Source organism: Dama dama, chromosome 33 (genome assembly GCF_033118175.1).
Source record: "Dama dama isolate Ldn47 chromosome 33, ASM3311817v1, whole genome shotgun sequence".
NCBI classification, from domain to species: Eukaryota; Metazoa; Chordata; class Mammalia; order Artiodactyla; family Cervidae; genus Dama; species Dama dama.
The window spans coordinates 9,708,278-9,812,321 of NC_083713.1; the positions used below are offsets into that span (position 1 = coordinate 9,708,278).

The 104,044-nt window shown below is 41.6% G+C and overlaps 1 protein-coding gene and 1 non-coding gene across 2 annotated transcripts; both read right to left on the reverse strand.

The window, feature by feature from the left end:
• Window positions 1-268: 268 nt before the first annotated feature.
• Window positions 269-81,924, reverse strand: MFSD6 (major facilitator superfamily domain containing 6). Its single transcript, XM_061135535.1, has 7 exons — window positions 81,621-81,924; window positions 57,473-59,081; window positions 27,655-27,752; window positions 6,044-6,205; window positions 5,101-5,199; window positions 3,436-3,716; window positions 269-1,590 (listed from the first exon to the last, which is right to left on the reverse strand). Exons 2-7 carry the CDS (start codon window positions 59,026-59,028, stop codon window positions 1,387-1,389), a joined length of 2,400 nt encoding a protein of 799 aa, XP_060991518.1. The 5' UTR covers window positions 59,029-59,081; window positions 81,621-81,924; the 3' UTR covers window positions 269-1,386.
• LOC133051352 (small nucleolar RNA SNORA9) lies at window positions 65,854-65,985 on the reverse strand. The gene has a single exon (XR_009691849.1). It is a non-coding gene; the product is annotated as a small nucleolar RNA SNORA9 (small nucleolar RNA).
• Window positions 81,925-104,044: the final 22,120 nt, after the last annotated feature.

Here is a 104,044-nt window from a genome sequence, read left to right on the forward strand (position 1 = left end):
CCTGCCTAATTAGGGTCAGAGAGTAAGGTGAGCTTTTCATTTTTAACTCTGCTCTTTTCTTTCCTCTCCTCTGTGCTCATCCACACTATCATACACACTGCATAACTGCCCTTTCTTCAGCTGAAGCAGTGTTCCCTGGTCCACAGCCCTCCCCCAAGGCTTCCTGTAATCTCAACTTTCACTTTTAGCAGCAAGCTTTATGCATGAGTCACCTGGCCACGGTCCTGACTGTAGTTGTAGTATTTACAGTAGTGTGCTCATACCTGAATTGTCCAGTGTCTGACTGTGTCCTCATGGGAAAGAATATACTGATATTTGTGTCATAAGTCATTGGAAAGTGTACTTAACTTCTTATTTCTGTCTTTTCCGTTCCTGGCTTCCTGTTCACCACCTTTTCCCCTCACCAAAAACAAAACAAAAACTGAGCCATTATGTAATTTTAAAAAATTTTATCCCTCCCCCAGGCACTTATTTGTAAGTAGTACTGCTTAATTAAAAGAAACCCTTAGGAATTCACTGATTTTGTGTTTGTTTTATTCCATCAGCTAATTAGAGCCCAAATCACTAGAAAGCTGTAAATAGTGATAGAGGCTATTTACAGTTTCAATATATTTAGTAAACCTTTGTCTATCAAGCCACAGCATACTGAGTTGGTTGGTTTATTTCAAATATTCCTTCCTCTGGTCTTAAAGCCCATTTAAAACAGAAGGCATTTTAAAGCTCAGCTTAGCTTGCAGTGGTCAGTAATAGCTTTTGCTGCTCCAAGAATTGACTATTTTCATTATATACCATACACATATAAAAATATATTTCCTAGAGATATCCCGAGTTTCTGATGAAACTTTTTCCTTTTTTTTCTTATTAAACAAAAGCATAGATGCTACCAACTTTTATCTGGTTATTTTAAAAATAAGTCTTATAATTTTTAAATGGTTCTTTTTAAAAGAAACAAAATTATAGATGTATTCTGTTTCTTCCCAGTTTGCATTAAGAACCAAATAATTAGAATAAAGAATCAGAAGAGGGAACTTATATCAGCATTCACCTTGAAACACTTTTTTCCCCTCCACCCATTTAGTGTAACTGCTGGTTCCAGCTCTTACTGCCCTGGCAGGGAAGTCCTGTGGTCCTTAACCTACAAAGTCCTCACTGAGCACCGTCCTCCTCCTGTGACTCCGGTGGGGCTGTGGGAGGTGACCTGTTTCTGCCAATATGTACTGTAGCTCGTGTGCGTGTGAGTGTCTCCATGGTGATGAGTTCAGGTGTTTAGAAGCGTATGTGGTGCTATGCTCCTCAAGTGAGGCGTGTCCTAGGTTCGGGGTGCCTCTCCCCGCGTCCTGGCAGAGGAGCCCGGTTCCATGCAGGGCGTGAGGTGAGCGGGACGCCTCAGTGCCCCCCGGCGGCAGGCGGAGCCTGGCGGTCCTCACTGTCCTCTGCGCGCGGGTCCACACTGGGGTGAGCGGGGCTGCTCTGCGTCTGAGATGCGGCTGCTGGAGGGGATGGCTGACTTCTGGGCGGGTCAGAGGGAGCCTCACATGGTCCAGGCTGGGCTCCACCAGCTGGAGAATTTTTCTGATTCTCACTGGTCCCCTGGAAGGTAAAGATAGGATATGCCCCACAGTCAGTGCTAGCAAACTTTTTATATGCTTTCAGGTGAGATAGAGGAAACATGGGGAGATCATCCTGAAGCGACCACTTCAGGAAACAAGTAATGGAGGAATAAGGGTGGAACGGCTTACCTTTCATCTCCTTTCCTATGTGCAACTGCCAAAGCCGCATGAAAAACATAAACACTATAAGCAGATGTATCTTGTGGATAAAGGATACATTACTACCACAATGCCTGTTACTCCTAGGAAAACAGTCTACATCAGCAAATGTTTACTGGGCCCCCACTGGCCATTGTGGCAAGTCGCTGGGTGAGCAGCATGGAATGGAAACTCATGCCGTTTGCTGAGGCCAGAGCATTCAAGGCTCGAAGGCACCTTGTCTAACAGGGAGTGAGGAAGGCATTCTCAGCCTTGGAGATGGGACCAGGAAAAGAAAGGTCCTGAAATGAAGAATCCTGATCTATATTTAACTAAACAAATAAGACAGAACATCCATGTAAAAAAAAGTAAACAAGCACCTATGTAACCAATTAGTTTGAGGGAGTACCTGTCACTCCAAAACATCATCTACACCATGTCTGTAAAATACCACATTCCTGATTTCTGAAAATCAGAAAATAATGTTTTTGTTTTTCTTTAATGGATTGCCCTCTGAACTAATACCCATCACTTCAAATAGCTGAGGACCAAGAAAAAAACCAAACTTTTATTTCTGTAATTGATTCTAAAATGTGAAAGAAAAAATCATATGATGACTTCTTTATAAGAAGTTATACCAGCTAGTTTTAATTAACTTTAACATACCAGAAAAAAATGTTTAATGATGCTTAAGCCTCAGGCTTCTGTGAAAATGAGGCTAAGTGTCCGAAGTATGAAAACTGCCATTTGGGCAGAAGCCCCCCTCTTTCCTCCGACCTCCCCCCCATCCTCTCTTCCCACCTTCTTACCCTCCCTCTTGACTTGTGAGCAGAAGATGTGCATGAGTTTACTATCTTGATAGACTAGTAAGATCATACATGGACTAGACATTACCAGCAAAGAATCAGATTTGGTTTAAGCTACAGAAGTATTATGTTTACAAAGTTGTGATAAATTTAATTAATGTATTTCAAAGTAAAGAAATTATCACATTACTCTTTAAGTCTTTCTCCTTTTTTTTCCTCCTGTGTCCTCTGAAACTGCTCTAGATATAAAACTGACATGATTGATCCCATGAAAGAGAATGATTTGATTTAAAAAAAACACAGGGACGTTAGACTCGTTACTTTGGCTAAACTGTTCATAGAAGTCACACTTAATCATTTTCCAAAAGTATTAACATAGCTTCAGTGACAATTACCTACAATGTTTTATCCATGTGATTCAACTCCACTCAGGAGAGACCACAACTCTAAGGATAAGAAAAACCACACTTTTTGTCTTTCAGGTGAGCCCACCAGCAAATCCACAGTCCACTCAGTTGGGTATCCTATAAGACCCCTGCAGTGGCTCAGAGTACTGACTAATTCATCAGATGTTTACTAAGGTACTACTATATAGAAAGGCCCCACTAGAATTTCTAAATTAGAGATTAATATATATAATCCACCAAAGCAAGAACCGTATATCCACACAGTAACTAGTGTCCATCAACAGAGACATTTTAAAGAAATACAGAAAATCAGAATGAATTTCTTTCAAGAAGTACTGTCTTCTCTGTGAGGCCTTTCTGACCTGTGTAAGGCAGAATTTTCCCTCTGAGACCTCGTATACACCTCTATAGCACACGTCACAGAAGTCCTGAAACCACCAGGCCTGCTGACGGGGGGCCAGCAGAGGACCGTACCTGCAGAGGCTGTATCTCAGAAGCACGGCTGTCTCTCGTGAGCTGCATCATCTCTTTAATCTGGTAGAGTGCGTAGACAAAGGTCACCCAGGGGGACGAACTGACGCCCCAGGCGGGCTTGTTCACATCCTCCTGCTCTTCCTGGTGCTTGGTTTTCTTGGGGGGAAGCCTGGGCTCAGTGCGTGGCAGAACATCTTCTGTCTGTTGTTGGACCAAGTCGATGGTTGCTATGGGAACAGGGCTAGAGGGGACAGGGATCCTTTCTGCCAACATCGTCTTGTCTGCAGAGAAAATCGCGTTTAAATCATTTGTCAGTTTTCCACATATTTAAACAGATGCCTGTATGTATATATAAATGGTAAAAAATAAACAGACCACCTCGATAAGCCCATTCTAGTGTGCTTGGGAATGTCAGCAAGTTGCTGCGTAGCAAGGGTGGCTTCTCTACCTGGGAGAGATTGCTGAGCAAATGAATGTGATGTCTGCTTTCCAGGTCTCCTTACAGAGCCTAATAGACGTTCACATATTTATGAAATACATTGTTAATGTATCAGTATATCATACTTGTGGGGCATAGGTTATAGCTTCAGCCCACTTAACAGTACTGAAATTTTAAAGATAAGCATCAAAACAGGAAAATCACATGACAGATGCTTTTATTAGACTTTTACTGAAGGCGTGGACCAAGCTCTGTAAGAGAGATGATCTGGTTAGGATTATGGAAGAACAAGAGTGAGAAAAGTCAGCATTGGTCTTTCTTTCTGAGTAACTAGGAATTAAAATCTGTCTCTGGGGTTTCTGTACAAGTTAGTTTTTCTCTTAATAGAAGCACTTTGAGTACTTGGGGCAAATGCTCCTCAAAGGACAAGACACCATAGAAGATAAGCCTGTTTCAGGACTCAAGAGCTGAGAAAGAATATTTGTTTTAATGGTTGGCCTTCTTCATCCAAAAAAAATTTAAAAGTTGATTGCCCAAAGGAAGACAAGTTGAAAACTTGTTTTCATCCACATATTATATTGGATATAACCTTCTTGCTGTATAATAATTTTAATGAGGTCCATACCTAATCTGCCTGCAATGCAGGAGACCTGGGTTCACTCCCTGGGTTGGGAAGATTTCCTAGAGAAGGGAATGGCAACCCACTCTAGTATTCTTGCCTGGAGAATCCCATGGGCAGAGGAGCCTGGTGGACTACAGTCCATGGGGTCGCAAAGAGTTGGATACAACTGAGCAGCTACCACTTTCACTCATGCCTGATTAAGGGAAAACTAAATTAACGTTTAGGCTTTTTTTTTTTCCCAGATGGAGGCAAGGCACAGAGATTAATACCACTTCCTATCCCTAATAGTAAAATGACTGTATAGTCCTTTATGTATTTAAAATTTAAATCTCTTTAGAATACCAGAGAAATTTAAAACCAATACTTTCCCCAGTACCGTGTACCATAAGACAAAACAAAAAGAAGAAAACCCCAAGCTATTTAAACAACCGGTATTCTTTTTAACACAGCAAGTGGCGTCTCTGCAGCCATGATGCACGGGAGCTCAGGGCCATGCAGGTCCGCGGCACACTGCTGTTCCCACCTCTGGGCTTCTCAGGGGTATGTGCAGAACTCCCCTTGGCTTCAGCCTTTGGAACCATTAAGGATCAATGAGCATGTCTACCTTCTTCCTCATCTGGTACTGCCAGCCACTGGATCAGGGCAAAGAGCAGGAGGATCACCAGGCAGGCCATGCCAATTCCTCGGAAGGTTGCAGCAGCCCCTGTGAAAACAGCCGACACTCTAGACAGTAATTCCTGGAAAGGCGGGTAGCCCTCACCCAGACCTGTCGATGTTCTAAAGTTGACAAAGGCAGCAGAGCGGAGAACGGCAAGTGGCCACTGGCTTCATACCAAAGGAAAAACACAGGTCTGCGGAGTTGTCGAGAGACCCAAGGGCTGGTACTGGATATCTGTCATTGATCAGATTTTCAAACTGCATTTATAAAATAATGGACTGTCTCTGAATGCCTTTTTAAAATGCACTGGGCTCTCCTCTTCATAAAGGCCATCCACCTATTAAACAGTCCTATTAATCTGTAGTTAAAACAGCCAAGCTTAATAGGTGCTATAAATTCAGACATCTCTGAGCCTACCTTCTATAGATGACTGACTAGTCAAGATCCTGGAGCAGAATAATCCCACCTCCACCTCGGCCCCTGTATTTCCAGTAAGGGGGAACTGATGGAGCAAACAGACTGTTATCACAGACGCAGGGACATTACCAAAGCCAGATGGAAAAACAGTGATGAATTATCTTTTCTCAGCATTATCATCAACAGGTTTAGGGCACTTCAAACCAAAAGCACGTGGGCTTATTCCTTTGTTTGGCTCCTCTGAGGTGTCTGTGTAGCACTGCGTTTAACTGTTTGTCTGCTGTAATCACCTTAACTGCTGAAGCATACTGCTTTGCAATTCTGACTACTGTGAAAGCTAGAAAAAGAATGTGAAAACAAGAGCCTAGCTTCTGGCAATCTTCAGTAATAATCTGAGTGTTTACGGAGATGTTGCTGAAAAATGGTAAGGTTTCATCAAAGAAGAAGGGGAAAGAAAGCAAGCCATTCTTACCAAAAAAGTTGACCAACACGCCTCCGATCATGGCACCGCAGCCTCTCCCCAAACCCAGATGAAGGCCTTGCAGGATGCCCTGAGCAGACGTCCTCAGCTCAGGGGGAACCGCGGCACTGAGATAAGAAATGCAGGCCGCCCAGATGGCCGCGTGTGTCACTCCTGGGGAGAAAGGGGGGCAGGCGGGATGGCTGATCAGCACTCCTCATGCTACTCTCTTGTGGAATGTGAGTTACCAACGAGGTACATATATGTGTACACATACTTACATATATACACATCTAATAAAGATGTACACTTTTTTGTGGTAAAATACACGTAACAAAATTTGTCATTTAACCATTTTTAAGTGTATGGTTCGGTGGCTTTAAGTACAATTCCAGTTTTGTGCTCCCATCACTACCATCCATCCCCAGAATTTATTTTCAGCCCAAACTGGAATTCTGCACGCGTTAAACAATACCATCTCCAGGCCTTGAGAACCACCATTTACTTTCTATCTCTGTGAGTATGACTGCTTGGGTACCTCATACAAGTGGGCTCATACAGGGTTTGGTCTTTGGTGTCTAGCTTCTGTCACTTAGCATGAAGTCTTCAGGGTTCGTCCATGTTACATATACCAGAATTTCCTTCCTTTTTATGGCCCATGGATATATAGCCATGTAACACTGTTTATCCATTCATCTCTTGATGGATATTTGGGTTGTCTCCACCTTTTGGCTGTTGTGAATGCTGCTGCTGCGAACACTGATGTGCAAGTGTCTGAGTCCCTGTGTCAGTTCTTTGGGGTATAAACCTGAAAGTGGAATCACTAGGTTACATGGTAATAATATATTTAACACTTTGAGGGTCTGTTTTCCACAGTAGCTGCACCATTTTACAATCCCACTAGAAATGCTCAAGAATTCCAGTTTTTCCATATTTTACCAGATGTTATTTTCTGTGTTTTTATAATAGCAATAGTAACGGGTACGAGGGCTTCCCAGGTGGCACTAGTGGTAAAGAACCCACCTACCAATGCAGGAGACGTGAAGAGATGCAGGTTCGATCCCTAGGTCGGGAAGAACCCCTGGAGGAGGGCATGGCAACCCACTCCAGTATTCTTGCCTGGGAATCCCCAGGCAAGCTGGAGAGGCCTAGCAAGCTGGAGTCCACGTGGTTGCAGACCGTCAGACACAAATGAAGCGACTCAGTACAATGGGTATGAAGTGGTATCTCACTGTGGTTTTGATTTGCATTCCCTAATAGCTACTGATACTGAATGTTTTTCATTTATTAGCCATCTATAAATCTTGGAGAAAATCTATGCAAGTCTTTGCTCATTTTCAAATTGGGTTGTTTGGGTTTCTTTGCTGTTTTAGTTGTTTTTTAATATACTTTGGATATTAAAACCTTTTACTGGGTACCTATTTTGACATTAAGAACAGATACATAGATCAATGGAACAGAATAGACCCCAGAAATAAACCCATGCACATATAGTCAATTAGTCTACAACAAAGGAGGTAAAAATATACACTGGAGAAAAGGCAGTGTCTTTAACATGTGGTGTTGGGAAACATGGACAGCTACATGTAAATCAATGAAATTAGAACACTCCCACATACCATATACAAAATAAACTCAAAATGGTTTGAAGACCTAAATGTAAGACATGGCACCATGTTCTCCTAGAGGAGAACATAGGCAAAACATTCTCTGACATAAATTGTAGCAATATTTTCTTAGATCAGTCTCCCAAAGCAATAAATAAAAGCAATAATAAACAAATGGAAAAAAATTTTTTTAAAAACAAATGGGACTTGATCAAATGTAAAAAGATTTTGCACAGAAATGAAACCATCAACAAAATAAAAAGACAACGTAAGGAATGGAAGAAAATACTTGCAAGTGATGCGGCCAACAAGGAGTTAATATCCAAAATCTCCAAACAGCTCATAAAACTCAATACTGTAAAAACAACACAATCAAAGAATGGGCAGAAGTCCTAAACAAACATGTTTCCAAAGAAGACATACAGATGGCCAACGTGCACGTGAAAAGATGCTCATCATTGCTCTTTATTAGAGAAATGCAAGTCAAAACCACAGTAAGGTATCACCTCACACTATTCAAAGTGACCATCATTAAAGAGGTCTGAAAATGCTGGAGCAGGTGAGAAAAGAGGGCTTTCCTACTCTTTGGTGGGAAGGTACACTTGTGCAGCCACAATGGTAAAAGAGGTTTGGAGGTTCCTTAACATACTAAAATAGAGCTAGCATGTGATCCAGTAATCCAACTCCTGGATAATTATCTGGAGATAAATAAAAGACAAAAATTCTAATTTTAAAAGATATGTGTACCCTAATGTTCACAGCAGCGCCGTTTACAACAGCAAGACACAGCGGCAACCAAGGTGCCCATCACTGCGTGACTGGCTCAGAAGACGTGGCACATACACACAATGGAATATAACTCAGCCAAAAAACCCAAAATATTCCCATTTACAGCAACAGGTATGCACCGAGAAATACTATAATGAAGTAAGTCAGATAAAGACAAATACTATATGATATCACCTATATGTGGGATGTAAAACACAATACAAATGAATCTATATACAAACCAGAAACAGGCTCACAGACACAGAAAACAAATATAGTTATCAAAGGGGAGAGGGAGGGAAGGGGGGTACAAATTAGGAATGTGGCATTAACAGATAAAACTACTATACAAAAAGCAGATAAGCAATAAGGATTTATGGTATAACAGGGAATTCAGTATCTTGTAATAACTTGAAATATAATCTAAAAAAGTCACTTGGCTGTACATCTGAAGATAACGCAGTATTGTAAATCAAGTACAATTTTTAAAAAATGTTATTTCCAACTTTTCCATTGTATTAGCACTATAACATTTTCAGAGAGATAGCTTTTATGTATCTTATTTACATTGGCTATAATTCTATAAGTGGGGTTAATGACTCGAAGGATATAATCATTTTTTTCTTTTTTGCCTTTTACTATATAGTTCCAGTTTGTTTTCCAAAAGACTGCACGGACTATTTACAATGCCTCATTACCAGTTTCATTATATCATCACCATTGGTTGGCAGGGAGAGAAGGATAAAGATAACAGGTTGGAAAAAATTGATCATTAATGTACAGCAACTACACACTGTATGAATTTAAATCTTTATTAGAACACAGCTTTACATGTAGCAGGAAGATATTGTCACAACAGGTTTTATAAATAGCTGCCAAGGATTAAAAAATCATCTGGTACTGCTTACTTTAAGTTATGGACTTGCTTCCTGGAAAATAATCGCACTTGGAGATAATATCAGAAAGTTTTAACCCATGTTTTGGAAAATTAAACTGAAAAATTAATATTCATTTAAGATTTAATCTGACAATCTGCTTCTGGCCAAACTGGAATAACAGGTACTGGATTTACTTCCCTCTTGAAACAACCAAAAACTGGACAAAATATATGAAACAATAGTTCCCAAGACACTGGACATCAGCAATAAGGACAGTGATCTCTGAGAGACGGGAAACAGTGAGGGGCCCCAGCGCACTGGGTCAGAGTCTGACAGCTGCAAGGCACAGAGGGGAACCAGCAAACTGAGGAGACGGAGCAGACAGGCTGGGAAGGCTGGGGCAGCCGGAGCTCCAGGTCAGAGAACCAGAGAGGGGACAGCTTCACAGAAACTCCAGAGATCCGCAGGGGCTTTCCCTCAAGTATGCAGCAGAATGCTGATTAGCAAGTGCATGTAATGGAAACCATCCAAAGCCTGGTCAAGAACTGCCCCAAAACAATACAAAAAACACTCCTGGGAACCCATCCAGGGCTGGGAATAGTACCTGTTTCTACCAGCCAAACTGGAAAAACTCATGATTCCTGGGATTGCTAGAGTATTCAGAAGGGTCTTGTTTTAGGACAACCAACAGGGACCTGCTGTAAGGCCCAGGGAACTCTACTTCCTGTCCCATGGCAGGGGGATGGGAGGCGGGTTTGGGGAGAATGGATACACGTGTATATATGGCTGAGGACCTTCACTGTCCACCGGAAACTATCACAATGTTAATCAGCTATACTCCAATACAAAGTAAGTTTTTAAAAAAAACACTGAGGATAAAAACAAACAAAGGGTCTTGTGTTAGTATCATGAAAGAGTTAACCCTAGTTTAAATAACGTTCTGGTCCCATCTAAGTAATGTTTAAAAGCAAGACTCAAGAGGATCATACCATTTCTAAGTTTAATTTAGTTATGTTCCAGAACAAAGCTCAAGAATATTTGTAGGAAAGCAAAAATATCTAGCAGCTAAGGTAACATTCACAGTGTTGAGAATGTAGTCAAATACATTGCTATTCGGTTGCTAAGTTGCGCAGGACTCTGACACCTCATGGGCTGCAGCACACCAAACTCCTCTGCCCTCCACTGCCTCCCAGAGTGTGCTCCGATTCACGTCCACTGAGTCAATAATGCTGTCTAACCGTGTCATCCTTTGCTGCCCCCTTCTTCTGCCTTCAACCCTTCACAGCATCAGGGTGTTTCCAATGAGTAAGCTCTTTGCATCAAGTGGCCAAAGTACTGCAGCTTCTGTTTCCGCATCAGTCCTTCCAATAACTCTTCAGGGTTGATTTCCTTTAGGATGGACTGGTTTAATCTCCTTGCAGTCCAAGGGACTCTCAAGAGTCTTCTCCAGCACAATTTGAAATGATCAATTCTTTGGTGCTCAGCCTTCTTTATGGTCCAACTCACATCTGTACATGACTACTAGAAAAACCAAAGCTGTGACTTTATGGACCTTTGTCGGCAAAGTGATGTCTCTGCTTTTTAATATACTCTCAACGTTTGTCATAGCTTTCCTTCCAAGGAGCAACATCTTTTAATTTCATGGCTGCAGTCACCATATGCAGTGATTTTGTAGCCCAAGAAAATAAAATCTGTTACTGCTTCCACTTTTTCCCCTTCTATTTGCCGTGAAGTGATGGGACCAGATACCATGATCTTAGTTTTTTTAATGTTTTAGGCCAGCTTTTTCACTCTCCTCTTTCACCTTCATCAGGAAGCTCTTTAGTTCCTCTTCACTTTCTGCCATTATAGTGATATCATCTGCATATCTGAGGCTTTTGATATTTCTCCCAGCAGTCGAGTCCAGCTTGTGATTCATCCAGCCCAGAATTTCACATGTTGTACAATTCATATAAGTTAAATAAGCAGGGTGGCAATAGATAGCCTTGTCATACTGCTTTCACAATTTTGAAGCAGTGAGTTGTTCCATGTCTGGTTCTATTAGGTTGGTGCAAAAGTAACTGCAGTTTTGCACTGTAGAACTTTACCATTTGATATCAGAATACATTCTTAAATATATGTGGTTATGTTATACATCATTTTAATGGGTCTTTCTCGCTTCATTTTTTTGCTAATGACATTATTTGCTGTTTTACTTATCTTAGGTAAATGATGTTAGACAAAAAGCAAATTTGATCAGTTTTCTTATTCAAGTTCAAAATGAGTCATAAAACAGCAGAGACACTCACAACATCAACAACGCATTTGGCTCAGAAACTAATGGACAGACAGGGCAGTGGTGGTTCCAGAAGTTTTATAAAGGAGACAAAAGCCATGAAGATGAGTGCAGTGGCCCGCCATCGGCGGTTGACAACCACCAAGAACCATCATCAAAGTTGTGAAAGAACTCAACGTTGACCATTCTATGGTCATTTAGTATTGAAGCAAATTGGAAAGGTAAAAAAGCTCCATAAGTGGCTGCCTCATGAGCTGACCAAAAATTTTTAAAAAATCGTTCTGAAGTGTCTTCTCATATTCTACAAAACAGCAAACCGTTTCTCTATCAGATTGTGACAAAAAGTGGATTTTATATGACAGCTGGTGATGGCCATCTCAGTGGTTGACCGAGAAGCTCCAAAGCACTTCCCAAAGCCCCAGACTTGCACCAAAAAGGTCATGGTCACTGTTGGGTGGTCTGCTGCCAGTCTGATCTACTACAGCTTTCTGAATCCTGGTGAAACCATTACATCTGAGAAGTATGCTCAGCAAATTGACGAGATGCACTGCAGACTGCAACACCTGCAGCCAGCTTTGGTCAACAGAAAGGGCCCAGCTCTTCCCCATGACAATACCCAACAGCATGTCGCATAATCAACGGTTCAAAAGTTGAACAAATTGGGCTCTCAAGTTTCACCTCAGTAGCCATGTTCACCTGACCTCTCGTCAACCGACTATCATTTCTTCAAGCATCTTGACAACTTTTTGCAGGTAAAAGCCTTCCATAACCAGCAAGAGACAGAAAATGCTTTCCAAGATTTCATTGAATCCTGAAGCAAGGATTTTTATGCTACAGGAATAAACAAAATTTATTTCTCATTGGCAAAAATGTGTTGACTGTAGTTATTACTTTGATTAATAAAGATGTTTTAAGCCTAGTTAAAATTATTTCACGTTCACAGTCTGAAACTGCAATCACATTGCACCAATCTAATAAATGTTACTTCTTGACCCACATACAAGTTTCTCAGGAGACATGTAAGGTGGTCTGGTATTCCCGTCTCTTGTTATTCTGGGTACTCTTGACTTTCAACTTTTGCATTCCAGTCCCCTATGATGAAAATGACATATTTTGGGGGTGTCAGTTCTAGAAGGTGTTGTAGGTCTTCATCAGTTCTGTAGCTCAGTCATGTCTGACTCTTTGAGACCCCATGGACTACAGCATGCCAGGCTTCTCTGTCTATCACCAACTCCTGGAACTTGCTCCAACTTACGTCCATTGAGTCGGTGATGCAATCCGACCATCTCATCCTCTGTCGTCCCCTTCTCCTCCCACCTTCAATCTTTCCCAGCATCAGGGTCTTTTGCAATGAATCAGTTCTTCACATCAGGTGGCCAAAGTATTGGAGTTTCAGCTTCAACATCAGTCCTTCCAATGAACACCCAGGACTGATCTCCTTTAGGATGAACTGGTTGGATCTCCTTGCAGTCCAAGGTACTCTCAAGAGTCTTCCCCAACACCACAGTTCAAAAGCATCAATTCTTCGGTGCTCAGCTTTCTTTACAGTCCAACTCTCACATCCATACATGACTACTGGAAAAACCATAGCTTTGACCAGATGGACCTTTGTTGGCAAAGTAATGTCTCTGCTTTTTTAATTATGCTATCTAGGTTGGTCATTGCTTTTCTTCCAAGTAGCAAGCATCTTATAATATCATGGCTGCAGTCACCTTCTGCAGTGATTTTGGAGCCCAAGAAAATAAAGTCTGTCACTATTTCCATTGTTTCCCCATCTATTTTCCATGAAGTGATAGGACTGGATGCCATGATCTTAGCTTTTATAGGTCTTCATCAGTTAAGTTGCTCAGTCATGTCTGATTCTTTGCGACCCCATGGATGGACTGCAGTACTCCAGTCTTCCCTGTTCTTCACCATTTTCCAGAGTTTGCTCAAACTCATGTCCATCAAATCACTGATGCCATCCAACCATCTCATCCTCTGTCGTCCCCTTCTTCTTTGAATGTTGAGTTTTAAGTCAACTTTTTAATTTTCCTTTTTCACTTTCATCAAGAGGTTATTTAGTTCTTCTTTGCTTCCTGCCATAAGGGTGGTGTTATCTGCGTATCTGAGGTTATTAATATTTCTCCCAGCAATCTTGATTCCAGCTTGTGCTTCATCCAGCCCGGCATTTTGCGTGATGTACTCTGCATATAAACTAAATAAACAGGGTGATAATATACAGCCTTGATGTACTCCTTCCCAATTTTGAACCAGTTTCACGTCCAGTTCTGTTGTTCAGTGTCCAGTTTTAACTATTGCTTCTTGACCTGCATACACATTTCTCAGGAGGCAGGTAAGGTAGCCTGGTATTCCCATCTCTTGAAAACTTTTCCACATTTTGTTGTGATCCACACAGTCAAAGGCTTTGGCATAGTCAATAAAGCAGAAATAGATGTTTTTATGGAACTCTCTTTGTTTTTTCGATGATCCAGTTTCAATGTTGGTAATTTGATCTCCAGTTCCTCTGCCTTTTCTAAGTCCAGCTTGAACATCTGGAAGTTCATGGTTCATGTACTGTTGAAGCCTGGCTTGGAGAATTTTTAGCATTACTTTGCTAGTGTGTGAGATGAGTGCAATTGTGTGGTAGTTTGAATGTTCTTTGGCATTATCTTTCTTTGAGATTGGAATGAACACTGATCCTTTTCAGTCCTATGGCCACTGCAGAGTTTTCCAAATTTGCTGGCATATTGAGTGCAGCAGTTTCACAGCATCATCTTTTAGGATTTGAAATAGCTCAACTGGAATTCCATCACCTCCACTAGTTTTGTTCATAGTGACGCTTCCTAAGCCCACTTGACTTCACATTCCAGGATGTCTGGCTCTAGGTGAGTGATCACACCATTGTGGTTATCTGGGTCATGAAGGTCCTTTTTGTACAGTTCTTCTGTATATTCTTGCCACCTCTTCTTAGTATCTTCTGCTTCTGTGAAGTCCATACCATTTCTGTCCTTTATTGAGCCTATCTTTGCATGAAATGTTCCCTTGGTATCTCTAATTTTCTTGAAGCGATCTCTGGTCTTTCCCATTCTACTGTTTTCCTCTATTTCTTCGCATTGATCACTGAGGAAGGCTTTCTTTTCTCTCCTTGCTATTCTTTGGAACTCTGCATTCAGATGGGTTTATCTTTCCTTTTCTTCTTTGCCTTTAGCTTCTCTTCTTTTCTCAGCTATTTGTAAGGCCTCCTCAGACAACCATTTTGCCTTTCTGAATTTCTTTTTCTTGGGGATGATCTTTATCACTGCCTCCTGTACAATGTCATGAACTTCTATCCATAGTTCTTCAGGCACTCTGTCTATCAGATCTAATCCCTTGAGTCTATTTGTCACTTCTACTTTATAATCATAAGCTCTAGACAGTCAGCAAAAACAAGACCAGCAGCTGACTGTGGCTCAGATCATGAACTCCTTATTGCAAAACTAAGAGTTAAATTGAAGAAAGTAGAGAAAACCTCTAGACCGCTCAGGTATGACCTAAATGAAATACCTTATGATTATACAGTAGGTCTCTACAGAACTGGTCAACTTTAGCTTCTTCAGCATCAGTGGTTGACCATAATAGAGTAAACATTATTTTCACTGGGTACATTAGATTATATGCCTTGAAAAACACCACAATAATTTTTCTTATGTATGTTTCAGTAATCATTTAAAGTAGGTTGTTTTTTAACTAGAAAGATGAACTAGATGATTAGAGGCAGTATGCATACTTAATTAATTTCAACAGAATTCAAATGAAATACTTGCTTTATCTGGCTTAACAACTATAGTACCTTAGATAATGCCAGCCTTCTGAGAATTGAACAATGCCTGGATAGAATCTTAATTATAAATGTTGACAGTAGTATACAATTTAAATATTATTATATATATCTATTTAAACAATAATTATTAATGATGCTGCTAACTTTTCAGATATGACTATTTTTTCATTAGCACTAAGGGAAAAACCTCAAAAATATTCCAATAAATAAAATGAAATTTATTCAAAATCAATTCTAATTAATAACCAGCATAGATTTTGGAAGTCATTTCTTAAAGATGAATCATCAAAGACATGAAACCACATGAGATGGTTTTAAATTAACTTTAATGGTGATGCCAACTCTATTGTTACGTCTATGTTTCTTGTAAATCAATTGCAGGATTTACAAGGAGACACAGATGGGTCTACATATTTATATGATGCTCAGTTGTGTCTCTTTGCGACCTCATGACTGTAGCCCGCCAAGCTCCTCTGTCCATGGGGATTCTCCTGGCAAAAACAGTGGAGTGGGTTGCCATGCTCTCCTCCAGGGGATCTTCCCAACCCAGGGATCAAACCCAGGTCTCATACATTGCAGGCGGATTCTTTACCAGCTGAGCCATTAGGGAAACCCTTTATAAAGTGACCAAATGGTAACAAATTCTATAATTTTTTTTTTGCTATAATTCTATATCAAATATAATTCTAGCAGTTATTCTCTTAAATGTGAAGGCTTGGACACACACAAAATTTTTCAATAATAAAGAGTTTCTTTTCTTTTTTTTTTTTTCTGTCCAGTCCTAAGGGCTTTCTAAAACGTTGAGTCTTTTAGGATAATGAAAGCATTTTCCAGCAGGATGACTTAAAATTAGGATACTTTTAAACTAAGTTTGTTGGCTGGTATTAAGTGGCAGTTATAAAAAATTCTCTATAGTTAGAATTCTAGAGTTTCCTTATTGCTTTTGGGGACTGAGTAGATAATTGGAAACTACATTATTTAAAGCAACTCAGGGCTTTAACTGAAGGAAAAAACAGTAAAGCATTTAGAGAAAAAATTTTCTCTGGTACTAAAAGCAGAAGAATGAAAGCAATTCTGTCTATATGCTCCAACATTTTCCAAGGTAGATATAGAATTAAAATTGGTTTATCTGAAACACCTTATTTCAAAATATCATGTAAATGGAAGAATCCATATTACTTCCAAGAACTAGCAAATCTAAATCCACAAGAGAGCACTCGGTTGATAACAACACCTTTTATGCAAAAGACTATTGTAGAGTTGTGGTTCTTGTTCTTAAACGAATGCAAACTTCTAGTAATTATATCAATAATCTGAAACGCTTGCCAATATTTTTACTACACTTGTGTTCTAGTCCTCTAATTTTTAATCATAAAGCAATCTAGAAATCTAAAAAAAATCCCATCATTTTCCATATTTGTAAAATTGTATTTTAGGTATAAAACAACTTTCCTTTAAAAATTTAAAGGGTAAGAGATATCATAAGCAGGGAAAAGAAAATGTTTCTTATGTGCTTGCCTTTTTATTAGATATCTATGAAAAGGAATAGATGATTATTCTCTATATAATGAAATAAGCTAATGTATTCAGTGGCATGGGTAAATACGTTTATACTAGAGTCATCCATTTTTAAACCTTGTAATATGAGATAACGAAGTTGGTGGATCAAACAGCACAATTAAAAAGATGTTACCTCTCTGACTGATAATAGTAACAAAGGCACATGAACTGATTCTCCTTGCAATATGTATTACTCTTCCTTGACTGCTTGTCATCAAACCACTGGTAATTTTAGGTGGCAGTTCAACACCAACACATAACCGGTGCTTAATAAATGTGTTTGACTGGCAATTCAACACCATAGGATAACTGACAACTAGTGATTCTCCAAGATCACACAGGTCCTGGGAACTTAGCTTCTCAGTCCTTTTTCACCTTCACTGGCGTCCCTCAGGATCACCTTCAAGGCTAACAGAAACTTAGAGATACTTTCATACCACCTACTGCCAGGACCTTAGCTGTTTGTGCGTACACTACATTTCAATAACCTTGAACCACTAGAAAGAATTAAGGTTAATGTTTAGCTTTTCCCATTAATAATGAAAATTTTTAAGTCTGCGGTGGCTTACTGGTGAAGAACCTGCCTGCCAATGCAAGAGATGTGGGTTCGATCCCTGGGTCAGGAAGATCCCCTGGAGAAGGAAATGGCAACCCACTCCAGTATTCTTGCCTGGGAAATCCCACGGACAGAGGAGCCTGGAGGGCTACATCCACAGGATCACAAAAAGAGTCAGACATGACTTAGAAACTAAACAACAACAATAATTTCCATTAATAATGTTATTACAGCAGCTTACTCTACCAGGAACTGTACTAAGTATTTTATATAGCATTATCTCATCTGTTGTTGTTAGTAATAGGTACCATTTTTTTCTTCATTTTCCAAAAGGGAAACCAAGGCACAGAGATCAAAGTGCCTTCTCCAAACTGATTTAGACATCAGTGGGACAGAATTGAAGCACTTCAGTGCTTAAGAAATAAACTGTGCATCCTCATAACTATTAAAAGTATTCTCTAATAGTATGTGTTAGTTGCTCAGTCGTGTCCGACTCTTCGTGACCCTATGGACTCGAAACCACCAGACTCCTCTGTCCATGGGGTTTTCCAGGCAAGAATATTGGAGTGGGTTGCCATTTCCTTCTCTATATTATTCTATAATAAAGGTAATCATCTAATTTGAGAGGTTTCATTGATAATATCAAACGTGCCCAACAACCTATCAATTTTTTTAAATGTATATTCTTACTACCTTCTTTCCCTCACTTCTAAAAGTGCTCACAGCACACATAATATCAAGTTTTCTATATGCCCCAAAGACCTCTATACCTTATAATATGCAACATTCCCACCTGATTCTGCCACACGAAGTTCAAGGTTGTTGAGTTTTGGCCCACAGTACATGGCAGGCATGAACAAGAAAAAGTCCTTTCTTGCCAAGTAGGCAGCTGCTCTCTGTACAGGGCCGCTTGGCTTGGGGAAATCACATCATAACGGCAGGGAGGGGTGAGAACTGACAAAGTACTGGGGAGCTAGGGTCGCTTTGTTTTTCTTGCTCCGTCACTGACAGGCACTTACTCCACAAAATATACATATCCCTTTAGCCCTGGCACACGAAATCAACTGTGACAAAGCTTTCCGAAGCATGGACCAAAGCATACATTTCAATTAGTTCACAGGACCATTCAAATGTTGAGATTAAAAAAAGTTTCTGAGAGATCAACGTGGTAAAAATGAGTAAGAGACTCTTCTGCAAAAAACAACACAAGAAAAAAAGAAAAACCAAACAAAACCTCCGTTGGGCGGGCAATAAAAAAAGGAGTCAGTACTGGCTAAGGCAATGCTACCGTGGTAAGCGACAGACCTGGGAGCCTCAGTGCTTTCACCCGTTACACGCTTTCTTTCCCTGCTCACGTCAAGGCCAGTGGGCCAGGGGCCGGGAGGGCACAGCTCTGCTCCCCAGTCCGTCGGGGCCCCTGAGGCGGGCTCACTGCTGCCCCCCACACACAGTTACCTGGGCAGTGGTACCTGGCAGAGGAAGGAGGAGAGGATGACACGGGGAAACCTTTGCGGGCTGGGTTTAGAAGTGACCCATCATTCCTGCTGACGTTCTACTGGACAGAATCAGTCATCTGCTCATGCCTAACCGCCAGGGAGACAGGCAAGTGGAGACCGGCATGTGTCTGAAGAAGAGGACAGAGCAGGTAAACAGCAAGCCAGTCTCTGCCAAAGTCAGGGCCACCAACAGCAAGGGACCTTCCAACAAGAGAAGAGGACCCCACAAAGAACAATGGTCCTAGTAGAAGCTTCAGGAACCTTCTGCATCTCGCATGAAGGTGACTTTATGAATGAAGGCAACAATCAATGCTCCCAAGCCCACCAACACACTTAAGAAACCACGGCAAGAATCTGCTTCATTTATTCCTTCACCAGCACTTATGGAGCACCCGGACTAGGTGCCAGGGCCCCTGCTCCGCACTGAGACTGTGGCAATACACAGAACACGTCTTTAACGCTGCAGAGCTTGCAGTCTTGTGGGTGGAAGGGGGTAGGATGCACCTGAAGGAGGAGCTGACTGAGCTCCCTGAAGAGAATGAACAGGCTAGGACCTGGCTCAGGGCTTGACACATAATGGCAACTGAGCAAAAGAGAGCTGAAATGAAACTCAGCAGGCAGTGGCCTGCAGGCTGGGATGTGAGGAAAAAGCATTTGTGGAAAAAAGGTACCCTGGGTGAGGATGGAGAAAACTAACTCCCATGTATGAGTGAAAGTGGAAAGAAGAAATGAGCTTCTATAAACTTCACTTGGCAAAAAAATAAAAGACTTATAAGTTGCTTTTTAAAAAAAAAAAAGGTCTACAGTTACCACACCAATGTTTTGGGGGCCTTTGTGAATTTTACATGCTGGCATAATACCCTTGCATGTGTGCTAAGTTGCTTCAGTCATGTCTGATTCTTGGCGACCCCACTGACTATAGCCCACCAGGCTCCTCTGTCCATGCGATTCTCTGGGCAAGAATACTGGGTGGGATGGCATGCCCTTCTCCAGGGGATCTTTGTGACCCAGGGATCAAACTCGAGTCTCTTACATTTCCTGCACTGGCAAACAGGTTCTTTATCACTAGCGCCACCTGGGAAGTTATTATACCCTTCAACTCAGATCAGTTCAGTCGCTCAGTCATGTCCGACTCTTTGCAACCCCGTGGACTGCAGCACGCCAGGCCTCCCTGTCCATCACCAACTCCCGGAGTTTACTCAAACTCATGTCCATTGATTCCGTGATGCCATCCAACCATCTCATCCTCTGTCGTCCCCTTCTCCTCCTACCTTCAATCTTTCCCAGCATCAGGGTCTTAACAAATGAGTCAGCTCTTCGCATGAGGTGGCCAAAGTACTGGAGTTTCAGTTTCAACATCAGTCCTTCCAATGAACACCCAGGGCTGATCTCCTTTAGGATGGACTGGTTGGGTCTCCTTGCAGTCCAAGGGACTCTCAAGAGTTTTCTCCAACACCACAGTTCAAAAGCATCAATTCTTTGGTGCTCAGCTTTCTTTATAGTCCAACTATCACATCCATAAATGACTACTGGAAAACCAACAGCCTTGATTAGATGGACCTTTGTCGGCAAATTAATGTCTCTGCTTTTTAATATGCTATCTAGGTTGGTCATAACTTTCCTTCCAAGGAGTAAGCGTCTTTTAATTTCATGGCTGCAATCACCATCTGCAGTGATTTGGGAGCCCCCAAAAATAAAGTCAGCCACTGTTTCCACTGTTTCCCCATCTATTTGCCATGAAGTGATGGGACTGGATGCTATGATCTTATTTTTCTGTTGAATTTTAAGCCAACTTTTTCACTCTCCTCTTTCACTTCATCAAGAGGCTCTTTAGCTCTTCACTTTCTGCCATAAGGGTGGTGTCATCTGCATATCTGAGGTTATTGATATTTCTCCTGGCAATCTTGATTCCAGCTTGTGCTTCTTCCAGCCCAGCATTTCTCATGATGTACTTTGCATATAAGTTAAATAAGCACGGTGACAATATACAGCCTTGATGTACTCCTTTACCTATTTGGAACCAGTCTGTTGTTCCATGTCCAGTTCTAACTGTTGCTTCCTGACCTGCATACAGATTTCTCAAGAGACAGGTCAGGTGGTCTGGTTTTCCCATTTCTTTCAGAATTTTCCACATTTTTTTGTGATCTACACAGTCAAAGGCTTTGGCATAGTCAATAAAGCAGAAATAGATATTTTTCTGGAACTCTCTTGCTTTTTCAATGATCCAGTGGATGTTGGCAATTTGATGTCTGGTTCCTCTGCCTTTTCTAAAACCAGCTTGAACATCTGGAAGTTCACATATTGCTGAAGCCTGGCTTGGAGAATTTTGAACATTACTTTACAAGTATGTGAGATGAGTGCAATTGTGCAGTAGTTTGAGCATTCTTTGGGGTTACCTTTCTTTGGGATTGGAATGAACACTGACCCTTTCCAGCCCTGTGGCCACTGTTGAGTTTTCCAATTTTGCTGACATATTGAGTGCAGCAGTTTCACAGCATCATCTTTTAGGATTTGAAGTAGCTCAACTGGAATTCCATCACCTCCACTAGCTTTGTTCGTAGTGATGCTTCCTAAGGCCCACTTGACTTCACAATCCAGGATGTCTGGCTCTAGGTGAGTGATCACACCATAGTGATTAACTGGGTCATTAAGATCTTTTTTGTACAGTTCCTCTGTGTATTCTTGCCACCTCTTCTTAATATCTTCTGCTTCTGTCAGATCCATACCATTCCTGTCCTTTATTGAGCCCATCTTTGCATGAAATGTTCCCTCTAATTTTCTTGAAGAGATCTCTAGTCTTTCCCATTCTATTGTTTTCCTCTATTTCTTTGCATTGATCACTGAGGAAGGCTTTCTTATCTTTCCTTGCGATTCTTTCGAACTCTACAGTCTAATGGGTATATCTTTCCTTTTCTCCTTTGCTTTTCACTTCTCTTCTTTTCACCCTTGGCATATCTTAAAACGAGTTTGAGAAGACTGCCACCACAAACTGTGTGTGTTTAAGGTCAAGACTGAACAACACTATATACTATCTGCTCATAGCAAGTCACGCAGGAGAACTTCTTTTATAGCAGAGCTGGTAAAAATTTCACTTCCCCAAAGGTAACTTTAAAAAACTGTTCACTGACTAGTCACTTATGGCAAGGCTTTTTTTCCCCCCCCCCCCATTTATTTTTATTAGTTGGAGGCTAATTACTTTTTACAATATTGTAGTGGTTTTTGCCATACATTGACATGAATCAGCCATGGATTTACATGTGTTCCCCATCCCGATCCCCCCTCCCACCTCCCTCCCATTGCATCCCTCTGGGTCTTCCCAGTGCACCAGCCCTGAGCACCCGTCTCATGCATCCAACCTGGGCTGGTGATCTGTTTCACCCTTGATAGTATACTTGTTTCAATGCTATTCTCTCAGAACATCCCACCCTCGCCTTCTCCCACAGAGTCCAAAAGTCTGTTCTGTACATCTGTGTCTCTTTTTCTGTTTTGCATATTGGGTTATTGTTACCATCTTTTTAAATTCCATATATATGCATTAGTATACTGTATTGGTCTTTATATTTCTGGCTTACTTCACTCTGTATAATGGGCTCCAGTTTCATCCATCTCATTAGAACTGATTCAAATGAATTCTTTTTAATGGCTGAGTAATATTCCACGGTGTATATGTACCATAGCTTCCTTATCCATTCATCTGCTGATGGGCATCTAGGTTGCTTCCATGTCCTGGCTATTATAAACAGTGCTGCGATGAACATTGGGGTGCATGTGTCTCTTTCAGATCTGGTTTCCTCGGTGTGTATGCCCAGCAGTGGGATTGCTGGGTCATATGGCAGTTCTATTTAACTTTTAAATTTAGTTTTCAGCTTTTCTTCCCATATTTGTAAGTCTCTGAGATAGAGCCTCCTATATTATTCAAAAGCTTTAATAATTAGAAAACATTAACTATAGATCATTTCTCAGGGGACTGTGAAACCAGAAAAACAAGCATTTATAGTATGTCTTCCTATGATCATGTCTCTTTGGAGAACTCAAAAAGCGTAAGATGTGGTCTTTGCACTTAAGGGTTAAAACCAAGTCAGGAAGTAATATTTGTTCAATAAAATAACTGGGTAACAAGTAAGTGCTAAACTGTAACATAGTCCGTAAGTTTGAGAACAATTCAGAAAAGGAAGAGCTAAATGTCAGATGCAATTTGCCAGCAAAGCATTCTTGGGGCAGGAGGTATTTAAAGTAAATTCTAAAGGGACAAAATAATGTCTATTTTGAAGATGTTATGTATTAATAAGAACTTTTAGTAACTGTAAAGCATGGGAGTGATAAAGAATAATTTATAATAATCTGTTATAATTTATAAGATTCTTCTGATTAAAAATTCACAGTAACATCAATGATCTCTGTATGTCAGTCTACCCACTGAAATACCAAGAGCATTCTGTATGTGTTATATATTCATGTGACAAGCTACTTGTGTTTCAAGAGTTAAGTCAGACAGAAAACTTCCAATATGGATGATAGCAGCCTAGAATCACAGCTAGAATTTCCACTGTCAGATAAGGACTGCATAGCTAATGCTTTCATAATTCTTCTGCACTCTACCAGAACATGAGAGGAGGGGAAACGTGATTCTCACTTGGCTGAGCAGGCATACTAAACAAGAAAGAAAAGCTTCATAAACGTCAGTTCAAGCCTTCCTACTGGTGACATTAAAAAACTATCTTCTATCAAAATCTTAACCCGCATCTTACTGATCAAGCGTCCTGCCGACAAGGAACCGACACAGACCTCACTTTCACCCTTCAGGGCTTGAGCCATTAATGTGAGAACCACAAAAGGTCCTCTTTAGTTACAGCAGCCCTGGCCTGGCCTTACTCTCCTTAAACACATTTTAAAAGCAAGAATAATCTGGATCACATTCATCTATAAGTCTTGCAAGGGTTTGTAACTAACACCCACATAAAAATGAGCATAGCAAATTTGACTGCTCACAATCAAGAATATATTTAAATGCTTCTCATACAGAAGTAAAGGAGAAAAACCTATGGGTTTTGAAAATGAGATCTTATAAATAAGTATAAACTATCCCACCCCCTCCACTGCAACCAGCAATGCTCTGAGGCACTCCGACTCATCATCTCTTTTTAAAATAAATTACAGTCTCCTTACTACTGAATACTAGTCGGTAAAGAATCGGCCTGCAGTGCAGGAGACCCGGGTTTGATCCCTGGGTCAGGAAAGTCCCCTGGAGAAGGAAATGGCAACCCACTCCAGTATTCTTGCCTGGAGAATCCCATGGACGGAGGAGCCTGGTGGGCTACAGCCCATGGGGTCAGAGTCTGACAGGACTCAGCTACTAAAGCACACAGGCTCCTTACGAGCAGGGGATGTCTCATCCTGCTTCTTTATATGGCAGCACCAGTTGCCTACTGAATAATGTGCTTGCTGCAAGAGACACTGGCTACTAAATGTGAGAAGGATCGTGGAAAAGAAACGTGCTCGTAATCCCCAACAGCGTCCAACAGTCTTACCTCCATCCCCAAATAGTTACCCACATGGCCTCCTTCCTAGGGGCCTAGAGGAGAAGAAATATGCTTTATCCCCATTCCATCTGCCAATTATTACCAGCATGGCCTGAGGAGCCCAACGCTAAGATGATGATAAAGAGCTTCCAGGAGTGTGGGACATAAGGCATACCCCTCCATCAGTGACAAGCAGCCCCAGAAAGGAAGAGAGGAGCAGCCCGAGATACGGGTTCACGCACACCCTGTGTCTCTCCCCTTTGGCTGCTCAGATGGTACTGGTTGTCATGGTGTCTGGGGAACGAGGCAAGGGGTGAAAGGGACGATGAGGAGCCAGCCCTTACCTCTTTTTTTTAAGAAGACCCTCTCGTGTGGCACGGGGGAGGAATGAAAGAGTGGAAGTGCTGTCCTGACCATTAAGGATGAAAGCCATCCCCACCCCCACCCCACCCTCCCCTCCTATGGCTGGGTCTTTGGAAATTGTCAGGGAGCAGTTCCTGTCACAGGGCTACGGGGCATCTGTTGGAATGATGGGCTTGGCCTGTAATTAAATCGTCCCCTGCTTTGTCATCATTTCTTGTCTGACTGCATCGCAACTAGAGCTGCCTACAGCACCAGGCCTTGACAGTCATTTGGACAAGCCTTGCAAATATGGGAGAATCCAACCTGGAAAACAACCCTATTCAGTCAGAAGTGTGTTCCTAAAGCACAGGATTTACTCCACATAGATAATCCACTGTTTTCCGTGGCAGGCACGGGTCAAACAAAGGCAAGGGAGTCTTGGTGTACAGCCAGAACACTCAGGCCTCACTTCCGCTGGGGATGGACCCGTCCCCTCCAGGCTTAGACACAGACAGCCCTGTGGAGCCAGTCCCAGAGCCCTGTTAGACGAGGAGGCTCTCTGTATTTACAGATCCCCGCCTTTTACTTACTTCAGATCAGTAACTAGGTCTCTGCTGGCACAAGGTCAAACAAAATCAAACACAGAGGTATAAACTGCAGCCTGCCATAGGAGGCAAGGGTGACCGCCCAGAGAGGCACGTAAGTACAGTTTATAAAACCAGGTCCTCTTCAGCAGCTGAGGATAAACCCACCGCGCCCCCGCCAGGGTCTCCCACGGGCTCCCAGGGAGGCCAGTCTGCTCTCCACAGGCTGCTTCGGCATGGGGCGCTGCTTTAAGCCAACATATCCACTTCTCTTTAGGTCCCCGGCTGGAGTCCCAATCCCCCTTCAACATCCTGCTCGTCTATGATCTCCTTGGGGAATCTTTTAATAATATCTCCATCCTCCCACTCTCTGCTTCACAAAGCTGATCATTTCCTCTCTGTAGCATCTTCTCTGGTACCTGGCACAGAATCTGGTGGAATTACATAACACACAGGGTAGCAGGTATGTGTTTACATATCTGCCTTCCAGAACAGTCAGCAAGACCTTGAGGGTTAAGTTAATATATTGTTTTTTAATTACATTCCCAGCACCCGGCATCCTGCTTGACTTGTGCTGGCTGTTAAACATGTCTTTGATAAATTAACAGGAAAAAAAGTGTCTTGATTCACAACAGCATTTGTTTTCTTCCCTCTTATAAAATTCTTCTGTTATAAATATCTTCTTTAATCATTTTTTTAAAAAAACTTCTCTCATTAGCTCTATTTTCTTAAGTCACTAATGCAAACCATCTTTTTTCATCTAATTCATATTAAATTAAAAGGAGAGAAAAAAGTATATGCGTGTATTATTATGACAGGTATACCATTTTTTGTTTCTTCTGTTTCTTAGTTAAGGGTCTGTACCTGATATCATACCAATAAATAAAGTAGTTAAATCAGGTGAGCATCCTCCTCGTAGAACAGAGTAGGAATTAGAGGTGGAATTCCTAAGAACTGTGTTGCATATATCTTGTTATCATTGCACATTTCTTCCCTGCATTTCATATTTTGTGCTTTTTCTTATATGACAGAACACTGAGATGTATGCTCCGCCTTAAGACTCTTCAAGAGTTCTCATGATTACGAACAATTTCCTACCATAGACCAAATTTCCATTTTCTATTTTCTATACATTTATAAATAGAATCTGTTTTCATCATTTATACCACTGCATCAGACCTGAGAAAAACATCTTTAAAGTGTGTACATACTTGAATTTCATAATTATCATATGACTATAAATTATGTCACCTTTCAATTAGGATAATTTTTTTTCTTGAAACGATGGCATTTGATGAATGACTTTGCATTTTGTACATTTCATTTAGATATATAATTGTGAATCTTTCATCTTCTATATTATGATAGAGAATTATGTTGATGGAACTGTATTTGCGTCTTCAGGGTTAGGGGAAATGATAACAGCAATCAATAAAGCTAATGAAATTGTATATAGTCACAGATTATTTGGTACAATTAATGATTTAGGAGCCTGGGTGGTCCCAGAAGACCTCAATTCCAATGATGTTTTCCTGAACCTTTATTTTAATCATAATACCAATCACCAAATGGAACAGCCAAGCTGCTAACAGACCTTCTCAGGATACAGTCTGGATTATATAGAGCTAATGAATAGAAATCTTATGTTTTCACCATTCTTAAACCACACAGCAAGAAATTTTTTTCAAAGTTACATGTTGCAGGGAAACAGTCCAGTGAAGCAAAGAGAAGAACTCAGGTCAGGATATTTGAGCAAAGATTTTAAAGGCTCACGGGAAAACAACAGTCTGACTGTAAAGCTTTAGTTACAAATCACTAGCTGTGATCAAAGTAACTGAAGAAATAAAATAATTATGGCAAACATTTTTATCAATTAGTTAATGGACAAAAACACCAAAATCTTTAAAATCTAAATCCTCTTATATTTAAAGCCACCTCTGGATGTGCACACCTAACAACTGCAGGTAAGAGCTTATCACGAGTTCCTCTGGCTTTGTTAAATCACAGGGTGTGGGAAATGATCCAACTGTGTTTGGCTTGCAAACACAGAACACTCAGAGGGACCGAGGAGCCAGCCCCACTGCGGTCACGTCTTCCGTCACAAGCATTTCAAACTCACACAAAACAGTGCGCCTGCCCTTCCTCTGCAGAGTCAGATGCTGAAGGCCACTGAACTTTCACGTAGTCACAACTCAGTCAGGTAGAAAAATAATCCTAACTCCAACTATTAACTTACCTTGAAGAACTTCCATGGGCAGAACAGTCCAGGCGTTTTCCAGGTAGGAAATATAAATATAGCGAGCTGTATTGCAGGCCAGACCAATGTACAGAACCCTTAAAAAAAAAAAAAAGAAAGAAAGAAAGAAAAATGAGGCACTAGTAGAAATATAAAACATGCAAACATCAACTCCTTTTCCCCCTGCCCAAAATATCCCCAGTCCAGCAGATGGCTTTCCAAACTCAGGAGTGGAGAAACTAAAGGACAATTAAATGCAACCATGAACTCTTAAGAAGATTGCTTCTAACATATCTGCTCTCAGCCTTTTCAAAATGCTTGTTAATATAAAAGCGAACATCGCCCTTCCTGAAACTTAATTAGTCACAGAGATGATGCTTTTTTAAGATAGTCTGGGCACATGGCCATCTGTAATGACATTGCTGGCTTCCTTCCAGGTGGCTGTAGGCTAAATACGCCTAGGATTGTAGCCACCTCACCATGATGGGGAAGGACAGGATAAAAATGAGAACATATGAATATGTGGCCTCACTTGCAATTTGTAAGACACCAGGTAGTCTCACAAGGAGACTCTCAAGGTCATTGAAAATGATCCTCCAATGGTGAATAATAAACTATTTGGAAATCAAATACTTTTTTCCTATGAGTTCAATTGATACAAGTTCATTATTTTTAAAAAATCCATGATATCACATGCTTATGAAATTGATAAATGTATATCAGCCTCTAGCTTTCACTCTCACAATCACCACCACCAAAATTACGACTGAAAACAAAATAGACAAAAGCCTAAAGTGGTAAATCCAAGCAGAAGTTTATGATCTCTCTCTTCTGAGCCAGATGGGCTGACTTAGAAGCAAAGGGTGGCTTCTTCTTTCTACAAAACACAGCCTGGGGGGGTTACTTTTCTTGGTTGTTTTCCATTTCTTGGGTAATTTTGCCAAGCTTAATACTTTTCTTGTTTTTAAACCCAAGTGAATGAAAACTGGAAGGTAAAAGAAACAAACCAATCTGACAATCACCAGTTATTTTCCTAATTTTGCTCAACTGTGTTTTTATACTAAAATCATTCCTACAAACAATGTTCTCTTTTTCCAACACTGGATTAAGGAAAGGAAATGCTTGGAGCCATCCAGCTGGTATTAACTGCAAATATGTACAGAAGATGCGGGAAGACAACAAAAGGATTGAGGTGGTGGGTACGGGATAAGAAATGGATATTAGGCATGATTTAGGAGATCTTCAATAATGAAATGGTCTGGGTTATCATAATCTTTGGATTCTGTATTCTTTTTATTTGTATGTTTTGAGGGAAAAAGTATGTCTCAAACCTATTTGATAAAAAGTCAGCTGAACAAACTTGCTATAAATCCATCAACCAGGGCCCTTCTGCTAGGGCCCTTCTGCTAGGAAACAACAAAAAATCCACAGATTAAAATGTAAAGTACACTATACAAACGACAAGTTACACAAATGTTTCCTTTCAGGTTCTAGGGCAGCCCTGATGACATCAGCTTCACCTCACTCATGCTCAGCAAACATGTTCTATAAAGGGCCATATAGTAAACATGCTTTCAGATGTTCTGCAACTACTCAACCCTGCCGTTGTGGCGTGAAAGCAACCATAGACAAAATGTAAATGAATGAGCACGGATGGCTGTGTTCCAGTACAAATTGAATTAGGAATACTGAAATTTAAATTTCATGTCATTTTCAAGTGTTGCAAAATAGAGATTTTTTTTTTTTCCAACCATCTGAAAGGGTAAAAACAATTCTTAGTTCCTGGACCCGACTAAATAGGCAGCAGGCCAGATCTGGCCCTGGGTCACAGCTTGCCAACCTCCGACCTAACTCATTACTTCTTATTAACTTTGTACATCTAGAGCTACTTGGGCAGCTGTTAACAACTAAAGACATCAAGGCCCATGCCACTCTCAATTAGGCTGAACCCAGGCTCTGTGCTTTTGAAAGCTCCCCAGGTTATTCAAATACTGAGTCAAAGATGGAGAACCACTGATCTAGCCCTGTCCAGGCAGCTCCCAGTAATTCTTGCCCATAATCCCATCATGAAATATTGGGCAATACATCTTCCTTGTGTTCTTATTGCCTGTGCGTGGTAAGTTCCTTTAGTCATGTCTGACTCTTTGTGACCCCATGAACTGTAGCCCACCAGGCTCCTCTGTCCATGGGATTCTCCAGGCAAGGATCCTGGAGTGGGTTGCCATTTCCTTCTCCAGGGGATCTTTCTGACCCAGGGATCGAACCCATGTCTTTTATGTCATATTGCCTATCCTGAAGCTTTCTTTTGAGCCCACTTTTGAACCAGTTACCATGACAACCACTATTCAATCTAGGCCGTGGTCCATAGGTCTTGGCTCCAAGTAACCCAGAATCGACTGGCCTAGTTTAAGAGGCAGACTGTGCTATACCTTCAAACCTCTGCCCATGTGGAATTCAGTCACTGGAGTCTGTAACTTTTGGGAGCCTTAGGTCTCAGACTGCCACCAATAAGCCCAGGGGATACAAGTTGATACATCCTTGTTTTCCACATCCTTCTAATCTCACAACTGATAGTCCTTCAGGACCAAACATGTGCCTTAAAGGAAAAACCACAAAGTAAGTATCCAGGGCAAGTTACTCCATGTCTCAGAGCCTCAGTTTCCTCATGTGTCAAGTAGATAGTAACATCAGCTTTGCAGGCTCATTGCAATCATTACAACACAGTGAGTTGCCCTTAATAAGCACTCAGTAAAGGGTATTATTATTACTAGTCTTATTAAAGGAAAGTATCCAAGTATCTGTTTTTCTGATAAAACTTTGATCCCAGAATTCCAAAAGAGAGTGTGGACACGAGCTTTCCTTCCTTACCAACCATTCTGGAGAAGCCAATGGCCTCAAAAAATCATCAAAGGTAAAAGGATAAGCAGAAAGGAAGACAGCATTTTGGTCTATGAAAAGAGAAAGTAGTAGATACATATTTATTGAATAATCATGGAACAGTACGGCAGCACTCTCTCTACCATCTGAATGGGATATTTAAACTGTGACATTATTCACCAACTTATGTGCTGACTGTGTCCCCTCTAAAATGCATACGTTGAAATTCTCAGTCCTAAACCCTAGGATCTCAGAGTGTGGCTGGATATGGAGGAAGGACCTTTAAAGAGGTAATTAAGGTAAGATGATGTAACATCAGGTCAGTCGCTCATTCATGTCGACTCTTTGTGACCCCATGGACTGCATGCAGCATGCCAGGCTTCCCTGTCCATCACCAACTCCCAGAGCTTTCTCAAACTCATGTCCACTGAGTCTGTGATGCCATCCAACCATCTCATCCTCTGTCGTCCCCTTCTCCTCCCACCTTCAATCTTTCCCAGCATCAAGGTCTTTTCAAATGAGTCAGTTCATCCCATCAGGTGGCCAAAGTATTGGAGTTTCAGCTTCAACATCAGTCCTTCCAATGACCACCCAGGACTGATCTCCTTTAGGATGGACTGGTTGGATCTCCTTGCAGTCCAAGGGACTCTCAAGAGTCTTCCCCAACACCACAGTTCAAAAGCATCAATTCTTCGGCGCTCAGCTTTATAGTCCAACTCTCACATCCATACATGACCACTGGAAAAACCATAGTTTTGACTACACAGACCTTTGTTGGCAACGTAGTGTCTCTACTTTTTAATATGCTGTCTAGGTTGGTCATAACTTTCCTTCCAAGTAGCAAGCATCTTTTAATTTCATAGTTGCAGTCACCATCTGCAGTGATTTTAAAGCCCCCCAAAATAAAGTCTCTCACTGTTTCCATTGTTTCCCCATCTATTTGCCATGAAGTGATGTGACATGGGTGGGCCCTAATCCCACATGACTGGTGTCCTGATAAGATTAGGGTAGCGACAGACACAGAGGGAAGACCAGGTGAAGACAGTGGATGATAAGCCAAGGAAAGAAGTCCTCAGAAGACATACATCCTGCCAACACCTTGACCTTGGACTTTAAGCCTCCAAAACTGTGAGGAAATAAAATTTCTGTTTTGTGGGATGATAGCTCTAGCAAATGAATACATGTACACTCATGGAATTAAGAACTTGCTAATAAAAAGGAATCTATAATGTTTTACTAAATCATCTTCTGGACAACCAAATTCATTATACTGCATATAGAGCACATGTTTGAGGTCCAAAAATTTTCCTGAGCATTAAGAGGTCTGGAAATACAGAAGAAGAGTCTGAAAAATGCCTCTCAGTGAGATATGGAGACCTACCAAACACCTATAGTGAAACAGCTCAGAAACAATATCACTGCTTTCCTGTTTCACAGTAGGAAGTCAGTAAGTATAAAATAGACAAGAAATAAAGACAATTTTAGAACTGGTGGCATGGATAATTTATCTATAAAGAACACAGTTGGTAAGGTGCAAATGATTCAGCAGAAAATACCACACCATGGAAAACTCAACTCACATGTCAAACTCCTTGATTCAATATTTGAGCAAAATATAATGGTGGGAGAAAAGTACTCTTGAGATTCTAATTTCTTACAAAACCACAACCCACAGTATTAACAAGATAAGTTGATTGGTGATTATCTTATAATAAAACTGGTACTTTTTCCCCCCCAGAAAGACAGTATTCAAGATACAGATATAAATAATTGTGAGTCATCCTGCAATTCCTAACACAGTTGTGGGTTAATTATGATGCCCTACTTTTGTAATTCAAACCATCTATAACATGGCTGAATGCCCCCTGAGAACATTTCTAAACCACAGAGAACATGAACTTTGCTGAATAAACATTAACTGAGGTACCACTCTGTGCTATACACTATGCTGGACTAAAGGGGAATTTTAAAAAATGAAGTGAAATTCGGGATTTCCCTAGTGGTCCATGACTAACACTCCACGCTCGCAACTCAGGGAGCCCAAGTTCAATCCCTGGTCAGGGAACTAGGTCCCCCATTGCTGCAATGAAAAGATCCTACATGCTGCAACAAAGGCCGATGGTCCTTCATGCCATTACTAAGGCCCAGAGCAGACGAATAAGTGAATAAAAATAAACATTTAAAAAGTGTTTCTTAAAAAATGGAGAAATCCTTCAAGCCTTCAAGTAACTTAGTCTAGTGGGGAGACAGACACAGAGGTAAGTTAAGTTAAATACAATACTCCAGGAGGTCTGCCCATAGTCTGCTGACTATGACAAAGGAGAGGTTCCAAGACACCTGCTGCTGCTGCTGCTAAGTCGCGTCAGTCGTGTCCGACTCTGTGCGACCCCATAGCAGCCCACCAGGCTCCCCGTCCCTGGGATTCTCCAGGCAAGAACACTGCAGTGGGTTGCCATTTCCTTCTCCAATGCATGAAAGTGAGAAGGGAAAGTGAAGCCGCTCGGTCGTGTCCGACTCTTAGTGACCCCATGGACTGCAGCCTGCCAGGCTCCTCTGTCCATGGGATTTTCCAGGCAAGAGTACTGGAGTGGGGTGCCATTGCCTTCTCCACAAGGTACCTGGGTTAGAAGCAAATGGACAAAGAGGGAGGGATGAGCATCACGGGCAGAGGGAATAGTGGAAGGTTAACCATGAAACCCCAAGCATGTGTAGGTAGAGAGGGTGTTTGAAAGATATAAGAAGGATCAAAGTCTCAGGATTTATGAAGAGATGAGTGAACCTCTCCAGTCCAGATCCACTCTGGAAATTATCCTCTGTTCCAGAGACAACACAGGTTAGGAGCAGCAGAGAAAGACTGAAGTAGGATTATGCAAAAATGCTCTCAAATGAATGAGACAAAAGAGCAATACCACAGGGAGAGAACCCATTCTCAGCTGAGTGAGTAACTGGCAACAAGCATGCTGCCAGGCCTCTAATGGAGAAACAGAAAAGTTTCTCAAAAAAGAAAAACCATAGGATGGGACTTTCCTGTTGGTCCAGTGGTTAAGAGTCTACCTGCCAATGCAGAGGACACAGGTTCGATCCCTGGTCCAGGAAGATCCTATAAGCCATGGAGCAACTAAGCCCAAGCACTACAGTTACTCAGCCCACACAGTCTACGGCCTGTGCTCTGCCACAAGAGAAGCTGCTACGATGAGAAGCCTGCGCACTGCAACCAGAGACAGCCCAAGTGTAGCAACGAAGACCCAGCGCAACCAAAAAAAAATAATAATAATTTTTTTTTTTAATTTTAAAGAACACTGGATGAAAACAAAATACCCTGTGTAAAGATGTTCTTTATCAACCAGACATGAAGTATTTGCAGATGCCGACTGAACATGAGCTCAACCGGTGGTTCAAGTCCTTGCACAAAGACACAGTGTTCCAACGCACACAAGTGTTGCTCCAGGACTGGAACAAACTGATTCAGAAAGTAACATTTTGACAGGTTACAGACCTCTAGGACAATGTCCTTAGCTACACCTGGCTGGAGTTTCATAGGAATACCAATTCCTAATGGGGAAGAAGTGGTCATAAGTACCAGACACTTGGAGTACTATCTGTGGTTTGCCTCATACATGAATCAGCTTAGGTTTTCTGAATGATGAACAGTATATGGGCTCACCCTCAGGCTGGGTTCCATTATTCCCAGGTTGTTCTTTTATGGTCTATATAAACTTGTCAGAAAAACAAACAAACAAATTCCTTCAGATACCATGACAGATGTCTTTCTAGAGCAGGCAGACACCAGCTGCTAATTAAAGTCAGCATTCAGTGTAAACAGTGAATGAAGAATGAAGCTTATTTCCAGTATAATTACCAGTTCATACTGACAACCTTATAGTAAGATGATGCTCCTGACTGTCAGCTTTAAAAGGCAGGAAGATATATACACAGACTTTTTAGAAGACAACTAGAATAGAAGATTTAAGCCCTGAAGAGTTAAATTTTAGTTCGAGAATTCCTGTTTTCTCATATCCATCCCCCTCCTCCCATCCAGCCTCCAGGATGTACCCTCACTGTGGGCGTCCTTGTAGGCCTTCTCGCTCCTGTCTAGCAGAAAAAGGCTTCCCTGTCACTGTCTGCAGGCTCGTGTCCTGCCTCCCCTTTCTTTTCCCATACCCAGGGCCGGCTGGTTTGCATGGATCCTAGCTGGCATTCCTGGGAATTCCCACCCGAGCCACCATCATGGGACACTTCTCATGCCCCAGTGGAAGCAAAAACAAGCAGACAGAGAGTGAAGGTGTGGCCGAGAGTCAGGGAGCTGAGCAACATGCGGCAGGTGCGGCCTCACCTCATGCCCGGGCTCACCCAGAAGTGGCGAGCCAGTGACACGCCTCTTCCTCCTTCCAAGACTCGACGTTGGGCACTAGTATCTGTGACTGTGAGAGTCTGATCCTTGAAAGGGCTCATCTCTTCTAAGAAACCGTCTCACATGTCCCCAGGTATAACTGATCCTGTCTCACCCTGTTCTGTTAGACTCTTTGTTTCCATTTGGCTGCTCATCACAGTCTACAAGTGCTGCACACAGAAGCCTGAGAGTTCCTGGGAGGCAAGGACTGGGTCGTCTTCATCTTGTTCTCAAAAGGAGCCCCTCTGCTTAAGCGTTCTGTGAACTATAGTAATTTAATAAAATCTATGTAAATGGATAAAACCTGAGGACAAAAAGCAGCACTATTCTCGTGAAAACAGTATTTCTCGATGGGCCACTTTCATTTTGGATGGCATAATTTTCTATCATACAGGACACCCCCATTCACTGGGGGATGTTCAGGATCCTGGCTCTTGGGCACTAAATGTCAATCTCTGGAAAACTAAAGTGCTCTCCCCTCCACCCCTGACACACATACACTTCTAAAAACCTCCTTTTGGGAACTATTAGAAAGATCTCTGAAACAAAGGCCTCCTGGTCACTGTGTTGTAATGTTGACTGTGTGTCTCCATATTCAAGTTATATTAGTACATAAACAAATCTAGAAGACACAGATACTAAAACATGACCGATGGCTATCTTAGAGATTTGTGATCATAGATCATTCACTGTCTAAGGAGTGCATTTCTGTAGATTTTGAGTTTGTATCGTGGGTTATGTACTTTTTGATAATCATATAAAAAATTAAGATTTAAAAGATGGGAAAAACTATAAAATTAGGCATGGGAAAGCAACCATTAAAAATCTAGGTTAAAATAACAGAAAGGCTAGTAGTACTATTCCATATTCAGACTGTTTTTAAAGTATCTTTACATCTGTGCTCCACACTAAAGAAACCAAAACCAATGGAAATCATAAACCCAATAATAGAATCATTTTCAAGGAAAAGGTTTGGCCCTACATCCAAAGATTAGCAAATGTTTTTATATTTTTGAGTTTTAAAATGCTTAAGTTGTGAATATATCACATTTCATCAATAATCCACCAGCCACTAACCACTTGATGTTGTCACCTAAAGCAAGCTAAAAGTCACTCATTTCAGTCTCTCAGTCATGTCCGACTCTGCGACCCCATGGACTGCCAGGCCAAGCACGCCAGGCCGCCTTGTCCATCACCAACTCCCAGAGTTTACTCAGACTCATGTCCATTGAGTCGGTGATGCCATCCAACCATTTCATCCTCTGTCGTCCCCTTCTCCTCCTGCCCTCAATCTTTCCCAGCATCAGGGTCTTTTCAAATGAGTCAGCTCTTCACATCAGGTGGCCAAAGTATTGGAGTTTCAGCTTCAACATCAGTCCTTCCAATGAATATTCAGGACTTATTTCCTTTAGGATGGACTGGTTGAATCTCCTTATAGCCCAAGGGACTCTCAAGAATATTCCCCAACACGACAGTTCAAAAGTATCAAATCTTCTGCACTCAACTTTCTTTATAGTCCAACTCTCACATCCATACATGACCACTGGAAAAACCATAGCTTTGACTAGGTGGATTTCTGTTGGGAAAGTAATGTCTCTGCTTTTTAATATGCTGTCTAGGTTGGTCATAACTTTTCTTCCAAGGAGCAAGCATCTTTTAATTTCATGGCTGCAATCACCATCTGCAGTGATTTGGGAGCCCCCCCAAAAAAAGGCTCTCACTGTTTCTATTGTTTCCCCATCTATTTGCCATGAAGCGATGGGACCAGATGCCATGATCTTAGTTTTCTGAATGTTGAGCTTTAAGCCAACTTTTTCACTCTCCTCTTTCACTTTCATCAAGAGGCTCTTTAGTTCTTCTTCACTTTCTGCCGGAACAGTGGTGTCATCTGCATATCTGAGGTTATTGATATTTCTCCTGGCAATCTTGATTCATCTTGTGCTTCATCCAGCCCAGCATTTCTCATGATGTACTCTGCACATAAGTTAAATAAACATGGTGACAATATACAGCCTTGACGTACTCCTTTCCTGATTTGGAACCAGTCTATTGTTCCATGTCCAGTTCTAACTGTTGCTTCCTGACCTGCATACAGATTTCTCAAGAGGCAGGTCAGGTGGTCTGGTATTCCCATCTCTTTCAGAATTTTCCACAGTTTGTTGTGATCCACACAATCAAAGGCTTTGGCATAGTCAATAAAGCAGAAGTAGATGTTTTTATGGAACTCTCTTGCTTTCTCAATGATCCAATGGATGTTGGCAATTTGATCTCTGGTACCTCTGCCTTTTCTAAAACCAGCTTGAACATCTGGAAGTTCATGGTTCATGTGCTGTTGAAGCCTGGGTTGGAGAATTTTGAGCATTACTTTGCTAGCGTGTGAGAAGAGTGCAATTGTGCAGTAGTTTGAGTGTTCTTTGGCATTGCCTTTCTTTGGGATTGGAATGAAAACAGACCTTTTCCAGTCCTGTGGCCACTGCAGATTTTCTAAATTTGCTGGCATATTGAGTGCAGCACTTTCACAGCATCATCTTTCAGGATTTGAAATAGTTCAACTGGAATTCCATCACCTCCACTAGCTTTGTTTGTAGTGATGCTTCCTAAGGCCCACTTGACTTCACATTCCAGGATCTGGCTCTAGGTGAGTGATCATACCATCGTGGTTATCTGGGTCATGAAGATCTTTTTTGTATAGTTCTTCTGTGTATTCTTGCCACCTTTTCTTAATATCTTCTGCTTCTGTTATTGAGCCCATCTTTGCATGAAATATTCCCTTGGTATCTCTAATTTTCTTGAAGAGATCTCTAGTCTTTCCCATTCTACTGTTTTCCTCTATTTCTTTGCATTGTTCACTAAGGAAGGCTTTCTTATCTCTCCTTGCTATTCTTTGGAACTGCTGAATAGCAAATACAGCATTCTAACCCTCACGTCAGAGGAAGAGAGTTACATACACATGTGTACACTTACATGTGAAGAGAATATCTCTGGAAGAAGATGCTAGCCCTCATGTCACTGATGGGCTCCAGTGGACAGGGTAGGGGGGCCTCCAGTGGACAGGGTAGGAGGGCTGAGGGGCTGTCCCAAGGGTGGGAGAGACGTCACTGGTTATCTTTCAGTGCTCTTGTATATATGTGTGGTCGGCCATTCAGTCAAGTCTGACTCTTTGCAATTGCATGGACTATAGCCCGCCAGGCTTCTCTGTCTATAGGATTTTCCAAGCAAGAATACTGGAGTGGGTTCCTATTTCCTTCCCCAGGGGATCTTCCTGACCCAGGGATCAAACCTGCATCTCTTTCATCTCCTGCATTGGCAGGCAGATTCTTTACCACTAGCACCACCTGGGAAGCCCCTTGTATATATCTCCTTTCTCAAAGAATAGAGATCAATTCGGAGAAGGCAATGGCAACCCACTCCAGTACTCTTGCCTGGAAAAATCCCATGGGCAGAGGAGCCTGGTGGGCTGCAGTCCATGGGGTTGCGAAGAGTCGGACACGACTGAAGCGACTTAGCAGCAGCAGCAGCAGCAGCGATCAATTACTACATTTCATGTAGCAGTAAACATTGTATGATGTCTGACCCATGGTCCTCCTGCCAGAAGGAATCATTATCTAGATTCCTATTTTGGTTTAAAAACAACACAACATCCTGGAAGAATGGACACATGTATATGTACAGCTGAGTCTCTCCCGTGTTCACCTGATACTATCACAAGATTGTTAATCGGCTATACTGCAACAGAAAATAAAACGTCTAAATTAAAAAACAATACAACATCCTAACAATTAATATTCAATATTACTTCCTTATTTGAATCTATTATGAGATTGGGTATAAGTCCAATAGTCATACAAATAGTTAAGAAAGGCACATGAAATACTCAGTATTGCCATGATTGGTTCCTTCTGGACAAAGAAAATTGGCATTCTGTAGAGATAAACTTAAGAAAGTATTCATTTGCTTCAAGAACCACCTGGATCATCTGAAAGTATTATATGTAATACGATAGGAAACTCTGAATCAAAACTGCTAACAAAAAAGTTTCTATTACAAAGCTTCCTTTTTCAGTAGCCTTTATGACACAGTGCTCTGCCTAGCTCTCTGTCCTCTAGCCACATGAATTCCCAAGGGACCCACTGGGCCACTGTCCCCACCCATTCCTACCTGTGCCCTGACGTCCTACTCCTCCTTCAGAGCTCACTCAGCTTCTTACATGTGATCATAGTATCATGTGCTTCTCCTCATAACCCTTTTCTGAGTTGTAACTCTACACTGACAACTTAACTGTATGCTCCATGCAGGGTGATGTCTATTTAATATTATGTTGACTTAGATTTATCCACTGTGCTTGACACATAGGACACACTCAATAAATACTCATCGACTAGTGGGAAAATATCAATACTTTAAATAGAACATCACACAACAAATATTTATTGAATAGTCTGTGCCAAATGCCAGGTATATGGCAGTGAACAAGGTATAAATGTAAGCTATGCACAAACTATCCTTGTAATTATGTGTATATGTAGGCACCTATTGGGCTTCTCTGCTTGGCTCAGATTAAAGAATCCACCTGCAATGTAGGAGACCTGGGTTCAATCCCTGGATTGGGAAGATCCCCTGGAGAAGGGAATGGCTACCCACTCCTGTATTCTTGCCTGGAGAATCCCATGGACAGAGGAGCCTGGCAGGCCACAGTCTTTGGGGTTGCAAAAGAGTGTGTCTGACTCTTTTGCAACACAGGCACCCATTATATTGGTAATTATATATGCACACTTGTAATTATATACATATGTATAATATAATAAGATACTTGATCATGGTATAGGAATAAGTGATGGGTATGTGGGTAGAGAATGCAGGAGATCCAAGAGACATGGGTTCTATCCCTGGGTCCAGAAGATCTCCTGGAAAAGGAAGGCAACCTACTCCAGTATTCTTGCCTGCAAAATCCCATGGGCAGAGGAGCCTGGTGGGCTACAGTCTACAGGGTCGCAAAGAATCGGACATGACTGAATGACTGAGCATGTGTGTACTTAGTCAAAGGCTGAAGGCCTTTTTCTCTTCATGTGAAAGAATAAACTGTCTTATAAAAGAGGCCTACAACTAGGATGACTAAAACAATGGATGTCCACATCTGGCAGTATTTTAGATCAATGTTAACAGGCTACGCTTGAAGATAAATATCCAGTCATTTATGAACAAACAACAGTTCACTGAATAGTTGACTGCAGTTTGTATTTTGGGGGGGCACCCTGGAGTAGTATTCAGTGGGCCCTCAGCATATGTGCACAAGCAGATAACAAGGCTCTGGGCCCCACAGGCCTATCTCACCAGGGTGAGAATGAGCATACAAGCCACAAGGCTCAAAGGGTCAGTCAGTGGTGCTGCCACGCCAACCACAGCACAGCCAAACGGATCACCAGCGGGGACTCTGGAAGACGCCAACCTTCTATCGTCAAGTGTAGCTGGCCACTAGCCAGCTACATCTTTGTAGAGCACAGTATAAGACTCATACCATATGTCCGAAGAGTAAGTTGGGGGGGGGAAGAAAATCCATTTAGTTGTATATGTTTTCTACAGCTACTAATATTTCCTTCTATTTTCTCTGCTAGAAAAAGAAAAGGTAAAAGTGAGGTCTTAGTCTCTGCTGGTCGTAAGTCATTCTTTATTTGCCGCTTTTGAATCTTCCTTCTCCAAATGACCAGCAAGCTAAGCTGAGAGAATGATAGTGGAAACCATCAGCCAGGTCACGGTGCTGCTTCCTGGCCATCTGTACATTTCTCCATTGCTCTTTCAGTTTTTATCAATCTACTTTTTCTCAGCTTGTGTATATCTCTAGGTAGAAAAATAAGGACGTTTAGTGCTCGCTTCGGCAGCACATATACTAGAAAAATAAGGACGTTTAAAATAAAATAGAAAAAACAAAAACAAAATAGACCCCTGATTAATGGAGTCCAACCAGCTGAAAGATACAATATGCTGTTCTGTTGTTATACTTTGCATTTGGGTAAAAATCACATGACCAAATAAACATACATATACATACACCTATATATACATCCACACACACCACGATTCTGTTTAAAAATTTTCCGTAAGATGGCCTGAGGTATACATAAAATACAAACTTTGTAATTTCCAGACAAGAACCGCTGACATCTGTCATAGCAATTAATTTGAAAAAGGCCTCAGGAGTTTTAGTTGACCCTATGCTGTAAACAAGTCCATCAAAATTCAGGCTGAAGGAATATCATGACCAAACCAAAAGGACATAATAATCCTACTGTTCTTGACTTTGGCCAGACCACAGCAGGAAGTGGTTACAATTAGGAGATCACTGACAAAAAAGAAAAAAAAGGAGTCTGAGTGAGGGGGAAGATAAAAAGAGGAGAGTCTAGGATAAGATGTTCTGTGGAAAATCCCTGAGGGAACTAGAGAAGCAAAGCTGTAGGAGGGACATTCAGATACATGAAGGGCTTTTCTGCTGAACAGGGAGTGGGCTGTGTGAGCCCAAAGTCATACCTGTGAGCAGTCAGCAAAATAGGCATGTTGTTTCAGCTGCTAAGCAGAAACTAAGGGAATGCAGCACTTTGTCCTTTCAGCTGGATTTGACCCTGGGAAGATGTGGACCTGCCTGGGACCGCCGGTATAAGCCCAGAATATACCCAATAGGAGACAGCTCGTAGGAGACACAGGCTCTGATCACACCTCTGAGACCCAGTTAAAGCCACACCTAAGGCCATCTGCTGGACTGTTCAGTTAAACAATACACTCCTTGTTTTGCTTAAGGTACCCTGGGTAAGGTTTTCTGCCACCTCAAGTGAAAGAGTCCTAAGTGAGCCAAGATCTTAGCTGCCTTGTGAGGTAGCAAGTTCACATCACTAGAAGGGTCCAAACAAAGGCTAAGTAACCATCAGCAGGGGTTAGGGGGAGAGAGCCCAACTGGGCTGAAGCTAGGCCCCAGTGACTGTACTGGGGCTACCATAACAAATGGCGTCCCGGGTGGTACAGTGGGGAAGAATTCACCTGCCGATGCAGGAGATGACGGAGACGTGGGTTTGATCCTTGGCTCAAGGAGATCCTCTGGAGGAGGAAATGGCAACCCACTCCAGTATTCTCGCCTGGAAAATCCCAGGGACAAAGGAGCCTGGTGGGCTACAGGCCATGGGGTCACAAAGAATCAGACACAACTTAGCGACTAAGCAAAGGACACCATGACAAATACCACAGACTGGGCAGCATAAACAACAGAATCTATTTTCTTCTAATTCTGGAGGCTCTACGTCTAAGATCAAGGTGTTGGCAGGATCCGGGTCTTCTGGGGCCTCTCTCTGTGGCTGGTAGGTGACACACCCTCTCCCTGTGTGCTCACACGGCTTCCTCTGCACGTGTCTGGGCCCGAATCTCCTCTTCTCAAAGGGTGTCAGTCATATTCCATTAGGGGCCACCCTAATCAGTAGGCTCAGTTGTGCAGTCGTGTCCGACTCTTTGCGACCCCATGGACTGCAGCACACCAGGCCTCCCTACCCATCACCAACTCCTGGAGTCCACCCAAACTCATGTCCATCGAGTCGATGATGCCATCCAAACATCTCATCCTCTGTTGTCCCCTTCTCTTCTTGCCCTCAATCTTTCCTAGCATCAGGGGCTTTTCAAATGAATCAGCTCTTCACATCAGGTGGCCAAAGTATTGGAGTTTCAGCTTCAGCATCAGTCCTTTCAATGAATATTCAGGACTTATCTCCTCTAGGATGGACTGGTTGGATCTCTGTGCTGTCCAAGGGACTCTCAAGAGTCTTCTCCAACACCACAGCTCAAAAGCATCAATTCTTCAGCACTCAGCTTTCTTCACAGTCCAACTCTCACATCCATACATGACCACTGGAAAAACCATAGCCTTGACTAGAGGGACCTTTATTGGCAAAGTAATGTCTCTGCTTTTTAATATGCTATCTAAGTTGGTCATAACTTTCCTTCCAAGGAGTAAGCGTCTTTTAATTTCATGGCTGCAATCACCATCTCCAGTGATTTGGGAGCCCAGAAAAATAAAGTCAGCCACTGTTTCCCCATCTATTTCCCATGAAGTGATGGGACGAGATGCCATGATCTTAGTTTTCTGAATGTTGAGCTTTAAGTCAACTTTTTCACTCTCCTCTTTCACTTTCATCAAGAGGCTTTTTAGTTCCTCTTCACTTTCTGCCATAAGGGTGATGTCATCTGCATATCTGAGGTTATTGATTTCTCCTGGCAATCTTGATTCATCTTGTGCTTCATCCAGCCCAGCATTTCTCAAGATGTACGCTGCATATAAGTTAAATAAACATGGTGACAATATACAGCCTTGATTTACTCCTTTTCCTATTTGGAACCAGTCTGTTTTTCCATGTCCAGTCCTAACTGTTGCTTCCTGACCTGCATACAGATTTCTCAAGAGGCAGGTCAGGTGGTCTGGTATTCCCATCTCTTTCAGAATTTTCCACAGTTTGTGATCCACACAGTCAAAGGCTTTGGCATAGTCAATAAAGCAGAAATAGATATTTTTCTGGAACTCTCTTGCTTTTTCGATGACCCAATGGATGTTGGCAATTTGACCTCCGGTTCCTCTGCCTTTTCTAAAACCAGCTTGAACATCTGGAAGTTCACGGTTCACGTATTGCTGACATCTGGCTTGGAGAATTCTGAGCATTACTTTGCTAGTGTGAAATGAGTGCCATTGTGCAGTAGTTTGAGCGTTCTTTGGCATTGCCTTTCTTTGGGATTGGAATGAAAACAGAACTTTTCCAGTCCTGTGGCCACTGCTGAGTTTTCCAGATTTGCTGACATATTGAGTGCAGCAGTTTCACAGCATCATCTTTTAGGATTTGAAATAGCTCAACTGGTAGTCCATCACCTCCCCTAGCTTTGTTCATAGTGATGCTTCCTAGGGCCCACTTGACTTCACATTCCAGGATGTCTGGCTCTAGGTGAGTGATCACACCATCGTGATTATCTGGGTCATGAAGATCTTTCTTGTACAGTTCTTCTGTATATTCTTCCCACCTCTTCTTAATATCTTCTGCTTCTGTTATGTCCATACCATTTCTGTCCTTTATTGAGCCCATCTTTGCATGAAATGTTCCCTTGGTATCTCTAATTTTCTTGAAGAGATCTCTAGTCTTTCCCTAATAGCCTCACTTTAATTTACCTCTCTGAAGGCCACATCTCCTAATGCAGTCACATTCTGGAGTACCGGGGATTAGGACTTTAACAGGTAAATTCTCAAGGGACACAATTCAGCTCACAATAATGACCTCTAAGCCTACTTACAACTCCAACATGAAACAAAGTTGAGTAAAAAGTGCTAGTTTGTTTTACTCAAAAGCCATCTAGGACTCCCCTGGTGGTGCCATGATTAAGAATCTGCCTGCCAATGCAGGGGACCCAGTTTTGATCCCTGCTCCAGAAGACCTCACATATCCTGGGGCAATTAAGCCCATGCACCATAACTGCTGAAGCCCAAGAACCCTAGAGCCTGTGCTCCACAACGAGAAGTCACTGCATTGAGGAGCCCACGCATTGCAACTAGAGGGGACCCCCCGCTCCTCGCAACTAGAGAAAGCCTGCACATAACAACAAAGACCCAGAGCAGCTAAACAGAAAAAATATATACACTTGGCAAGTGTGATTGTAAAAAAAAAAAGCCATCCGCTCTGTGGACGAGAAATAGAGCCTGTGAAACCAGTGGCAGCTTCTCTGGGCCTCTAAGGTCAAAGTGAGTCTGCATCCTTAGAGGAGGACTGTTAGCATTTTGTACAACCCAATCTGACTGTATTGACTCATTTATGTTATCTAGGGCATTGCTATTTACTCTTCCAGAGGGTGATGTAAAATGAAAGGCTTTGACAAACAGTGCTAATTAACACATTTTCACAAGGGGCAGTGCAACAGGGCACCTGCTGCACCTGGGCTGAAGTGGTGGCATCCAGGGCACAGGCAACAGGAAGGGGACTTTTCTCAGGAATGGCCATAACTGCCTGGGTCATACTACAGGCATTTTGAAAAGATCAAATAAGCATGTTAAGAAAAATGCAAAATATTGCGCAAATGTGTAAACTGCCATTAGATACAATGCACATATTTCAGCAAGAGCAGCCAAGTCTTTTACAAATTCCATCTGAGCCAGCACACGGAGGGAGAAATGTTTAAGGTTTAGGATTTTAACATCCATTCAAGTCAGCTGGTGCTGGAGAAAGAAAACTCTCTATACAGATCCCAGTGACTGCTATCATAAATCACCTCCCCCATCACTGACTAGATGGTCTGTTGCCATGGCATGGCCTGGATGAGCTGGCATGAATGGCTGTGTACACTTCTGACTTATCAGCAAAAACCATGAAAGCCTAAGTCCCTGGTGGGGTGGCCAGGGAGGAGTGAGATCTGACGCTGGTTTTTCACATAGAGAAACCAAGCAAAGTGAAAAATTAGATCATCAGCATCAACAAAGACACAACATCAAATCCAACCCCCTTGTTTCACAGAGACAAGGAAATAGAAGTCCAGAGAGGCAGAACAGGGCCGCCATTAGGAGGCCAGTGGAAGGTCAAGGGCCCTTTGCTCTGTGGCTCTGTAGGCCGGTAACAAAGTGCTCTGTTCCTACTGCAAGGCCCCTGCATGAAGTCAAACCCATACACGGGCTTGAAGAAACACCTCTGAACTGGATTCAGGAAGTTGGGTGTATGTTTGATTTAGGTTGACTTTAGAAGATGGTTAAGATTTTAAACTTTGATGCATCAGTAGGCATGAGGGAAAAGGAAAGTAGAAAAACAAATGCCACTCAACAGCTGCCCAATATCCTGATTCACAAAAGAAAATTTCACCCAGAAATAAAATTTCGGGTTCCTAGATGGAATGGATCAAAAGACCCTTTTTACTGAGGCAGAACCAGAGACCTCAAGTATCAGTGCTGTGGTAGGACATAGGGTGAACCAGAATTTCTGCCTCCACCCACAGGCTGGAAAAGGGCTGCCTCAAGCAAGCAGACCTAGAAATCAAATAATCAGAAGTTGGCTGTATGGTTTGGGTTGGGTAAGGAGCAGAAGGGATTGCCCCGGCGGCTCAGCAGGAAAGACTCCACCTGCAACGCGGGAGACACAGGTTCCATCCCTAGGTTGGGCAGATCCCCTGGAGGAAGAAACGGCGAGCCACTCCAGTATTCTTGCCTGGAGAATCCCAAGGACAGAGGAGCTTGGCGGGCTATGGCCCATGGAATCACAGAGTCAAACATGACTGAGCAACTAAGCATGCACACACATACAAATTATAAAGCCTACAACAATATCATTTAGATTTATTTCTAGTGGTGATCTAGAAATTGGAAATGGAAACAATGATTTTCTGATTTAGCCTAATTAGGAAACAGCATAAAAGTGTTCCCCTATAAAAACTACAAGAAACTTCTTTGTGGAATAAAGTATATTACAGCTATTAGTAGCATTCCAGAGGTAAGGTAATAAAAAGCAATCCTACACTCGGGCATTTGTGTTCAAAAACAATAATAATAGATTTGTTTGCTGGTCTAGTCTTGGTTTGTTTTCCTTCACAGTTTAATCACACCTAATAGATAAACACTAGGCACAGAAAATAACCCGTAAGCCATTAGGCCATTTGGGGCATCATATGCACTCTGGTATTGCGTTTCTCCAGGCAGAAATGAGGGGCCACAGTCCTAAGGGTGAATGGAGACTCACTCTAGAATGAAGTCCTTGAGTTATGAGTTAATAACACCAAAAGAGCATTAAAGATATAGCTACAACTTCATGTTCTGACTTTAGAATATAATTTTCTTCCCCTTCTTAGAAGCACTGAACTTGTCACTTCCCAAATGTCCTCTTCCATGGCACAGCGTCCAGAAGTAACACTGATAGCAACATGTTTCTTGTTTGAGGTAGGTGATTGCCCAAAACAGATTTACTAGCTGAAGGGAAGGGAGGAGAGTGGAGGAGGAGGATGGTTACAGAAACCACGGGATGAAGTTAGCTGTTCTAGCTATGTGCCAAGGTTTCCCACAAACATCTCTAGCTTCATTCTCTCTCCCAAGATTTAGAGTCATAAATACAACTTCCCAGTGGGCATCTTTCTCATCTGATAGGACCTCCACAAGTCCCACACTTCAGAACTGACACCCCTTCCCTGGGTTTCCTTGCTTGGTGAGTGGTACCACCACCCTTTTGGTGTCCAATTCACAAGGTAACTCTTCTCTCTCACTCCACCTACACTAGGCCCTGCCCCCCCAAAACTCTTGATTTCACTTGCTTTACTCTTTTCCAACTCCCAGTGTCTCAGGTACCTAAGTGAACAAGTCTGTAACACCTAGTATCTTCCTTTTATGTTATGGTCATCCACCCCCTACCAGAAAGTGAACTCCATGAGAGAGGAACCTTATCTGTCTTGTTCATCACTGTACTCCTAGAATAGAACCTGGTCATTTAATAAAGATGTCTTTAAAGAAATACTGAAAGAACATAATATTTAATTGTGAATTAACTCTGTTAATGATGTATGATACCTAGTCATGTATGATAGCTAGTCATCATACATACATTTCTGTATGATACCTAGTCATCATTAAAAAACAGTTTTGTCACTTATATTCAGTGAGAATTGGTTTAATCACATTACTCTCTTCCTAACACTTCTTGGGGGTAGTTAATCTGGAGGAATGACAATTTCACTGGGGGTAAAAAAAAGATAATTTGAGAGAATGGGGTATTTTAGAGGAATGGAGATCTTACCAGGAAGACAGAAGAGGGTGGTTGGGACAGGTGAAAAGTGGTACCAGACATGGGTCACTCAGAGCAGTCCAAGATGTGAGGCTGGACTGCATAAAGGGACAAAATACTTGCCAATCTAAGACGGTGCCTATGAATCTACAAGGTAGCTGAGAACACAGGCTTTGGAGTCTGCGTGGTTGGTTTGAATTCTACCTCTGCTAGTTACTAGCTGTATGACTGTGGGCAACTTACCTTAGCACCTTGAACTTCCCCTCCCTAAGATGGACATAGCAATGCCTAACTCACAAGGCTATTACAAGGATAAATGGGGCTTGAAGATAAAGCATTTCACACAATGCCTTGGAGAGCACTTGGATGTAGTAAGTGCTGAAATGACAGTGTTAACAACTATTATTTTCTCAATATTATACTATAATTATAATTTTTGTTAAGTTTGGAGGTTTCTTAATTTAAAATTTTTATTTTTTAATAAAATTTAAATTTTTTAATTTTTATTAAAATTTTTTTTTGCTATTCTGCAATTCTATTGCTATTCTGCAATTTTGAATTTGCTGAAAAAAAAAAAACAATTTTATCTGGGATTGGTGGAAGGCACAACATCAACAAAGGTCATGCATGAGTCACCAGCTTGTGACTCAAGCAAGAAAGGACAACTCATTATTTATCTGAAACTCAGGGAACAAAGTAAAATGGGACTTCTCTAAAGTAGGGCAGAATAAACAATGATAAATGCTCCACCCAGAGAAGTGTTGCAGGAAGGGGACCCCTTCCAAGACCTGAGAGTGAGTTCTTGTCTAACATTCAGAAATGAACTGTCCGGAAACAAATGGTCCAAGGAGACACAGTTGACAAACCATAAAACCCGAGACGGTGAGTCACTCAGCAGAGTCCTCCTGGGTTCCTTTAACCTGCTGCTCTCCACCCTTCCCAATAAAGTCTCACGCTCTGTCAGCTGTGTGTCCCCTTGGACAATATATTTCCAAGTGTTGGGGTCCCCCTTCCTGCAATAGAAGTGTTTTAAAGAAACATCAAGGCAGACATCTGTTCATGTCACCTCTTGCTCAAACTCACCAATGACTTCCCATTTCTCTTAGGAAAACACACGCTCTCTCAGTGGGACCTGGAGCCCTCGCACAAGCCCTGCCCACCTTGCTGACTTTTATCACTCCTCACTCCTCGTTCAGGCGATGCACACTTGTGGTTCCCTCATCTTCCCTGGGTGGCTTCTGTGCAAATGCCACTCTGCTCAGATGTCTCTTCCTTAGACAAAGCCTCTCTGTCAGCTCAAGCGGAAATAGTCGCCTCTTCTCAGTCGCTCTGGGAACCTGCGTCCTGCATGAATTTTGCCACGTCGTCATTCATCATGATCAGAAATGAGATAATCTGTGCACTGTTCACTGTCTACCCCAATAGAAGGCTCACCCTACGAGGACTGGCCTTTGTCTATCTCATCACACATTCCAAATATCCCCAAGACCTACAAAAGTGCCTGTCACCTAGGGCATGTTTAAGAAATACGTGTTGAAGGAGTGAATTAATAACAGGAATAACACCACCTGTTGTTTACAGCTGAGCACTTACTATACACTATGCATTATCTTATTAATCTTAACAATGGTACGAAGTTAGATGCTATAGTAAGTGTGGGATTTGAACCCAGGTCAAATGCACACACGCACACACGTGCACTCTTTACAGGCGAACTGGCAAAAAGAAGAATACAAGGAAACAGGACAGCTACTAGACTACCCAACACTCCTACCAGGGTTTGGGAAGATGACTAGGGTCAAACCTGGGCCAATTTACTTTCTGCTCCTGTTCATTCTCCTAAGGGGAGTGAAATGCCTGACCAACATCCACAGTTATAACCAAGGACCATGCGAATCATCCATTGCTGAGGTGTCCTCACTGCACTCAGCAGTCAACCACACCACACAGTATCATGGTCCAAAACTATGGTCCCCAGACAAACATAACTCAACATTGATTTTTTCTGAAAATGTCTTATACATGTTATCTTTTTAAAGGAAAAGTTAACAAGTTACTGCTTGTCAGCCTCCAGACTACTATTCAAAGATGTTGTTGACAGCAGACAAAAGGCAAAGAAAAGATGGTTAATACTTGAGAAATAAGAATGGGGTGTGATTCATCCAGTTGGAAAGGTTTTGGAGGGGTATGCTATGAAGGAAACTTGAAGAAAAATTATTATCTACTATTCAAAGTATCCTATTGAAATTATATAATTAAAATCTACCAAGCATCCCAAGAATAAGTACAAATAAGTTAGCCACACTGCTTAGGCTTTTGACTTGTACAAAAAGGCAGTAGTTGACACTGTATGACTCAAGATAATTAAATACCTGGTCCAAACACTCATACTTGGACTCACTGTCAGCAACAAAATGCATGATCTCTGGGATATCACTTGCCTTGACTTTTCAGTACCTTGATCTCTTAATATATAAAGAAATACTATAATTACTGCCCAAATCAGGGTTATTTGATACATTTTGATATTAATTCTTAATAAGGTACTATAAATTTCCACCTGATTTCATTGTAAAGAAAAAGAACTAAGACCTGAAGCCATGATAACTATGTAAAAGTAGACTTTTAATCATTTAAATGTATGCTACTTAGGGAAAACTATAATGGGAAACCCAGGTGCTCAATGGTAAAGAATCCTCCTGCCAATGCACGAGATGAGGGTTCCATCCCTGGGTCAGGAAGATCCCCTGGAGCAGGAAATGGCAACCTACTTCAGTACTCTTGCCTGGAAAATTCTATGGACAGCGGAGCCTGGTGGGCTACAGTCCAAGGGGTCAGAAAGCGTTGGACCCAACTGAGACACATACATATTAGTGGCACAAAATCTCAATGTTTATTTTACCTGATATATGAGGATATGATATGTCTCCTTAGAACATATACAGCTTTAAACACACACACACGCTGTCTCACTCTCTCACACACACATCAGGTTCTTTCATGGGAAGATAATTATATTGATCCACTATAAGCAGACCTAAGCTTCAAGCTATTTTCCAATCTAAAATACCAACAAAAGGGAGAGAATATATATATATCTAGCGCCAAGAATGGAAACTGAATATTTTGCTGTACTTCCTTAAACACACAAAATGTTACAGATAAACTGAGGGCTTCCCCTGTCCTCTTTCTTCCCCAACCAGTCCCCTTCTTTTTTATGTCCTGTCCAGAAAGCTAGGGCTATATGAACTCAGGATGCATTTTCCCTCCATAAATTTAAGTGGTTTTTTTTTCCTATACAATTAGGCATATCCATAAAAGTATGTGTAACTTTTGAAATGCATTGCTGAAATTTGCATAAGTGTACCAAACTGTGTATTATTTTGCTTTCTCCCCCATTCAACATCATGGTTTGAGAGTTTTCTATGTTGACATATTGATATAGTCTATTCCTTTTCTGCATAATATTCCACCTTACGACTATCCTACACTGAATGCATCTATTCCCCAACTGATGAATACTTAGACCAGTTCTCTTTCTCACTGTTAGAAAGCTGCAGTAAGCAAGGAGCATCTTTGTACATGTCTTTCTGCATGTGTGTAAAATTTCTCTGACGGCTCATATGGTAAAGAATCCGCCTGCAACATGGGAGACTGGGGTTTGATTCCTAGGTTGGGAAGATCCCCTGGGGGGGGGGGGGCATGGCAACCCACTCCAGTATTCTTGCCTGGAGAATCCCATGGACAGAGGAGCCTGGCGGACCACAGTCCGTGGGGTCACAGAGTCGGACACAACTGAACGACTAAGCACAGCACACAGCAAAAGTTTCTCTAGGCAGGTAAGTATCTTAAAACACAATTATCAAGCCATAGGAAATGTCCAACTTGTACATTACCATGGACTGCTGAATCGGTCTCCACAGTGGTTATCAAGCAACATAATCTACCAGAAGATTGGCTAAATAATAATTTTAAAAATCAAGAGAACTAAGATATGCAACTAAGCAATTAATGTGTTTTATCTCATTTAGTTTTCATGAAAAAAAGTAAGAGGTTAATACTAATGATACTCCTACTTAGAGGTGACAAAACAGAGATACAAAATGTTATATAACTTCCCCAAGGCCACATGGTTCCAAGAGGCATAGTCAAGCTCTAAACCAGGCAACATGCCTCCCAGTCCGTGCTTGTAACCGCTATGGACACTGCCTTTCATGAATAAGGACAGGAAGAGACCTTCCCCTGGAGACTGCAGCTGCTTCCTTTCTCTATTTTCTTACTCCTGATCCCTGTTCCTTTTATTCCTTGTCCCTTCATTTTTCCCTCTCCCTTACTCACATCTCCCTTGGTCCACTTGTAAACATGTCTAGAAGACTGTGGCTCAGGTGATGGCACTGGAGGGGTACTCAGAAAGTTATTTGCTCCTGAAGCAAGATGTGGAAACAGGTTACAGTATCATACAACTCCCCACAAACATGAGGATACAAGGATACCTCCTTTAAGCCATAAAACAGAGACCAACAGTTCAATAAGGTCAGAAACCCAGAATAGAATCTTGGAGACAAGCATAACTGATTTTCCTCAGCCCATTTCTCTTCTTCTACAACAAGATTTCCTTGCTCACTTGGTTCACATTCCTGGTTTTAACTATCCCAAACCTGTATTCCCAAACCTAACCTCTTTTTGGGCTTTTAAAGCAGTCAACTGTCTGCTAGACATTCCCACATAGACGTTTCAATTTTAAGGTAAACAAACCCATTGCTGGATTCTGATGAATTTCCACTCTCTCCTACATTCTGTCTCTTCTTCTCAATTTCCTCCTGGGTTTGGCAGAACCACTGCACCCAAACTGAAACACGAAGGTCTCTACATCACTCCTCACATCAAACCATTCCACTGATTCTACCTCCACACACACACTCCATCCCTCCACTTCTGGAGCTGCCGCTGTGCTCCAGGCCTGTGTTGTCTCTCACCGGGACTATTTCAGGAACCTTCTCACTGGGCTCCTGCTTCAAAGTCCCCACCGCACTGCAGATAAACGAGCACCAGTGGCTCTCCTCCGCTCTGAACCTCGCCACAGTGCCCTCCTGCACCCAGGATAAAGTTCCTTTCCTAATCCCAGCTCCAATCTGGCCTTCAATCTCCCCGTCTTTTCCAACCCCCTTCCTTTTAGTGTTCATCCTTGCATCCTATTAAACTGGGTTGCCCAGGCCTAAATAAACTGTTCAGTTAAACTTAACAAGTATGCAGAGTTTTGATTTTTAAATGATAGAGTAATAGTTACTCCTTTAGATCATGTATAATTTCAAATGAGATGGTTGAATGGCATCACCAACTCAATGGATATGACTTTGAGCAAGCTCCAGGAGACGGTGAAGGACAGGGAAGCCTGGAGTGCTGCAGTCCATAGGGACGCAGAGTTGGACACAACTGAGTGACTGAGCAACAATGACAACATGAGAAAGAAGCCTTATCATTTTTTTTCTGTTGTGGTAAAGTCATTTTGTAAATAAGAAATAACATTTCATTAAGAAAAGAGAAGGAAAAACTGTTCAGGTCCATCCTCTGTTGTTGTTGTTTTTAAATCAAGAATTGAGTTATTCTATTTCCATTCATTCCCTTCATTGTGGCGATTGGCAGTATAAGTTCTAAGCAGTTAAGGACTGTGGACGTCAGGATATAATCGGGGAAACAGGCACCAATCTTAATTCAGGGTGCTTAGATAGACGGTGGAAGAGCTGAGACGCCAGAGAACCTGGAGAAAGCCGCAGACAGCCTCCAAAGGCCTAGGTGAGCGCCCACAGCGGGCAGAGCCAGCGGTGAGGGGCAGTTTGACAGGACATGGGGACTCGGGGACTCGGGCTGAGAGGAGGCAGGGCCGAGCCCGGGCGGGGGCTGAGCACCGCAGAGGGGGAACTCCCGCTACACCGGGTGAGCTGCAGAGGGCGGCCCCAGGCTCCGGCTGAGTACCAGTCAACACCCGCATCTGAGCAAACCACCGAAGCCGGGGCAAGACCCACGAAACAGGGTTAAAGGGAGCCATCTCCAAAGCTCACACAGGACGAAAGAGGGAAGGCTTTTCCCTTCCTTCACACCCGCTCATCCTCCACCCGGGCCTCTCAGCAGCCTGGCGGTCACCACCCTGGCTGGAGTACCTAGGTACACACCGCCACACAGCCTGAGGCAATCTGTCTAAGTGGAGCTGGAGCATTAGGAGTTCTAAAAGCTCGCCCAGTGTGAGTCTAACGGTCGAGCACCACTGCCGCAGGTGCGCCCAGCAGACCGGGGGCCGGGAGAAGCAGCTTGTGGAAGCCTGCGCCGTGCCATGGGGGACGGGAGAGGCCCCAAGACCAAGGGGTCCAGGATCGACGACAAGGCCGAAGAGGCAGGCAGAAACAAGGGAGAGGATACGAAGCAATAAAATCACAAACGCAATCCTAAATCTCCAGCTCCAGGTCAGCGCCCCTGCTCAGGCCAGCGGCAGTTCCCTCCCCCTTCCGATGCTGACTGCTATCCCTCCGGTGACAGGTGCTAACACTGGCCCGCAGGTCCCCAGCGGCTGGCTGGCGTCTTGCTATCCGCTCTTGCTCTTTCTGCAGCGCCCACCAGGAATGTCTGTGTTCCTCCTCTTGCTAGTAGCATCCTGTATTTCCTTCTCTCCTCCCTAAATGACCAGCCAACTCATTTGGATACTTAGCAACTATTTAGTAGTAATTAATGGCTAATAATGGTTAATATATTATCGCTTCCAGATAGTATTTGGAAACTACTGACTCAGTATAAGAATTTCAGGTCAAAGTCAGAATCGCTTGAGTAGATTTTTGTGTGTCCCTTAAAATGTAAATCAATTTGAATGACATAACACAGGTGAAGACCTAATATTAAATAGTAATGATTTTTGTTGTTGTTCTTAGTCACTCAGTCATGTCTGACTTTTTGTGACCCTATGGACTTCAGCATGCCAGGCTTTCCTGCCCTTCACTATTTCCTGGAGTTTGCTCAAACAAATGATTAATTGAAATGTATTTTGATCACAACTCTACTCATGGTTGCTGAAACATTCAACAAGGTGAAGATAGCCTTAAAATACATTTATATTTCTAGATAAAGAAATCTAGTCATTGTCATTACATAAATTAGCCTAGAAACGTACTCGCTGTAAATACCAAAGTCTTATGGTTTTGAATCAAAAGAAATTTACTTTTTTAGTGGAAATAGGAAGCATTATCCTATTTGCCTGAGACAGTCACTTTCCAGAGGGGACAAAATCCAAGATCAAAATCAGAAATAATTTACTCTGTGTATAGCTATGTTAATCAATGAAAAATGGGGCCCAAGCTGCAGAACTGTTACACTAGTAAGTGGTTCAAAATTGGACAGGCTGTTTTAAAAACTGTTTTCTGGTATGATGGTTTCTTCACTATGAACCTATATAAACATGAAAATCTATTTTTTAAAAATTCTTTTTGTTGTTGTTTTCTTAATTTATTTTTAATTGAAGAAAAATTACAATATTGTATTGGTTTCTGCCATACATCAACTTTTGACTACATTAGGATAGTTACAATTTTTTGTGGATATGCTGACTCCTATAAACAAACCCCCATAAGATAGTCACAGAATACTGAAAAACATGCATGCATATATATGGGCCAGACAGATCTCTCCTTATGGTCCTACAAGGAAAACATAAAGGCTATGAATTCATAGAAAGATGATTTCTGTTTATCAACTAAGACATGATATTCTTCCAATTAAAAAAGTAAAACTGTCACCACTACATTTTTAAGCCCTCAAATCTCAACCACCACTAACCGGGCTCCAAAAATTCTCAACAAAAGAAACATATCCATTCTACCTAAATACGTGGGCATAATCTCACCACAACTATCAGAATCTTTTAAAAGTAGTTAATTCATTTCAGTGAACAGGGTAAAACTCCAAAAGCAGTAAATGACCACAAACTGATGGAATCCCAGTAGGCTTCTGGGAACAACAATGTGACCACAAGAGCTTCCTCCTTCCATTACATCATTAAAGAAAAAAAGATGCTTTTCTACGTAAAACTAGAAAATCAAGGTTAAGTGAGTCATTCGTTTTTACATAATGAGATATTAGCATTCATGTAATGAGTTTTTATGTAATGAGTTTTCTCTTAAAAAAAGAAAACACAAGCGTAAGTTTATGTAATTACCAAACCTAATAGTAAACCCGCCAGGATTCTACCATAAAACTGTATACTTTAGACAAAAGGCAAAGGTAGAAGAGAAATTACTTTTCTTAGCATGTGAGAAGACCTTAACAATTTCTTTGAAAATAAAACCTACATGCATACTCTGTACTGAGTCAACATTCAATTAACATTATTGAGTGATTAAACCATGATGTCTAGGAAAGCCACTCATGAGTAAGACCTGACAAGGTACCTTTCTGGTAATAAATGGCTGTGGTTTTTAAACACACTATTAGGTGAGGGGAGATCCTGCTCACACAGCCCAACCAAGCTGAAGAAATTCATCACTATGAGTCTAATTCATCACAGCTCGGAGAAGATAAACATGACCTGGACAAGGTTAAAGGACAACCCCAGACCATGATATCACAAGGCTCTCTGCCGACTGGTCCCATTCAGTGTGTCTCAGGGAGCCTGTGTCTCTGATGCTAGCTGTCCGTACAGTGCCTGACTTTGTTTGTGACAACAAAGGGGTCAAAGATTTGAGATGGAGAAGGAACAGGACACAGCCTCCCAAAGCAAAACCAAACAAGGAAAAATAGTCACAATTGTATCGGGAGAAGTAAAATTCTAGGTTGAAACTTGACATTAGAAAATGTTTTTCTTCGGTTAGTCAAAGGGATATTAAAGGGAAAAAGATCAATGTTTCTCAGATCTTGCCAGTAACTCTTTCTCCTTTCTCATAGAGACAGTAGATTTAAAGATTATCACACACACACAAACACACATGGCTGCTTTTAATTACAGCAACTTCAAATTTTAGGGACAGACGTGCCATGCTTTTCTATAAGGTTTAAGTGTATCTGGCTCCACATTTTAGAGCCAACAGCAAAGCAGAAAGACATAAAGAGCAAGGTACATTTCAAACAACTTCAGACAAACATTAGTGGTAAGAAACATTACATAAAAAACACTAGGTATTTATAGATTTTTTGCTTAAAAGGATTACATGGGAAATTTTAGGTAGAAGAAAGATTTTTAAGTATCCCATGTTTTCATGGCAGATAAAAATGCAGAGACCCATGTAATAATCAGAAAAAATTATATAAGATGCTCTTCCACGTACTATCATGGATTAATGATTTTGGTGGGTCACATCACAGCCTTATTAAATATAACAGACATCTTCAATACACCATACATTCAAGGTCTTTCTGCATCAGCAAGTGGCTGAGAATAACTGAAGGTTGAAAAAACATAATCCTCTTTATCTACTTAAACCCTTCTTCATAAATGCCTTAGACAGCTGGACCCTTCAAGGTCCATGGAGTAATAGAGTTGACTAAATTGGTGCTTTTATACCTGAAAATGTTTAATCTAAGAGTCTCTTGGCATACAGAGGGGAAACATCATATTTTGAGATAATTCAACTAGGTTCATCATTTCCTTCCTTTTGATTCTATTTTAAAGAGAAAGAGCAACAGAAATCCCCACTCCCACCTAAACCTTACCCCCAACACAAATGATGATATCCTTAAACATGCTCAGAGGAGCTCGAAACTATGAAAAGATGAAGCTCGGCTGCTGAGGGGTTAGCAACAGAAGGCAGGATCTTACCTGATGTGGCCAATCAGTTCAATAAGCTTGTGACTGAAAAAATAAGCCGTCAGCTCAGACACGTGGCTCAGGACGGAACAGACCCCAAAGAGAGTTGTTGTTCCGTTCAGGTCCTCCAAATGCCAGTAGAGAAAGGTGAACACGAAGCCATACCCAAAACCCATAAACCAAGCCACGAACAGCACGGAGCCGTACTGCACGCTGCAGAGCAGCCTGATCAAGTCCCAGAAGCTGAAGGCCCGCGAGTGGCTGGTGGCGGTCGGGGTCTCCTCAGACGACTCCGTGGAGCTGTTCCTCTCCACCTGCGGGATCTCCACCTCCTTCCCTTTACCGTCACTGTTTTTGAAGTGGCTGTAGCGGAATCGGAACTGGGTGGCAACAATCAAGGCCATGGTCATGAGAACCCCAAAGACGAAGAAGACGATCTGGTAGTTCCGGTACTCTGGCGGCTTACAGCCCTTCCCTTCGATGAGCACGTCTACGTGGGTGTAGTCGATGCCGATGCCCACAGACAGCATGGCCAGGCCCCAGCCCAGGGAGCCCCACATGCGTTGCAGTCCATAGCGGTCTCTGTGCTTTCCCAGATACTGGAGTGTTACTGTGTCCACAATTGTGACGGAGGAGGCACTGAAAAATTCTCCTATTATGACAACTACCAAGATCACCAAGAATATAGCTTCCACTTCTTGTTGATCATAAACAAGAGTGACTTGGTCAGAAGGTACCGACTTGGTGGTAGTGGCCACGGAAGTGGTTGTCTCCCTGGTTGCATTTCCTGGAGGGACAGAGGAGGTTGCAGTGCTTGGGTTCAAGGTCACAGTATGGTCAGTAACTTCATCAGTCTGAGGCTGCAGAGTGGGTGCACTGGTCTTGTTTGGAGCTGTCGAGAAGATGACAGTTTCTGTGACATTGGGCCCCGCTTCTGACATCACTGGCCCTTCATAAGAAAGCAGGTGCCTTTTCTCATGAATTCTTGGGGAGGTGGTGATGAAAGAGACAATGGAGGAATTCGTCGACAGGATAGTGAACGGGTGACTTGAATTGGTGGGGTGAGCTGTCGAGGGGATCTTTGGTACACATCGCAAGGTAGCGGGTTTGACAAATCCGATGCCCAGGTTGAATAAAACCCAACACAAAAGAGAAAAGAGGAGGACGATTTTGCCTTTTTTAAAGCGATCTGCAACTACACCCCAAAACGGGGCACTGCAGAATTCAATGAAGTATCGAATACCTACCAGCAGGCCACTCTGGCTGGGTGACATTCCCAGCTGCTTGTAATACACAGGCAAAAGGGGGTAGAGAGAGCCATATGCAGAGTAAAAGAAAAAATAAAAGACCTTGGAAATGAGAAGATCATTGTTTATTTTAACGCAGTGTTTCTCTATCCAGTCTATTTCCTCCTCAGGAATAGCAGCTGTTTCAGATGGGGACGGTGTTTCATTTGAAGGTGGTTCTGGTTCCCTGGAAATACCATTAAAAGGATCGGCAAGCACGTATTTTCTCTTCTGTTCCTCTTCATCGTCAGTTAATATGGCAACTTTATCATCTGTCGCCATGGCTTATCACCACCATCAGAAAGTTGACGACCTTCAAAATTTTGGCTGTTGATCTGTAAAGTGAAATTTAAAAGAGGGCTTAGTATGAAAATGATAACATTTGAACATAAGAGTTTCATCTTGTAGGAAATTGAGGAGTTTCAAACTACAACTAAAAATAATAATTGTGAGAGAGAACCATCACCATTCACTTGCAGCCATACAATAATGATAAGGAGAAATAACTTGACAAAAATCAAGTGCTCTCTCTGTGGCCACTGACTGGCTATAATTACATCTTCTAATGGTTTCATTCTTCAGGTTCATTCTCAATCTTTTCACTGATTCCTAGGGAAAATGTACAAATAATAGGGATTACGTCTAAACCAAATAGAGGGTAAACAGTATTTACAGTTTCTTGGTTTTACTTTTCAAACAAATCCACTCCACTGTGAAGTCTAGAATGTTTAGGAAATAAAGGTAGCTAAAACCATTTCAGTTTCTAGGAAAAAACCAGAAATAAGCCCTTAACCACAACTACAAATGTGATGAGAAAAGGGGACCCAATTGCACATTTGCATCTGCAGTTGGTCACTACAGCCATAACAATGATATCATGATAAGGAAGTAGTCTTTACGCTGCTTATATTACATTTTCCAGATGTGCTTTTGTAGACTGTAGTTTAAGAAAATGTAAAAAAAATAGCAGATAGCATTTACTGGGTACATACTCTGCACCAGACAACACTGAAAGATCTTTAAATGTGTTAATTCATATTCATCACAATATCTCTACTGTCTCCTCCATTTCACAGATGAGAAAAAAAGAGGTATAGTGAGTTTAAATAACTCACATGTGCACAGCAAGGATTTGAACCCCAATATTATGATTTTAGGCTTCCTACATGGTTCAGTGATAAAGAATCCACCTGCCAATGCAGGAGACGCAGGTTCAATCCCTGGATCAGGAAGATGCCCTGGAGAAGGAAATGGCAATCCACTTCAGTATTCTTGCCTGGGAGACTCCATGGACAGAGAAGCCTGGGAGGCTACAGTCCATGGGGTTGCAAAAGAGTCAGACATGGCTTAGCAACTAAACAATGACATTATGGCTTTTGGACATATACTCTAGTATACCACACTAAACTGCCAAATACCACATTTTGGATAATAAAGTGCTATTAAATCTTTTTATGAGACAGCGTGTTTCATATGAAAGATAAACAAGACAACAAATGCATAAACTCATCGGAACAATGCCACACTGCCCAGAATTTCCTTTTCTTCTATTATACAAATGATTAAAGAGTCAAAAGGTCTTGCTTGCATCAAGATTTGTCAAGGTGCAATGACTATATTTGGATGTAGGAGGTGTATATATTAAATACCTATTAATTCCTTTCAGCTTATTTACTAGAGAGATATAATTCCACCCTTCGGAATACATTTTGCTCTCCCTTTTCCCAAAACGAAAAGTAAATTTCTAAAGATCTTCCAAAATCATGCTTGTAAACATTTAAAAATCTCTACCTAGCTCCAGGCAGACAGTAGAAACATAACTTAATGAGGCCTGTGTCATAAGTCTAAGTCAAATTATCTTTTACCCCCAAAGGCCAGGTGTCAACATAGTTATAAGCTTTGAAAATGTTCATATATTTGTCTTTTTTTAGGTTAAGTTTTTTTTCTAATTTGAGGTAAAATTCATGTAACAAAAAATGAGCCATAAGTGGACAATTCAGTGGAATTTAGCACATTCACAATGTTGTACAACCATCAACTCTCTCTAGTTCCCAAATCACAGTTTTCTTAATCATACAGGAAAACTTTTTTTCATCTCCCACAAAACTTGAAGCAAAAGCAAAATCCAATCTTCTGCTGCCAAGCTGAAAGATTTTCCTCAATGTTCTCTACTTATTTTTCTTTCATCATTAGTGCTTCCAGCTACTCAAGTCAGCACCTCCAATTCTATTTCATCACCTGAAAAACACAGTAATTCTCCTTTGGACTTATTTTCTAAATTAATTTCAGTTTGAGCTCAAACTTCAAAGAAATATTTGTCATTTTTAAAATGTATAAAAATTATATGACACTTCTGGTAAAAATGGCAGATTGAGCACATCTGTTTTATTGCATCCTTAAACCTGACCAAAACGGCAACACCAACAAACACCCATGCTTCTAAAGCCATCATCCAAGCTGTGAAAATTAACAGGTACATAATAGCAATGAAATAAAATTCTGGAAGCCAAAACATAGAAAACTGGTAAATAATGGTGAATCTGAGAAAACTGAAACCCTGGTTGACAGTGGGGAAAGCCAAGAAAAACAAATTACAATTTATTCCTCAGTGTCCCTCAAAGGCTCACGGGCTGGCCTTACTAGGTTTATCTGCAAGTAAGAGGGTATGTGTTTAAAGGAGGGCTTGCTGCTAACAACAGGGTTAACGGAGAGTCTGGACCCCAGCGCAGAAGGCTCAGTCCCCTTCTCCCCTCCACCTAGCTAACCAGTCAACTAGAGGACATCCCTCTGGAGAGAATAAAACAGAGTTCTTGAGTCACAGAGGACCAGTAACAGCTGAGCGTACGGGTGCCATACTGAAAAGAGGGGGGCCCTGAGTGAACATGCACGTCCTAGATTCAAGCCCTGGCCTGGACCCCAAGCCCCATCCCACTTTCCACACTAGGTTCTCAGAGGCTGGAAGGGTCTTCCCTGGAGAATTTGACCAATCCAAGAGAAATTACCTCAATCATGATACTGAAACCTCCCCAACTAAACAATCCAACCAAATCACTCCACACAGGAGTTCAGGGTCTTAACAAGCCCTGCCACTAAATGTGAGCAGTCACCAAGAATTATAAGACATTTGAGGAAAGGCTCTTACAGGAAAGATGGAGTCGAAACAGACAGGAAAAAAATCAATATGGAGCAAACAGAAGTCCTATGAGGAGGAAAATAGTTCTTAAATATAATATTAACATTTTCATAAATAAGACACATACATGCTACAAACATGCTTGAAACAAATGAAAAAAATAGAAAGCTGAAGTACAGAAATAATAGAAAGTCTCAGCAATCTAAGAAATATACATATAAAGAAAAACAAAATGGAAATGTTAGAACTGGAAAATACAATAACCAAAATACAAAAACTCTATGGATGGACTCAACAGCAGAATGGCAGAGAGGGAAGAATCAGTGAACTGCAAGTATAATAGAAATTATACAATCTCAACAACAGAAAGAAAATAGATTGAAAAAAAATTAACAGAGCTTCAAGGACCTGTGGGACTATAGCAGAAGATTGAACATTAATGACATGAGAGTCCTTGAAGGAGAAGAGAAAAAGAGCGGCACTGAAGTACTCAAAGATACAAAGGCCAAAAACATCTCAAAACTGGCAAGAGACATAAACCTACAGATTTAAGAAGCTGAATGAACTCTGAACAAGTGAAACCCACACCAAGACACAACATAGTCAAACTGCAAAAACCAAACACAAAAAAAATCTTGAGGGCAGAGACAGAAATCACAACTTACCAACAGGGGAAAAACTATTCAAATGAGAGTATGTTTGTTTTATTTAAAACCAGAAACTAGAGACACAAGAAGGAATACAATATTTTTTAAATGCTGAAAGAAAAAAATTGTCAAGCAAGAAACCAGTATCCAGAAAAAAAGACAGTCCAAAACCCAGGAAACTATGGACCAATATCCCTTATGAACACAGACACAAAAATCCTTAACAAAATATTAGAAAGAAAATTTAGCAAGACTTGTGCACAATGACCATGTGGGATTTACTCCAAGGGCGCAAGGCTGCTGCAGTACTTGAGATCTAGTCAATGTAACCCACCATATAAACAAGCAAAGGGAAAAAAAAGTATCATGGTCCTAATAACTGATGCAGAAAAAGCATTTGACGAAATTAAACACTCATTCCTGAAAAGTCAATAAAGATCTTCTACAAAACCCCACAGGTAACATTACATTTAATGGTGAAAGACTGAATGCTTTTTCTTTAAGATAGTGAAGAAGGGAAGATGTTCTCATCACTCTTAGGCAACTTAGTGGTAGAAGTTCTAACCAGTGCAATAAAGGGAAAAACAGGAAACAAAAAGTATCTAGATCAAAAAGGAAGAAACCGTCTCTGTTTACCGGGGCATGATTGTCCCTGTAGGAAATCCCAAGAAATCTAAAAAGCTTCTAGAAAGAAGAAATATTTCAGTATAAATTAACAAAACATGTACAGGACTATATGCTGAAAACTACAGAATGCTAGTAAAAGAAATAAATCTGAATAAATGGAGAGCTATATCATGTTCATGGGCTGCAACACTCAACACAGTAAAGACTTCAATTATTCTCAAATTTATATACAGGTTTAACACAGTCCCTATCAAAATCCCAGTAAGGCTTTCTGGGAATTTGGGTGAGATTACTCTAAAATTTATCTGATAGGAAAAGGAATTAGAATAGCTAAAGCAACACTGAAAAAGATTTATTACTTAGCCACATACTAATTAGGACTGTGTGATACTGGCAGAAGAACAGACACATAGATCAGTGGGACAGAGCAGAGAGCCCAAGAATAAATCTACACAAATATGTCCAAGTGATATCTGACAAAGATGCAAAAACTATTTGGTGGGAGAAAGATGATGACCTTTTCAACAAACAGTGCTGGTGCAGTTAGACATCAGTAGGCAAAAAATAAACGGCTCATACATTGTATGAACACTCGCTCAAAATACATCACGGATTTAAATGTAAAACTATAAAACTTTTGGGGAAAAAAAAACCCTAGATTCTAGTGCTAGGCAAACAGTTCTTAGACTTAATACCAACAGCATGATTCATAAAAGGAAAAATTGATAACTTAGACATTATCAAAATTAAAAACTTTTGGCTGACACCAATACAATATTGTAAAGCAGTTATTCTCTAATTAAAAATAAATGAATTTTTAAAAAATTAAAAACTTTTGCTCTGGGAAAGACTCTATTAAAAGAATGAAAAGAGAAATTTTCCTGGTGGCCCAGTGGTAAAGAATCTGCCTTCCAGTGCAGGAGAAGTGGGTTCAATCCCTGGTCCAGGAAGATTCCACATGCTGAGTGGCAACTAAGCCCATACACCACAACGAAGACTCATCGCAGCCAAAAAAAAGAGAAAAGACAAGCTGTAGACTGGGAGAAAATATTTGCAAGCCACATATTCAACAAAGGGCTAGTATCTAGAATATGTAAAGAATTCTCAAACTCAACAGAAAATATACCAAACAATCCAATTAAAAAACAGACAAGACATGAAGAGACATTTCACCAAAGAGAATATATAGGATATACAGATGAAAATAAACTTGTGAAAAAATGTTCATTGTCACTAGCCATTAGGAAAATGTAAGTTAAAAACATGATATACCTCTACATATCTATAAGAATGGATAACATGTAAATCCATGGCTGATTCATGTCAGTGTATGACAAAAACCACTACAATATTGTAAAGTAATTAGCCTCCAACTAATAAAAATTTTTAAAAAAAGAATGGATAAAATAAGAATAGTAACAACACCAAATTCTGACATCAATAAAGAGAAATTAGGTCATTCATACATTGCTGTTAGGGATGTTAAATGGTACAGCCACTCTGCAAAGCAGTTTGGCAGTTTCTTATAAATTTAAACAGTGACTACCGTGTGACCCAGCAATTGCACTTTTGGGCATTTATCCCAGAAACGTGAAAACTTATTTTCACACAGAAACCTGTTCACAAATGTTTATAGAGGCTTTATTTGTAATAGCCAAAACCTGGAAACAACTGAGATGTCCATCGTGGATGAATGGTTAAACAAACAGCGGTACCTCAATACCACTGAAAATTGCTCAGCAATAAAAGGGAATAAATGACTGACACAGTAACCTGAATAAATCTCCAGAGAATTATAAAGAGTGAAAGAAGCAAACCTCAAAAGATTATGTACTCCATGATTCCATTCACAGATCATCCTGGGAGTGACACAGTTACTCACGTGGAGAACAGAAGAGACATCGCTGAGGGCTCTCCAGGGGGTGGTGCTGGGAGGGAGGAGGGGGCTACAGAGGTGGGACGGCAGGGACGGGGGCCCTGAGAGTGTTCTGCATCTGGACTGCATCCATGTCAGCTATTATACCAACGGTTTTGCAAGATGTTACCACTGGGGAAAAGTGGGTACTGGATAAATGGGCTATGTCCGTATTATTTCCTATAATAGCATGTGAATCTACAATTATCTCAGAATAAAAGGGGTTAATTTTAAAAACTCAAGATAGCAGTTACCCTGGGGTGAGGTAGTAGCTAGAAGTTCTGGGGTCCTGATAATTGTTTTCTTTTTTATTTATTTATTTATTTTTTTACAAATTTTAAACTGTTTTTATTAAATATCGCTTTTTATTCGGGAGATGTCAGAGGGGCCTGGGTCCCAATGTATAGTGAAGATCCTTGTTCTGGAAGCAGACAATATGGCATCCAAACCTCTCAAGTCTCTTCTAGTTCTCTCATCCTGAGATGTCTGCTGCTGAAGCTGGAGCAGGAACACAGTGCAGAGCCTAGAAGTGCCTCAGACAGCAACTTCAGGAGACAGGTGTGTTCAACGCTTGCACTGAAGAGACGGATCCAAATTTGCTAGAAGCTTTGACCTGCATGGTTCAATATAGTAGTCGCTTGCCAAATGTGGCTACTGAGCACCTAAAATGTAGGTAGTGTGAAGGAAAAACTGAGTTTTAAATGTAACCATATGTGTCGAGTGGTCACATTAAACAGTACAGGTCTGTGCGCTGCCCAGAATGCCAAATACGGAAGGGAACAGGCAACTGTCTGAAATTTCTATAACCTTGCTCTGGATGGAGCAGGGCAAGGCCTCAAACCATTTCAAAATTTTCTTGCAAGCACTGTAGGAATGCACAGGGTCACCGCAGACCCAAGCACGCTGGAGGCTTGCGGTGTTTTCTTTTGTAATCTGGATCTTTTATTAAATGGAAGTGTTCACTTTGTAAGAAGTCAGTGAACTACATTATTTTTCAACAGAAAATTAACTTGGGGGGTGGGGTGGGAAGGAGGCTCAAGAGGGAGGGGATATATACACACACACACGCACGCACACACACGTGCACGCGCACACACACACACACACACGCACACACACACGCACTCTCATGGCTAATTCACTTTGTTGTATGGCAGAACCAACACAACATTGTAAAGCAATTATCCTCCAATTAAAAATAAAATTAAAAAAAATAAAGTGAAGCACAGAAAAAAAATGAACTTAAAGACTTAAAATACAAAAAGAAAAGAGATGAAAGTAGAAGAGAAAAGACAATTATAGGATCACCCGAAAAGACAGGTATCTGAAAAACTGGAACTCCGAGACAAAACAGAGAAAATGAAGAGATGGGAATTTTTTAATTCAAGAAAATTTCTCAGAACTGAGAGATATGAGTTGTCTGAAATGACCGTGGAGTACTTGACACAGTGGATACAGCAGACCCAAGCCAAAGCACATGAGCAAGCTTTCAGCACTCGAGAACAAACGGATGGCCCTACAAACTTTCAGAGAATAAAATGTGTTACATACGAAGGACCAGGAACCAGAATGGCTTCAGGAATCTCAGCAATAACCTTGGAAGCTATTCCCAACCAAATTATCACTCAAGTTTATAGGGGGAAAAAGACACTTTACATGTGCAATTTCTCAAAAAACAAATGTACCTTTCACATATTCTTTCTAGGTTGAGCACCACTAAAACCAGGGAATATACTTTATTTTGTTTCTGTATTCACAATGTGGATTATCTCAGTTCCTTTTTAGAGTCTAAACACTAATATCCTGAGTTGAAACAAGAAGTTTTTGTTTGTATTTTTAGATTTGAAATTCATATAAAAAAGTTACTGAATGTGACATTCATATAACAGGTACTGAATGTCGTATTACAAGAACATTTTCTTCACTACTTTGCATTGGTTGATACTATGAGAACTACTTAACACCTGGACTCATGTAACAAGAGAAACCTTTCATAACCTTATGATAATCAAAAATCATTTGAATCTGATGGAGAAGAAAGAATGATTAAGGGGAAAGTCACTTATCAAGGTTTAAATCAACCTCCTAATGTAAGGTATTTTGCAACTTTGAATTAGCATTTGGGCATTAGTTCTTCATCATCCCTTGAACAATTTAGAAATTATGCTTTTTAAAGGCAACTTTGTGTCCTTCTCTGACCTACTTGTTATAGAATCAGCAGTTGATTTATGGAGAATAACTAAATAAAGGCCACCTGGCTAGAATTCATGCAGTTAGAATTTGATCTGTACAAATCTGAAAACTCTTTTTAATTTGTGATGGAAGGATACTAGTAACTGCTTTTGATTATTATCTTTCAACAAGACAAAGCTCTTAGGACTGCAAAGGCAGTAAAGTGTACAAAGGTGAATGACTGTTGTGGAATCTGCCTCTTCCCCTTGGAGCATTTTGACATGACTACTTTATGGCCGCATGAAATTGTGAAAGAACCGAAGCATTTCTAGGCTTGTCAACCCTGTCTGATTCTCCGGGGTCCACCTGGAGCCCCGAGGGTGCTCAGTGCTACCCACAGACGCCCCACAACTCTTCCCAGAATCCAGAACCTGCCGTTTCTTCTTTCATGGTGGACCTTTCCCAAGCTTGTAGCAAAATGTGTCTGCTAGGGGACAAACTGATCCATATGGTGGCTAATTCATAGCCTGCGGCTGCCCACTTTAAACAACATTTTTGTATTTTAATAGGCGCTTAGTGGGCTATATTATTCTCACTATTATTACTAAGTAAAACACAACACTTAAACAACACTTGCTGTGGGCTTAAAATGGACTAACTCATTCCTCACAACAGTTCTCTGGGGCAATATGATTACTTCCCCCACATTTCAGATGAGGAAATTAAGAAACAAAGAAGGTAAATAATTACCCCAAGGGAATAAGTGGCAGAGCTGGGATTCAAATGGAGAAGTCTCTTCTCTTAGCAGTTACTGCCTCTTGACATGCTGGGCAGCTACTAGCCAGGGAGCCAAAGACCTGGCCTTGGGTTTCAAAGACTTCATAGTTCACAAGGTGAGCCCAAAACACAAGGAAGATTTAATTGACAAGTCAGAAGAATAATGGAAGCCACAGAACACTAAATAATCATCAAAAAATGTTACTGACAACAGGGGTACTTCCAGAGTTCAGGGGAGAGAGCCCAGATTCCAGATGGGAGCTGCCAAGAGGATGAGGGACTTAACCCGACCCTTGAAAGATGTGCAGGGTTATGCTTTAGGCAAAGAGGATGAGAAAACTACTCCGAGATGGGGGAAAGAAAAGCCAGCAAGACATCCTTACAAGGTTAACCCTGGGGCTGACGGGCAAATGAGGTGAGCAGACAGTAATAACTTACAGGAGGCCTCAAGTAGTAAGCTATGGGATGAATGGACAGAATACAAAATACTACATTAGTGACTGATAAAGATAAAAGGTTTCCCTGGTGGCTTAGTGGTAAAGAATCCACCTGCCAATGCAGAAGACGTGGGTTCGCTCCCTGGGTTGGCAAGACCCCTGGAGAAGGGAATGGCAACCCACTCCCGGATTCTTGGGAAATTCTGAGGACAGGGAGGAGCCTGGTAGGCTACACTCCACAGGATCACAAAGGAATTGGACACAACTTAGTGACTAAACAACAACAATGAAGACAAAGACATTCTTGTTTTGAATCCCACAAATATAAATCTAGCATCAATTATTAAATGCGATGCATGCTTGAGCAACAATTCAAACGGTGAAGAACCTGCTTTCCCTGCTATGAAATCCAGCGGTGAGCCAAAGGCAGGAGCATGCATGGGTGACACAGGCGTCTGCGGTGGGGCCTTAACAGAGTGGGAGTCTCAAAGGATGAGTAAGAGACACCCACAAAAGAGGCGCAAGGGAGGTGCTGAGCACCATGCCAAGGCCGTCCCGAGTGGGGAGTGAGACGGGCAGAGACTGAGATCCTCACTCTGCCACCGTCAAGCCCTGTAGCCTTGGGAAGGCTTCCAACTTCTCGAAGTCTTATTCTCCCTCATCTACAACATGAGGGATACATGGATATTTTTCCATTAGGGTAGCCGTGAGGATGAAAAAAGATGATGCCTGTTGAACTCTTAGCGCAGTGTCCGATCTGTAAGAATGTGCATGTTATTTATTTTGAGCATAATGGAGAGCCGCCAAAGAGAAGAGGAGGGCAGAATGATCAATCTGTATTTTGCAACGATTGTCAGAACTTCAGTATGGAAAACAGATCGGCAGCATTCTGCTACTGCAACCTCCACTAAGGGCTTCCTAACATTTGATCTTTTATTGTACTGTGGCTCAATACAATAACCCTGTTTGCGAGACAGCAAGAGAGACACAGATGTATCAAACAGTCTTTTGGACTCTGTGGGAGAGGGCGAGGGCGGGATGATATGGGAGAATGGCATTGAAACATGTAAATTATCATATGTGAAACAAATCCCCAGTCCAGGTATGATGCATGATACAGGATGCTCGGGGCTGGTGCACTGGGATGACCCAGAGGGATGGGATGGGGAGGGAGGTGTGAGGGGGGTTCAGGATGGGGAATACATGGACACCCATGGCGGATTCAAGTCAATGTATGGCAAAACCAATACAATGTTGTAAAGTAAAATAAATAAATAAATTAAAAAAAAAAAAAAAAAAACCTGCCTGCCAATGCAGGAGACGTGGGTTTGACCCGAGTCATGAAGATCCCCTGGAAAATTAAATGGCAACCCACTCCGGTATTCTTACCTGGGAAATCCCATGGACAGAGGAGCCTGGCGGGCTACAGATTATGGGGTCACAAAGAGTCAGACACGACAAAGCAACTAAACAACAACAACTGCACTTAACACTAATTGCAAATATTAATATCCTGTGATGGAACCATTGTAGATAGAACTTTATGAATCTAGTGTAATCTTTTACAATGTCTGGAAATCAAACAAACTGGCAGTATTTTCCTGACTCCTCTTCTAGAGGTTGCTCTCACACCTGAGCTGTTGCATGATTTAGGGGTGATTTTACTGCTCTTTTAATAGATATTTCCTGTGTGCCCCAACTAGATTATAAACACCTTGAGGGAAGAATTCAGGACTTAGTATATCGCCCTTTACTCTTAAGCCCTCAATAAACATTGGTTATCTTTTACAAACACCTGATGGCAAGATTCTAAAGGTTTTACTAAGGCTTAACGTGGCAGACATTTATTTTAGGAAGTGCAAAGAGAAGACCCAGTTGCTCCCCTGGCTTTGACGCAGCAGTACCTCTTCCAGCCTCCCTTTCCTCCATGTAAAATGGGACTGAAAACACAAGCCCAAGTCAACTCACTCTCAGGGGGATTCTGGGGCTTAAACGAAATAATGTACGAAAAAGCAATTTTTCTAACTCAAAAGCAACATAGGAAAATTCGGTGGTGGTGGCTGTGATATTATTCCAGGGTATGATACTTCATTACAACTCTGGGTCTTATTTTACCATTACTCCAAAAGCATTCTTCCCAAGTGTTCTTGTGGTAATCTCTGGCCACCCTTGAACCCCGGAACCCAGCTAGTATTTTATCCATCATTGCTCATGAATTTACATCCATAACCATTTCCATGACCACAGCCTAGCTGGGGAGTGGGGAGGAGGTGCATAGGCTCATCAGAGGACACATTGTTGGATTATGAACTAGAATAATCAAGTAAGCCAGGCAAGAAATAACTATACATTTAAAATACAGCCCCCTTAGGAACATTTTAATTATATTGGTAACTTAGTAAATGTGAAAGAAAGGAGATGAAACTATCTCTAACATATTTCCCTTCACTTGCTAAGATGGTGAAAAGAACAAATTATTTTCATCTCAGGAGGAGGAAAGGTAGAATAGGCTTTAACCCTAAAAAAGGTTTTAGTGATTAAAGCCAAGTGGATTTTCACTTTCACTATGTGAAAGACACACTTATATATGAATTTTAAAAATTGTAATTTAGATTCTCAGACCTTATCAGCCATCATGGAAGCAGATTTCTATTCATTCCTTTTAGGCTTTTGGTTAAATATTGTGTCAAGAGGTTACAGTATAAATTTGAAGCAAGGCCCAGAACCTTGTTTCCTTCTATCTCTCAAATAAACCTCCTGTCTTAAAACAAGCCCAGTGTAAGGTACAAGCAATGGTTCATAGTTCAGCATGGAAAAAAATGTTAAAAAATTTTTTTTATATCTTGTGCATTTCTCCAACCAAAAAATCCAATAAGTGTTCAAAACAGGAAGTGAAATTTACCGGACATGCTGTTAGTGACACTCTGCATTTATCTGTCAAGAAGAAAAACAATATAAGGATTTAAGGGGGTCACAGAGGTTTGTAAATTAGAACCAGTGCAGTCATCTCTCTCTAAACCAAGACCAATAGCCCGATGCATCAATGAAACTGTTTAGAATAACCAAGCTCCTAAATAGGTTGGGTTTCCAATATTCATTGAACTTCTATAGTTGAAGCTTAGAAACCTTTTCCCCACTGAAATAATATGACAAACAGTGGTGGTACTCAGATGACTGAACCAAGAGTGCTAAAAGTTACAATGTACATAACTTTTAAACTAGGGGAAATTCTTTCCCAATACTTTTCAACCTGTAATGTAAGCAACAGGTCTTGAAAGACAAGCCCACTCAGAGCCCCCCCCACCCCCGACTCTCCTCCACTCGGGAGCCACAGAAGTGGGCATGGAGCCGCCAGCCACTTGCTTCTTCCAGGGCAACAGTTCTAACCTATGAAACTGTGGAGTTCCTGCTGGCGGTCTTTTGAAACCACTGAATAAATGCATCGTACATACATGTTCCACTCATTTTCAAACGTCTATTGATGCTACCATCATATTATCTTCTTGTCTAATAAATGCTTATGCAATTCCGATTAGCTTTCTAACATTATGCGGTTTCTCAGACAGGGGCCCTACAAGGGCAATTAGCTTCAAGTCAGAGCCTGAGAACCATGGTGTCTTCAAACAGCTTGGAGGGAACAGAACAGGTGCTGCGTTAGAAGAGGAGAGAAAAAGCAAAGCATGAAACCTGGTCAACATGAGCACAAACTGTTACAGTGGGAGACATAGCAAGTCAACCCTTATCATTTGAAAATTATCTTGATTATCAAATATTTACTATTCTAATGACTATAAACACAATCTTTGTTTCTTTGCCAAGAAGTTAACACAGAAAAATCTTAGCTTTTCTTTCTCTTTTCTTATCTTTTCAAAGCATAAAACAAAGAATTTTTAAAAGGTTGATAATGAAAGTTGAGTTATTTAAAGTTTTAGATTCTCCTCTGTAAAGTACCACTTTATACTTCAGAAGCAATTTACACAGAATATATATGATTATAAAAGGAATTACAATTCTATTAAAATGCTTTCTGGTAAGATTTTTTTATTTTTAAACCTATATGAATGCTTGTTTTATATACACAGACACACATTCACTTTTTTTTCCAAATCTGTTCAGAAAAGGACTGACTTGAGCAAATACAATTATTATAGGCCTATGAGTCTAAAATCCGGAAACACAGAAAATACTAACTACTAGAAACACAAGAAAATTAGACTGGAAAAATAAGAATTATACTGAGAAATAAAAAGACAACTCCAAGTATTAGTTCTATAACACTGGGTTAGAATATCAGTACCTGTGTGTGTTATGTAAAATAATGCTATATTTATATTGAGTGCTTGACAAATGCTTATCCAATAAAAGACTGGCTTATTCAATAAAAGACTTACTTGGTTATTCTGGCATTATTAGTCACTGAAAAAGTTAAGAGGCTTACAGAGTGTACAATCTATATATAAGACATGGCATTCTAAACAAAAATTTATAGTTGCTTCTTTCTCAGACATGTCTTTTATGAGTTTACAGTCTAGATCAAAATATAGATCTCACAGTTTAAAATACATTCTTCCACAGACATGTAGCTATCACCAATGACTTTTCCTTATACCCCCTAACTGCACTGTAGTTTAAAACAAAATTGTATATACTGAGCACATTCCAGCATATGCAATCTAAACTAATTCGTCTTGCTTTTTATGCTGTTAGGACTCTGTTGAATTCAGAGCTACCAAGTGCAATCAGCTCCTTTCAGAAAAGGATTGGTTACCTAGCCCATTAAAGAAAGAAACATACCATACTAATACTTTTGAAAATGAAAACATTCAATGCTGGTAAAGATAAATATTAATAGGCACTCTCATTAACTGAGAGTAGCAGAGTCTTTCTAGAAGGCAAGGATTTAAGTGTATGGATGTTTATCCTAGTGATGAAAACTGAAGCAAAGTAAGTGATCAGTAATAGAAGCAGTTGAATTATGTATCTGAACATGAGAGGAAAAAAAGAACCTTATACTCACAGAATGGAAAACTGAACTTAACAAAACTTAAAATTAATAGAATATGGAGAAATGTTCATGAAAAAAAGCATTAAGTGGAAAAAAAAGCAAGACACACACAAAAATACTTATTGCATGTACTGTAAAACTTTACATTTGTAAATTTTGTCCTTTATACAAAATATACTTTAGAAAAAGATTTGAAAATAATATCAAAATGTTACTAAGGGTAATCTCTGAGAAGTAAAATTAGGAGTTACTTTAATTTTTTTTCTTTTAGTTTACTGGATTTTTTTCCCAACAAGTATCACTTTGAAAATACATATTTAAAAGGAACTATTTGAAATACAAAGTATCTGAGTGATAACTGGGACACCTTTGATCCTGCAATCCCGGAAAGGTCACTGGGACTTGCTCAATTGAAGTCTGCCATCACTGTGTGGATCCTGCAGGAACAACTGAAAGGGCCAGTTACAAGGGCTTTGAGACACTCTTAAAAGATAAAACATCTTCAAAACAGGGGAACCTCATTAATAGGAAATAAAAGATAAATGGATATCATTTTTTACACTTTTGAAACTCTTTTATTCAAACTGTCTCATAAAGGTGAGTTTGGGTTCTACCCGTCCATTAAACACAGTTTTCCAGAAATCATTTTCAAACAGAAGAAGGCACTCCACCATAGCTACAGAAGCTGGCCTACGCTGGGCTGGATCAGTGCATTTCTGTAAAAGTCACAGAGAATATGTGTGTCACTTTGTAAGGTTCTGCTTTAAGTGTTCAGTGTGGGGGCTTTGGGCTTGGCTTAGAGATCTCCTCAAGAAAATTAGATACAAAGGGAACACTTCATGCAAAGATGGGCTCTATACAGGACAGAAATGGTATGGACCTAACAGAAGCAGAAGATATTAAGAAGAGGTGGCAAGAATACACAGAAGAACTGTACAAAAAAGATCTTCACGACACAGATAATCACAATGGTGTGATCACTCACCTAGAGCCAGACATCCTGGATTGTGAAGTCAACTACGAACAAAGCTAGTGGAGGTGATGGAATTCCAGTTGAGCTACTTCAAATCCTAAAAGATGATGCTGTGAAAGTGCTGCACTCAATATGTCACCAAATTTGGAAAACTCAGCAGTGGTCACGGGACTGGAAATCGTCAGTTTTCATTCCAATCCCAAAGAAAGGTAACCCCCAAAGAACTCTCAAACTACCGCACAATTGTACTCATCTCACACGCTAGTAAAGTAATGCTCAAAATTCTCCAAGCCAGGCTTCAGCAATACATGAACCGTGAACTTCCAGATGTTCAAGCTGGTTTTAGAAAAGGCAGAGGAACCAGACATCAAATTGCCAACATCCGCTGGATTATTGAAAAAGCAAGAGAGTTCCAGAAAGCCATCTATTTCTGCTTTATTGACTACACCAAAGCCTTCAACTGTGTGGATCACAATAAACTGTGGAAAATTCTGAAAGAGATGGGAATACCAGACCACCTAACCTGCCTCTTAAGAAACCTGTATGCAGGTCAGGAAGCAACAGTTAGAACTGGACATGGAACAACAGACTGGTTTCCAAATAGGAAAAGGAGTATATCAAGGCTGAATATTGTCACCCTGCTATTTAACTTATATGCAGAGTACATCATGAGAAATGCTGGGCTGGAAGAAGCACAAGCTGGAATCAAGATTGCCGGGAGAAATATCAATAACCTCAGATATGCACATGACACCACCCTTATGGCAGAAAGTGAAGAGGAACTAAAAAGCCTCTTGATGAAAGTGGAGGAGGAGAGTGAAAAAGTTGGCTTAAAGCTCAACATTCAGAAAACTAAGATCATGGCATCTGGTCCCATCACTTCATGGGAAACAGATGGAGAAACAATGGAAACAGTGTCAGACTTGATTTTGGGGGGCTCCAAAATCACTGCAGATGGTCATTGCAGCCATGAAATTAAAAGACACTTACTCCTTGGAAGGAAAGTTATGACCAACCTAGATAGCATATTAAAAAGCAGAGACATTACTTTGCCAACAAAGGTCTGTCTAGTCAAGGCTATGGTTTTTCCAGTGGTCATGTATGGATGTGAGAGTTGGACTGTGAAGAAAGCTGAGCTTCGAAAAATTGATGCTTTTGAACTGTGATGTTGGAGAAGACTCTTGAGAGTCCCTTGGACTGCAAGGAGATCCAACCAGTCCATCCTAAAGGAGATCAGTCCTGGGTGTTCAGTGGAAGGACTGATGCTGAAGCTGAAACTCCAGTAATTTGGCCACCTCATGTGAAGAGTTGACTCACTGGAAAAGACCCTGATGCTGGGAGGGATTGGGGACAGGAGGAGAAGGGGACGACAGAGAATGAGATGGCTGGATGGCATCACTGACTCGATGGACATGAGTTTGAGTAAACTCCGGGAGTTGGTGATGGCCAGGGAGGCCTGGTGTGCTGCGATTCATAGGGTCGCAAAGAGTTGGACACAACTGAGCAACTGAACTGAACTGAAGTGCTGAGAAAGGCCTTGGTTACCTTGGGTCAAGTGTATTCTACCTTAACCTTGTCCCTAAAAATGCCCAGAGCAGTTGTAAGAATTGAGTATGTGGCTCATAGGGACCCCCTCCTCCTCCTCTGGGAGTCCTGGGCTCTGCTGGCCCCGTCTCCAGTCTTCCCCCAATGGTGGCCACATGGGAAGCAGGGTAGGAGCACCTACCCCACTCTACGGAAACACTCAGGGAGTTAACTGCCAGCCTAAGCTTCTTGTTCACCTTCACTGGACACAATTCATCCACAAATCAGACTTATTGAGACAACACCAGTTCCTCTTTCCAGTTCTCCTTTTATCCCCCACAAAGCCACACCAGAGCTCTCTCGGCCACCGCTGATTCACGGCGTCCCATCTCTTTCTCTCCCCCAAGTTCCACTCTTGGTCTCAGATCAAAACATTTCCTCATTCAGAGTTGAGAAAAGAGTCATTCAGACTTGGACTTCCCTTTTTCTGGACATTCTCTGAATCTGTCTCCCCTATTCAAACACAGGCCAGGACAAATGTCAGAAAAGATGTCTCAGCTCTCCTTTCCTCAATCTTCTTTTATATTTCTGGAATATGGTTTTTCTAAGAGCCTAGAATTCTTCCCATCTTTGCCCCCATTCTTTCCTATCCTTAATATTCAGCAGGACCACCAGGTTCCATGGTAATACGGCCAGTCATTCACATTTCCAAACTTTAGCATCTCTTCAACGTAAATGACAAAGGGATACAGGCAGATGAAAGCTACTTTCACTTTTTTCATTTTTCTGGCCAGGCCTCAAGGCATGTGGCATCCTAGTTCCCCAACCAGGAACAGAATCTGCACCCCCTACAGCAGAAGCACAGAGTTATAACCACTGGACCTCCAGAGAAGTCATGAAAGCTACTTTTAATATACAACATTTTGGATACTTTTTGTTGGTGCTGAGGTAGCGGTGTGTATGTGTGTCTGTTTGCATATGCTATTTAAACCCACAGACTAGCAATATATATATATCATAACCAAACTATATGATATATAGCATAATATAGACACATTAATACACAGGCTCACAGTTTGGGAGTTCCACATTTTTTATTTGTTTTGGTTTGGTTTAGATTTCTATTTGGGCTGAGAGCCCATAAACCATTACCTTAGCAAATGACTCTCATAGTTTCCAAAAGTCACTCAGCCAACTAACTTAAATGATGCCATTTTACAAAGTAGCAAATAAGTATCTTGTAAATACAAAGAAGGAAGAATAGCTACAAAGCAAATGTTACTGAAACCCAACAATAGGGCTAAGTACTGGATAACATGTCATTCCGGATTTAGGACAATAAATCAAGCTGACACTGGCCTTCTCACCCTCCAAAATGCCAGTCAAGTATAATAATGGCCACAGACAGCTAGTGTTGGGTAATTAACTCTGGAAGAATCACATCCAAGTGGAATGTTCTTGATGGAGACATTAGGGTGTTTTCTTTGTCCCATGCAGAATTCACAGCAGATGTATATGTCTGCATTTCATAAGAATCCAAAATGCTGTGTCCTGGAAAATAACATTCCTTTTGTTCTGAGGAAAAGGTTTTACCCAAACTGGCTTTGCACTAGGGTAGAATTTTGCACTTGATTTGTGGGTTTAAAGAGAACCTACTGAGCAACAAAGTTTCCTAAATCAAAAGACTGAGACTTCCCTCAGCCCAAAACAGAATTAGAACCCTACAGGAAATGTTGGATGTCACCTAAAATTGTCAGAATATCTCTTCTGCAAAATAATTTTACAGTTACCCTTTCCTCAGGATTGCCTATTACATTTATAATGAACCAATCTTATTCACTTTTCCTTCATGTAGAAAACACAAGGAAGAATGTGTTTTCTTGATTCTGAAAAATGTGAATGTATTTGATTCTGGATTTCTAAGTCTGAGCAGGGAAATGCATTAATTTTTAAGAATTCTAAGCAGTGCTTTTCATTAGTATTATATAAAACTAAGCCAAATTGTGGGATTGTATATATATACATCAGACAAGATTATGTACATATACACATATGTATGTTTCTAAACTATATGTGTATGGAGATATATATATATATATATATATATATATATATGCATGCATTAGACTAGATTAACTTGATAATAGCTTCCTGCTCATGAAATTATGTTACTAAAAATAATTACATCTGAAGTCATTTCATAGAAATGACACAGCAGGTAAATTTATATCTCCTACTCCTAACTTCTGGGCTTCCCAGGTGGCTCAGTGGTAAAGAATTTGCTTGCCAAGGCAGGAGCCACAAATTTGATCCCTGGGTTGGGAAGATCCCCTGGAGGAGGAAATGGCAACCCACTCCAGTATGCTTGCCCGGGAAATTCTATGGACAGCGGAGCCTGGCAAGCTACAGTCCACTGGGTTGCAAAGAGTCAGACACGACTGAGCACTCAACACATGCACTCCTACCTTCTACGTAAAGACCAATTATGCTTCCAAAGACAGCCACCACTAGCAAGAGCAGGAAGATGTTCTTACCACTCTCTCCAGCAGGCACACTGGGGTGTGTGGGGGCTTCCCTTGTGGCTCAGTGGTAAAGACTCTACCTGCCAATGCAGAAGACATGGGTCTGATCCCTGGTCCAGGAAGATCCCACATGCCACAGAGCAACTAAGCGCCTGCACCACAGCTATCGAGCCTGTGCCCTAGAGCCTGGGAACGACTACTGCAGCCTGCGTACCCGAGAGCCCCTGCTCCCCATTAAGAGAGGGTGCTGCGGTGAGACTCCCGTGCACTGCAACTAGAGAGTAGCCCTCGCTCGCTGCAGCTAGAGAGGACTGCAAGCAGCAAAGATCCAGCACAGCCAAAAAATAAATAAAATAATTTTTAAAAATTGGGGTGTGTGTACCAAAGCATTCTTATTATGGAGGAAAATCGGGCGTACTATAGAACATGCTATAGGTATTATTAAAAAAGATAAAACTTGGTCAGCCAAGACTCATCACCCTTTGCTCCCTTACCTGCAAATTCCAGAATACCACTTTCCTCTTTGATATCCCAAGGCCCATGTTTCACTTCTCTAATATTACAGAGTTTAGGCACATTCACTTTTTTCTTATTTTCTGTTATTAAGTGAATCAATTCTACTCTGTTTCTCTATTTAGTTTATAAAATAAAAAAACAAGTGGCTGTTGCAAAAAAGAAAAAAAGTTTTCTAAGCCCAAAATAACTTTAGAAGGTAAAAAGGAAAAGTACCCTCCTCTCTTTATCATCTGAACCCACTTCCTTCAGGAAGCCACCTGAAGAGACAACAAGGCATACGCGTGCTTGTATGCAGGTCTGTATATAAATATCTTCTGCAATTTCCTTTTTTCACTTACCGTATCATGATATTTTTCCTAAGATAATGTGCCAAAGCAGCTATCAGCCATGTTTATGTATATTGCACTTCCTTTCTCTACAATGAGATTGCTAAATCAAGATTTACTGAATAGCAAAAGAAGTAAAACAAAAAACCTCTCGGTCTAATACTAATATATATGGTTATGATCATTTTTACACTTGCCTTCAACATACAAATGGTGAGAACAAATGGGTGAATGTATATGCATAAATACATATGCACTATAAGTATGTAGATTATCTTGCAATCTTACACAGATAAATGTTAACATAGTAATGTATGTATATAAAAAAAAAAAATTAATTGTCAAAGTCAAGAAGCAAAGGAAGGCACCTGCGTAGGTGGTGAGGCTTCGTGAGTCTTGAATAGGGAGGGACACTGTGTGGAAATTTCCGGGGCTTTGGAGGCAGAGACACAGGGTCAAATCTAACCCCACCTCCTACTGATTTTGTGGTTTGTGTAAGTCTCAACCATTTGAGCTTCCTTTAGTCATCCGTAAAATGGGAAAAGACTTATCTTACAGAGTTTAAGAATTTAAGTGTTTAAGATGGTGCCTTGAACATTCTAAGTGCTCAAAAAGTGCCTTATTACCGTTAATAATCCAGAAACTATATATGCTAGACCTGGTGATCTGATACCTTGTTATCACCAAATACCTGCAAACCTTGCTATTTTGTTTATCGCTGTGTTTTGGTTTGGCTTCATGTTTTCATATTAACTTTATTCGTACAGACACTGAAAGTGTCTTAGAAATAAATTACTGTAAACATGCCTAGTAGCTGTAATGCATTATCGAAATATGATCCTTTCTCCTCCTAATCCCCCAGGGTATCTTGCTCTGGGCTCAGTAGCAATTTCCAAGCCTCCTCCTTAAAGCAACCCTAAGTTTTTCCTACAACTTGTGACAAACACAAATCATCTGAGTACCACATAATCAGTGAAAATACCTCTCATGTCTGCTGATGACCAGCAGCTTAAAGGGTCAAAGGCCATTCTTTCCAATGAAGCTGCCTCCTGTCCCCTCCTTTCACTTACCAAGGCCATCAATGATGCACACACCTGTAGCAGACTCGTGGTCACATCTTAGGGAAAGGAACGCCCTGCAGATACCAGGGGCCTGCTTTCATCACCTCCTTGGTCCAATGGACATCCACCACACCTTTTGCATTCATTTATTTTGAAGAGGTTAGATTTCCACAAAATCCTAAACTTCTAGAACAATTAGGGGGAAGCTTGTCCACTATACTGTTCAACCATCTCCTTTGACAGTTGAGAAAACGGAGGCTCAAGATGTGACCCGTCGGACGGCATACAAATATCTAGACACCAGCTGGATGAAAACCTCAGCTCTCTAAGGTTCTTTCCTATGACGGACAGGTATGGTTTTATCTGTTCCCGTAGCTCTGGAAAATGTTTATTGAATATTTTTGGGTGAAAGGAAACGTTCTTGGTTGCGAATGTGTGTGGGAGAGGAGAAAGGCACCGTGTCCCGGCCTTAAGGGTAATCAATCCACCTGCCTGGTCACGTGGGGGTGGATAAATGAGGGGGAAAGTTGCATTTGGGATTTTTCACCATCCTACTTAAATTTGTAGGGGGCTGTGTAGAAGATAAACAGGACCCCAAAGGACTAGAAACCCCTACTGTTACCTCAAAATGGCTCTAGGGACACGTTAGGCCGAGTTGAAGTAAAGAAGCACAGTTCTTCTAGGATGGTAGCAGGCAGGAAAGAGGGTTTTGGGTTTTTTTTTTTTTCTCCTATTTGTTCACCTGGGGGAAGCAGACGCTGTTAATTTCCTCCTCTAGCCACACAAGCGGCTATGTATCTGTTCGCTGGCTGTCTGGAGGTTTTCGCCTCCCCTTCTCCCGACGATGTTTCTGGCAAGGGCGCGAGTGGGGCTGGGCCAAGAAGGGCCTGGACACTGGGGCCCAACCTCACCCCGCACCCCGGCTGCTGCCGGCGCCGGGCGAGGGCTCCCTTGGGCAGCGCCTTTGTTTTCCTGACTCCAGTTACGTTTGCGGAAGTGCTGCCCGCGCCGGGGTGCCGGCGGTAGCCGGCCCCAGCACCCCAAAAGATGACGAGCGACGGGGGAACCCAAGGGGAGGGAGACAGCAGCGGGCGATCGGGGCCGGGAGCGGTGACACCCCTGGCCGCGACGCCCGGGCTCCGGGCCCGTCCTCGCCAGCGCCCCCCAACCCCCTCGGCACAGCAGGTGTGCGCGCCGGAGGGGTGCTCCCCGCGCCCGGGGGCCCGGGCGCCGACTCACCTGCGGCGGGCGGCGGCGGCGCTCAGCTGCGCGGGGCGCGGGGCGCCATCTCCCCCCGGCGCGGGGCGGCGGCGCTGGGCGCCGGGGCGGCGGCTGTCGGGGCGGCGCGCACCATTTCGGGCGGGCAGCCGGCTCCTCCGGGGCTGCGGCGGGGGAATGCGAGCCGGTGGGGAGACCTGGAGCGGCGAGCCGAGCGCTCCGGCCGGCCCGACCTCCTCTCCCTGTCCCCTCCTGCCTGCTTCTCCCGCCCGGCCTCCGCCGCTCGCTACCGGCTGGACCCGCTTCAGGGCCGAGCGCGGAGAATCCGCCGCCAGGTGCAGCGCCCCGCCTCCTGCGGCGGCGGCGGCTGCGTCGGCGGCAGCTCCTCCCGGCCTCCCGCCCGCCCGCCCGGGCGGCCCCGGGGGACCCGCGGCCTCAGCCCTGCCCGGGAGCCGCGCCGCGCTGGTGGGGAGCAGACGCGAGAGTCGGTTCTCCGCCCCCGGCTGAGACCACCCCCCACAAGGCGGCCGGTGCGGGCCTAGCTCCGGGGGCAGGGGGCGGAGAGGGGACGGACGGCTGGTCGGGAATTGCAGAGATCAACAACAAGCATAGTCATCGTTTATTGAGCGTCTATTAAGTGCCACGCAGAACGCCGACAGCATTAATGCGTTCGCTCAGCGTCTGTAGACCGACCGTGGCCTGGCCAACAGTCCTCAGGTGACCCCGGAGAGAGGGAGCTGGGCAGGAGACAAATAACCGGGGTGGCCGGACTCACCGGGGAAGAGCTGAGGCTGAAGCAAGCTTTAAAACTGAGAAGGTGCTACCCGAGTATCTCGCTGAAGAGATAACGATGTCTGTTGCATCAGAAATGTAGTTAGAGTTGTATTTCTGGCTAGACATGCAGAGAGGGTGGGGAGAGGGTGGCTGTAAAAGGTATTCCTTCAGCAGGCATTTTTGGGGCGCCTGTGATGGGCCTTTGGGGTACCAGATCCTGCTCTCAAGGAGTCTTGTTCTGGCAATAATGACAATAATAGTGACAGCTAACACGGATGAACGTTTCTCCTAGAGGAAGCTCTGTTTAAGTAGGGTTTGAGTTTTACCGTAATCCTAAAAGTATAGGTACTATCATTCCCATTTTTCAACTGAGGACACCAAGCCTGAAACTGAATGTGACCTACCTAAAATGACGTAAATAGTAAATGGGTGAGAAGGCTTTCATGTGTAGAGTTTAAGCTCTTAACCACGAAATCATACTGATGAGAATTTTATAGGCCATGAAGTTTTAGGATTAGAGGCTCCTCTTTACAGAGAATAAAACAAAGTTACACAGTCACCGAGGCCCCTCCTGGAATCTGGGATTGGGTACCTTATGCTCGATGAGCCTCATGATAAATTCACTTGCAATACAGATAAAAGCAAAACAATGAAAGGCTCTGAGTGTTAAAGTTTCATGAAGGAGATCGAGGTGGTGACTGGACTCTGAAAATGACAGGTTTTGGTCTGGTATCGCCTAGAGACAGCTTCCCACGCAGCATTTGGAACTGAACAACTCCAACCAGTTGGTAGCTGTCGTAATAGAATTATCATGCTTCTTATCTGTCCCAATATTAAAGAATCAACCTCTTGAAAAAGAAAGAAAAAGAAAAGCAAGAAAGTGAACAAACTCCAGGTCTAACATGATCCAGGTCCTGTGTATGAAAGGAAGGCAGGAAGAACCTGGGTGGGGGGTGGGGGATTGATCTCAACCTAGAGCTGCCCAGAGGTGGTTCCATGTTGACAAGTGAAGCGAAATCATTCTAGAAGTTAAAGCTGGTTTCAGATAGGAAGGGTGCCCTCAAGGGTCAGCAGAGCACAAAATGTTGTTTTAATTGGCCTTTTTAGGGCAGGATTTTTTCCTGGTGTCTGTGTGTTCAGTCATGTCCGATTCTTTGCGACCCCAGAGACTGTCCACCAGGCTCCTCTGTCTATGGATTCTCCAGGCAAGAATACTAGAGCGGGTTGCCATTTCTTACTCCAGGTTTTTCCTGGCAGCCCCTTCCCCATCAGTGTAACTAAGGAGAAGATGCAAACATGCAGAAACAAAAAGGGCCCTGCCTCTCCTCCCCCATCTCCTACCCCCGTGAGGTGACTAGAGGCTGTGGGCTGGGAAATCAGCTTTCAACTACACTACAAGGCAAGCTGTCCCAGAGGTCATTGCCCAGAAAGGCTCGAAGACACAATTAGGGTGTTGAAATCACGTGGCTAATTGAATCAATTTAAAATGCAGAAGAAGAGATCAGGAGCTAGATTAACACACAGACTAGGGTATAAGCAGATGGTATATTTTATGAAATATGCAAAGAACCTGTGTCTTTATCTACTGTGTCAGTTTTCCTGTACTGATGGTGGGATTATAAGGATCAGAGTTGAGGTCCATCCTGCCAGTCAGAGGGTACCTGGGGCCAGAGCAAGCACATATTTTCTCTATTGAGAGATAAGAAGTGAGGATGGCTGGCCACAGTTCCAGCTCACCAATTAGCCTGATGAGCAGCTGTGGGATTTTATCGGCATTTCTCAGGCAGAGAACAAATGGAGGCTGTGTTCTTGTCACCAGTGGGTGGTCATTTGAAGCCTGCCTGAATATTGAGTGCTAATAAGCCTCATGAATATTTACTGTACCAAGAATATTTGGTGCCTACTTGGACTTTCCGACATTTCCTCTCTACGTTCAGCTGATATATGCACTACTTGGTCTTACAAACTACTTGCTTTTATTTAATTTCATTTCTTCTCCTTATAGTGTTCGTTTCTCTTATTTCCTTTGGCAGAATTGACTCCTTAAATAGCAAACATATTACAATAGGTAATAATGAGAAAAAAATAGCTAACACTTACATAGAACTTACCTGTGCCAGGTACTGTCCAAAGCCCCTTTTATGTATTTATTGATTTAAGCCTCACAACAGTCACATACACGTAGGTACTGTTATCGCCCCATTTTACAAAAGAGGAATATATAAATGTGCATATAAATGTGCATATAAATGTGCATATAAAGGTGCATATAAATGTGGAGTGACTTTACCAAACCCACACCACTTGTCAGTGATAGGATCTGCATCGAGGTAGACTCGCACCTAGGTCTTCTGGCTCCAGGGCCCAGGCTGTTAATCAGTCCCTCTTCCTAGCACATGCAAACTCTTACAAACATGAATATTCACATATGGCAGACTGGGGATTTTATTTTAAGCCAAATGATGCCATCCAGTTTTCTCTGTCAGGAACATAGGACACTATGGACCATACCTCACCTTGAAACTCTCCCTTCCTCTGACTTCTGTGACCTACAGCCTCGGGTTTTGCCTCTCAGGCCTCTCAGCCTCTCAGGCCATTCCCCTATTTAGGTTCCACTTCAGTTTTGTTCTTGGCCTTTCCTCCTTTTTTTCTGTGATTGCTCTCACCCCCGCCCTTGGCTTTAATCCCGGAATATTTAAGGATGCCTCCCCAACCCCTATCTCCAGGGCAGCTCCTCTCCTGGGTGCCAGACCCATGTGGCCAATTCCAGCAGGTTGTTTGTTTCACAGATGCCCATCTACCAGCCCTCCCCCACTGGCTTTTACTTCTGGGTTCCCAAACCGTCACGGGCTTCTCTGGCGGCTTAGATGGTAAAGAATCTGTCTGCAGTGCAGGAGACCTGGGTTTGATCCCTGGGTTAGGAAGATGCCTTGGAGAAGGGAATGGCAACCCACTCCAGTATTCTTGCTTGGAGAATCCCATGGACAGAGGAACCTGGTGGGTTACAGTCTCTGAGGTCGCAAAGAGTCAGACACATCTGTGCGATCGACACTTTCACTTTCAAACCATCATCCCCACCCAGTTGCGCAAAGCGCTGTACTTACCTCTCCCTTCACCCTAACCCCCACACCAGCACATTAATTTCCCATGCTGCTCTAACAAGCCACCATGAATGCAGTGAAGTAAAATAACACAAATTTACTATCTTACATGTCTGTAAGTTGGAAATCCAAAGTGGGTTTTTCCAGGCTAGAAGCAATGTCTGCAGGGCTGCATTCCACCTGTAGGCTTTGGGGGAGAATCCACTTTTTGGACTTCTCCAGCTTCTAGACTAGGCTTCTTGGCTCATAGTCCCTTTCTCCCATCTTCACAGTATATACATACTCTGACGTCTGCTTCAGCAGCCACACTGCCTCTTCTGACTCTGACCCCCCTGCCTCCCTCTTATAAGATCCCTTTTGATTACACTGAGCTCACCTTCCTGGTCCGGGGTCATCTCTTCCTTTCATGAACCCTGACTTGATCATATCTCCAAAGTCCTTCTGGCAATGGAAGGTAACAGAGTCGCAGGTTCCTGAGATTAGGACATGGATATCTCTAGGAGGCCATGATTTTGTCTATCATACCCAGTAAACACCAAGCCCTGTGGAGTCCACCTTTGAAAATATTCCTGGAATTTTACCTCTTCTCTCTATTCCTGTGCTGTGCTCATCCATGCGGTTCTTTCTCCTCTGCTTTATGACAGTCACTTCTTTGGCCTCTCTGCCTCACTTGTGTTTTTTCACCCCAATCAATCTTCCCTATTTCAACCAAAGTAATCCTGAAGAACACGAGACAGTGTCATTTCTTTGCAGTCCCTCAGGGTTGCACAACACCATGGGGTACCATTCACACTGTCTTGTGCCTCCTGGTTGGGCTACCAGCAGACCTTAATTCTCTACTTAGAACCCATCCAAGTGGTTAGGACTTTACGTTTTCACTGCCAGGACTCAGGAACCCTGGTCAGGGGAACTAAAAATCCTGAGATCCCATAAGCTGGCTAGCTCAGCAAAAAAATAAATAAATAAATAAACCACCCATCCAAGGCCTCCTTTACGGTAACAAAGAGACTCAAAAGTCCAGTAGTTAAATAGGATTATATATATATATATATATATATTTTTTTTTTTTTTTTCTCATGTAGCAATCCACAAGTAGGCAGTCCATGATTGATAGCATGACCCCACCATCCACACAATATGGATTCCATGCTTGGTCCAGGGTGACCATTTCCGGCACACGGGCCAGGGAGAGGATAAGCTCTGGCACTTAACGAGAAGCCCTCAAACTCTCACACTTGCACACATCATGTCCATACATATCACCTTGGCTGAGATAGTTGCATGTCCATATCTGAGTGCAAAGGAGGGAAACACACTTTTAGGCAGGCAGCCAAAGACCCAGCTAAACTCTATTGCTACGGAAGAAAGGGAGAATGGATTCCGGGAGTTAAGGCGCAGTCTTCCACGGGAGAGAAAACAAGAGTGTCATACAAGGGAAAAATGAAGGAATGTAACTTATATTGGAAGATAGGGAGGACCCTTTGAGGAAGTAAGAGTAAGCCGAACCTGAGGCATAAATTGGAGATGACCAGGTGAAAAGCTCTGGGAAGACTTTCCCCCTAAGAAGGAGCTGCCCTGAGGCATCAAAGAGCTAAGCTTAGGTAACTGAAGCAGAGGGAGTGATAGCCTAAGGGGAAATGTCAAGAGATGAGGTTGGAGAAGTAGGCAAGAACCAGGTCAGGCACAACCTTGATGTGATGGGCATCACATCAAGCATCTTGAATTTTAATTTACGTTCAGTGAGATCTATTGAAGGATGCTTAGGAGATCTGACTTGTGCCTTTAAATCACTGCAGCTGCTACATGGAGAATGGTATGGAGAAGGCAGAAGTGGAAGTGAGACTCAGTTGGAAAGGAATTAGTGGTGAGGAAAGAGATTAGCAGTGTCTGGGGGCAGGGTGATGAGCAGCGGGGATGGAGAGAAGCGGATGGATTCGAGAGAGTGTGTTGGAAAGTGTCTCAGCACACTTGGCGATGTACTGGGTGTGGGAGGCAAGGGAAAGGAGGTGTAAGAATGACTCACAAGTTTCTGGCTTGAGCAACTGGGTGGATGGTGACAACCTTTAGAGAGAGGGAGAAGACCGTGGGAGGAGCAGGTTGGAGGGGAGAAAGGAAGACCTCACATGTTGGCATAAGTTGGAGGTGCCTGTGAGACTTGCCAGTGGAGCTGTGAAGTAGTCAGTTAAGTCTGTGTTTACAAAACTCAGAAGAGAGGGTTGGACCTGGCAGTTATCAAAATTGATGTGCTATTTACAATCACAGGGTCACCATGAGAGACAATATGCTAACAGAACCCTGAGAAAGGCCAGCATTTACCAGTTGGTATAAGAGGAGGAAGGGCTTCCCAGGTGGCTGGTGGTTAAGAATCCACCCACCAAGCAGGAGATGGAGGTTCAATCCCTGGGTCAGGAAGATCCCCTGGAGAAGGAAATCGCAAGCCACTCTTGTATTCTTGCCTGGGAAATCCCATGGACAGAGGAGCTTGGTGGGCTGCAGTCCATGGGGTCTCAGAGAGTCAGACACAACTTAGTGACTCAACAACACCAACAGAGGAAGAGGAACCAAGCAGGGATAGCCGTAGAAGCAGGAGGAAGTGCAGGAAGGTCTTCTAATTGTGGTTATCTCACTATAGATGGTAATAAATCTACTGCAGTGGGGCAGAGTTAAACTCTGGTGACAGAAGGAAATATAAAATCCAGTCCCTTCCATCAGAGGCTTGTGAACTTACTAGCAAAGGCCTGGGTATAAATAGATTGATTATAATAGAAGGTAGCATATGCTATGAGTGGTACACAGATTATCTTTTAAAAAATATCACTCTCATTATTTCTGGCCTATTGCATAAAGTTTCAGTCTTTAACCACCTTCAATCAAATGCTAAGTCTTGCCAACCTTATCTCCTTGGTATTTTACTAATATGTTTCATCTTATCCATCTCTACACACGGTACTCCAAGGCCCTAATGCAACAGTCTCCATAATGACTTTGCTGTTTCCATCCTTGCACGTCAATCAAGTATGAACCAAAGCACCTAAAATGGATCTCCGTTATGTGATTTTTAAAAAATATACTTATTTTGGGGAGTTCCCTGATGGCCTCATGGTTAGGATTCCAGGCTTTCACTGTCATGGGCTGGGTTCAATTCCTGGTCAGGGAACTGAGATCCTGCAAGCCATGTGGCATGGCTGAAACAGACATATATACAGTTAAAAGTTATTAAAGTGGTAAATTTCATGTAATATTTTTTGCCATAATTTTAAAAAAGCGAGTTTATGAAGTAACTAATATAAGAATTGATTTTAGAAGATATGTTGGCAAAGTTCATGGCAAAATTATCCTGTTTATACATTTTACATTCTGCTGATATTATAAATTATATGCAAATTCCACCCTGAAAGGAAAAAAAAAAAAAAACACAGAAGTCAACCTGAAAGAATATGTAATGGCAAAATATAGAACAATATGAGAAATAAAATACATAATAATATTGAAGTTTAAGTGAAATAATACAATAAATATCCATGAGTCAACACTAATATAAATAAATGACTGAATAAATAAGTGAGGAAGAAGGAAAACTTTTTTGTTCAAAAATTCCAATTCATAAATGTAGAAGTAATGAGGAAAATAAAAAATCTCCATTAGAACATCACAGTAATAACAGATCTAGCATGTAGAACAATGTTAAAAAAAAAAACAAAATTGAAGGATTTACAGTATTTGATTTCTACACTTAACTATAAACCTATGGTAATCAAGACATTGAGGTATCGGTATAAAGATATAGAGACCAATAGAACAAAATGGAGAGCCCAGAAGTAAATTCACAAGCATATACAACTTGTTTTCAACAAAGCTACAAAGGCAATTCGATAGAGAAAGAATAAGCTTTTCAACCTAGGTGCTGGAACAATTGGCTCTCTGTATTTAAAAAGTGAACCTTGATTCATGTTGATGTATGACAGAAACCAAGACAATATTATAAAGCAATTTAAATAATTAATTAAAATAAACTCATTTAATTTGAACGTTGATAATTAAAAATAAATAATTTTAAGTGAACCTTGACTTACCTCTTACCATGCATAAAAATTAACATTAACTCAAAATTAATCACAGGCCTAAATAAAAACTTCAAGAAGAAAATGGGAGAAAACCATAGTTACATTTAATTTGGCAAGTTTTCTTAAACAGAATACAAAAAATACAAATGATAAAGAAAATAATCAATAAATTAGACTTTATCAAAATTAGGAACTTTCCTTTTCCAAACACAATGCTCTACAAATGGAAATGCAAGACATAGAATGGGAAAAATTATTTTCAACTGTATATCCAACAAATGACTTGTATCTAGAATATTTAAGAATTCTCACAACTCAGTAATAAGACAAATAACTCATCTTTAAAATAGACAAAACTTTTCAAAAGATACTTTACTAAGAAGGTATATCCATGGCAAATAAGCCCATGAAAAGATGGCCAATATCGTTAGTCATTAAGCAATGCTTTCAGTTGAGTGCAATTTTGCTCCTACACACAAAGAATTATTTGGCCCAAAATGTCAATAGTAACTGGGGCTTCCTAGGTGACGCTAGTGATAAAGAACTCCCCTGCCAATGACGAGATGTAAGAAACTAGGGTTTGATCCCGGAGTACCGGAGATGCCCTGGAAGAGGAAATGGGCCCCCACTCCAGTATTCTTGCCTGGAGAATCCTATGGACAGAGGAGATTGGTGGGCTATGGTCCATCGAATCACTGAGTCAGACATGACTGAAGCAACTTAGCAATAAGTAATATTGCTTTAGTAATAAGGTTGAAAAGTCCTACTTTAGGGAAGTGCAAATTAAAAGCACCAGTGTACATGTTGATGAATAGCTAAATAAGTAAGTAACATTAAAAATGAGCATACTAAACTCATTCTGTGGTCCCCATAGATGGAGTAGTTGAAATCTGTAGGAATGGACCTCTGAGGAATGGAAATGTGATATATTTGGGAACAATTCTTAAAACTGATTAACTAGCTGTAATATAGTTTTGTGAATATTGCACTGATGCTGTGAAACCTGGACCTTGTGGTATATCAGTCCCTAAATTAGTGTTATTTTCTCCCCTTCAATATTGCTGTAAACAGTGGCACTGTGTAGCATGTTTGACTTTTAAAAAAAAAAATGTTTCGTCTACAAACTACCATAATTTACATGTGTTTCCTCATTGTATATAAGTTTGTCTTCCTATCCAGATTTTTTGTGTGTGTGTTCTACCAATTAACTACTTTTGCAGTTTTAATCCTGTATTATTTCTTCTACTTTGTTAAAAGGGGAATAAATGAAAAAGCTGGAATAAAAAAAAAAAATGAGCATACTAACTGTTGTAGAGTATGTGGAGAAACTGGAATCTCATACAAAGCTGCTGGGAACATAAAATCATTATAATACTTCGGAAAATAATTTGGCAGTTTCTTAAAAAGTCAATCATAAACTTACCCACAGTTATTCCACTCCTAGGTATTTCCCTAAGAGAAATGAAGGCATATGTTCACACAAAGTCTTACACATGAATGCACACAGCAGCTTTATTTGTAATGCCAAGACCTGGAAACACCCTAAACGTCCATCATTTTGCGAATGGATAAGCAGATTGTGGTTTTTGCGTGCAGTGGGATTACTACTCAGCAACTAAAAGAAGCAGACTACAGATGCATGCATTGATGAATATGTAAACATACATGGATGAATATAAAAAATAATTATCAGGTGAAAGAAGATAAACAGCCACCTACAAAAAAAATGTTTTATAATTCCTTTTATAAAACTCCTAAAAATGCAAACTGATACATAGGAACAGAAAGCAGATTGCTGACTGCCTGGAAATGGAGTTGGGTGGAGAAGGGAGGGGAGCGAGGGAATAATTATAAAGGGGTATGAGGAAATTTTAGAGGATGATTAATATGCTCATTACCTTGACTGTGGTGACTGTTTCGAGATGATTTATAAATGCTTATCAAAGTATACACTTTAAATAGTTGCAGCTGCTTGTATGTCAGTTATAAATCAGCAGAGCTTAGGAGGCCTGGAGGTTGCAGCTCATGTTTGTGTCAAAGTAAAATCACCCCTTGCCTCCTGGACCACATCTTATTTCATCAGCCAAACGCAACTCTGCAGTACTAGAATGAAAGGCAATCAGTCCCTCAGAGTATTCTTGATTGAAAACACTCTGCCTGGTAGGCGTGACTTATACTGATAGGCACCCTATACTTGGGTCCAAAGGACCCAAAATACTATACAGCAAATAAGGAAATTTCCCTCCCTTGACATATAAAATTACTATTTATTTTAATAATAAACTGTTATTAATAAGGATAATCCACGCATGTAAGGAGCCAGAAAAGTACACCTAATTACACCCATCTTCCACACGCTTGCTGAAGCATTCTTCCAGAAGTTCTAGTCAATGCAATTTGAAAATGAAAGATGGGTTATACATGTGGAAAAGGAAGAAACAAAATCATAATATTTATACTGTTTGATTGTATACCTAGAGAATCAAACTGAAGAATTATTAGAATTAATAATAGGTTTGCATAATATGATAAGGTACAGAATTAATATACAGAATTCAGTATTTCCCAAATAGCACTTTAAAAAGTAACACTATAGGATGGGGAGGAAAATGACTCCATTCAGACAAAAACATTTTCTCCATCCTGATTACTTCTTCTGAACATTTTCTAAATCTTCTGTATCCTTCTTCAAGTGTTTTATTTGGGGGAAGGAATCAACTAAAATGTACTTATGGTCATTATGCCTTTCTGGAAAAGCTATCACCGTGGTATCCAAAGTGGTATCATTTCCCCTGGATTCAGTGTAAAGCCTTGGTTTCTACCTTGTTCAATATTCTGCCTGCCACAGCCATGGCAGGATCTGTCTTACTGTTTCGGTATCCGGGAATTTACTAATCAATTGATTGCACAAAATGTAAATACTGAATTTTTTTATTCTGGTTATTTTTCTATATGACGATAGACTCATTTAATTCAGAAGAGCTGCGTAGGTAAAACAACATATTTGTAATTACAGATTTAGTTAAATAAACAACAATGAAAGCAAATACTTGTGTACTCACCGACTTGTACAAATAGAATTTACTACTTTTTCTACATGGTGTTTTACATATATCTCAAAGTAAAAGTATGAAACAATTAAAATATTTCTGGTTATTTAAAACCAAATAGGTTTTATTATTAAATACACCAGCTGTTCACTGTGGGACCCTGAGTTTTGAGGGAACTGAGTTTCCTCACTGTGTGAAACTTTCTAGATATGAGAGTCTCTTCTATAAAATTAATGAACTGAGAATTGGTTATCTTTAAGGCCTCTTTAGCTAAAAATTTTTGTAACTGCATTCTGTACATCTCAAGTGTTTTCATCTTTGTCTTGCTTTTAAAATATTATGCAGTCAGTGTTTCCCTTTATAGCTGAAAGCAGCTCCATATGTCAGGTATTAGAGAACTGGTCTTGTAAAGTCAGAAACCTTGTACTTTTCCTTTGTGTTGCTACTGTTGAACATTTGTTTGTAATATTAATATTCTTCTTTGTAACCTATTTTTAAAATGTTATTATATGGCACATGGGGAATGTAAAAGGAGCCATAATTCTATCTATCATCACTTAACTAGATTCAAAGTTGAGTCTCTGTTAAATTTAATATTGCCACCATAAAATAGGAATGACATTTACATTCTTAATACCAGGTCATTATTTTATTATTGATAATATGTAAGCAACTTAGAAATTGTTCAAATACTATTTATTAGGCACTGAAAGTTCTGGTAAAGTCCTTACTGAAATGAAGTAATACAGAGCACAGACAGAACAAGTATGATATTAAAGTCTTGGCTGTCTCAACAGAGACGAAGGTATATTTATACCCTATTTAAAGAATATATGCCACAGTTGACCCTTGAACAACATGAGTTTGGATTGTGTGAGGCTGTTTACGTGGATTTTCTTCCAATAAATATCAGTTCAGTTCAGTTCAGTCGCTCAGTCATGTCTGACTCTTTGCAACCCCGTGGACTGCATCATGCCAGGCCTCCCTGTCCATCACCAACTCCTGGAGTTTACTCAAACTCATGTCCATTGAGTTGGTGATGCCATCCAACCATCTCATCCTCTGTCATCCCCCTTTCCTCCCACCTTCAATCTTTCCCAGCATCAGGATCTTTTCCAATTAGTCAGTTCGCATCAGGTGGCCAAAGTATTTGAGTCTGAGCTTCAGCATCCGTCCTTCCAACGAACATTCAGGACTGATCTCCTTTAGGATGGACTGGTTGGATCTCCTTGCAGTCCAAGGCACTCTCGAGAGTCTTCTCCAACACCACAGTTCAAAAGCAAATTCTTTGGTGCTCAGCTTTCGTTATAGTCCAACTTTCACATCCATACAAGACTATTGGAAAAACCATAGATTTGACTAGACGGACTTGTTGGCAAAGTAAGGTCTCTGCTTTTTAATATGCTGTCTAGGTTGGTCATAACTTTTCTTTCAAGGAGCAAGTGTCTTTTAATTTCATGGCTGCAGTCACCATCTGCAGTGATTTTGGAGCCCCCCAAAATAGTCTCTCACTGTTTCCACATCTATTTCCCATGAAGTGATGGGACCAGATGCCATGATCTTAGTTTTCTGAATGTTGAGTTTTAAGCCAACTTTTTTACTTTCCTCTTTCACTTTCATCAAGAGGCTCTTTAGTTCTTTTTCACCTTCTGCCATAACAATGGAGTCATCTGCATATCTAAGGTTATTGATATTTCTCCCAGCAATCTTGATTCCAGCTTGTGCTTCCTCCAGCCCAGCATTTCCCATGATGTACTCTGCATATAAGTTAAATAAGCAGGGTGACAATATACAGCCTTGACATACTCCTTTCCCGATTTGGAACCAGTCTGTTGTTCCATGTCCAGTTCTAACTGTTGCTTCTTGACCCGCATACAGGTTTCTCAGGAGACTACGAATACCAATAAATATAGTATCTGTGTTTTCATTTTATACATCTTTAACTGTGAGGAAAAGTTTGTATTTGATTAAAGATCCTGATATGTGGAATCAAAAACACTAGTATTTGAGCCCTAATTCTATCCAAAATGTTGTTCCTGCCCTCTTGGTGAGTCATTTGTCAATTACTTTGTTTTTGAGACAGAGATGACAGTTCATGGATTTTCAACTGCAGAAGTGGACAGCACCCTTAACCCTCTTCATTGTTCAAAGGTCAAATGTATTTGAGGAAAAATACTTGTCTATATTCAAGTGATCCTCCTTAAAATATTCTTCCATAATACCATGGGTAACACTCCTTTGTAGATAATTAGATATAGGAAACCAGCTCCAGTGTTTTAACACTCATGTCACATATCTGGGGGCATATTGATTCAATTGTTCATTCATTCAACCAATATTTACTAAGCACTTGTGTTTCCCTCATAGCTTAGTTGGTAAAGAATCCGCCTGCAATAAAGGAGACTCCAGTTCAATTCCTGGGCTGGGAAGATCCGCTGGAGAAGGGATAGGCTACCCACTCCAGTATTCTTGGGCTTCCCTTGTGGCTCAGCTGGTAAAGAATCTGCCTGAAATGTAAGAGACCTGGGTTCGATCCGTAGGTTAGGAAGATCCCCTGGAGAAGGGCTACCCACTCCAGTATTCTGGCCTGGAGAATTTCATGGTCCATGGGGTCACAAAGAGTTGGACATGACTGAGTGACTTTAATCTAATCTAAGCACTTATTTTGTGTTCTAGGAGCTAGGTGCTAGAACTTACACTGTTCTAGGTGCTAGGAACACAGCAGAATACTAAACAAAGTCCCTACTTCCATCAAGCTTACATCCCCATCAAGCTTACATTCCAGAGGGAAAATATAAGTTGTAACCCAAATGTTAGTTTTTTCTTAAAGAAATGTAGTATCAAGTTTGGTTTCACTGTTTTCCCTGTTATAAAAAGTAATTCTTGTTTATTGGAAACAAACAACAAAAAAGATGATACAGAAAAGGAAGATTCTTTTGTAATCCCACAGGTTGGCATAATTACCATGAATAGTTTGGTATATATACTTACAGAGTGTAAAAAATTATTTTTAATTTACAAACTGTATTGCTTTTCTATGAAATGTTTTTTTCACTTACCAACAGTGTACCATGAGTATGTTTTCATATATAGTGCCTTTAGATGTAACTCCTCATTTTTCTTGCATAATATACCATCCTATCAGTTCAGCTCAGTCACTCAGTCGTGTCCGACTCTTTGCGACCCCGTGGACCGCAGCACACCAGGCTTCCCTGCCCATCACCAACTCCTGGAATTTGCTTAAACTCATATCCCTCAAGTCAATGATGCCATCTAACCATCTCATCCTCTGTCGTCCCCTTCTCCTCCTGCCTTCAGTCTTTCCCAGCATCAGGGTCTTTTCTAATGAGTCAGTGCTTCACATCATATATAGATTGCAATTTATTTCAACCATTCTTCCATTTGATCTTGGAGGTGATTTCCAGTTTTTCCATGATAACTAGTACTTTTAGTGTTTTGTTTAAGAAATCTTTGCCCAGCCCATGGTATTTTAAACTCACATTGTAGGGCTTAGAGACAGAGAGCCCCCGCTGGCAGCTGCCTTACTGGGCTGGGAAGACAGAAATTGCAGTTAGAGACTTTAACAGCCATTATCTAAGGGCTTAAGATCCCAGAGGAAAGAGGAGCAGGGAGACTGATGCTTTGACTGTAGTTTCCTTCCGAGGCTTCTCCAAATTCTAAATTGTACATATTTGGGGTAAAAGGCTGAGAAACTCAGCAAAGAGCTGCTAGGTGCAAAGAGTCTCAAAATCTAAGATGAAATTTTGAGAGTCTCACCTGCTTTTCTTAATTTCCTCTGTGTGTGTGTATGTGTGGTGGGGAAGAGGGATGGGAAGCGGGCTGTAAGAAAAGCTTGAATGCCAAGCTAAAGCCCAGGAACTAGTAGAAAGTCACCAGAGGGTTTTAAGGGAATGGGGACCTGACTGAAAATCAGTTTTGTGATGTAGGCATTGGAAGAGCCTCTGGTGAGTGTCCTTCCAACGAGGACACTGTAGCAGAGTCAGCTGTGTCCACCCAGAGTCACTGATCACTCACAGCAGCTGAGCCAAGACCACGACCCCGGTCTAGGTTTTCTTGGACCACTGCAGGTGCCTCAGAGCCATACCGGCAGTGTGCGCAGGGGGTCAGGGGCAAGGAGAGGTCTGGCCGAACGTGGTGACTTGGAAGTTTGAAGGATGAAAGGATGCTGGAGCCCAGGGCACGGGGAGACGGCAGGGAGGAGGAGCTCAAGGATAAGAACAGGACCCCAGAGCTTTCCGTCAGGGAAGGATATGAAAGAGAAGAGCTAGGATCAGAAAACTAAAAGGCTGGAGGAGTCTCTGAAGAAGGGGGTGGGCAGGATGGGAACGACGATTACTTTGGGAGCTGTTGAGTTTCACCGACTAGCAAGATATGGAGGCAGAAATAGCCAGCAGGTAATTAGATATATGGGTCTAGAGTTTAAAATAGAGATTGGGGTTTTCTCCTCATTCTAATCCATTTGTTCCTTTATTCTTTACCATCTTTTACAAATTTGGGAGTCAAGTATATAGGTGATATAAAGTTGTAAATATCGATGAGATCTTTAAGTGGATAAGTACATAAAGAAAAGAATTTCTAAGCATGGTATATTAACGATTTTACTCCTACTCCCACCCCAAAAGCCACAATAGAGATAATCTGATTCATTATGAAAACTAGATGTCATGGTTAGAATCCCAGAAAAGTGTCACATAGACTCTACTTGAACCTGATTAATGACTGTAAAATTAATGGTAGTTAGAACACAGTTTATGTCATGGCTGGAAATTTCAAATTCTTTGAAAGCCTCATGTATTGTGTTCAAACTTGCTTCCCTATAATCTTTGCTCATTGGTTTTATAATATAAATATTTAAACTTTTATCTTCTTTCCACAGTAAAATTGTATAATTCAAGGACTACACTAATGCTTACAATTGGCCAACTAATCATCAGCATATAATTAGTTTTAAAGAAGAGCAATGGAATATTAAAACAACCTGATTTAATTTTCTCACCTATTAGATTTGAAAGATTGATGCTATCTTGTGTTGGCAAATGAATATTCTGATCATTTGTTGATGATATTTCTATTGGTACATCTTTTCTGGATGATACTTTGTCACTAGGCAACAAAATTTAAAATGTCCACTTTTATTTTTTTATTTTTTGCCAAGCCATGCTGCATGTGGAATCTAGTTCCCTGACTGGGAATCAAACCTGTGCCTTCTGCATTGAAAGCTCACAGTCTTAACCACTGGACCACAAGGAAAGTCCCTAAAATGTCCATTTTTGATCTAGCAGTTCCACTTCTAGGAATTTATCTAAATGAAATAATTAGAGACTGTTCAGATATACACATTTATCAAGCATATTCGCTGGCTTTTGTCCCCCAGTAAATGTTTTAATTGAAGTGTTAATACAGTACGTGTGTGTGTGTGTGTGCTGTTTTACCTGACTCTTTTGCAACCCCATGGACTGTAGCCTGCCAGGCTCCTCGGTCCATAGGGTTTTCCAGGCAAGAATACTAGAGTGGGTCACCATTTCCTCCTCCAGGAGATCTTCCCAACCCAGGAATCGAACCTGTGGCTCCTGCAGGTACTGCATTGGCATGTGGATTCTTTACCACTGCGCCACCTGGGAAGCCCTGTAAATACAGTGAAATATACTAAACTTAAGTCTATAGGGCAATGAATTTTTACAAAGTAAACACTTCTATGTGTCTGCCATCGAGGTGTAGACCATTAGTGGCATTTCCCCGTCACTGCCTTCCCAAAGGTAATTGTTACTCTCACTTTGAAGATCAAGTTCCCAGGGAAGCAGATGCTGAGATTACGGTACAGCTGGGACCAGTACTTGTGGGACGGAAGGTGGGAGAAGGCCAGGGGTCCAGAGGAAAAAGGAAAGAGGGAAGACACGTGATCAGGCAGAAGTAAAGTGGGCTGAATTACAGTCTCAACAAAGTCTTCAGCTAACTCTACAAGGCACTCTGAACAGTCTAGGACAGCTCTTCAGAGTTTTCCCAGGTTGAGTGAGGGCCTTTATAGCCAGCTCCATAACTGGGGATATAATCGGAGGTCAAATAGCTCTCTTCAGCTGAGGCACTTCCTAAGAAGACTTCCTGAAGGGGTAGCTTGATGGTGTATTCCATGAGTGTGGCTTGGTTTTGAAGATTTTATAGAGTATCATACAGTACATACTTTTTGTGTGCTGCCTCTTTCATTTCACATTATGTATGTGAAATACATGCTGTTTCATTCCATTTCTGTGTACCATACTGTATTCTATGATAGTTGAGCATTTGCTTAGTTTTCTGGTTTGGGCTATTATGAATAATGTTGATATGGACATTCTTATACATGTCTTTTGATGATTATTTGCATGTATTTCTGTTGGGTATGTACCAAGAGAAGGGTCATAGAATAAGCATATGTTCAGCTTTATTAAATATTGCCAAATATTTTTGTACAAATTATAATTCCCCCAATGAATATATGTAAGAGACTTAGTTGTTTCAAATTCTCACTAATATTTGACACTGATTGTTAAGCTTTAATTATGGTGGTGGATGTAGTGGCTCTCCAGTGTTTAAATGCATTTTCCTGATGATTAGTGATGTTTATGCTTTTTGATATGCTTATCAGCCATTTAAATACTCTCTTTTGTATAGGGTCTTGTGGTCATTTTTTAATTGGACTTTGTATCTTTTTCTTGCTGATTTTTAGGAGTCTTTTATATCTACAGGATATAGATCCTTTGCTAGGTATATGTTACAAATATATCTCCTACTCTGTGGCTTATGTTTTCATTCTTTTATGCAGAGAAAGAAAACAACTCTAGGAAAATTGACTACAATGCCAACAGTAGTTTTGTCTGGATTTAGTTTTTCCTTCTTTCTACTTTTTCATACTTTGTAGTTCTTTAAGAAGCATGTAATTTAAAACACAATGAAAGAAATGAGTTTTTAAAGAAAAACATCATACTTAAAACATGATGTGTATGTGTATGCATGTGTGTGCACACACGTGCTTAGTCATGTCTGACTCAGTCGTGTTTGACCCACCAGGTTCCTCTGTCCATGGAATTTTCCAGGCAAAAATACTGGAGTGGGTTGCCATTTCCTCCTCTGGGGATCTTCTCGACCCATGGATCGAACCCACGTCTTTTGTGTCTCCTGCATTGGCAGGCAGATTCTTTATCACTGCTCCACTTGGGAAGCCTTTAAAACATGATGATGTATTTTAAAGGCGACCCATCCAAAGTGGTTAGTACAGAAAAGAACTTTGCTACAATTTTCCTTCACTGTTACATACGTGCCTCTGCAAATCCGCTAGAGACATCTAGTGGAGAGTGTTGTAAAGTTTGCAGCAAATGTTCCAATGTGCTCAAATTGCTTGGGAAATTATAGCAGGGAGGGCCAGCTTACTTACCAGGGGAGAAATGTTTGTAAAACATACTTTGGTTCTCTTATCATCTCAGCTTCCAAGTAACTGAAAAGATTCTGCTACTCCCAGGTTGGGGTAGACCTAGCTCACCAACGGGCTGGGTTTGGACCTGACCAACAAATGTGATAAAAATTCAGAGAGAACAAAAGACAGTGAGGTTAGGAGTAGAAATGGGACCAGTTCACAGCTGGCTACATAGTTGGTAGCACCCTGGAAAGTTGAAATAGTGGGGCTCCCTTACAGAAAGCAGGAGAAAAGATTGTCATTAAAGATACTAAAGTTAAAAGGTTTTCCTTTCTTCTATTCTTTCAAACTGTTATGCTATTATTTGCTATTTAATGTCAATAAGAAAAATTTTTAATTTAAATTGTTAGCATGAATTTTACCATTTGTATTTATATTGCACAATGCCAGTTGTAAGTATGAGTATAACTCATATGTGCAATCACCAAAATTATACATTTCATTTTTCATAGCTTGTGCGTGTCTGCTGAGTCACTTCAGTCATGTTGACTCTTTGGGACCCCATGGACTGTAGCCTGCCAGGTTCCTCTGTCCCTGGGATTCTCCAGACAAGAAGACGGGAGTGGGTTGCCATGCCCTCCTCCACGGGATCTTCCCGACCCAGGGACTGAACGCAGGTCTCTTGCATTGCAGGCAGATTCTTTACTGTTTAAGCCACCAGGAAAGCCCATGGATACTTATATTATCCTCACTACAAGAGTAGAAAGAATTCAGAGAAGTAACAAAGCTGGTTTTTAGTTCAATTCTTGATATGTACACATCCTGCTACCTCTTTCTACCTTCAGTTTTCTGGCAAGGAAGAACAAGAAGAAAAAGAATTATGGGTGGCCCTATCTTTTAAAAAAATATTTACTTATTTATTTGGCTGCACTGGGTCTTAGTTGTGGCATGCAGGATCTAGTTCCCTGATCAGGGAACAAACCTGGGCCCCTGCATTGGGAATGCACAGGCTTAGCCACTGGACCGCCAAGAAGTCCCTAGGTGGCCCTAACTTTCCCTTTATTTCCATGCCATCATTTTCAGCCTATGTGATTTGTTGTAATTATACAGGGGGAAAAAATAAGAAAGGGCATAATAGATTTCCTTGGTCTTTTTATGTTTCTGAGAATGCCAGTGCCATCTTTTGGCATTCCAAGCAAATCCTAGTTCTAGGGGGCTGTTGCTGCTGCTGCTAAGTCACTTCAGTTATGTCCGACTCTGTGCGACCCCACAGACGGCAGCCCACCAGGCTCCCCCGTCCCTGGGATTCTCCAGGCAAGAACACTGGAGTGGGTTCCCATTTCCTTCTCCAATGCATGAAAGTGAAAAGTGAAAGTGAAGTCGCTCAGTCGTGTCCGACTCTTAGCGACCCCATGGACTGCAGCCCACCAGGCTCCTCCATCCATGGGATTTTCCAGGCAAGAGTACTGGAGTGGGGTGCCATTGCCTTCTCCACTAGGGGGCTGTTATCCCACCTAATTAGTCATAATAAATGTAATTCACTTACCATGTACTTGCTTTAAGTCTCACTGAACGCCTATACATCAGGGGTCTGTAGGAATTCTGTGCTCACACGGCACTGTGAACACTACATGAGTGGAATGGGGTTACGGGGAAAGAGGGCAAACACACGTTGTACATCACACCTCTGTTCACACGCATGCACCACTGTCCTAGAAACTTAATTTGCAAGTTCAAAGACAAAATGTTTGAGAATTTCAGGATGGCACTCACAGAACCAAGTGTGGTGCCCTGCTGAATGAGAAGCCTTCTGCCCCTGCACAAGTCACAAGCCCATGAAGCCAGCCTAAGGACAGTCTTTTTTTCTTTTTAATGGAGAAAGGGAGAAAGCTCTTAATCCTATATGATAACGGCTCCCTGCGGGTCAGGAGCATTGAAAATACAGCCTAGAAAAGAAAAATAATATTTAAAATTACAGACATTTTATTACATAGTAGTCACAATGTTGGCTAGGCTGATTATCAAATAGAAATTATAAGCATATAAAACCTTTTAAGAAAGATGTCAGTGCTAAACACAGCTACTTCCCCTGGACCAGTTTCAAAGATCCATTTGTGTACATACCAGCTCTTAATTGAGTTCCCTGCCACCCTGAGGGGACAATCACAGTCCCTTAGGCTTGCTTTATGGACATGTGTTACAGCCTAAGTACCAATCTAAGCCAGGTACAGTGAAAGGTGTTAACTATGGATGTGAAAGGTTATGACTTACTGTTTCTACTCTTCCTTTGCATTTAGCACTTACGGAAAAAAATAAAACAAAACTGAGGGACAAGAAGGAAACTGTTAGAAACTTTTGTCTGCTTTTTCCTACTTTTCGGAATGTGTGTTTGACTTTTTCTGCCATGGAATGGGCAGGGCTGTTTCTGTGCCGTGTGTGAGGTGCGTGCTCAGTTGCTAAGTCAGGTCCAACTCTTTTACGACCGCATGAATTGTAGCCCGCCAGGCTCCTTTGTCCATGGGATGTCCCAGGCAAGAATACTGGAGTGAGTTGCTATTTCCTTCTCCAGGGGATCTGCCCGACCCAGGGATAGAACCCATATCTCTTAGGTTTCCTGCACTGGCAGGCGGGTTCTTTACCCTGAACCACTGGGGAAGCCTGAGTAATTACTGTGTGTGTTAGTCACTCAGCTGTGTCTGACTCTTGGTGACCCCATGCTCTGTAGCCCTCTGTAGGCCCCTCTGTCCATGGAATTCTCCAGGCAAAATACTGGAGTGGGTTGCCATTTCCTACACCAGGAGATCTTCCTGACCCAAGGATCAAGCCTATGTCTCCTGCATCTCCTGAATTAGCAGGTGGCTCTTTACCACTTGAGTCACCTGGTAAGTCCCTATTTCTGTGTGGTAGCTGTGTCTAAGGCTGGTTACAGTTACATGCTCTGGGCAAAGCAAGCAGGACAAGGAATTATGAGCAGTTGCTATGGACTAGGCTAAGCAGACTCCTTTAGTGATGGCTAAGTAAGGAACTGAAAGCAGAGACTTCCCACAGTTTGTCTGCCGGCTGAGCACTCAACAGAGGCCAAAGGTGTGAGTCTGAAAAGAGGGGGCAGTAGGCCTGTAGGCAAATTGCCAGGATCAAGAGTCCCAGAGATTTCCCACAAGTCTCAAGACACCAATAACTGTTTTTATGTTTGTCTCATATTTTCCTCTGTGCCTTATTGGCAGGAAGTGCCCTTTCTTTATTACCTTGATCATTGCTGTTTAGTTGCTGAGTGTGTCCAACTCTCTGCAACCCCATGGACTATAGTCCACCAGGCTCCTCTGCCCACGGAATTTCCCAGGCAAGAATACCTGAGTGGATTGCTATTTCCTTCTACAGGGGATCTTCCTGATCCAAGGATCGAGCCCGTGTCTCCTGCATTGGCCGGCACATTCTTTAATGCTGAGCCACCAGGGAAGCCTTACCATCTTGACAAATGTACTTATGCACTCTTCATTCTTTGGGGGATGAAGTGGATAAGTACGTCAAAAGTAGATGAGTGTAACTAAGGGTTGAAAAAATCCACTCTTAAATGTCATGAGACCTTAGTGAATAGAACAAAGGATATGTGATCAGAGGTCAGACGAAGACAGAAGCCTGGACGACTCATTTGGCCTGGGTGATGGAGATTGCTAGATGTCCTCTAATGCCTGTCTCCTAACTTCCGGGGTGATAAAAGCCTGGTTTTCAGGTGAGTACATGGCTGCTCCAAATGGAGACCTTCTACGTGCAGTCATGTGAAAAGGTTCTGGTCAGTGACGTGAAAAATTGCCCTTCCCTTCTTTTTCTTCTCTGTCTTGCTGCCCACAATGCCGACTCTGTTGTCTTAAACCTGAGAAGGGTCATGGTCTGGGGTTGGGAGAGCAGTGAGATGGAAGGAGTGTGACTCCCTGAGGACTTTGGGGTGGAGCCTCCTTTCAGCTCTGGACTGCCCACCAAATACTTTTGATCTTATTTAAGCCATTGCTATTTTGGCATTTTGTCACTCACAGTTAAACCTAATGCTACT

Coding starts and splice junctions, on each gene's coding strand:
- MFSD6 (XM_061135535.1), bottom strand. CDS start 59,028: ATGGCGACAGATGATAAAGTTGCCATATTAACTGACGATGAAGAGGAA. Junction 5,200..6,043: donor CGTGTTGGTCAACTTTTTTG/GTAAGAATGGCT, acceptor CTGTTTTCACAG/GGGCTGCTGCAACCTTCCGA. Junction 1,591..3,435: donor CTGAGATACAGCCTCTGCAG/GTACGGTCCTCT, acceptor TTTACCTTCCAG/GGGACCAGTGAGAATCAGAA.